Source organism: Podarcis gaigeae (assembly GCF_964106915.1).
Source record: "Podarcis gaigeae genome assembly, chromosome: 7".
Taxonomy (NCBI): Eukaryota; Metazoa; Chordata; class Lepidosauria; order Squamata; family Lacertidae; genus Podarcis; species Podarcis gaigeae.
This window is the reverse complement of record NC_139683.1, coordinates 62,185,333-62,310,096: the sequence shown is the minus strand read 5'-3', so window position 1 is coordinate 62,310,096 and position 124,764 is coordinate 62,185,333. Positions and strand designations below refer to the sequence as shown.

The 124,764-nt window shown below is 43.9% G+C and overlaps 1 protein-coding gene and 1 long non-coding RNA gene across 5 annotated transcripts; one reads left to right on the top strand and one right to left on the bottom strand.

Annotated features, from left to right (window-relative positions):
• Positions 1–13,385: 13,385 nt before the first annotated feature.
• Positions 13,386–80,814, bottom strand: NEDD9 (neural precursor cell expressed, developmentally down-regulated 9). 3 transcript variants are annotated; one of them, XM_083747194.1, is made up of 7 exons: positions 80,634–80,814; positions 48,557–49,003; positions 23,493–23,594; positions 19,601–19,702; positions 16,623–17,840; positions 14,776–14,865; positions 13,386–14,358 (listed from the first exon to the last, which is right to left on the bottom strand). In XM_083747194.1, the coding sequence occupies exons 2-7, from the start codon at positions 48,995–48,997 to the stop codon at positions 13,849–13,851; spliced, it is 2,463 nt and encodes an 820-aa protein (XP_083603320.1). In that variant the 5' UTR covers positions 48,998–49,003; positions 80,634–80,814; the 3' UTR covers positions 13,386–13,848. The 3 variants fall into 3 exon arrangements, with proteins under 3 accessions (XP_083603320.1, XP_083603319.1, XP_083603321.1); XM_083747193.1 differs by lacking the exon at positions 80,634–80,814 and adding an exon at positions 72,302–72,527; XM_083747195.1 differs by lacking the exon at positions 80,634–80,814 and adding an exon at positions 71,697–72,497.
• A 595-nt stretch (positions 80,815–81,409) lies between these two features.
• Positions 81,410–89,831, top strand: LOC310848418. 2 transcript variants are annotated; one of them, XR_014566347.1, is made up of 3 exons: positions 81,410–81,874; positions 81,960–82,212; positions 89,646–89,831. It is a non-coding gene; the product is annotated as an uncharacterized lncRNA (long non-coding RNA). The 2 variants fall into 2 exon arrangements; XR_014566348.1 differs by having other exon boundaries at positions 81,413–81,874; positions 81,960–82,180.
• Positions 89,832–124,764: the final 34,933 nt, after the last annotated feature.

Genomic DNA, 124,764 nt, shown 5'->3' with positions numbered 1-124,764 from the left:
AGAGCTGTTGGACAGTAGAACGGCCTCCCTTGGGAGGTGGTGGATTCTACTTCCTAGGAGGTTTTTAAGCAAAGGTTAGATGGCCAGCTGTCACAGATGCTTTAGTTGAGGTTCCTGCATTGCAGGGGGTTGGACTAGATGACCCTCAGGGTCCCTTCCAACACTACACTTCTATGATTCTGCTTTCCATCACTTTTAAAATTGAGTTTATGTTGACCACATGCAGCCTATAAAAACTAATAGGAAGAAGTGTCACCTCCATAAGAGCTGCCCCAAATAATAGTAGTCAAGAGGACGCCACTGAGAGGAGGGAATTGCTCCAGAACAACATGTAGGAAGCAAAAGCATTGTATTGACACCAAGATTATTGCTGCACTTCCCTTCACACCCACCATATACAGGTTGATATAAACACTCATTTCCAGAAGTGGTGTAGTCTTCCTGCAGCCAAGATGCTGTGAGGTGTGCAGCAGTGAACTGGATCAGGTTTTAAAAAAAGAAGGGGGAAGGAAGATGAAAATGTAGCTTAAGTCCCCACTGCTTCAGTTTGGATTCAAGATGGCCGACTTTACAGATTTTTTCTCTTTATACTGAAACCCTTTGGCCTACATCCCATGCTTTCCCACAGGGTCTCCCAGCCTTCGGAAGCAGCTTCCTATAGGATGCAAGGGGCTATGCCAGGAAGGGAAAAACAAGGAAGCCCCATTCTTGCTCACAGAGGTTAGCCAAGTCACTGTGTTCTTTGTCACAGTGATTAGACCAGGGCTGTCCTGGTTGGACTACAATTCTCATCACCAGCTAGGTCTGATGGGCTACTGGTTCCCCAGCCAACATCTAAAGCAGGATTTGCTGCTGATTTTGGACTACAGTTCCCATCATCCCTGACTACTGGTTCTGTTAGCTATGGATGGTGGGAGTTGTAGTCCAGAAACAGCTGGGGACCCAAGTTTGGGAAACCCTGGTCTAGAGAGCAACTGGTTCCCCAGCCCCAGATTATACAAAAAAAGGGGGGGGGAATTTAGAATGGAATGGTTTTATTCGTTTAATGAAAGCTCAAGTTGTTTCAGTCAAATATTTATTATCCACTGCCTTGGGGTTCTTAAATCAGGAGGAAAGACACAGCCCAAATAAAGTATCCAGCCCACAGGACTCCTTACTCTCTCCCCAACCATGTTATCTGAACAGAGGAGACTTTGGTAAAACTGCCTCAGGATAAGCCGTTTTAACTGTCATCACCCCAACTTAAAAATTCCATTCTCTCCACCGCTCCCCTTTAGACAGGACCTTGCATAAGCCTTACGTCAGGTTGCTTGCAATGCCTTATATTCCCTGTGCCTCATGGCTGCATCACTTCAGATCATGAGTGTGTTTATTTCTTATTCAAAAGTTCCCTGGTGCGAAAACAATGCAACATGTGAATAGCTTATAGCTCACAGAGAACTAAAAGATCCAGGAGGGTGTTTTATAACAAGTGCCCTTCTTTCATGTGATATCTGGGGTAGCACAATTGCCTGAGGCAGCTCAACCTCAACAAATGTCCTCCTCAACTAAGTAATCACTGCTTTGCGGGTCTCTGAGTTACGAACCATTGACGCACATTCTTCACGCAGATATCCACTGTGCCTGGAAGCTATTTCTACTCTTCTTCTTCTTCTCACACACTCTCTCTCTCTCCCTCCCTAGTTTTCAAATGTGGGGCCAGCCTTCCATTCTCCTGTCTCTTTCCCTCAATCTCAGCATGCAAATCTCAGGAAGAGAGTGTTCCAGACCTCCAACTGTCCCTATTTTCCAGGGGACAGACCTGGATTTACAGAAGCCATCCCGGTTTCTGATTTGATCCCAGGATGTTTCCACTTTTCCTTAGGATATCCCTATTTTCATTGGAGAAATGTTGAAAGGTACGGAGTTATGTCACCCCCAAGCCAAGGCGATAAGCAATTGTACAACCTTTAGAAGACAATTGAAAGCAGCCCTGTATAGAGAAGGTTGTTTTTTCATGTTTAATGTTTTATTATACTTTAACATATGTTGGAAGCCACTCAGATTGGCTGGGGCAACCCAGTCAGATGAGTGGGACGATGATGATGATGATGATGATGATGATGATGATGATGATAGAATAAGACATCCCTATTTTCATTGGAGAAATGTTGGAAGCTATGGTGTTCTAGAACACACCTGCTGTTCCTTGTCCCTGTATGAGAGGCTCTCAAACTTTCTACCTTCAGGGCCCAATGGAGGTGGCTGAAAAGGAGTGAGGCCCACCAGTCACACAATGGTGGTAAACAGAAGCAGGGTTGGCGTAACCAATCAGAGCAAACAGCAGTCTACAGTTTCCATTTGCTCTGATTCAGCTTTAAAGAGTGGACTTCTGTGGGGAAAGCTCCAGAGCAAAAAGAAAAAACGGGTGGTGGCTTGGACACAGAGCTTTAAAGCACAGAAAGCATGGAGGAAAGCTAAGTTTGGATAATTCCACTCTCCAGGGAAGCCTGTGCTTCAAGGCAATGTGGCCAACAACTGGAAAAAGTTGAAGAAGGGCTTTGAAGTGTACATCGTTGCTTGTAGTGCAGATATAAAGGATGAGAGATTCCAGACTGTCCTGTTTCTGTACATGAGGACAGGGAGGTTTCTGATGCCTTTTAGTTCACTGATGAAGCTGATAACCAAAATATTTCAGTCTGCTTTGGTGCATTGTTAATAGAAAGTTACACAAGCAGATGCATGAGGGACCCACCTAAAAATACTGCACTCCTTCTTATCTCATTCTATTCTATTTCCTGGTTGCTTATAATTTTTTAAAAATTGATAATTAATACCACCTTTTCCTCACCTTTTAATTTACTTCAATGTCTCCTTTGTCCCTTTCTTCTCAGAGGAGGGAAACCTTTCTCCATTCTTCCTTCTTTGTCCAGTGTTCGAAACTCACATTATTCTAGGCGCATTTTGCAACAGGGAATTTCATGAGGGCGAGCAGTTTCTGAGCTCTGGGCACAGTACTGAGCCTAAGATTTCAGATTAAAACTCCAGAGTGGAAGGAAAGGAGGACCTTTTTCTGCCTTCCCACTCCCAGCTACTCTCTGAAGACTGGAGAAGAAACCCTCTTAAGACTAGACCGTGTGAAAAATGAACATAATATTTTAACAGCAAGGTCATTCATTTTCAGCTTCGTATTCTTCTCATAAAAAGTGTGCCTAGACATTCTGCTGTTGCGCCCATAACCTAGTTTTAAGGTGCCATTTAGCTCCTAGCTTTCATATCTCAGTTTCTAACACTGTCTCTGTCTTCTGGCTTGTTGAGAGATACTGCTGTAGGGTGTACAGCACTGGCACAAATGTTTGCTCCTCTGCTGGTACCAGAGAATACAACCCATCTGACAGATAATACTTGATTCTGTTGAGCCAACTTTTTTGTGGATATAGGCAAGCTTTTTGAGCTACTTAAGTACGACTGGTGAAGTTCCCTATCAGAAACAGAAATCCACAGAACTCTATTCCTGATCACTTCACCATTCACCCACAAGTTTAAAACAAGCATTTTTTAAAATATTTTTAAAAAGTATATAAGGCGCCATTATACTGAACTGGGGGAAATGTGTTGCAAATGTTAGCCTAAGGAAATATTATTTTTAGCTTGTGCTGGACATCGAGCCATCCCACAGCTCTGAGCCATGTGAAGTGGTTTACATTGTAATAAAATCAGCATGCATCTAATGATTACTTCAGTGGAGAAACTTCTAGAAGGGAGCATTTTAAACCCTCAAAATGACAGTAGTTTTTCTTGGGATGGCTCACTAGCTCTGTCCAGTAATGTTCTCCTTACCATAGCCCACATGTAGGTAACTTGAGTTTGCCTCTCAAAAAGGCACAATGTTATTCAGGCGTAGGGATGCTAGATGAATTTTATTTTCTGTGGATTCCAATGCAAACTGACCTGATCTGTGCCTCTGGAGCAGCTTGGAATGTCATTATCCTTTGCATTTCATCCATCTTCAGCTTTTGCAACGTGGTTCTTGACTCCCCAAATGTACCACAACATTTTGAAGTGTGTATATTTTAGGGTTGCCATAAACCCCCGAAAGCACACTCAACTGTCTCTAAAGACAGATAGATGGCAGTTAGATGCAAGGACTGAAACCCGTGAGATCTATGTTCGAATCACTGCTCAGCCACAAAGCTTCCTGAACAATATTAGGGCAGTCATTCTCACTTTCTCAGCCTAGCTTACTTTACAGGTTTGTTGTAAGGATAATATGACGTGGGGGGACAACAGGTGCTACCGTAGGCAGGTGAGATGGTAAATGTTATAAATAAAAACCTCCCTAACAAGCTCCTTGAAATGGAGATACAGTATAATAATAATAATAATAATAATAATAATAATAATAATAATCTGCATCTGTTAGGTTGCAGCTGGCTTTCTGCTACAATGGCACCAACGGCCAACGCCATGCCTGAAAAAGGCTAAAAAGCTGTTCAACAGAGAGCATGTGGTTCTGAAAAGTGGAATGCCTAATGTTAAGCTCCATTACAGCAAAGGACTTTGAGAATTCTGCTCTGCAATGTAGTGCAAGCAGGCTATTTGTTTTCAGGAAGGTCGCCCTGTTTCCTTTAAAAGCCAGTACAGCACAAAGCACAAAGGTTATTTTTAATTCCTGTCTGAAGGCACATTAATTACAGCTATTGATAGCCTGCTCAAATCTGCCTGAAAGATAAAAGCATTTGTGTGCAGACTGCCCTCAGGAATTTTATCATCTTTCAAAAAAAGAAGCAATGTCTCTTCGGATGAAAAGACGTGAAAATCCACCTCTCTCTTTCATGTCCCTATCCACTCATCCTCCTGGGTTTTTCCATTTCCACATAGCTGGAGGCAGAGATTTTTAACTTTGACTCGGAAAAGAGCCCAGGATAGATTATCCAGAACCCACAAGCTGCAACAACATCATTCCTGACCCCCTTTTACAGAGCATCAAATGCAAGCTTTTCACAGTGATTGCTCTATGTTGCTTTTTTGGGGTGGGGGTGTGGACAAAAATGTTTTTAATGCTCTGCTGCTAAAACATTAAACAGAAATGGCTGACTGGGAGCCTTCTGATGACTGCATTCATTCCCCGACACAGTAAACAATCTTGAGTTGAGTCCAGTTAATAAAATGATGTCTAAAGGGACCATACCCTCCAACATTTCCTCGATGAAAATAGGGACGTCCCATTCCATAATGATAATTTTACTGTTTATATGCCACACATCTTACTGGGTTGCCCCAACCACTCTGGGCAGCTTCCAACATATATAAAAACATAATAAAACATTAAACATTTTTTTAAAAAACTTCCCTATACAGGATTGCCTTCAGATGGTTTGGGAGTTGGATAACTCCATACCTTCCAACATTTCTCCAATGAAAATAGGGACATCCTAAGGAACACGGGTGGCACCGTGGGTTAAACCACGGAGCCTAGGACTTGCCGATCAGAAGGTCGGCAGTTCGAATCCCCACGACGGGGTGAGCTCCTGTTGCTCGGTCCCTGCTCCTGCCAACCTAGCAGTTATGAAAGCACGTCAAAGTGCAAGTAGATGAATAGGTAGCACTCCGGCGGGAAGGTAAACGGCATTTCCGTGTGCTGCTCTGGTTCACCAGAAGCGGCTTAGTCATGCTGGCCACATGACCCAGAAGCTGTACGCCGGCTCCCTCGGCCAATAAAGTGAAATGAGCACTGCAACCCCAGAGTCGGTCACAACTGGACCTAATGGTCAGGGGTCCCTTTACCTTTACCTTTTAAGGAAAAGTGAGACGTTCTGGGTTCAAATCAGAAACCAGGACGGCTTCCCTAAATCAGGGACATACCTAGGAAAATATGGACACTTGGCAGTTCTGAAGGGACTGGGGGGGGGAATGCAAAGCCCATCATAGCTGCCCACATGCTCACAATTGTTATTGTTCTGCCTAGGCATTTCTAAACTTTTGCAAGGTTTGGCACACCAGTGGCATCTAGCATCTGGTGTCAGTTTCCAAAAACCCGAAGCTGATGCCTGAAGCTTTGGCACTGACCTACATCTAAGAAATAAAACACAGCCCCTCCCAGACTGTGGAGCCAGGCCTTTGACTCATTTGGTTCCCTGCGGCCTTTCTATTTCACCAAGAAAAGTCATTTCAGGGCTCCTCCCTCCCTGAGTTATTATGCTCTGGGTCCAAGCAGTTTGTGTGTTGGGGAGCTGTATGGCCCAGACAGGAATCTCAGGTGCTTCAGTGTTTAAAGGAGGCCAGTTGCCTTTGAACTTATTCCCATCTCACTTCTGCAAGTAGTGAGAAGTTATAGGAGCACAGAACTTACCCAGACTTGGACCACATTTGCAGACCCTCCAAGTATCCCTATTTTCCAGGGACTGTCCTGGATTTACAGAAGCCATGCCAGTTTCTGATTCGATCCCTATACGTCCCACTTTTCCTTAGGACGTCCCTAATTTCACCGGAGAATGTTGGAGCGGAAGGAGTTATCCGAACCCTCAAGCCATCTGTTTTTTAATGTTTAATATTTTTTTATTATTTTTTAATGTTTAAGTTTTTTAATGTTTAATATTTTATTATTATTTTATATATGTTGGAAGCCTCCAGAGTAACTAGGACAACCCAGTCATATGGGTGGGGTAAACATAGTAAAATTATTATTATAGAACAGACGTCCCTATTTTCACTGGAGAAATGTTGGAAGGTAAGCATTCACACTATGCATTTTAAGTGCTATGATACCACAGTCATCCTGGGAGCTATAGCTGAGAGTTGTTAGTACAGTTCTCAGAGTGGTTTAATCATCAAACTCTCTTCACAGGGAACTCTCAAAACTGAATTCTGTCCTTTTGTTCATTTTTCACATAGGCCTAGATTACATCATCCTTAACTGGGAAGAAAGTCAGCCCCATTCTCCGATTGTCCCCCCCCCCCCCATTCAGGGAGATCAAAAAATGATCCTCTACTAGGAAGCAATTAGCTAACTATATTGTCCCCATGGCAATGTATCAGCTGTAGTTTTCTAACAAAGGATGTGCTTGGCTTACGACACATTGCTAAAAATGACTGTGACATAGACAAATCTGCTTCAGACTGCAGGTTAAGTATAAATAAAGCTGACCGTGTAGAAGAATATTTGCAAGGAAGCTTTGCTACAGAAGAACAATGGAGGAAAGTTACTGTCTAGGGAACTTTCTCAGCAAGTAAAGATGCTGCAGTCCAGATTCTGGACCTTTAAAAGCTCAGGAAAGTTAAGGGCGGCAGAAGATAGGCAATTTGCTTCCTTGCAAAATTTGCTTCCAAGCTCCACAAGGCTTCAGTGCAGCTTTTCGTATTACGCTGGGCTGTGAGTATGAAGAGTTGGAGTCAGAGTCCTGATTAAACTAAGCAAGTTTTCATAGATTTTGCATCATTTATATGGTGCAGGGTAAGGCACAACTGCAGGTCACTTGAACCCTGAGCTTTGAAGCCTGCTCAAGTCACCTTTTCGTTGGTGTCTGTAATTTCACCTGGCATGAGCCAAACATTCATGTCTGATTCTGCAGCCTTAAGTCCTTGAAGTTCTTTTTGTCTTTAACAAAGAGAGGAAAGCTCAGACTTTCGAAAAGATTACTTCTGCACCAAGTTCCATATTCTGTGCTTGCATGAATATGCTCAATCTTGGGAGACTCTGATTAATAGGAAACTTTTAGTACTGATAGGGTTGCCATATTTCAAAAAGTGAAAATCCGGACACAAAAGTTGTTGAGCTTTTTCCTTTTTTGGTCAAAGTTGTTGAGCCTTTCTCAGTTTTGCCCAAATTTGTTGGGCAACCCTAAGCACTAACGTCTATGTTAATCTAATTTTCCCATTTATCTATCCTCAGGAAACTGGATAATCATTGAAAGGATCCCTGGAAATTTGTATAGCTAAACTTACTTCCATATCCCCCATTACTGCTTCCTCTAACTTCCCCTCTCCCTTTGGTGCCTCACACTCTATAGAAATTTGGGTTATTCTCATCTAGCAAAGGAGAGCCAAAAGCAGAAGTACAGAGTACAGTGGTACCTCAGGTTAAGAACTTAATTCGTTCCGGAGGTCCGTTCTTAACCTGAAACTGTTCTTAACCTGAGGTACCACTTTAGCTAATGGAGCCTCCTGCTGCCACTGTGCCACCACTGCACAATTTCTGTTCTCATCCTGAAGCAAAGTTCTTAACCCGAGGTACTATTTCTGGGTTAGCAGAGTCTGTAACCTGAAGCGTATGTAACCTGAAGCGTATGTAACCCGAGGTACCACTGTATTGTGCTAACTGGATGCACCTTTCAATGCAGAAGGATGTTAACCTCCACCTGGTGACCAATAGTTGTTGCACTACTGGTGGCTGCTTAGCCATGATGGGCATGCATGACATTCGGTGTCAGAGGTAACATGCCTCTGGGTATCATCTGCTGGGAATCACAGATGGAAAGAGTAAAGTGGTGCTTCTGTCCTCCTTGCAGGCTTCCCATAGGAATCTGGGGAGAACTAGATGGAACTTTGGTCTGATTTAGCAGGGTTTTTACATTTCTGAGCTCCTTGGGCCAGGGATCTGCTTTTTTAGCTTACATTATTTTAAAAGCACTGCATCTATTGATAACAGCAGCTAAAGGAAAACAAAACACTACGTAGCTATTCTTTTGGACGACTGATCCCCATCTGGAGAAAACATATTGTACAAAATGAGAGACAACAATAAAACACAAAAGAGGTTTTGTTTTAAAAGCATTCTTTGTATACATGGTGATTTTTATTCTACACGGTAACAAATGTGCAAAAGGAAATTTATTTGCCTTATATAGGCATCGCTTGAGAAATCCAGCAGTGAGCAATGTGGGACATAGAAGAGGGCTTTCCCACCACAATTTATGGAGGGTGAAAGAGGCTCTGAACATTTCTAGTGCTCTGACTGGGAGTTTTGCACATGTGCAACTGTAGATCATGGCCAGAGACTACCTATACCTCCACATCTGCACAAGAGAGACCATGGCTGCTGGTGGTGCTCTGAAGCAAGTGTAGGCTGCAAGTCCAGAGTCCAATGTAAGAAGCTTCTCTGAACAAGGAAAATTTGACATGTACAAAGGGGAATATGCATGCATATGGAAAGTTCTCCTCCGCACAGAAGACAGTGGGAAGCAATGCACTCCCACAGGACTTGGGCTTCATATGTCCTCCAAATGAGACAATAAAGCACAACCTTGAAACTGATGAAACTGGCATGCAGCTGAATGCTTAAAACCCCATTAAAATTTCAAAGGCGCTTACTTTGCAGGTAGTGTTTGCTGGATCATGCCCTTCATATATTGCAATTTACAACATTGTTATGTAAGACATACACCATGCACAAAGAACAAATCATGAACCACAAAGTCCCGAAAGAAAAAAAGTCATGAAGGAAAAAAAAACAACCCAGAAGTGCCTCCAACTTGAATTTAGCTTTTTTTCTTTTTCTTTTTAAAATGTTTCTACTGGTAACAGGAGATGAGCCCGTCTCCTTTAGCTGAGCAGTTCTAAATACTTATGCCAGATGCAATGTTAAGGCCTGGTGCTATTTATGGGGAACTCAAGCTCTCTCAGCATTAATGCGCGAGATCAAGGTCCTAGGAAAGCAATATCTACGATCGCTCAAAATACATCATGTCCCTCCATGTTCAATTGCTTCCTGCTCTCCAAGATACTTCCAAAGAGGGCATGCTGTTCTATTAACATATTTGGTATTTAAAGCCTGTATCTCAAGGTCCCCAAAGTAATTTCGCCCCCGTTAAGTTCAGGTAAAACTATGCCACATAAAATGAACAAAGATTTGGTAAAAAGCAACTTATACCAGCTTGTCTGTCACCTGAAAACAGAGCTGGGACCTGTGTTAATCCTTTGCTCCTTTTGCATTATTTGCAGGGCATTCTTTTACATGCCTACTCAGAAGAAAATTCCATTAACTTCAGCAGGATTTTCTTCCAGGTAGCTGGATATAGGATATAGGATTACATCTTTATCATCCGCAGGGGGCGTTTCAGGGGGTATTCAAGGATATGCAGTACTGGCATTTTTTTTGTTGTTAAAAAGTGTGGCATTTACTGTAACAACTTCATGGTGAGTACTGGCACCTATTTTTCTAGAAAGAAAGAACTGCTTATCATACTGTTCCTAGTCATTGGAGAAGGGCAAGTTCTGCCATCTGACTACTAGGGGGGAAAAACAGAAAAGGACTCTGTTGGGGCTTTGGAGATTTCATTAGCAATTGTACAAGTACTTTCAAGCCTGGGTTCCCTAACATAAGGGCTAGCAGCTTGCTTTTCCTGAAACAAAAGAGAGAGAGATATCCTAGGATTGTCAGGTAGCATTTTCTGCCAACCCTGTAATCTTCTGGGAAAGGAGAGAAGTTACAGAAGTGCAGAGCAGCAGCAAAAAAATGCTTTCATGGCCCCCATCAGTCATTCTTAGTTCAAGGAAGGTAGTCAAATAAATGCTCTCTGTTGGTGTTAATTGTTGAAGTATGATAAAGAAGAGCAGTCGTTTCTTGGGCATTTAAGAGAAGCATGTAAAAACACAGACTGTGATAATACCAAGCGTGCTGTCTGCAGGAAAGACTTTATTTTAAGTAGACTAGCTATCACTGGATTGTAAATAACGTTTAGCCAACGGCAACCTGCTGGCTAGGCAGGCGGTGCAAGAATATTGCAGACTTGCGGGATAGCTTAGCTGAAGTGATCATAGAGCAACAGACCCAGAAAGCCAGGCAGCTTTCAATCATGATGGGCCATGGCCTGTACACCTGTCCTTTAATCCTCACTGCTACTGACTCCACAGTTATATGGCATCTGCGATTGCAAGAGGTGAGTTTGTGTGAAACAAGATAGTTACAGCAACCATCTCCCTCTCTCTCTCCCTTTTCATTAACAAGAGATCTCAGTCAGGACATGCTACACGATTGCTTTCTCAAAAAGTCTCACATGGTTCAAAAGAATTGGTCTTATGTATGACTTTGGCAGCACAAAGAGTAACTGCAGCTCAACGGAAAACAGCCCAAAATATTACACTGGACTCTTGGTAGCACTCACTCTGGAAAATAGCTCTAATAGAGAAAATTATGCATAATTTGAGATTTTAACAAGGACTAGAACCTCCAGATACATTTTATGTGATTTGGCGTGACATACACGCAGGTGGCGCTGTGGGTTAAACCACAGAAACTAGGACTTGCCGATCAGAAGGTCGGCGGTTTGAATCCCCGTGATGGGGTGAGCTCCCGTTGCTTAGTCCCTGCTCCTGCCAACCTAGCAGTTTGAAAGCACATCAAAGTGCAAGTAGATAAATAGGTACCGCTCCAGCGGGAAGGTAAACGGCATTTCCGTGTGCTGCTCTGGTTCACCAGAAGCAGCTTAGTCATGCTGGCCACATGACCCGGAAGCTGTACGCCGGCTCCCGCGGCCAATAAAGCAAGATGAGCACCGCAACCCCAGAGTCGGTCACGACTGGACCTAATGGTCAGGGGTCCCTTTACCTTTACACAATGGAACCACCATTTTCAAGATGGGCTTTGTTATTTAAACTCATGCAACTACTCACTCTAAGTGTCCATTGTATGGTTTTTTCCCCATCTTTTAATTTTCTCTGTCATTATAATTGTTCATTATAAATTGTACATTAGAAAATGAAATAGTTTAAAAAAAACTTTACAAAAATGTCTGGTGTTCTCCTCCAGATATAAGAACCTGCCTTGTACCATATGACCAGTAGACCACCTAGCCTTGCACTACGATGTAAGCAGTGGTCCAGAGTCTCTGACAAAATTCTAGCATCTCTATCTGATAACCTATTAACAGTAGATACTGGGAACTGAATCCAGGTTCTCCTGTATGCAACATATTCTATACCACTGGGTTATGGCTGGTGTATGTTTGCATTGTATATAATGCCAGAGGCTACATATTACAGGCTGATCAGTTTCTGGCCTTGCTCAGTATTCCTTTAAGCACTTCCTGTGTGGCTCCTAGTTGTTTAACCCCATCCCACAATGTGTGTCTTTGGATGTTAATGGAAACACTAGTACCAGTTGAATGATTTGTGCATGTGGCCAAAGACATTTCTTTGCTACATCTAAGAAGAACACTTGCACTAGGGATGTGCACAAGACATTTCTATAGCTTTTTGGTGGCATTCCTGTAACATCCAAAGCTGTCATTTGATCACGCGGCTATAGCTGTTTACGCAGCACCAGAGCTGCATTTTTGTAAAAGAGTATTTTACCGGTAAATATGGAAGGTTGAGGTTCTTGATCTGAACTACATTGTGGTTCCAATCCAGAGGAATCTATGCATGTCCGGAGAGACATCTTGCAAGGGAAAGAATTGCCACGCATTTAGTTTTGTTTAGTCATCATTGCCCAGGGAACTGTATAGCACAGGTAAGCTTTGATGTGGTGAGACAGCTGCATTGCTGAACACCTTTGAACTGCTCTGCAATTTAGTGCAATGTTATACAGCTGAAAAAACCTATCTCCATGTATCAGAGGCATCCATTGGCATTCTGAACAAGTACCCCCGAGGCTACATAAGAACCACAGCAATTTAGCAACTATTAACAGTTTGCAAATGCAAGTGAATGACAGACACATAAAACTTGTCCAGTTTTGAGGAACTACAGATTTACCATTAAACAGAGGTATGATACAAGAGAGTCTTGTCTCTGAGGATATGATATTTTTACCACCCACCCATCCTGTTTTGCTAATTGGTTGTTTCTTATAAGAGAAATAATTCATACCACTCACAAGACAGCAATTAAGGCTGTTGTCCTGTTCATTTCAAAGAATGAGGCCAATGGCCCATCTAGTCCAGCATTCTTTAGTCAGGTCAACAAGATGCCTATGAGAAACCAGCAGACAGGGCTTGAGCACAACTGCACTCTCCCCTTCGTTGGTTTGCAGTACAGTGGTACCTCGCGTTAGAAAAACTTTGGGTTACAGACTCCACTAACCTGGAAGCAGTACCTTGGGTTAAGAACTTTACCTTAGGATAAGAACAAAGATTGTGCAGCGGTGGCAGCGGGAGATCACATTAGCTAAAGTGGTCCCTAAGGTTAAGAACAATTTCAGGTTAAGAACGGACCTCCGGAACGAATTAAGTTCTTAACCAGAGGCATCTTGTATTCAGAGGCACACGCCCTCTGACAGTGAAGCCACAATGTAGTCAATCATGGATAGTAACCACAGATTGCCTTATCCTCCGTGAATTAGTCTAATAATCTTATTTTAATGCCATTCCAAGTTGTGGCCATCACTGCCTCTGGTCGGAGTGAATTTCATAGCTTGGCAAAGAGAAATGAGTTTTGCTTCCAAAGAAATGTGCAGGACTTCAGTGTAAAGGGCATCGTTTATTTAGTAGCAACCTATGCCAAGACATAATTAGGCTACAATAAAATACAATATACACTATAGCCCCCAAGAGGCAAAAACAGTATCCGGTTCATGGATATCCTGAAAAACCCAGGCCACATATACACCATAAAACTGACGGATGCTTTTGTTAAGGTGCTTACTTATTGAACTTTATGGAATGTTGCAACATATACATACATGCAGAGTATCACTTTATATTTATATATGTATACTGTATTTAAAATGATAAAAGAAACAGGCTGAGATTGCCGAAACCCTTTATAATTTCTAATCCATAAAATGAATTTAAAATATTTAGTATAAAACTTCTAGAAAAAAATAAAATTAAATGATCAAGTTTCACTTTTGTACATAATATAGAAAACGTTTCCAGTTCTTTTATTTTTTTAGGCATTATTCTGCATTGGATTCTGTCCATTTTGTGTGCCTCAGTAAGATGCCATGTGTACCAAAGAGCGTTTGAATGACTGCGCATAATGGGAGAGTTCTGTCACGCGGTCCACCATGTCTTGCAAGGATGCTGTGCTGGGATAATTCAGGGCAGCCACCTTGGTGGACATGACGATGCTTTTAAGCAATTCGCAAAGCTGGTTGCTGGAGTTCATTATACTGTTGCGTATTTCCTGAGTGGTCAGCTGCCTAGTGAGGGTGTCCCCAATGAACACCAGCTTGTGAGCACTTAAGATGACGAACTTGCTATGCGCAACAAAGATCCTCGGTGGCTGCGCAGCACTAATGCAGCTGAAGAATGCATCGATGGCGTTTAAAAGGGAGATGAAGTGAGTCTCACACTGGTCCGCATAAAACAAAAGCAGCTGCTTTTCCTGAGAGGCCATTGGGCTGTTCACAGGGTGAAGGCCTTGAGGCGGCTTCCATTTCGAGATGTCGTTTTCCACGGGCTTCGTGATTTCTTGTTCCAGCCACTGGAACTGATTCAGCTGAAAAGCAAACAGCAGAGTCAATGCCACGTTATTTCAAAGTGCCATTCCCTCTAATAGCAAGCTCTTCAAGTGCCAACAGGATGGAGGACAAAATAGGATAACAGGAAAACAAGAGTAGCAGCAAGCTTGGGCGAAACCGGAGGAGTGCACAAACACATTTTAAAAAAACACGTTTTGTGCTTTGTCTATTAAGCCTGTGGGAAGAGATGCCATGCTTTTAATGTGCTTTCAGGGGCTTAGTACATTTTGCATGCTTAATAAAATAATAAAGAAATGTGTGTTCTAAAAAGAGGACAGCTTCTCCTGCCCCCTGCCAGCTGGCCACGTGGTTTAAAGAGACAGTAAATTCTCCATTCAGTGGCATTTTGTGACTTTTCCTCTTTTGCTGTTTTTGGCGCTTCCACAAACTCTTACCTGGTGATGCTCCAGCTGCATCTTGCTCTGCTTGATGATATTTTCCTTCTCTAGAAGCTCTTTCTGTTGCCTTTCAAACTCCTCCTTCCCCTGATTGGATAACATTTAAGAAACAAAACAAAGAAAGCCATGTCAGGCATGTGCATCTCTTGAGATGACAACCAGCCAGGAGCGTAGCTGTTGCACAGCAGGTATTTCATTATGTTCTCGCTCCAGTTGTTATCATTGAGGAGAAGGAAGGGATACAAGAACAGAGAGAGCTCACCATGTGAAATGATCCCAATAAGAACGACAGCACTCTTCCCCCCATGTGATTCCTACCAGCTGGCATTCAGAGGTGGAACACAGCCACTGTGACTAATAGCCATTGGTAGGAGATGGTGCAAACAGCCTACTACTGAGACATCATACCCTGGGGTGAGCTGCTGTCCAGAAAATGCGTGCCAGTGTGAGGGATTTCCACCTTCCCCTGCAGCACTTGAAGCCAGAACCAGAAGAGGCCCAAAGAGGGAGGAGCAAAGACTAGCACAGCGATGGAGTCTCAGATTGCTTGGAAAGGACCCGAGGGGAGGAAGAGACTTAAGACGGCAGTGGGAAGGTGGGGGCCTTCAGGCTCCATAACTGCCTCATAGGGGCAAGATCTACCACAGGGGTCGGCAACCTAAGGCCCATGGGCCACAAGAAGCCCACGGGGGTTGTTTAACCGGCCCATAAGCCACCCACTTGGCGAGTCCCCACGCGCTGCTCTAAACCGGCGCAGCTGGACATGGGGACTTGCTTCCACGGTGCCGGAAATCGTGGACGCGTGCGCGATCTGGCCCACGGGGGGATCTCCGCTGGAGTAAACCTTGCCAACCTATTGTCCACCCCTATTGTTCAGCCCGGACACTGAAGTCCAGCACTGAGGGCCTTCAGGCGGTTCCCTCACTGTGAGAAGTGAGGTTACAGGGAACTAGGCAGAGGGCCTTCTTGGTAGTGGTGCCTGCCCTGCGGAACGCCCTCCCACCAGATGTCAAGGAAATGAACAACTATCTGACTTTTAGAAAACACCTGAAGGCAGCCCTGTTTAGGGAGGTTTTTAATGTTTGATGTTTTGTCGTATTTTTAATAGTCTGTTGGGAGCCGCCCAAAGTGGCTGGGGAAGCCCAGCCAGATGGATGGGGTATAAATATTATTATTATTATTATTATTATTATTATTATTGATGGCTTTAAAAGGAAATTTAAATGGATTCATGGAAAATGGGCCAATAGATATCCATTACAGTGGTACCTCAGGTTACATACGCTTCAGATTACATAAGCTTCAGGTTACAGACTCCGCTAACCCAGAAATAGTGCTTCAGGTTAAGAACTTTGCTTCAGGGTGAGAACAGAAATCGTGCTCTGGCAGGAGGCCCCTTTAGCTAAAGTGGTGCTTCAGGTTAAGAACAGTTTCAGGTTAAGAACGGACCTCTGGAACGAATTAAGTACTTAACCCAAGGTACCACTGTATTGCTAATATTCATTCTAGTTCAAAGGAACATCCCTGTTTCATGGCAGTATAGCTCTGAACAGCAGTTCCTGGGAAACAAAGCACAGAAGTGGGCTGTTGCCTTTCTGCCCTGCAAGTCAGCCACTTCCCAAAACCATTTGCCCCTACTGAAAGCAGGATGCTGAGCCCAGGAACCTGCTGCCAGACCACTGTATACTGACTGGCAGCAGCCCACCAGGATCCTAGGCAGGGGTCTCTCCTAACCCTACCAGGAGATGCTGGGACCTGGGACCTTTGGCATGCAAAACAGGTGCTCTTCCATTGAGCTACGGCCCTTCCCCAAACCTGCCTTAATCCAGTGAAGCAGTACTCACCTGCAAGTGCACGTAGTCGTAGTCATCCATCCAGCTCTTCTCCGAGCCATCGCTGCTGCTGCTGCTGCACTGGCAATGCTGGTCTTTGGAAAGGAGGGGTGACAAAGAAGCACAATGGCCCTGGCTCTTGTCTCCAGGGTGCAGCGTCTGGGCCTGAGGGCTGTCATATACGTAATCTGCAACCTCCGACAGGCTCTTCAAATAAGAGCCGCTCTGGCCTTGCTTGAAGAGCACCATGGCGTTGAGGCTGATGCTGGTGGTGAGCTGCTTAGCATCGTCCGGGATCGTCCTCGCCACCATCACAAAGCGGTCCAGATCGTCGCATTTGTTCTGGACCTTGTTGACAGCCAGGACGTTCAAGGACCAGCTGCAGCTGCTGAGGTCGTGGCTAGTCTGGGTTAAAATCTGGTGCGAATCTTCCAGCCTCTGCAGCTCCCTCCTCAGCTTGTTGTAGAGGCTGAGCTCAGAGAGGAAGGACGCGTTGGCCGCAGCTCCTTTGGCAAAATGAAGGTAGTCAACCAGGGACTGCTCCACCTTCTCGACGGCCGCGTGGATCTTGTTGATGTGCTTCTCCATGTACTCGTAAGACCGCCAGTCGGAGTTGACGAAGGCCATTAAGCTGGAGACAGTGGTCTCTACCGTGCTCTGATGCCTGTAGAGTCTCTCTATGGCTGCGTCGGGATCCAGCGCTAATCTCTTGTCCTTCTCTGGGGTGGCTGAAAAGGACGATTCTTTTGACGTTGTGGAAGATGTGGACATGTTGCTCCTGGTGCTCCCTGTACTAGAAAAGGACAGCCTGTTCATCCCATCCGTCACATCCTGCAGCCTTTTAGTGTCCTGTGTCACCTGCGGAGGCACATCATACACACCCTCTTTGGTTTCACCATCCCCAAATCCCAAGAGCTGTCCGGGGAATGGGACTCCTCTGGGGGTGTCATAGACGTCCATCTGGGGAGCTATCTGCTGCCCAGCAAACGGGGTTTGGTGGCTCACTGGGACATCGTACAGGCCTTGCTGGTGTGGAGGGAGCTCGGAAGGGGCAGGTGGGCTGCAAACGCATTTCTGCCCGGTTTCCTTTGCAGCTCCTTTGGCCATGGGAGGCGGGACATCGTACACAGCTTCTGGCCTCACATCATGCTTCACGCAAGAGGCTGAGTCGGGCGAGCGCTCCCTGGGATCTGCGGCATCTCTGCACCCCAAAGGTGGGACTGAGTAGATCTGGAACACGAAAGTGGGAAAAAGCCATGAGCTGCAAAAAGGCGTCACCTCCATACCGTGAGGCCTGCAACTGCCGTATTTTTCGCTCCATAAGACACACTTTTTTCCTCCTAAAACGGGGAAATGTCTGTGCATCTTATGGAGTGAATGCAATGGGTGGCAGAGGGATCCCTTGGCTGCCACTGCAGTCGCGAGCTGAGGGATGACTCCGCCGGCAGAGCCATGGCTCCCGTCTGTCGCTCGCTGTGAAGCAAGCAGAGCAAGAGCCGCTGACACGCTCTGCACAGCTCTTACTTTTCTTGCGGAGAGCATGGCTTTACAGCGAGGCGGGAGGAGGGATCACTCCCAGCTCACTGTGAAGCAAGAAAAGCGAGAGCCGCTTACATGCTCTGCGCAGAATATTTTTTTTCTTGTTTTCCTCCCTTAAAAACTAGGTGCGTCTTATGGAGTGAAAAATACGGCAATTTGTGAAGACATCTAAGACATTGAGGCAGGTCACCATAAATGCTTGCACTGGCTTCCAGAGAAGGTGAATGCATGCTCAGCTATGGTGTTGTGATCTCTGGATCAGCATGGTCACAGCTCAGGTTGGGCCAGACACATGATGTAATTGCTCCTTTGTGGCCAGGGAAGATTGGTGCCGCCATGGAAAGTAACCCACCTTACCCAGATGGTTTATCGGTAGCTGTGCTAAGCACTATATTGTGTTTTTAGCTGATGTTTGCACTCCCCAAAGCAGCAGCACCAACAGGAAGGAAGTTTGGGAATGGGCAAGAGACCCACCATGTCTCCAAAAAAAGGAACAATGTAGCTTGGGAGGACTCTCCTTCCTTGGAGGTTTTTAGGCAGGGTTTGGATGGCCATCTGTCAAGGATGCTTTAGCTGAGATCCCTGCATTGCAGGGGGTTGGACTAGATGACCCTTGGGTCCCTCCAACTCTACAGTTCTACAATTCCATGACCCACTGTCCATGACCCTCTCCATCCCTTGTTCACACCATACAGACATGGCACCTGCTTTACTTGGGATGGGAAAAGTCTCTTCCTTGAAACCCTGGAGAGCCACTGCCAGTCAATGCATTCCTGAGGAAAGATGGACTCACAGTCTGACTCATAGAACTGTAGAGTTGGAAGGGACCACAGGGGTCATCTAGCCCTACCCCCTGTCATGCAGGAAACCTTTGCCCAGTGTGGGGCTCAAACCACGATCCTGAGGTTAAGAGTCTCATGCTCTACCGACAGAGCTATCTCAGCTTTCACAAGTCAGATTCCAGGACTCCTATGACTGTGGCGCTCTGTGGCAAAGCCTGTTATGCAGCGTCTTGCAGAAGGGAAGACAGCATAAGCAGGTTGTGTGTGAATGTGTGCCCTGATGGGAAACTTCCACAGGGACGGGCGCACCAGGCAGTCGGGGCCACAGAGAAACCAACAAAGGAAGCCAATGAAGCAACACGGATGAACTCCTCTCAGGTGAAGCAGAAAGATCCAAATCAGCCCGCTGCACGAGTGTTGATTTTTCAAAACTCTAATTACAAGAATGCCTTACGTAAAGCTAGTAATTACACTCTGAAGTTTATCTTTATCACAATTTTAAATAAATAAGCGAGCTGCAAGCTTGAGGGGAATGTTGAAAGGGCTAGAGAGTTCAAAGCGCTCCCTGCTTCTTCTGTAAAATGCAAAATGTACTTTTTTTGTTCAAACATGCCTTCGACACGGCATGAAATTACACGTTTGCTTTCAATGGAGGAGAAATAGACTTACGCCTTTTGCAGGAGGAACATCGTAGACCCCTTGAGGTTCCACGTTCCCCATCTGGGCGGTGTGTGCGGGACCTTTAAATGATGCAGGGGGGACGTCGTAAATCTTAGGAGAGAAGAGTCGCGTTAACACAAACAGAGGAAAGCACCATAGGGACCCACAGCCATTTCAAATCCATCTAACCCCACTCTGCCCCTTTGCTTGGGAATTACTTCTGTAACAAACAGGATGAGGTTTGGGGTTTTACTTGATGTTGCTTCGGGTTTAAAGAACAACAAACAACAATGGCGACATGCAGTTTTGGAAAAGAACGAACGTATTTTGGAAAGATATTTCTGAAGGACTTGGGTCATATTTATTTATTCATGACATCTGTATCCCAACTTTTCTCCAGGAGCTCATGGCGGCTTATGTGGTCTCTTCACTCTTCACAACAACCTTGTGAGGTAGGATCAAGTTAATAAGTAACAAGTGGTCCAAGGTTACCCATTGAGTGGCTGGATTAACTCCCAAGTCAGACCATTGAGTCCAACTAACATCACGATCACTATCAAATGTGGTTTTAGTAGAATTTGGAATTGTTTTGACAGATTCCAGATCAGTAGAAGAGAAATGTGTACGGGAGAAATTTCATAACATGGACATAAGATGAGCCCCCACTGATCAACCCTCACTGTCTAGGCTAGGATCCTGCTTTTAAAAGGATTTGGAAACTTGGGATTAGTTGCCCATCGGAGAGGCCCCCCAAACAAGACATGACGGCAATTGCCCTGGGCTCGCTGCATAACTACTGCTATTCAGTGGCATACAGCTCCTGAACACGAAGTTCCATTTAGGCTGATATCCTGTGTCAACTTACACTGAACCAATGGGCCTTACTTCTGAGTAGACATGTACAGGATTACACTGTTGGGTCTATCAATGGCCATTAAAACTACCCTCCATGGATTTCCCTACGCCCCTTGTAAAGCCATCAAAGGCTTACATAACGAGTCGTTAATTGTTCAGCTTCCCTTTGGATCCCCCTCCCCCCTTTTTAATTGAGGTTACCTTGGCTACTTTCCAGTCCTTCAGGAAGGAGGCCCACTTTCATGACAAGCTGCGTATTTTGTTAGAAGGCCCGCAATTTAACATTTGAGCTCCAGTGGCTTGTTAAATTTTAATTTGTACATTAGCAGGGCTGGCCTTAACTGTTAGGCGGGTCGCCTTGGGCAGCTGATTTTGGGTGGTGATGAAAGGGCCATAAATGGTTAGTGATTTAATTTATTATTATATATTTTACTGCCAGGAAGAGACTCTTGGGATATATATATTTTTCGCCCTATAGGACGCACCAACCCATAGGACGCACATAGTTTTTTTGGGGGGGAAATAAAGGGGGGAAATTTTATCCCCCCCAGCTGCAGATATCTGCCCGAAGTGCGGGGCACTCTGCTTCAGCGCACCCCACGCTTCGGGCAAGAATGCTGCGGATGTCTGCCCGAAGCGCGGGGCGCCCTGCTTCAACGCGCCCCGCGCTCCGGGCAGCAGGTTGCTATCCGCAGCCTAGGGAGCCCTGCGGGAACTCCAGCAGGCTCCCCAGGCTTGCTGATAGCTTCCTGAAGCCTGGAGGGTCGGTGCGCACCGACCCCTCTCACTCTCCACGCTTCAGCAAAAGCCTGCATTCGCCCCATAGGACGCACACAGATTTCCCCTTCATTTTTGGAGGGGAAAAAGTGCGTCCTATAGGGCGAAAAATACGGTATATCTCCTTTTATCTTGCCCCCAAATAACTTGACCCACCTTGGTACTATGCAGCTTGATTTGGGTGGCTAAGAAGATGGAGTAGCCCCATGTAGGGAACATTCCAGCAGTCCAATTGCAGGTTATTAAGAGCATAAATCACTGCACCTGGCTTATCTAAGTCCAGAAACAGCTGTAGCTGGTAAATGAGGCATAGGTACCCTGCACTGCTGAGACCACCTAGGATTCAGCTGACAACCTGGCATTGAGGAGCAGCCTCAGACTATATACCCGCACCCCGTGATATCTGCCCCCTCCTGGGAAACACCTTGTGTCCAAATTCCAACATCAGCTTCCATCCTCTGTAGCACAGCAGTGAAAATGTCTGACAATAACCTGGAAGACCAGGGTTCCAATCAACCAATCGTCTCTGAAGCTCGCTGGGAGACCTTGGGCCAGTCACTGCTTCTCCGCCTGGCCTACCTCACAGGGTCAAATGGGGAGTGGGGAGGAACCACATATGCCACCTTGATCACCTTGGAATAAAGATGGGGTATAAGTGTGATAATAATCATCAGGGCTTTTTTTCAGCCGGAACTTAGTTCTGGCAGCTCTTAGGTAGACACCATTGCCATTCTAAGAGAAAATGGGAGGAGTTCATGGTGAGTTCCGGCACCTCTTTTTCTACAAAAATAGCACTGATAATAATAATAATTAATAATATTAATAATAATAATAATAATATTCTAACATTGTGCTTGTGTACTATTATTACTGTAGTCTGCTTAATTTTTGCTTTAAGCATATGTGCATTTGTGGAAAATGTGCTGTAGCAATAAATTGACTATGACTGTAGGAAAGTGATCTACAGGAAAAGGCTCCTGACACGGGCTCGATCCTCCTGCAGCTTTGACACTTGTGATTTATCTCAGAGCGGCCGCCCTGCTCCTTCTCCACTGAAGTATGAACGCAGCTGCTGATGGTAATTGATGCCTAATCCCTAACAATTTTCATGAGGTGTGAATTAACTCTCCCGCCCTACTATCCCTCCCTGCTCTGTTCCACTGAGATCAGCACATATGTGTGCCATTTACAGTCCCCCTGGACCTTAAGATGTGGAGCAGGAAGGGCTGGGTTGGGTATTTCCCCCTCTCTCTTGGGAGCTTGGTCTTTGCAAAGATTGCTCCACCAACGTCATGGGGAAGGCCCATGTCGCTGAACTCCTAGCCAGTGAGGAACTTTACATGCATGACAGAAATGAGAAATTCCTCGCCCAGATATTTTGCACTCGCACGGGTCCCCCTAATAAATGACAGCCATGCTTTCATTCTTCGCCAGTCCCAATATAACATGGCATGAAGCAAAGGAGATCAGCAAGACTTTCTGAAATGTCTAAGCAGGACACCAGCCAGACATGCAGTATAAAGGAAGGGCTCCATCATACAACAAGTAGGCTGCTGCCTGGAGCACAAATCAATTTCAAGGGGTACTTGTTACATTGGAAATTATACACAAGTCCCTGTGCAAAATGGGAGGGGACCCTGAGGATCATCTTGTCCAACCCTCTGCAATGCAGGAATATGCGGCTGTCCTGTGTGGGGATCAAACCTGCGACCTTGGCATCATCAGCACCACGTTCTAACCTACTGAGCTATTCAGAACCCGCTGAGATGCCCCAGGGCATGCTGGGAGACACAGTCTTTGTGCCAGGATAACCTCAGAGTAAAAACAAGCTGACAAACCCTGAACCTACACAGGCAAGTATGCTCTATTTTCTTATAGTATGCAAGTCCAGCTAAGCTAGTTGTACTTGTATTCAAGGGACCAATATTTCTTATATGGAGGAAAGAAAACATCTGAATTGAGAAACAGCATTTGGAAAAAAACATACAACAGACTGCTTTTTGCTTTCAGGTATTCTGTGTGACCACTTGAATAGATTATTCCCTTAGAAAACAGATGCATATTTTCTAATTCTGAGCCACATGCAGTGCATTCATTAAACTCTGTGGCCATCTAGAGAGTGGGAAAGGCAATCTGGTCAGAGATTATTATTTAAAAAAAAAAAATCTGGAATGAGTAAACCTGATCCACACTTAGGAAATAGATAAAATGCCAAGACCTCAGATGCAGATTAATTTCAACAGCCATTGACAGCTTTATTGGTACTTACCCCTTGGAGAGGACGAATCGGTGGGATGTCATAGGTATCCTTCTGGTATTTGGTAGGGAACTCATAAACATAACCTTGTCCTGACCTGACTGGAGTTACTACCTATGGGTTCAAAGAGAAAGACAGGAAAACATAAATACTGAGGCACTTGGCCAGACACAGGTCAACCATGTTAAGAGTCTCTATACAAACATTCATTTCACTGGTTGGTGGCAGTTTTACCAGGGGGAAAAACCCAAACCATCGTTATTTTGAGAGTAAAAAAAAAGTATACCTAAGATAGCTCATAACAAGTTTAATTTTGTGTGTGTGTATCTATCTATCTATCTATCTATCTATCTATCTATCTATCTATCTATCTAATCTATCTATCATGCAGTGCTTTTTTTCTAAAAAATGTTTAGGGGTACTCTCATTTTCCTAGGTAAAGTAAAGGTAAAGGTACCCCTGCCCGTACGGGCCAGTCTTGACAGACTCTGGGGTTGTGCACCCATCTCACTTAAGAGGCCAGGGGCCAGCGCTGTCCGGAGACACTTCCGGGTCACGTGGCCAGCGTGACATCGCTGCTCTGGCGAGCCAGAGCCGCACACGGAAACGCCGTTTACCTTCCCGCTGGTAAGTGGTCCCTATTTATCTACTTGCACCCGGAGGTGCTTTCGAACTGCTAGGTTGGCAGGCGCTGGGACCGAGCAGCGGGAGCGCACCCCGCCGCAGGGATTCGAACCGCCGACCTTTCGATCGGCAAGTCCTAGGCGCTGAGGCTTTAACCCACAGCGCCACCTGCGTCCCTCATTTTCCTACTCATATGGAAATACTGCCCCTCAATGAGGCCAAACTTGGATTCACAAAATGTTTAGGGGTATGCATCCCCCCAGAAAAAAGCACTCTGTCTGTCTGTCTGTCTAGCTAGCTAGCTAGCTAGCTAGCAGCCTAATGTGTGAGATATCTCTCTCTCTCTCTCTCTCTCTCTCTCTCTCTCTCTCTGTGTGTGTGTGTGTGTGTGTGTGTGAGTGAGAGAGAGAGAGAGAGAGAGATGCTTTATTTAACTGCTACTAGTCAATCTGGGAAGGAAGCCCATCTGGGAGAATGAAAACTCTTATTCTAAACCTCCACAGCCTTGCGGGATGTCTTTGGGAGAATACAGGGCTAAGGAGTAAACCCTGGACAAATCCGAAGTGAAGTCCCTAAGATGGTTGGATGGGGCCTTGTACGCCTCCTTCTGGCACCTCCTGCAGCCGAGCTGATGCCAAACACATAGCTCAGCTTTCCTTTGGACCACGTCAGTGAGGCCGATAGCAGAGTCTTGTCGCCTGGGAAGCCCAGGACGTCCACACACACTTGCCCCGGGGAGGTCACTTTGGTGCTGCTGATGCCATGATTTGACTTCACACAGTCTTGGAGGAGCACTCCGTTGTTTCTTGTGACAGGCGGGTGCCAGCAATATGGTCGATCTGTATGCCCACATGGAGATTAGCTGTGGATCAGATGTACCCAACCAGCATATCTGCCACATAGACCACATTCACCCATGGATTTTACTCTGCAATGATAGCTTGAAGTGACACTGATGAGACTGGGGACTGCATTTAAACTCAGAGTTAGTGTTTGGAGAGAGGGTGTCCAATGACTTTATACCTATGATTATGAGATGCTTCATGTATTACATATTTCAAGGACACACACACAAAAACAATGCATGAATGAGAAACACGGGCGATGGATTTCAGAGCGTGTCATATAGGTACACTCAGCAGACAGCCATGGCTGGTTGTAGCTTCCTATGCAAGCTACAGTCCGTGGGAATCTGTGGTGCTTGGGACAGAAGCTTTCCTCAATCCAAGACAATATTTAGAATGTCCTGGGTCTATCACAGGCTAATCCATTTCAGGACTTGGGGAGTCAAGGGGAGCTCAAGAAGGAAGAGTCTTGTTGTATGGCTATATGCCAGCAAGGAACATGAACTAAACTCTACACCTGTTAAGCTTATTCTGCACCCAGCTGCTGATCTTTAAGAATTCCAGGTGTTCTTAAATAGACTGATCCATCCTGGAGGTGGTAATTTGGAGTTTTGTTTTTGCATTTCCCCTCTTTTTTGGGGGGGTAATTGCTGTTGTATATTGGAAATCTATATTTATTTTTAAAATAATAATTCCAGGTGTTCTGATCACATCACTAATTTTTCTTCACCTGCTATAAAGGAGCTCCTCATCTGAATTTACAAACCAGCTTCAGATTAAACTGGGTTAACAAATAAATGCTTTACATCTGGAAAGAACATCTGACTCTCCCTGGCAAATATGCAGTTAAGTGCAACTTTTAAAAACTAGCATTAAAGCCATCAACAAACTTTATAGAGGAAACTGATACTGCCAAAATAATAAATGTTATTTAGCTGCACATTTTTTTTATTAACGCCCAGACACAGAACCAAAAAAGATGCCTGAGAATGTGTTGTTAGGAAGCAGTGCTGCTTAATTTAAAAGAAGGCAAATGGAGATGAAATTTACTTTTAATTTCCCTGGTAAAATGCCAGCAAACCCCAGTATGTAGCTACAGTTCTGGGCAAGACATTTATTTGCAAACAGCGTTGTTTTAATGCATGGTCACATTACGTGGCAACTTTTCCAAATCTCTTCTTGTTGTCATGACTGAAATCTCATGGCTACCCTCACAAGAAATCTAATTCAATTATGCAGAATGGTTTCGCTGTATATTGATGTACTAAAGAAGGGTTTAACAAAGGAAAATTTGGGACACAAGAAGATGCCTTATACTAGGCCAGGCTATTTGTCCAGCATCATCTGCACTGACTCTGGCTCTCCAGGATCTCAGGAAAACTTATTTCATGTTATCCGATCCTTCTAGCTGGTGATGACAGGGATCAGACCTGGAACCTTGTGCATGCAAAACACATTATCCACCAATGAATTGTGTTTCATTTAAATCTGTTAAGCACCATCACCATTTTCTCCCTGGCCTTTTGCTAGGTGCAAAGGATGTCACAAGTAGTGTAGCTAACATGGCTGTAAGATTGATTTATTTAATAAATTCCTACACCGCCCTTCATACCAGATGAGAGCTACCTTCACTTGTCACTTACGCAGGCTCATCAGGTATGTCTATGGTCCAACTTCAGAAGTGAAAACAGCAAGGCATACCTCCCCAAATCGGTATATCATGCATTTGTGTACCGTGTGTGTGTGTGTGGTTCCCCCCCCCCCCTGTTTTTAATCTGTTGGGAGCTGCCCAGATTGGTTGGGGAAACCCAGCCAGATGGGTGGGGTATAAATATAGTATTATCATCATCATCATCATCACCATCATAGTCATACCTCGAGTTGAATGTGCTTCGCGTTGAGCGCATTCGAGTTGCGCTCCGTGGCAACCCGGAAGTAGCGGAGCACGTTACTTCCGGGTTTTGCCACTCACGCATGTGCAGGCACTCAAAATGACATCACGCGCATGCGCGGAAGTGGCAAAATGCGATCCACGCATGCGCCGTCGTGTCTTGCGCTCCGTTCGGAATGCGAACACGGCTCCAGAACGGAGAATTGCCGGAGAATGTATTAGAATTGCCATCGCAATTGCAAATGTTCACACACACAGCCAAGGAGTGCCAAAAGCAGTTTCAGCCTTCTTTCCTCCCTTAAGCCCCCAAACAGCTTTAAAAGCAATGTTTTCCCTAGGATTGACAAATGTGCAAAATATCTACTCCAGATCTCTCAGTGACAAGTTTATTATTAGACTGCCTACTAATTCTGAATGCTAAGCATACTTGCGGCAGAAATGCTTTGCAACAAAATGACTTTTTTCAAAGAAAATAAAAGGCGGGGGGGGGGGGAGCTCATTTTATGACTTGTCCTCCAGGGGCTCTTTAAGTTGCAGAGATTCTGTTTAACATAAATAACAAGTCCCTGAGGTGTTGCAAACCTTTCCTTTAGGAGAACAGATACGGCAAATGAGAAACAAAAGTCTCTTCCCAAGGCAGCCTTAAATTTTAATCCTTTCTTTTAATGCAAAAACTTTGGCGTCAGGCTGCTTATACGAGCTATGGAGAAAATGCTCAAATTTAGCAATGCAGAAATGTGCTGCTCTTGGAACCTGGCCAAATGATCACATACATACATATGCAAGTAATCACATACATACACAGGGCTTCATGTTAAATTCCTGAAAATCTAGTTTTGGATTTTTCCCTCTGCAACTGATGGTTTGTGTACTGCAACATGGGAGGAGGAAGGCAACAATGCAGCCCCTATTTTACATGGGTGCCCCCTTCCCCCCCCCAACTGCCTGTGTGGACCCTTGTATTTACAGATGACTTCTGCAGCAAGTCTGTAAGGCTTGCCATTCACATGGGCCTGTCCACCTGGGGATAGTTCCATTTGCCCAAAGCTAGTTGCATAAAAATCTGTGGCAACTTGCCAACTGGTTGACTGCATGCAGAGCTGTAGCCCTATGGAGAATTCTGAGCCAGCGTGGTGCAGCGGTTAGAGTGTTGGACTAGAACCTGGGAGACCAGGGTTCGAATCCTCCCTCGACCATGAAGTTCACTGGGTGACCCTGGGCCAGTCACTGTATCTCAGCCTCACCTACCCTGCAGGGGTGCTGTGAGGATAAAATGGGGAGGGGAAAACCATGTACGCCACCTTGAGTTCCGTAGAGAAAAAGGTGGGATAGAAATGCAAAAAAATAAAGAAATAAAAATTGAAACTTGTTCATATTGTCCCAACCCAACAAGGGAGCTACCTAAGTGGAAATTTGCTTCCTCATGCAATTTCCTTGCCAGATCAGATAGATGGTGCAGAGATGCTTTTGGACACAAGGAAATCCCCATTCACACTTCAGGGATGCAGTTAAATATATTGCACTTCTGGCAGTAATATACGCATTGCTACCCAGGCTCCAGGGCACTCAAGGACACAATTTTGCATCCCAGCCCAGGACTTTTTCCTTTACAGTGGGACCTCAGGTTACATACGCTTCAGGTTACATACACTTTAGGTTACAGACTCTGCTAACCACTGTACTGTATTTTTTTATTTTGAGAGGTGCAAGGAATTTTCTTGAAATCAACAGGAGTTGCGAGCACAGAGTATTGTTGTAAATCAAGAGTATGAAAGCCAAATTAAATTTGATAGTGGTTGCTTTCCATACCCACAATGCGGGATGCACAGACACTCGTACAATTTTCATCCCTCAAGGGCATGCAGTTTGTTTCTAATCCCTATGTTTGGGGAATCGGTTTGTTTTCCCACCACATTTTCTCATCTCATATTTCTGAAATTACTTCTAATGATGAAGAATCACTCTAATGACTCTTTGTCCTGCAATGTACGGATTAAGAAACAGACTGACTTTTGTCCGGGTGTCTCCAAAGCCACACTCCATATGAGGGAGAAGAATCGTACACATCTAAAGAAATCTTACAGCCCTCGCCCTGTTAAAAACATTGGCACTTGTTTATTAGAAAGAACAAGCACCTGACAGAACAAACTTGTCGTCCTCCCTATGGACACATCTTCTCCTGAGCTAAAATGGACTACTGGTTTGAGGCAACTTACTATGTCCTAGTCCAAATTGACAGAGAATCTGGGGTGGTGTGAGCCATTAACTTCAGGGTCCTAAGGCTGAGACTTAGCCTAGTCAACTTACCCTGGAAGGTGTGTACTGAGCTCTCTTTAGAGGCAAAAGGGAACCAGGATGTGCACCATTAATACCTGGGATTGGCAGTCAGGGACTCAGCTACATTAGTAAAGGAACAGCAATTTGAATGTGCTATGAACATGCAACACCAGATGGCGCCAGAGAGCAGGACATTTTAAAATGTGGTTTTCCACACAGTTTTTCTTCTTTTGTTATAATGATCTAATTTCTGACTTATTAATAGAGGGTTTTTTCCTGTGTCTGGATCTACCCCAGATCTAGATTTGGATATAGGCTTGACATTTATATGCATACAACTCTCACACATCTCCTAAAGCAAGGATGGAAAACCTGGGTTTTTCATATCCATATGTTGTTGGACTACAACTCCCATCATCATCCCTGACCAATGCTGGCAAGGGCTGATGGGTATTGGGAGTCCAATAGCATTTCGAGAGGAGCAGGTTCAGCAGCCCTGCATTAAGATAAAGCACCTTAATGGTTGTACCATCCATGCAACTATTTCATACAATAAAATCACATTCAGGCAGCTTTTTGGGGGTGTTACCTCAGCTAAAAAAGCCTGCTTGCTTTGTGGAGATTAACCATGCCAGATCCATGATTTACAGGGACTGGATCACAGTACTCCAGGAATAATACCAGTATGTATGTTTGTTTGTTTCTGTAAAAATCCTTCTAACTGATTCCAGGGCAGCGCACAATATATTCTATTGAATAAAATGCTGCAGCAAGAAGAAATCATGCAACGTAAGGCAAATGTAAATGCAGCAGCAGGGCAACTTCATCCAAGTGGTTAAAAGAGTTGTTTTAAAAAGCCTTATAGGCAGAAGTTGTGTGGGTTGGGCAAGTGTCCTCGTTCCTTCCCGTGCCAGCATTACTCCTCCCTGGGGTTTGGTGTGGGAAACAGTCACATTATTCACCCAACCCACACAATTCCTTCCTACCAGACATGGCCAGAACAGTGCGACTTCCAGCCACGTGGAAGCAGCTCTGGTGAACATATGAAATTGACATGGAGTTAAAAGCTGAAGGTTCAGAAGCACTTCAAGTTCGCTTTGGATTTGTCTGGTGGCTGGGATAAACTGAGCTGGATAGCCAATATGGGGTTTTCATATCTGTTCCGTTTTGGTCTAGTTTCAAGCAATTACTTTGCCCTCCCTACACCTTCAGAACATCTATACATTTAAATAAAACAAACCCCCAAAGCACATTTTCTTGCAGTTGAGTATAATGAGCCTCCAAAGGAAGGGGACCGTAGGCAGAGGGGGGGAAAGATGCTTTCCCCCTTCACAGCCCCTTCTTTGCCCTCACTTCCTTCGAGTTTCTGGTATGAAAGAATGTGCTTCCTGAGAAATGTCAATGAACTGCAGGCTGTCATTTCCACACATACCCCATCCTTTCTCTTACTTAGAAGAATGCCTGTGGTCATCTGGTTCTTGAAAACCCTACATCTCAAATCAGAATTTTTTACTTGTTTACGCATTAACAGAACCAGATGGTGCACCCACAGTCTCTCCCTCCTTCCCTGACACACTCGCCGATAACTGCCAAACAATGTGACCATTTCAACTACGCAGAACAAATAAGCATGGGTAAGTGGCTAAAAAAAAGTAAAGAACGTACGTTAAACCTGCACTATGAAAGAGATGCATTTAATAATAATAATAATAATAATAATAACCATTATCCAAAGAACAAAGCAGAAAGTCTGTCAGAGTCCTTAGTCCTACAATAGTGGTAACTTGGGTCTTTTCTATGCCAGCTCTGTGTTCTTTTACCAAGAAAAACGCTGAGTGTGCATGTCCCCTGTCAAGCAGCCAGCTCTGCGGTTCATTAAATCCCTTTTCCTTACACAAAAGGAGCAGGGGGAGAGAGAGAAATCCTTCCTATTCATTACCTAACAGAGAGAGGGGAGGAAACAACAACCAGGAGAGCATTTAAGAACATATGAAGAACTGCCTTCCTGGATCAGACCAACAATCCATCTAGACTAGCAGTCTTTCAGCAATAACTGACAAGCCGTTTTCATCGTTACTGTAGCTGGAAATGAAATCTGAAGAAACGTCTGGCCCCACTGTTATGTCAAGTATATTAGGTTGTCCCCCTCTACCCACAATGGACTCCCAGTGAGGAATCATGGCTGTGGATCTCATACCACCACCAGCAGCACACCAGACCAGAATCTGACATATCTGTGCACTGTCGGAAAGCGGCAGAACTGCCAAGGACCCCATAACGTTTAACACAGTGAGGAAGCATTGCTACTCGACATTACGGCAATGTTCAGTACATACCTGAACAATTAAGAGAGCAGTTTGGAAGAGAGTCCTATGGCACAGTTGCACCGGCTTACTCCTACTCTCCCAGAGCACAGATGTGCTACGCAAAGGACTTTTGGGGAGTGGGGGCAGGACAGAGATGTGACTACTGACTGTTCTCTGATCTTAGTCAAACCAACAATGCATGTTTGCTAGATAGGACATGATAGGAGCGGAAGCTCACAGAGTTTTCCTGTTAAGTTTGCTAGAGAGAACTCAATGAGAGCCACTGCCACTCACAGGGGCAGGAAAGAGCCATATATAATCTTCTCACCTGGCTGAGCGCTACTCCTTTGCTCTTTTGCTTCTCTCTTCCCTCTTCAATCTCATCACCAAGCCAGAAATGTGAGAGTATCGGCGTGTTTGGTACCTTTTCCTACCAGGGTTTGGAGAAAGGACACACTTACCTAGAGTAATCCTCACTGAACTGATTGGCGCTGAATTGTGTGTAAAGATGCAAGAAGGGTTCACTGCATGTTCTTATTCTCATTCTTGTCCTCAGTTTGACACTATTATAAGTCGCTTGGGTTGAGAGATGGCGACATGCCAGTGACCATCAGAGGCAACTAGGATCATAGACCTGTCTCTCTTCAGTGCCCCAAAACAACTTCATTTATCACGTCACATTGATTTCTGATCCTGCAGAGGTATTTTATTTATTCATGGTTACATTACAGCCCTCCGGGCAGTTCTAGGGGGCATTCATGCTGTTCCCTCTATTTTCTCGTTACAACAACAACCCAGTGAGGTAGGTTAGGCTAGAGAGGCTGTGAGCTTGATGGCTGAGTAGTGATTTGAACCCTGACCTCTCAGGTCCCTGCCCAAGACTCCAACCACTGCACCACACTGCCTTACCCTTTCCAAAAATGGTTCAACAGCTACTTGGACCCATTTACTCCAGGAGTTTTTGTTAAGTGATTCTTTTGAAATATTGACTTTCCCTACATTTCCTTATGGCCATCTAAAGATCAAAGGTGTGTGGGTGTGCAATGACTTAACAAGAGGGGTCAGATCAGAGAACAAACAAGGGTGCCCTCGACCCCTGCCACCATATCCTTCGAGTCAGATCGGCAGAGGCAGGTGCATCGGATTAAAGACTTTGCGACAAGAGCTTTGCCTCTTATATTTCCAGCCATTACCAAAGTCTGCTCCTGTTGAGTAGCAGTTTCCGAAGAGAATTAACTCACAAACAGAATCTAATTAAAACTGATTGTCCTTAACAAAAGAACCCACTGTTCTCTCCAGCTTTTCAGGAATGCTCCCACATGGAAACATGTTGCAAGTGAAGCTGCTTACGAAATCTCAGCAAGGAATCTACGGATGCTAAAAGTGCAGAAACCTAGATTCTGATTTGGTTTGGTAGCCTTTATTACCTTCCCTTTGCTTTCTTGGTAGTTGGTGCTAGATAGGCCAAGCCCTAAAGAACTATACACACTGTTCAGTGAATGTGCAATGCCAGTGCATACAAAAATCAAGCTTTTAGTTTTCCATATGCAAGCATGCCTGTTAAAACTGAAAAGTTATGAAGCATCCTTAGGTCACATCCACACCATTAAAGCACACGACTTCCCTCCAAGAGTCCTGGAAATTGTGGTTTAACCCTCACAGCACTACAACCCCAGCACCCTTAACAAACTACAGTTCCCAGGATCCTCTGGGGGAAGCCATGTGCTATAAATGGATGGTGTAGATGTGACCTTATGCTGTACTGAGTCAGACAATTGGTCTTGCACTGTCTAATCTAGTACTTGTGTCTCTAGCTTTTGTTGGACTACAACTCCCGTCATCCCTAGCTAGCAGGACCAGTGGTCAGGGATGATGGGCTTTGTAGTCCAATAACAGCTGGAGACACAGGTTTGAGAAACACTGCTCTAAATTGACCGGCAGTTGCTCTCTAATGTCTCAGGCATTTTCTAGCACTGCTTCCCAAAATCTCTTTTTGCACAGGGGAGGCTAACCTACAGCCCTCCAGATGTTCCTGAACTACAATTCCTGCTTTCCCTGACCATTGGGCATGCTGGCCAGGGCTTATGGGAACTGTAGATCAGCAACAGCGGATTAGCCATTCATGTTTCAGCAGGATATGTCACAGATTGTGCTTTCCTTGAAGAAGGTCCCGGGTTCAAAGTCCTCCATCGAGATGGGGCCTCGAAGCAGCAATTTCATTGCACAGAACACAAAGGACTGTTTCACACATTACACAGAACAAACCAAAGAGGCTTGCTGCTACCTTAACGAAGTGGCAGCCAAGCCTACCACCCAACCGAGCCTCTATGTTTTCAAACAGCTGTGTAACTTTCTCACATACGACTTTTTTTTTTAGATGTACGCCTAATTTAAAAAACAGACATGGATAGCTAAAAGTGTGATGCAGTCCTACTTTTGATTTGGAGAGCCCTCTATTATTTTATAACTAATCAGCACCATCTGGGCTTGTCTACTATATATTTCAGACAGAAAAATAGGAACACGTTTTAAATAAAGGTAATAACATTGCAGAGAAACAATGCTCTATCTTGCATTAAAAGCCAGAAATAATGTTGACAAAAGACAGCTGTAAGTCACTAGGCTAGATAAGACACAGTAATTATCTTTTTTCAATCCATGATACTCTGCCTCTCACTTTGGTGTTAAAAAGGCAATTGCCTTAACCAGTCTCAACCAGCCTGTGGTGCTATATTTCAACATCAGACACAAACAAAGGTTGATTCACTGTGTACAAACAATACCCCTGTTAGCTTTCCCCGACTCTATGCATTCTTTGAATCAACGCATTAGTAACATGCCTGAAGTTATATGCATTTTCCCTGCTCTGCATTTGCATTGTCGCTAGTATAAAAATATGAAGCCATTTTATGACCGGCACTATAAAATCAAGTCTTCTAAATGGGAATAAAGATATAAACTGGGTTGATAGTGAATCAAAGTATCCCTTCCCTGTGTTAGCTAGTTAGATACAGATATCAGTGCTGTTCTTTGAGCAGAGTAACATGAGCACAGATGGGGAACCAGAATGACCTGCAAGTCGCTTGTTTTAATGAAAGAATCCAAAGCTCAGAGAGAAAGAGAATACTGTATGTTGCTTCGGAGGTAGATGGTGCAATCCCCACCAAGAAGGAGAAGAGGAGGAGTTTGGATTTGATATCCCGCTTTATCACTACCCAAAGGAGTCTCAAAGCGGCTAACATTCTCCTTTCCCTTCCTCCCCCACAACAACTGTGAGGTGAGTGGGGCTGAGAGACGTCAGAGAAGTATGACTGGCCCAAGGTCACCCAGCAGCTGCATGTGGAGGAGCGGAGACGCGAACCCGGTTCACCAGATTACGAGTCTACTGCTCTAAACCACTACACCACACTGGCTCTCTCCCTTGAAGTGCAGCTCCAGGGGTGAAATCAAACCGCTGCGTTAGCAGCACCACAGTGACTTACCTGGGGCGCAAGCATGGGCAGTGTGTATGGCAGTCCTGAGCTGCCCAGATGACAAGACCCCTCCCTCGGCCTTGCTGATGTGGTCCAAAGGAAGGCAGAGCAATACTTGGACTTCCAGGGAGCCCTGTCCCACCCCGCTTAAAACAAAATACAGTGGTACCTTGGGTTACAGACGCTTCAGGTTACAGACTCCACTAACCCAGAAAAAGTACTTCAGGTTAAGAACTTTGCTTCAGGATGAGAACAGAAATCGCGCACCGGGGGTGCGGCGGCAACGGGAAACGCCATTAGCTAAAGTGGTACCTCAGGTTAAGAACAGTTTCAGGTTAAGAAAGGACCTCTGGAATGAATTAAGTACGTAACCAGAGGTACCACAGTAACTTAAACACTTAACTAATGTAAAAGGGTAAACTAAAAATACAAATACAAGTTATAACTCTTTAAAACACCCCCATCCCCATTAAATTAATAACTTGGCACGGAGGGCTGGTCCATGCCCTTGCCCCACCCCTGAAATGCCAACCCCCAAAAGGATGACTCCCTTTGGTATGGCCCCTCAGGATGGCCCCTCTCCCAGGGTGAGCTGGGCAGGCAGGCAGCTCTTCCCAATGCTGCCTGCCTGCCCAGAGTCCTGATCTTTGCAGGGCTCTCTGCAGTCCTCTTGAATGAGGAGAGCTGGATTAGAAACCTGCCTCTAAAGGCCTGTGCTCTCTGCAGTGACTCACTTTCAGGGAAAGAGGTGATGTGGGCGGGGGAAGCCCCTCTTACGTGGCTTGCTGAATTACCTCTTCTGATAAACACCTTCTCAGCTCATCCGACATATATTTCATTGTAAGCTGATACACTTTGAAAGCAAAATAAAAACTACTGTTTCCATAAATTATCGCCTATGAGCGTAATGAACCCCCAAGTAAGACTAGGCGAGATAGAAACTCACCACAACTTGTTTTTCACACATCATGAACCTTGTCAGAAATTGGTCAAAACTATGGGTGGATGCAGATGACCGTGCTGTGGGCAGAAGGGGGGAGAGAGAGCTCACAGTGTGTAGCACCCTTCTCTAAGCTGGTGCTATCCAGACGGACTACAACTCCCATCAGTCCCAGCCTGCATGACCAATGGCCAAGGATGATGGTCATTGCAGTCCAGAGCACACGGATGCCACAAGGATGAAGTCCAACCATGTGTCGAAGTACATTTCAGGATGACTTCCCAACCAGCTAACCAACCAACCTATTTCAAACTTGTTTTATAGTTGCAATACAGGCATTCCACCAATCAATTGTGTGCTATTTGCCCCTAGGTTAAAAAAAAAGAAAAAGAAATAGTACGGATTGCTTTTAAGTTAAGTATCTCCTTATTTTGGAAATTTTCTTGAGGGGCCAGCACAGTAAACCGCCCCGCCCCCCATTTTGATTGCTGATGTATAATCATGTTAACTCCTGAATTCCAAATGCTTTCCTTTGCCACAGAGAGTCTTTGCTGCTGTGGGAGGTAAGTTTTTTTAACAGTGTCACCATTTAATTCTCCTTTAAAATGGATCCCTACTGCCATCGAGATCAAAAACCAATTAATGCTCAGCTGAGAGCTTGGGTGTAAAAATGAAAGCATTCAGTTACTCCCACAGAGACATCTTATAAAAACTCTGGGATTTTCCTTAGAATAATCATCAGTCACACATCAGTGAATCATTTCTTACTACTGCATATTCAAGGTAGAAGGACTCTTCAATTAGTGGTTTTCTGAGAAAGCCTGAAAGCTGATGAATAACCACAGATATAAATGCAAATGGCTGAGATACATGACTGTTCTCAACCATTATGTGTGGTAAGTAACAGATGACGACTTTTCTGCTGCAATAGAACCAGGACTGCAAAAACAACGGTTCACTCCTCTTACACTTTCTGTCCAGGAGAAATCCTTTGGCCAGGTAATAAAATGGATAATTTAACACTCACACATACATTGTAGTTATCAAGTGATGACTTGGATGTGCGAATGAAACACCTCAAACACAACAAATAGAAACAAAACAAAACAAAATTCCTTCCAGTAGCACCTTAGAGACCAGCTAAGTTTGTTATTGGTATGAGCTTTCGTGTGCATGCAAACTTCTTCAGATACACTGAAACAGTGTGCATGCACACGAAAGCTCATACCAATAACAAACTTAGTTGGTCTATAAGGTGCTAATGGAAGGATTTTTATTATTATTTTGTTTCGACTACGGCAGACCAACATGGCTACCTACCCGTAACTTCAACAAATAGAAGTTCAGGTAACTGTAGGGCAGCTGAGGGGGAGGCAGCGGGCAGACACAAGCCCCACGCTGCCGTTTCTGACAGCGTGGAGCATGCAGGCGCCCAAGCCACTATCTCACGCCCCACAGTAAATGCCACCCCCTGGGTGAGTGGTGCCCAGTGCACACACCCCCTGCCCCCTAGCTACATCTCTGCATCCACTCACCTTCCAGGCCTCACATGGTCATTAAAGTCCAGAGGCTGCTTAGTGTCACTCTCCGTAGCAAAACGAAACATTTACCCCCTCCATAGTAAAGACTAAGGCTAGCACCAGAGAGCAGGAAGACCACCAGCACTGGCAGCTGGAACCTCTGGGACACTGAGAAAAAGTCCTTACCTCTTGATTTTGTCCTAAATTGAAACATCTATTTGTAATTATTTATTTTACTTTCTTGTAGCTACTGGCTGCAGTCCTAAATGTAGAAAGCCCTAGCAAGCTCATTAGGACTTACTTCCAAGTAGATGTGGATAAGATTGAGCCAAATCTAATTGCGCTGAGTTATATCCAATGTTAAGTCACACTCAGAATAGGCCCATGGAAATAGACTAACTTTGGTCTTCTAATTTAAATGGGTCTATTTTGAGTAGAACTTCGTTGATTTGGCAATCTGGAAAATTTTGAAAATATGGATATGTGGACCAGGGTATTTATTTGATGCATCTGCACCCCTGAACCATTAAAAAAGCAAGCACATAAAATAAGAGCATATCCCACAACTGAGGGTGTATTCACCTTCTGTTAAAAGAGGTAAGAGAAATTTCAAATGTGAAGACTGAACAAGAGTACCCTCCACACTAGAGACACAACCAGTTTTGCATCCTCTGTATAGTTAAAATGAAACTGCAAGTTGTTCTTCAGAGGCCTGCTTTTCTAAAATAAACTTTGGTTTGAAAAGCATGCTGCAAGAAACTGGGGCATTATGCGACCAAGGGTGAAATGAGGGCGCTTTTTTTTTTTTTATTAAAAAAAAAGTGGTGTTCAAATGGGGGGGAAATATGGTTCACAACCAAACTTCAAATAGGGCAGATGTTTTTCTCCCTTTGATGTTAACATGCCTTGTGCATATAGAACAAACAAGCCTAAGCTGCTTTCACCATAACCAAAGCCTTTGACTTTTTCAGCAGCATGTGAACCACAGCATAAAAACAATAATGAGCCAGAGGGAGAATATTTCTGGAATACATCTTGCTTGCTGTTATTGTTTTCCTTCTCAATGGAGACTGGGACTGCAGCTTAATTGGAAGGAAGGACATGTGAACACGAACAACCTGGTGAATAGACTCATTACTGTGAGAGTTATTTGCCAACTCTGGATGAAGAAGGGGTGGGGCCTTGTTTCTGCTTACCAAAGGCTGAAAGGCATGGACTATGATGGAGGTTTCATGTAAACGACAACTGTTAATTGCTTGCCTGAATTTTTTCCATGTTCTCTGTGTTTATGTGATCTGAGCATTTTATGGCACCATGGTTCAGTTTGCTTTTCAGATTGCTGGGCTACACTTTGAGTACTTGGTAGGGCAGCATTTTGCAAAAAGACATTTCAAATAATAAAATAAGAAGTGTTGGATTTAGGAGACTGCACAATCAATTTGTACTAGGTTTGACCAGGACTTAACTATGAGCCACACCTTAATGAGCCCACAAAAGTTACTAAGCTTGCAATATTATAAGTTAAACAAAAGTCCCTCCGTGTGGAATTAAAAACAACAGCACTAATGTGCTAGTAAGGGAGGGACAGAGAGCGCCACATTCCACTGGCACCCACTTGGTTTCTATGCTGGGTACAGAGAAGGGATGGAGTGCCTCATTTCCCTCCCACCAGTCCATTAACTCACTGGCATGGATTACAGTGCACGGGTCTGAATGCAATTCATTACCACTGGTGACAAGGTGAGTGCTTAAATACAAGGCTGGCTTAGTCTCAGAATCTGTTTTCGGTGTCACGTCTTGGCCCTAAAATGTGCATCATCATCATCATCATCATCAAGAAGAAGAGAATTTACCTCCTCCACTGAATTATGTCAGCTAAATCCACCCATTGACTTGGCATAGCAGGGATTCTAAGTTAGTACCCTTTTAAAAATGTGTGTGCATGCACGCACATGCCTGTAAACTTGCTATTTCATCCTGCAGAGCCTAGGAACAAAGAACTATCCTAACAGCTGTTTGTCTAGAAACAGCTGTTAGGATAATCTTTTGTTTCTAGCAGTTAGCATCAAAGGTATATGAAGCAATAGTGGAAGACTACAGGGGCAGCTCATCCAGGGGGATGGAGCCACAGCAACAGCCTCCAGGCAGCAGTGCCACTTACCAGGAAGGGCAGGCTGCAGAGTGGTTAGGGCTGTGCAGAGTGGGTGTGGTGCCACTCACCACAGCAGCATCGCTGCCAGGAGGCTATTGGCGTGGCTCTGTGCCTCCTGCCAAGCCAAGCCACGCCTGGAAGACTATGTCAGAAAGTCAGCAATGTTACTTTACACTTCATTCTAGAGCAACCATTACCAAGTACCAAACAATGCCGTATGAAACAGTGATATATATCTATGCCAAAAAGTCAACAACATTGCATTTCCTACGTCACGTTCACTAAAGATTAAAGTTGTTGTGGTTCAGGCCAAGAGTGATTTGAGAAACACAACATCTCTGGTGCTGATTTGCAGAAGTGCTTTTTCTGCCCCGGGTGATATTATTTATTCTATAATTTATAGATCATGACTGAACGTTTTTAAACATTCATGGCTTCTCCCAAAGAATCTTGGGTACTGTAGTCTGTTAAGGGTGCTGAGAGACCCCCTATTCCCCTCAAAGGACTTCAATTCAGAGAGCGGTTTAACCATCAATCCCTCTTCCCAAGGAATTGTAGTTCTGTGAGGTGAATAAGGATCTCCCAACTCCCAGCACCCTTCAAAAACTACAGTTGCTTTGAATGTCTAGAGCAGATTAGATCTATGAAAAACTGACTGTTTGAATCAGCCCCTGAGGTAATTTTTGCACTGCGAACAACCCTGACTGAAAACCTCGTTTCTAATGAGAGATTCAGTCAAAGGATCATTTCCAGCGAGGGATTCAAACAAAGGCTTATTCAAGCCATCCATTATTTTTTGTCAGTCCATTTGAGACCATTTCTTTTCAGAGTGGTGTTTCAGTTCCTGAAGAGAAGTGGATACAGCAATGGCCTTAGCATTCCCCAGTCATGACATCACTCTAATCACCTGCCTTGAGACGTCTCTTTGACCTGCCTTACCATGTCTGCCAGCAGCAACTGCTGCGTTAGCATGGGGTTTATGGTGCTCAGTGCTTATTTAATGGAAACTGCGCGGCAGCAAAACACACCGTATTTGCACAGAGGGAATTAGCTGCTTGCAAACAGCTTGATGAGCGCTCACTTTGTAGGCACCTCTTTCAAAGGCTTCTTGGAACCACAAATCCCCACATAGATATCTGCTGCTTTGGGGAGAAGGCACAAACTGATTTGGTGAAACAACTCCCATGTTCCTCTCTCTGCAGCTAAACTGGAGAGAGGGTTGTAGAAGTCACTTAGCAAATGAGAACATTTTAGAATCAAGTTCAAAACAGTGAACAAGTAACCAGGTTCCCTCCTGCCTTCGGAAAAATAGGAGATGATTTGTCAACTGGAAATGTCCTGGCAGGAACTGGGATGCAAGAGAGGAGGGAAAGAGAGGGAAGTGTGTATGAAAGAGAAGATTTTCAACAGTCCAAGGCACGTGTATTGCAGAGTTGCACTTCTTTTCCCCAATCAAAATGAAACCAGAATGACGTCATCGTGATCTTGAAGTGGACTGTATTATTTCTGACTACTGGAAGGGTCACCAGTCTGAATGCCACCCCACATATAAAATTATTCCCTTCTAGTTAAAAAAACAAAAAACCACATAGCTGAAAGAAAGGTTCTAGTCTGGTTCTGACACCCTGTAGTGCTAATTGTGTCCTTCCACCAACTTTTTAAGAATTGTGAACCCCACCCGCATCCTGAACTGGTACAATCCATTCTACCACCTCAGAATTCTACTGTTTCATTTGCACATCAGTACTCACACCTATGCATCCCTTTTTTAACCTTGCCCTCCTCCTCTCGTTGCCTCCCACTGTTTCCTTCCCCATCAAAACTTAAGAGTACCAGCTCTTCATGGCAATGGCTTGTCTTTTTTTGTTACTTTTATTAAAAAGCACCACGTGCATCGATGGCGCTGTATACAGGACCCTTAATAACAGAGTTATAAATTGTGTTTCAGTAGAATGAAGAATTTGTTAACAGCTAAATTAACATTTCTTTAAAGTTGTGCTTCTATTTCATTTGCTTTGTGGGCAATCCAGAAAAGAGATGGCCACCGATTTGGGTGGTTCTAAAAGAGGGTTAGACAAATTCATGGAGGGGGAAGTCCATTGTTGGCTACTAGTGATTATGGTTGTGTTCTACCTGAGCCAAAGGCAGCATATGCCTCTGTATACCAGTTGCAGGAATAGCAAGCAGGGAATGTAAGAGGAGCCTGCTGGATCAGCCCAATGGCCGAACTAGTCCAGTATCCTGTTCTCACAGCGGCCCAACAAGATGCCTGTAGGAAGCCTATAAGCAGGACTGAAGTGCAACAGCACTCTGCCCTCCTGCAGTTTCCAGCAACAGGCATTCAGAAGCACCTGGCCTCCAGGGAAAGTGGTGTTGTGCTAAGGTACAGCTTCTTCTTTGGCGATCACTCATAGCCGAGTAAGATTGTCTTCCATAAGCACGATTTTAACAATGAGTCCGTAAGTGACTGTGGAGGCCAGTTCTGGATCCACACATCCTTCCAGAGTGGGGACATTGGTTACCGGGCGGCAGTTGATCGCGGTGTGGATTTGCCAAGCGTGCCTTCCTCCTACCACGTTTCCTATGGACATCTGGCTGGTGAGAACAGAATGCTAGAGTAGATGTACCTGATCCAGCAGAGTCCTTATGTTCCTAAATCCTAAGAGAGGCTATATCACCACCACCCTGGAACAGTGATAGAAACTCAGATATATAAGCTAGGCAGCAAAGGACTCCTTAAACCAAGGTTACAGTCACCAAAATGGAATGTCTCGTTGCCATTTTGGGGAAAGACAACTCTAAAGTCTTATTTTTCAAACAACGTACTGACTGGGATTGATTCTCAGTTAAACGTCTGGCTAGTTCAAATGACAACCTTGAGCTAGCTTGAGAACTTGAAGAAAAGTCACTTGGTCCAGTCTATCTATTGGCCTCTTCCAACCTCTCCTTCTTAAGGTTGACTGCTCCTGTTCAGGCTGCACAGAAAAAGCATTTTGGTTCCTGAAATTCATTCCGATTGTGCAGATAAAATATAACTGATGGAATTCTACAGGATGTGGTATTAGTGTGTGAAAGCAGTCCAGATCCAATGATCCCCAGGCATGCACCTCCAGATGGTGGAGATGTCAGGCGCCCAGGCATCTTCGCTTGGTCAAAAGTGGTGCAAAGCGCACCTGGCGCCTGGCTAATTTCGAACACTGTCTTGGAGGGGCCTGTGACATTTAGGCATCTACATTTCCACATGGCAATGCTACATAGGACAAGGACTGTGCTTTCTTATGTACAAAATTATAACACACCCAGTGCTGGGGAAATGAGACAAGCGCCACACTCTTGAAGAAAACTATCTGTAGTGCGTGCAACAGATCAATAAACAAGCACTCACTTTTGCTACGAGCTGATTGTATGGAAAAATCCTGCGAGAAGGCTGGACTTGCCCATTTGCAGGGCAGCCACAAGCCTTGTAGATATTTTGGCCCTCTGCTATTAATACGGGTCTTTGAGATCATGCTAGATGGAATATTTTTAACTCCCAAGCCTTGCCAAGACACACAGAACACTTGTAAGCATGGGCTGTATTAGGGAGAGAAGGCACAGCGGTTCACTTAATCTGCTGGGGACAGGTGCCGCCAGTTGAAGGAAAGATATTCATCACATTAGATGTCAAGGAAACCTAGAGCTCAACTGTTCACTAGGCCAAGCTCCCTTAAATACTTAAAAGATTGTTTTACTGATCTCCTGAGGATGAGGATCTAAGATGAGAGGCTGCCTTGTTTAGATGAGGAGGGAAGGCACAACAGATTTTTTTAAAATCCTTTTTTAATTAGGTATTTTTTAAAGAAAAACATGAAAGCATTGAAGATTATCCTTTTAAAAAAACTGCCCAACATAATGGGTTTGAAGATGGTTTCCCTTCCTTTCTTGTTTTCAGAGCTTTTCCTAACTACTCTAGAGTTACAGCAAACTTTTCCCTTAAGTGTAATCATATTGGCCTTGTTAAAAGAAACTTCAAGGTTTGGCGTTGTTCCATGACAGCTGTAGACTCTACCTCAATGAAGCCTGGGCAGCAAAACAACAACAACAACAACCCCTTTGGTTTCCTTTGTACCTGTAATCCCCTCCTAACATATCTACGTGATGAAAACTGTACATTTAAAGCCATATCATACCGTGTTAAACAGTCATGGGTTACCCCAAAGAACCCTGGGAACTGTAGTTGGTTAAAAGTGTTGAGAGCTGCTGGGAGACCCCCTGTTCCCACAGAGCTGCAAGCCCCAGCATTCCCTGTGATTGATTGTTTAAACCACTCAGTGCTAGTTTCCCTACAGCACCTCCTATGTTGCTGCAGAGAATTATTCAACCCAGGCTTTCAATGTTTGCTAAAGACCCATATGTTCACTCAGGCATTTGAGGGCTGTTAATACAGGGCTGAGCTAGTCTACTGTGGACCGTGATGTATTTTGATGTGTTTATTTTATCAGCATTGTAACGTATTGTTGCGAACTGCCCAGGTATTACCGCTGAAGGTACATAAATACATTAAAATAAACAAACGTAACAGCAATAACCTTTTGCGATTGCTCGTGAAGCAAAGACAAAGATACACAATGCAAAAGCATGAGGTCGAAGGATGTAGCTAGTGAGCCATCCAAGTTTGTCTCAATGCCAAAAGCCCTAGAGTGAATATTTCCAGTTCTCCAGGCATGGAAAATGGTGGTATAGGCAACAGAACAACACCCAAGATAACTGCTGTAATAAAGATCCTAATTTATCTATACCATTTCTAATCAAGCAATCTGCAACTCATTAAACTGCACACATTTCAGCAGCCACACATAGCAGCACACAAAGGACTTCATAAGCCACCTAGCTTTGAACCATTTGCAGTGTGTGAGATCAGGGCTTAGACTCATCTTGCCTACGTCCTCCAGGCATTGTTAGACCACAGCTCCCACCACCAATGACCATTGGCCATCTGGACTGGTGGAAGTTGGAGTCCAGCAACATCTGGAAGGTCACAGGCTCTTCATTTCAGCCTACAAGGATCCAGTATTGCTGTCACACGGCAGCCATCCTTGCATATCAAACAGTATCCCTTCATTCAGGGGATCTTGCTCCACAAAGTCTGCAGCGGTTGTCTCTTGGTCCATCTTTTGGCCTTCTTTGAGTCTATCTCTGCTTTTGAGTCCCATCAAGGAAGCAAGCAAGCTCCAAGTTCACTGTTGGGCACCTCCTGTGAGATGGAAGAAGAGACATCTGGAGGCACTAGTCTTCTCTGTGCAGACTATCTATTTCTCTCCCTTTGACCTATCTGGGCAATCTTCTGATATGTGCCACTTTCCCTGGCTGGGCAACAGCAACCATGCTCTGCTGCTGACTGTGGCATACAGGTGCTACAGGCCGCAGCTGAGTTCAGAAAGCTGAATGGCAGAGTGGAATTGTTGGCATCTGTCTGCCTTGGGAGATGATGGAGCAGTGCACCTCTGGAGGTGAAAAACTGCTGGAAGGTTACAGCGCCTGCTGTGGCTGTAGAGACCAATATGCAAGAGACATGTTTTGTTGCAGTTGGGGCAGATGAAGGCATTTTGTTGTGGAGTCCAGAGTGAAGTGAGTCCAGAGTGAAGTGAGACATGACTATGACATTTGCTTCAGGATCCGATCAAGCACCTGACAGAGAGCTTACACATTGTGCAGGTCTGATGGAACTAATCTCAGTAGCACGTTCAGTGGTATCTCATCTGCTTGCATAATCCCACCCATCCAAAACTACTTTTCTTTCAAGGAGGATTCAAACCAGTAACAAAGCACACCCCTTTAGACTAAGCTTGTAAACAGTCACATATCTAGTCTCCAACTAACTGGGCAGGGAAGCTTTCCAAAAGCTAATGCTGTATATAAGACAGTTACAAATCTTGGTGGGCAGCTGGACTAATAGCTTTTGCAATTCTGCTTTCGAGTAATATGTGAATGAATTCATTTGGAACTCCTTCTCTGCCATTAGAAAACCTGATCTTTACCAAGGGATGGGGAGCACACCAAAACTAGTAATCAGAATACCAGGAAAATGTTCCTAAAGAGTCCCAATGGAAAACAAGAGTCCACACAAGCTCCTGCTAGTTAGAGCAACCTAAAAGTGAGGATGCTGAACAATTTTGTTTGGCTTTTTAAAAAAGTCAACTGACCTGATTCACACTTCCCAAACTAATGCATCGATCAGAAAGCAGTTAGCGTTCAGTTTTTACACTGCTCTGAATTTGCAGTCTTGGGTTTTTTTAAAAAAGCACCCAAAATGCATATATAGAAATGTGTGTTTTAATGCATAAAGCAGGTTAAAATGCATACACAAATGCATATTTTTGGAGAAAACATATATGAAAATATGTCTTTTGTGGAAAATGCATTCAAAGATAATGCAGATCCCCATGTTTTTTAAAAGAAAATTGTAGATGGATGCAAAAATAAGAGCAGTTTTATGAATGAACTCATGCAAAACTGACACAGGCTGGAAATAGACTTCTCTGCCTGTCATTACCTTAAAGTGAATGGGGCGTGAATCGAGGACAAGCTAGAAGGATTGCAGCTTTAGTTTTAAAAGGAAAGAGCCAGAATTCCTGCCAACATCAACTGCAATGAAAGATTAAACCGGGGCACCTTCCAGACATGCACTTCCTGCTCAAGTATCCCTGTCTGCTGTACATCACCAAGACACATTTATAAGGGCTCAGCAACGAGCTCTAAATATTACAGAGGATTTACTGATAGCCCTGTCTTCCAGCTGCTCCATATCAGATGAAATGCAAAGGATTTTTTTTATAGAGCAGGCCTTCCACTAACTTTCAAGAAGCAATTGCCTTGACTCATGCAATGGGCACGTAACCCTGCAGAGAGATGTCAAGTGTCACTTTTATTTGCTCCAGGTTTAATATTTGAGTCACCCTTTCAAATCAAAGATTACCTAGATTTCCTGTTTCTCCTTGTCGGGCACTGTTGTCACATCTGGTGCCATTTCTTAAAATACATCCTGTAAACTCATTAAACAAAAAGCTGCCTTTACATAATGTTGGTACTTGCATGGTTTTAATAATAGACAAAGCTGCCTAACAGAACGGAGGTCTATTGGTGACCGCATGAGAAATACTGAGTACAGTGGTACCTCAGGTTAAGTACTTAATTCGTTCCGGAGGTCCGTTCTTAACCTGAAACTGTTCTTAACCTGAAGCACCTCTTTAGCTAATGGGGCCTCCTGCTGCCGCTGCACTGCCGGGGCACGATTTCTGTTCTCATTCTGAAGCAAAGTTCTTAACCTGAGGTACTATTTCTGGGTTAGCAGAGTCTGTAACCTGAAGCCTATGTAACCTGAGGTACCACTGTATCACATTTTGTAGCCCCCGTGCACAAGAATTTAGGTTGCTTAAAGCTTTTACACTTTCACCAGAGACCACCAATTAATGAACTCTAACTTTAATTGATTAGCCAAACAAATAAGCCAAATAAAGCCTGCAAGCTTACTAGCAACCAATCAGGGATTCTTCATTTACCATTTTCTCAGAATCCATCAGTGCTGGATTCTTCTTGTGTCGCAGTATGGAAGAGAAGGAACTTCTCCTAGTATGCGGTGTCAGGGGCTATATGGGACCACTTCAATGAGGGACAAATATCCAAGCTGACCAAAAGTTGCCTCAGCTACTGGTCCTAAGCTAGACAGAAGATTGAGTCCTACAGACTCAACTCGTTCTATTATCTGTTATCTACAGGGGATAATAGAACGAGTTGAGTCTGTAGGACTCAATCTTCTGTCTTGCTTAGGACCAGTAGCTGACAATCTATACAGAATTATAAAAGATGTTTAGGTTTATATTTCCAAAAAAGGAGAAATTTTTACAAGGTATAACAAAGGGTGACATCCCCAAGAAGGTACTCTGCCTATTTCTATGCGACCACAGTGGCTAGAATAATCTATGCACAACAATGGAAGGACGAAGAAATCCCAACAAAAGAACAGTGGCAAGATCAGATAATAGAGTATGTGGGCTTAGTTACTATGACAGCAAACATAAGAAATTGAGATGAGACACTGATAAGGGAGGAGTGGGAACATTTTGGAGGGTATCTAAAGAGGTACAGTAGTCAAATAAACCTCCAAGTAGGGTTTGATTTGTCAACAGCAGTTAATAACAACTAGGAATAGTATAGAATGAAACTGGATGGAATAAAAGGATATGTAGCACAACTAGCAGGATCAAATAAGATGCCATGGAGACTGGGAAGTCTTGAGATATGAGTTGATCAAAGGCAATTGTAAGATGTATATATATAATGTTGGAAAATGTATAAATAAAAAATAGATAATCTCATTATCACTGGTGGTAGAAAAAAAGGAGATTTCACCCCTCCCATTCCAAGAATATGCTGATGTTCTCTGCTGATTCTCCAGAGAGGAGGGAGGCGGTTTCTGCTCACTACTTATTCCGCTCCAGCCTCACATCAAAGAGAGAGACTGAGTGTTAGAGAGAGAGTGTGTGTTATCTCTGTATAGATAAGGTTGCAGCTTCTCCATTTTGCTCTGTATATAGTTTGTATGATAGTTGTAGATAGAATAAAAGTAGTTATTGTACAGAGCTGTTCTCTGAGCGGTTTATGCTCTGCTATACTCTGCTGTGCAACGGCTGTCTTCGGGAGTGAATCTGGTGCTCACAACTCTGAGTTGTGAATCCACAGCACTTCGACCTGTTCCTGTGCAGAAGGTGGTCTCTGGAAGTGCTACCCCAGGTCGCCTGGCCCAGTCGGGGCTGAAGTGGATGAGTCCAGTCGGTGGCACTGGCTCAAGGGCGATGCTGACATATATATATAATGTTGGAAAATGTATTTTTAAAAAATAGATAATCTCATTATCACTGGTGGTAGAAAAAAAAAACACCAGACTAACTGAGGCTTTATCTATTTTTTGAGGGTCGAAGTCCACCACGTTCAGATACCTTCCCTATCCCAAAACTAAACAGCCAAAGGAAACAGTTTTAAAACAGATGCCTCAAGATATTTTTGACCCACCTTGTTGCTTATAGGGGAGGTATCCATTCCGCCAAAACTCCTTTGCCCAGATGGAGGCACTTGGTAGACATCTTGGCCCTGAAAACCATGGCCGGTGGGTACCTGGTAAATCCCCTGGCTGTGGTAAGAAGGCGGCACTTGGTAGACCGGATCCCGAGGAGAAGCATGAGCACTAGGTACTTGGTAGATCTTTGGCTGGTTAAAAGGTTGGTGTACAGATCCCGAATTGGCCATGTCTTGGTTAGAGGGACTCTCCTGCACAGGGCCGATGAGAAGTTTCACACGGTTGCCCGGGACAATGCCTTGCCGCCCGTGTAAGGAGCAAAGCCACCATCCTTCCAGCCCTTCCGTGTTCTGTTCTATCACGGTCAAAATGTCTCCTTTGCGGAAAGCCAGCTCCTCTGCACATTCTGGAACATTATCGTAGAGAGCTCTTGCCATAAGATTCTGAGGAAAAAACAGAGGAGAGAACTTCAGCACAACATATTCCATCTCAGACGCACTCAGGTTCTTTAAAGAAGAATGTTCGGTGCGAGTAAGGGGGGATCATCGCACAAATGTGACATTAAAAACACAATGACAGCAGCCATGGACATTGACACACCTGAAGCCAAAAGTCAAAATGGCAGCCTTCACTCCCCCATCACTTTTAATTGCCCCATATCCTTAAAAAGCAGAGAGAAAGAGGTATAGGCTTCTTTATGGCAGGGCTGAGGAACCTTTGGGCTTCCAGACCTCATTAGACTACAACTCCTATCATTCCCGATTATGATGGCTGGGGCTGATGGAAATTGGAGTCCAGCAATATCTGGAGAGACATGGATTTAGAGTGTAAGATCCCTGCTTTATGGTAAGAGTCAATTTGTCTAAATATACATACATAATCTTTTATATCCTCTGTGGGGGTGTGATGGGGCCCTGGAAGTTGGGAGTTAGGATTCCGATCCTGAAATACCAGTTCAAATGCAGGCCAAAAAAATCTCTGCTCTACATTTATAACCAAGGATCTCATCATGTGTATAGGTAAAGGGACCCCTGACCGTTAGGTCCAGTCGCAGATGACTCTGGAGTTGCAGTGCTCATCTCGCTTTATTGGCAGAGGGAGCCGGCATACAGCTTCCGGGTCATGTGGCCAGCAGGACTAAGCCGCTTCTGGAGAACCAGAGCAGTGCATGGAAACACTGTTTACCTTCCCTCCGGAGCAGTGCCTATTTATCTACTTGCACTTTGACATGCTTTCAAACTGCTAGGTGGGCAGGAGCTGGGACCGAGCAACGGGAGCTCATCCCGTCGCAGGGATTCGAACCGCCGACCTTCTGATCGGCAAGCCCTAGGCTCTGTGGTTTAACCCACAGTGCCACCCACGTCCCAGTAATGAAAGGTACTCTAAAGGCACTGCTGGTTCGAACCCAGGACCTCCTGTTTACTAGACAGGCGCTTTAACCAGCTAAGCCATGGCACCTATTCATCATGTGTATAGGAGACCAGGAATCTGAATTTGCTAAACTGCAACCTCAGTCTGGTCTTGAAAAACCTTAAGTATGCCTCTTTTGTGAAAATTTTCCTAGGTAACAATGAGGTTTGCTGCTTTTAAACTCAAGTATGAGAAGTGTTAAGTCATGTGTTGAAAGGAATAAATGGAAGGTAAATCTCTACTACTTCATGTGGCATGCTTCATGTGGCATGCATAAAACTGCTAACTTATTTAATAGCAATAAAAGGGATAAGCATGCTGGAATGAAACCCAGGGTCAAATGTTTGCTCAGTCAGTTGTGTCTCAACCTCAGTTTGCCTTCTAGAAAATGGGAACTATTAATGGGGCCTCCCGCTGCTGCCACACCGCCACCATGCGATTTCTGTTCTCATCCTGAAGCAAAGTTCTTAACCCGAGGTACTATTTCTAGGTTAGTGGAGTCTGTAACCTGAAGCGTCTATAACCCAAGGTACCACTGTATCTCGAAAGACAATGGAGTGTGCCTCCGGGGATGAAGTCAAACCACTGCATTAGCAGCACCAAAGTGACTTCCCTGAGGCACAAGCCTGGGCAGGGTGCATGGAGGTCCTGGTCTGCCTAGACAACAAGATGCCCCCCCCCCCGGCCTTGATGATGCGGTTCGAAGTAAAGCAGAGCAATACGTCTGACACCAGATTAGCTGCAGAGTTGCTGAAAAGTTGCTGAGCCTTTTCTTCTTCCAGAGATGTCCTGCAAGGCTGTGGAGGTTTAGGATCAGAGCTTTCCTTCTCCTAGATGGGCTACCTTCCCAGGTTGAAAGGCCCCCAGCGACATTATCTTGATAGCCCTGCAGCCTCACTGCTTCCTGAGCCACCATGGGATTAAGAGACACCCCTAGATCCTACAGAAAGGTTAACCCTGCCATGGGGAGGAGCTTTGGACCAGGGTCTCCCTGCATGGTCGGGCTTCTCAGGAAGTAGCTGTGCACCGCTGAAGGTTCCCATCCCACCAGAGTAATGCGAGCACTGGGCCTAACTCTGCATCCACCACTACAGAGTAGCACCCCGGCTCTGCATATGGCTCTGCAACTTCATAACATGAGCCAACCCATACCTCTTTTTAAAAATATGCCGTTTCCATTCGCAGACAAAACATGCTTTGCCTGTCTCTCGCTCTCTTTCTTTCTGTATACATGGCTGTCTGGCACATTCGGTACTGAAGCTGTCAGCCAAACTAGGCAGTCAGTGGGAAGCAGACAAGCTGTATAGGCTGTCATTCTTGGACGCCTTCACAAAGGCCCAGAACGCTTTACTTCTTGGCTCACGTGGTCCTAAGCAAAGCACGCTGGCAGCCATTAGACTGCCCAGTCCTGTACTCCAGAGGAGCTAGATAGCTGTAGATGAATTGCAAGAGTTCTCTTCTCTCAGAGGAAAATGTATATGTAGTGCAAAAAACACATAGACATAGCAATGAATGGTTACAGCCCATCCTAAACAAGCTGATGGTTGGTGGCTTCTGGAAAGTCCTTTTAACAGCAGACAGTTTATACGAAGGAGAAAGCAGTTTTACTTTTCGAAAAAAGGCAAACTTTGACAGCAGAGGATGAAGCTCCAGTCTCTCCCTGCCTCAAACACAAATCAGTACTAGTTTCTAACAGTACTAGAAGGATTTATTATTTACTCGTTCAAAAAAGAGCAGGGAGTGGATTTGCGAAGTAATTTTTTTCCAGTTTAATGTATCTTAAATTAAGGTACTACATGGTTGATTAGCATGCTGAATAAAATCAAGTCAATCTGGAATGACTGTATGAGCCTCAAATGTAGATTTATTTATTTTTTAAAAACCCAACAACCTGCATTTCTGTTGCCTTTAATTAATAAGTATTCTTATTTGAAGGTGAAATTATGCTGATTTGATGGGGCAGGGGAGAGAAAGCTTGAGAGAGCACCACAAATAACAAAATACGTTCTAAGTAGGGCTGTCAGCTAATCAAGAGATTTTAATCAGACTTTTCACTCATAACATAGCTACATTTAAAGAAATTTGCATATTATCAAAATATCAACACAGGTGTCTTCTTGAGAAGGATAAGAAGCTATGTTCAAGATTAAATGCTTTATTCACTATTGCAAGAACCAGAACCAAAGATAGTATAGAACAACTAAGTTGGTTTATCTTTACACTCATACTACTATTGATTAAAATATGTTCTCTCAACAAATGAAAACCGGCAAAACAAAAGCAAAAGCTCAACTCATATGGTCAATTGAAGCTTGCCATCCAAAAAATCCTAATTCTTTGTTATTGGGTTTATCAACAGGATACAAGGCAAAATGAATACAGAAGAATGAATCAACACAAATTAACAAAGATCATATCCAGCTTTGAGACAAACACATATGAACAAATAAAGATGCTATCATGTGAGTTAAACAGGACTGTATAAGCAGATAAAAATGTATTTAGCCAAATCTGTCTTTCCAAAAAGACTGGCGGACTAGGAAGACATGAGCCACGATTAATATGTGATAAAGGAACACCCAATTGCATAGAAGGTATCAGGTGAGAGCAGAGCCCAGGAAATCTTTTTCTCTATGAGGGCTAGATATCACAGATGAGTGACCCCTGACAATCTGCCATGCTGGCTAGAACAGATGGGAATTTCAGTCCAACATCATTTGGAAGGCAACTGCTTCCCCACCCCTGTGCTAGGGGTATCTATTTACTCCTGTGTAGCAACCAAATTCACACCCGAAGCATAGATCTGCTCTATGATAACTGTCACTTGAAAACTTACTCACCTGTTGAAATCTTTCTCTTTTTCAAAGTTTTACCCTTGGCCAGATGTATATGTAGTACACCACTTTCTCCTACCTGCGTTTTATGGGGAGGTGCTACAACTAGTTAAAGCACCAAGCCTAACTACTTTTGACTTATCCAAAACCTAACATGCCAGGTCTCTGATTTACAGCTGGGTGAACAGGAAGCAAACATTTAGTTTGAGTAGTCAAGCAGAACCATTCAGGTTTCCAGCTTTTAATTAGAACAAATGCACCGAAGACAGAAGGGGGGGGGGAATAAGACAAAATGTCAGTAATAATTTTGGGTGCCAGGAAAAAAGAACCATGAATGCCAAACAGGAATCAATAAGAGTCTTCCCTCTTTTCCTTTGACCAGGACTTGGCCAGTGAGCTAAAATGGCCTCACTTTGCTAGACTGGTTTACCAGGCATCACAAGCTGGGAGCCACTGTGCCCATGAAATGTTAAAGATGCTCAAAATTAATGCAAACATATATACTGGAACCTGAGCTTACCTTTTCCTCCTCCCTCCCCACTGCTTTTTCCTTGCCTGTCATACATTTTAGATTATAAACCTGAGGGCAGGGACTGTCTGTACTTGTACACAGCTCCAGGAGCCTTTTATCCTGCTAAAGAACGGGGTAAATAAAGAAAGTTACAACAGTTTAAGTATGCCCACAAGGTACTGGACTGCAAATGTTATTAGCTTGCTAGGAGGCGAGTCGTCTCTGCTGTACAGTTCTGTGTTGGGCATGGTGTGTGTAGGGGAGAGCCCCCTCCTCTGCAGCCAGAATGGAAATGCAGGATTGCTAGTCCTTTTAATAGGCTACAAAGTGGACCAATGGAGATGGGAAGGGGTAGGAGTGCTCCCTCCCTCCCTTGCTGCCACCTTGCTGCAGCTTCTCGCTGGCTATGAATAAAGAAAGACTTTACTGTATCTGCAGCTCGCATAGAAACTAAGACAACTAGTCAGGGATGGGGGATCCTGCAGGTGACTGCACCTGCATGGAATTCCTGGATACCTGTGGTAAGCAAGCTACTTAAATACAAGAGTGACAGTTATTGGGAAAAAACACTTTCCCTCCATTTCCTCAGAACTGTTAGCACTGATCAGTCACATGGCCAGTTATTTTGCATCATTCTGTGTGGGGTTCCCATCCTTTGAAGCCTCTGTTTCTTTTGATGTTTAGGTTGCTACAATATACAATACAGGAAGATGCCTTATACAGTGGTAGCTCGGGTTAAGAACTTAATTCATTCCGGAGGTCCGTTCTTAACCTGAAACTGTTCTTAACCTGAAGCACCACTGTAGCTAATGGGGCCTCCCGCTGCCGCCGCCGCACAATTTCTGTTCTCATCCTGAAGCAAAGTTCTTAACCCAAGGTACTATTTCTGGGTTAGCAGAGTCTGTAACCTGAAGCATCTGTAACCCGAGGTACCAGTGTACTGAGTCAGGGCACTGTTCAAGCTAGATCAGTGCTGTTGACACTGGCCAGCAGCAGGTCCTCCCAGCCTTACCTGGTGAGGCCAAGGATTGAATGGGGGACCACAAAGCAGATGCTCTAACCACTGAGCTGCAGCTCTCTTCCAGAATACTCCTCCTTGAAATGACACCATGATGTGGGTTGTTAGGCCACAAAAGTAGCTATATAAAAACAGGAGCCTGCTATTTTTTTAAATTACTCATTAAAATAAAAACCAGGGCAAGGAGATGAAAGAAACATTCAAGAAGGATATGAAGTGACAGCTTTAAAATGCCAAAGGGAAAGAGGCCAGTCAGAGGCAGGGGTGGGAACGCAGGGAGTATTCCATCCGGCCTCATAAAGTAAACAGGGCGAATGACGTCCATTGCAAGACAGTGGTAGGTGGGTGGGTGCGCAGCCATGGAGCAAACAGAGAGATGATAACTAATGCAGCACCATGAGATTGTGTACAATGGCTTCTTTAAAGGCTAACAAAACTGGCCACAAAAAAACCCAAAAAAAACCTAGCACCCTTAATCTGCCTCTCCCCCAGACAACAATTATTCATCAGAAAACAACTTAAGCATCCATTCTTTCACCAGAATCTTTTTGTCATAGCAGGAGGCGGGGGAAATGCTCCCAGGCACGTACACTTGTGTACATTGAGCTATCATATACCAGAATGATTAACTTTTCTTTCTCTGCCCCTGCCTCCCCAACTACTGCCACCTACATACACAGAGAGTTTATTATTATAGCTACCAAGGAAACTATCACCTCTGAGTAAAGGAGAAATGCCTGCTCGTTTCTATTAGGAGCCGTTTCTAAACTACCCTAAACAGGTCATCCAATTATCTCACTCATGTTTAGACAGTAACAGGAAAAAGGAGGGAGGAGCAGTAAGAGCTCAAACAAAAAAGGATGATGTAAGCCTCTCAAGCAGAAGCTTAAGCAAGTGACTAATTTCTCAAGATTATTAATAATAAAAATTTAAAGGCAGAAAGAATGGTCTGCCTCTAATACCGTTTGCCTCCCTTTCTCCATATGCATGGCTTTAAGTCCAAAGGAATTGGCAGTCTGAGGGCCGCAGTCCTTTCATGAGTAACCTGCTAGGGGCCAGTGATGACAGCAGCAGATACGATTCTTTGCTTTGTAAAATGGTGACATTCCAGCCACACAAAACCCAGTTGTTTTCTAAACACACACACTGCCCAAGTTCCTCAGAGTGCTGCACAGTGGTACCTCGGGTCACATATGCTTCAGGTTACATACGCTTCAGGTTACAGACTCCGCTAACCCAGAAACAGTACCTCAGGTTAAGAACTTTGCTTCAGGATGAGAACAGAAATCGTGCTCCGGCGGCCCGACGGCAGCAGGAGGCCCTATTAGCTAAAGTGGTGCTTCAGGTTAAGAACAGTTTCAGGTTAAGAACGGACCTCCAGAACGAATTAAGTTCTTAACCCGAGGTACCACTGTATGTAGTTTTCTCTCCTCATTTCATCCTCACAACCACCCTGTGAGGTAGGCTAGGCATATAGAGAATGAGTGGCATAGTATCCCCTAATGAACTTGAAGAATTGAGGTCTGATTCTCAACATGGCAAATAAGAACAACCTCTTGGTGAACCAGCAAGGAAGCTTTAATAAGTTAAGAGAGTTCCTCCCACCAGTGCACCACCAGCCCATTAAACCTTGTGAGCTATTAACTTGCGTGGACTTGACACAGACAGGAGGAGGCGAAAACGCCCCAAGCCATAAAGCAGGGCCAGGGTATCAACAGAGAGAAGCACATGCTATGTTGTGAAGGCTGACAATGGACATCTCTAGTCGGGAATCTGGCAGGCAGTTCTGTGTCGGTTCTTTTTTATCTTCCGCTTCCCTCACCCCCCACCCCTGGAATAAAGTGCCTATTGTATTGTACTGTCAAGGAGGAAAACTACTGAAGCATTGTGTGTCACAAATCTGTGGAAAGCAGGAGATTCTGTGAGAACCAGAGCTGTGCAGATCCCGCCACAGATAGAAACATTATGGCTTTAGAGTCTTTTGATTTTTGTTTGTTTGCTTAAAGGATGCAGACATTGTTCTGTTCTGGTGCTCTCTGACCGCTTTAAAAACTCATGCAAGCATCATGGTAGCAGCTTAAAAGCACTGGACTGGGAGATCAGGGTTCAAATCCCTGCTGAACCACAAAGCTCACTGGATGACCTTAGGCCAGTCACTGGCTCTTAACCTAACCTACCTCCCCTTCTGTCAACAGAGAGGAAGTCCACAGGATCCTGTGACCCCCTTCAGCTGCCATTTGTCACAGAAATATTAAATAGGGTGGTTATTATACAAGAGGGTTATGGGATGGGCTTCCAACCTGATCATTTTTTTATATATATTTAAAGAAAATGAAACAGCTTCTAGAAAGTGGTTTGCCACAACAGTATTGAGATTAAGCTCACTTCCACATCAGAGTTTACTGTGAATTTAGTGCTACTCAAACATGAAAGTTTTTCACATTGTTCGCACAATATCGCACACATCAAAATGTCCCTTGATTTCCCGCTCCCTCCCTTTAAGCCAGATTTCCCAGTTCCACATTTTTAATTTTATTTAAGTGGATTTTCCATGGAAATGGTAAATCCAGATTGAATTTGCGGATTGGGATGGCATTTTGATGAAGACAAAGTATTTATGGACAGTGCAAAACAAACACCTTGTTTGAGCAGTGCCCTAAATCTCAATGTTGTTGCAGGATGGCATTTTGATCATGCAAATGCTGAGCTAAAATTGACTGCAGGAGCTGCACCAAGATCAATAAATGGCTTTGCTGATGTGTCTTTACTTAGAGCTATGAGACACTTGCAAAGTACAAACCTAAGAAGCCAGTGTGTTCGTCATTACTCTTGTAACCCTCAGGCAAAACACAACCATTATCACAGAAGGCCAAACTTTCATATCAAGTACAAAGCGTACTCAAAGAGTTTCGTGAGGGGAGATCGGAGGGATCTCTTTGCAGAACACTTTGGCCAACAATAATTCCACCCGTGTGCTTTATTTGGCAGTCAGATATTCCACCCCCCACCCAAAAACTGGATGATGTGTTTTTAATGCAAATAAAGAGTGATGGTTTCCCAGCCTTGGCAGGAGCCATGAGAAGGTGCTGAGTTCTGAATGCCCGGCCACTTCATTCCTGTGCATCTCCAGGGCAGAGGCTGCCAGTCACTGAGCCCACTAGCTCTGCCAAGTTGTCTGGAAGCAGCAGAGTGTGGAAAAATGTTGGCCTGGGCAGGAGAAAAGCAAGTCTCTCAATTCACTCTTCCAGCGAGCTGCCTGCCTTTATTTCACTCTACGTTACAAAGCGGGAGGATCTGAATATGCAGTGGTGAAGTTTATCAGCCTCAAACAATAGAAGTTTTTAAAAATGCCCCCTCAACCATAATGCTTCCCCCCCTTTTTTTGAAAAAAAAGATTATTAAGGTCTTTTGCTTTAGGCGGGAAAATCATGCCAGTTGCATTTTCTCTTTTGGCACGACAACTCAGGTTCACTTCCAAGATGAACCAGGCAATGCCAGTCTAATTTTAAAGGTGTGGCAGGCATATAGCCAATAGGTTTATTAGGTTCCAGATGTTTCACTCACTCTTCAAGACTGTGATGCAGTTCAGGGATGACTGAGGCTTCATGAATGATCCTGCGAAAGCACGCCAAGCCTTTTCTCTTACTGTAATTTATACTCTCTTTGCAGCAAAAAGATGGGAATCAGTTAGGAAACAAACAGGCATTCTGGTTTCAGATATTCTGTATCTTTCCTGCAGAAGGAACTGTGACAAGACCCTGCTGCTGAAGATCCTGTAAGACTCCAGACTTAATATTCTTACAGAATCACAGAATTTTAGACTTGGAAGGTACCATGGCGGTCATCTAGCCCAACCCCCTGCAATGCAGGAATCTTTTGCCGAATGCAGGGCTCGAACGCATGACCCTGATATTAAGAGATTCATTTACATTAGATGTCATTACTTCACTTGCTTCAAAATGTGGCAATCCCCGTAACAGCACATTTATTCCATCACATAAAGAAACCATGCAAGACTGCCTTGGCCTCCTTCAAATATGGAGCTTACCACACTTGGAAATGCAATTTCATGGATGCACCGGTGGAATGTCCCTCCTTCTCTGCTCCCCCAAAGAGAGGCCACACTGGGAAGGTTGACCGTGCCACAGCAGCACAAGCGAAGCACTGCATAGAAGCAGCTTGTCACATGGAGCCCACACAAAGAAGTGCCACCACCCTGCAAGAATCGTGTGCAAACACTCAGGGCCAGATTTAACTAAGCCAGCATGTTGGTGGATGTCAACACAAGGGGTTCTAACTAGTGCAATGGAGCTTCCCCTCCTCTCCTCCCCCCGTTTGCCCCCTTGTGCCAACTCGCTCAGATTGCCTCTGGAGGGTGAGGAGAACCCTCAGAACAGCACATGGCAAGAGGAGAGGGGCTTCATTCCACCTGGCAAGCAGAAATGTTTGCCCTGATGGGAAGAGCGGAAGAGTCCATTGTTGAATTCCTCCCTTGGAATTTTATGGCTGTCCCTTCCAGCAGACCATATGAATGCTCACCAAGGATCTTCGTTCTGAACAATGTCCATTAATTAACAACACATGCTAAGTGGTGCTAGTCTGGGTGAAGGTTGGGCTCTTGGCTTGTTTGTTTGCCTACAGGATTGTTATTCATTTAAAAGGCCTGTGAACAAGCTCTACAAAACCCAAAACAGATTTCAGGGTGGAGTTGGATTTCATTTTTGTTGCTTGCGTTCTCACACTGCGCTCTCTCTCTCTCTTTCTCTCTCTCTCTCTCTCTCACACACACACACACACCAGCACATTCTACCCTGATCCTCACGCCCATCTGAATGTACACATACTCAGAAATCCCCGGTCTCTATCAGAATATGCCCAAAGGTTGTGGCACAAGAGAAACAGTGTTGTAATATCTAAAACAGTATGCTTTTACCTGGGGCTACCAAGTGCTGATAGGAGATGTCTGCTCCGTTGCTTTGCTTTTGGCACACTATCCTCTGGCTTAGGTAGGTTAGTGTGCCAAAGGGCCGATGATCCTGCTGCAGACTTGAGGAATTTATGAGATCACCAGCCGACTGATTCTATGCAGCCTTGCTGTGAAGGAGGTGTCAGCTCATAAAGGCACATGACGGACAGCGACCAGGGAACAACACACATTAGTACAACTCCAGATGAAGCAGTTATCGCAAGCAGGAGAGAGGCAACCAAGCTACCATATCACATTTCCAGAACTCCATGGGGCGCTCATTTCTTTTCCAGTGGAACATTAGCAGTGACGTGCCCTTACATATCCTTTGAAAGAGACAGACCCCACCCTCTGCCTCCCAGCTCAGACTAGCCAAGTGTTTGGAAACTCTACAAAGTCAAAGGATTTTGGTCATATATATATTTAACCCCCCCCCTCACCCTTTTCCTATAGAGCTATCTATTTTAAAATAATTCTTAAACTGGAAGGGGGCTTCCTTTTAAAGACCACACCATCATTTCTGTGCATGAAGGAAAACTACGAAACCAAAGGGATGGTAGCAGAAGGCAGAGAACCAAGCAAAGCAAGAATTATCTCACTAGGATTTAAATACTACCATGCCAAAAACCCAGAAGTGTGTGGTGGAAAAGCTAACTTCATTCCCTTGGGCAAACCAGGAAATGTGAAAGGAGACTGGCTGTTGGGTGCTAGGAGGCAAAAAGCTTGGGGGGGGGGATGTGGGCATGAGAGAAACAAAAGAGGTAAGAACCCACTGAAATCTGCTGTGGTTGAAACTGCCCACACTCTGTATATTTCCCATATAAGCAATCTAGAATAAAATTCCCATAACATATTGGGGGTGGGAGAACCAACAGCTACTCCATAACAGTACTCAATAGCTTGACTCAGGTTGGCAGGGTCAAGGTTTTTGTATTAGTTCCAACTTGGGTCCGTGATATCTCAGGGGCTGCTTGATCTCTTATATCCCTGCCTGATCAATGAAATCTTCAGGAGAGCTACTGTTAGTGGTTACCTGGGCTCAGATGCATGACTTCTATCTACCAGGAGTCATATCCATTAATTTCAATGGATCTACTCCAAGTATGACTAATGATGGATCCAACACATTGCTTTAAAACAGTGGTGTCCAAACTTTTTTCAAAGAGGCCAGATTTCATGAAGTGAAGGGCCATGAGGGCCGACCAGAGTTATTGACCTTTTGTAAGGGTTGAAGTTGTTGGGGTTTTTTAGGATTTTACCCCAGAAAATAAAATGCCACAGGGGCCAGATTAAACCAACCGGTGGACTGGATTAGGCCCTCCAAATGGACTTTGGACAGTGCAATAGAGATGGGAGGCATAATTTGGACCTGAACTTTTGACATGTAAATATGTTATCCGGCATCGTAGTACTCAATGCTATAAAAAATCTCTGATCAGAAAGCCGAACAAACCAAAGGGAAGCCCATTCTCATCCCCATTATGCCTGTGAAACATAATTACTTAAGATCGGACTACTTTAAATGTAAGGAGCTTCCACACAACTTTTAAACTAGAATGGAAAACCTCCACCTACTAGAGCTGGGTTGAAAGTAGGATCCCTTCAGTATAGTCTTGTTAAGAGGAGCAATATGTGAAAATTCCACATCAGCTGATTTCCAGAGTCATTTTAACTCTATAAAGAATTAGCTGGTGAAAAGAATGAAGGCACAAACCCAGACTCTTCTATTACAAATTACAATGCCACACAGTTTGTTTGAACCTGTAGATTAAACATCAATTCTCCATGGTTCTTAAAAAAATAATAATGAAGTGAGCTAGATGGCATTCAGTGGGAAACAAGACTTTATTCCCACGATTTTTAAGCATTCCTCAAAGGCTATTGTCTCTGTACATGTCACAGGGTTTCCCGCTGAAATTTCAACTTCCTAGTCAATGGGGCACATCTTAAGAAGGGCCTCTTAATATGCCAACTACATTCATGCAGACTGAATCCATTCTTAGTTCTCCCCTTCTTTTGGAGCATACTAATCCAGCCTGGTTGTATGAATGAATGGATGGATGAATGAATGGGTGTAAAAACACAAACTTCAAACAGCAGGAGTTGGCCTTGTCCCCTTTGAGACTAAAAAGTTGGGTCATTTTCACCAACCGTAGAGAAACTATGTTTCTCAACTGAAATGTTTCTTCTCATTTTTAATTATTTTCTTTAGGGCAAAGAATAAACACTTAAAAATGGACAAGAATTTCCACTATTATTCAGAATAAAGAAGCGGAAAGAAAATAGTCGTTTTAAAAGAACAGTATGAGCTGTCAGAGACAAACTGGCCCAAGGTAAATGACATCACATTTTGGCTTAGAAGATGCATAAATCTAGATTTTTGTAACTGGCAGAAATTGTTCTGTATGATACACATAATGTTCTCACTGCTGATTGGTAGATTACCTGTGCTGTAACATAAGTCTCTCCTAATTACCAGAACACCTCATTGATGCATTTACCAGTAAATACTTCACTTTGTAAGCCTGATCTTCTTTATGCTGTGGGGCTTACCAAAACTTAATATCTATATCCTCCCATTCCTGCTGTCTTGCTCTGATCCAACTAAGGAGATCCACATGCATCTTGCTGAAAGCAATGCAAAACACATATGTGTCCCCTGAACATGGATGTGTATATGAATGAGCATCTGCACAACTGAACCAGCAAGTGATGCAAACACATATTTTTGAACAGTGGTCTCCTTACTTGGGTCAGGGAACCTGGCTGCATGGAGTCAGCTCCACTGAAAGCCATTGAAGCCTCCCTCTTCAAGCCATGAAATATCTTGTTTGAATCCTGTAAAAGAATTGGGCTCAGAGGTGCAAATACCTAATCATCCCTCCCTTTATGAGGAAACCCAAGTGACTATGTAGGGCTCTCTCCTGCCAACATTCAGCGACAGCAGAAATTCTGCACACAAGTACAGCTCTTGGTCCTTACCAGTTTTTCAAGAACTTGGGGTATTTTCCTCCCCAAGAAGCCAAGATTTTCTTGCATATCTCAGGGGTCTCCTAGGTATGCAGAAGCTCACTCCAATTCTCTCACTGAGCGTGTTTAGCTGTACATGGGACATCTAGTGGACTAACAGAAGGAGCAATACATATTTCTGAATTCTAGCTAATCTGTGATTCAGCAGCAGATTCCCACTCCCACTTAGCTGGATTCAACAATGACTCAGAACAAAGAATTATGAGACTCTGGCTCTGCTTAGTTCTTAAAAGTTCCCACACATACAGTGCATAAAGTGTCTCCAGTTTCATGGACAGATAAACATGGTCACTGGGCAGATTAGTTAGCATCACTGTCTTAAGATGGCAACCAACACAATTCTCTGCAAAACACCACTGGCTCTGTTGCCACCAACACTGTCCTTCTGGGTAGCAAATTCTACCCAGTTCTAAGTCAGTTTATATGTCCTTTCTTAGCACAATTCTGAAAATGTAACAGCCAACACTTATTACAAGATTACACAAGGTGGTGTGGGTTTGCAAAGCCTGAATCATGCAGAAAGTCATGCTAGATAAGGGGAGGAGAACCTGTGTGGACCTCCAGACTCCAACCCCCATCAGCCCCAGCCAGATGGTCAATGGTCAGGGATGGTGAGAATTGTAGCCAAGAAACATCTCAAGGGCTATATAGATGATGCCAACTGTTACCTTCTGCCTGAAACACTCATTAATGCACATACCTTTAGAGTGTCCAGCTTGGGTGTGAGAGAACGAAGTTCAGATCTTTGCTCTGAAATGAGGCTCTCGGAAGACAAGGCAAATCCCTATCACTTTCTTACCCAATTTCCCTCATGTGATTGCTTTATTGAGAGGCTAAAGTACAGCTGCTCTCTGAGATCCTTGGGACTGAAATGAATCAAACAGATCTGTTTAAATAGCAAAACTCTCACTAGAAAAGGCAGTTTCCACTATAATGCCAGCTGACAATCCAAAAGGAAGGAAGCAACAAACATTTTCAAAACGTGCAGCCAAAATCCACAGAACTATAGTTGCTATGGAGTGGTAATTTCTGGTTCAGGCAGTACACTTCTAGACATGCCTAGGCAGAAGGAAGTCCTACTGAGTCCAGTGAGATTTACTCCTAAGTAAGTATGTACACGACTGCAGCCTTAATGTAAAATAAGAAATGAATGTCCCAAACAAAAACAATTCATTAACAGTGTAGTTGAAAGTGCAGTCAGTTCCTCATGTAACCTTCATGAAAATAATAGCTCCTTTTTTTTAAGACAAAGCTCCCTTCATTGTTCTCCAGGGCATCCAGATAAATGAGGATGTCCTGAAATTCTAATTTAAAATGTCCCACAGAATCTCTTTCGTTTGCATTTGTCCTCTTCACTCATGCTAAAATAGACTTCCCATAACATGCAGTGCATTCATCTTCCATCCACTTCATCAGGATGCAAGACTGTAACAGGAGACGGATAGCGTGCTGTATTTACAACAGACTACAAACAGTGACCAAGCGTGTCATTAATTATCTTTCCTCTCTTTGAGTCAATGCTGATGCAAAATAATATGTAGAGCCTTTAAAGTATCGGGTGACTATAGATGCCTAAAGGCTGCTAGTTACCCATGCCTTGTGAAATCAGAGGAATCTCTTTTATTAGTATTAAGATTTTACTGATCTCATTTACCACACTTTGTGCTGTGACATTCAGAGGGGAATGTCAGGAATAAACAAAACCGCAGGGTTTGGGTCAGCAAAGTACATGCCACCACCCCTTTTTTTACATAGCTTAATGCTCCAGGTCTTTCATTGCCTTGGTTACAGACAGCAAGCACTTATGGTTAGAAATACAGTAATCCTTCCCAGAGATACTGTTGTGTTTGCCTTGGCCTGCTGACATTGTATTTACGACTCTGCTGTAGCCCAAATCGAAGACCTCACAGACCAATTTGCTCAGCTTTCTCCCTTTCCTACCAAGTACCTAAAAATAGATGATCAATACCTCAAGCTTTCTGCAGCAGCAACACATGCCCAACCCCTGCCTTGCATATTGTGAACTACCCACCATTTCCCTAGGTTTGCTTCGGATGATCAGATAGCTAGCAAACCCCAGTGAACTCTAGGTAGGTAAGCCAAGTTCACTTGTACAGGGCTGTAAAACGGTATGCAGGATCATCTGTGGATCCATGCACATTTCATCTTCCATATGTTCCTGTCCATGTAAAAACTGGTGAATCAAGAAGAGATAGCTCAAGTGACATCATCATTGTTGTTGTTGTTGTTAGAAGGACTGCTGAAAATTGAGGGTCTTTAGGTTGAAAGGCTGGAGTATTGCAACTGAGCTTGTACCGCACACGCAGAAAGTATAGATCCCCAGGTTCACTCCTTGACACCTCCAGCTAAGCAGAGATGGGAGAGCTAGGAAAAGGCTTCTTAAACAGTAGGCTGGTTTCTACACGCATTCACACACCCCTCTCTGTCCTCCATTCAAGCCAGCAGGAGGTGTTATCAGAATCCAGGGATAATGGAGAAGAATACAAATTAGGGCTGGTAGAGTTTTGAAGACCAGCAGAGAGGCCTGGATGGTAGCGTTTGGCCCCCAGGCATTCTGCTCCTCACTCTTGGTCTACACTGACCAGCACTGACTCTCCAGGGCTTCACAGAGCAGGATTTCCTAGTGATGCCAGCGACTGCGAAAAAAAGTTGTCCCTTTCTCTCTTGGAAGATGCTGCAGGTCCACAGTTTGTCCTTTGGCTGCCCATCGTGGTCAAGCAGGAAGCACCTTTAGCACTATCCTGGGTTTGGATGGCATGCTAAGCCAAACCGTGGATTAGCCGTTGGTCCTACATGAACCTAAAAAGCTCCAGCAGGGAACAGTGAGTGCCACGTCCTCCTTGGGAGAACCATATTTGCAAGATCACTGTGGACCACACCCTGGCTCAGCATAACACACGGACCAGACCTTAGAGAGGCTTGGTAGGGCACAGTTTCAGAACTCCTCCTTGAAGCGAATACCCTGCGCTTCCTAAAAAATCACAGCGGTCAGGTCCTTGGTTGAAAAGCCTTCATTCTATAAAGTCCTCTTCTGCTTTGACCTTAAGGTCTGTTCACAGTACCCTGGCAATGAACAGGGGTGGGGAGAGGGCTTGTAACAGGCAGGTGTTAATTACAGCAACAGGGCTATTTAAAACACTGATGATTTGAAGTCTTTTCAAAATCCCAATTTGTTATCTACAAATCACCTTTTAAACAAATGCTAATCCCTCCCCCTTCTCTAATGGGGCATTTTAAAAAAGAGACTCATTCACCTATTTCTTAACTGAAAGATGTGCAGTGATATATTATTTCATTAAAAAAAAATACCTGCAATTACTCGCTGCTATTAGTCATTTCTTTCCAATTTTATGCCTACAGCTTGGTTGACTGAAATCTGTTTCAATACGATCATGGAATTTTAGAGTTGGAAAGAACCTTACAGGCCTTCTCCATTCAAGAATCTGCAACCACAACCAGGAAGAAGAAATCATTTCCAGTCCAACGTCCTCATTCTGTTCCAGGCAACCAGTTGAACCATGTGCTAGTGGTGGGCGGAGCCAGAGGCAAAGGCAGGTGGAGCAACACATGTAAATTTTACCTTTGAACTAGTCTTTAAGAGACCTTATCAGAGTTCAAGGATGTGTTCCAGGTAGACAAAAAAACCTTGGGGTTTGAAGCAGTGCCAGTGAGGGCAGTAGCCTGGGGAGAGGGGGATGCTCTGGAGAACATTCCAAGGGCCAGAAAGAGATGTCTCAGGGGCCACATTTGCCTCCCTGGCATGAGGCATCCCTGAGAGACAGCCATCCTCTAGTGAAGGAGAGCTCACCACCTCACAAGGCCATTTGTCCCACTTCTGAGCAACTCTTACTGTTGGTTTCTCCTAATATTTAGCTGAAATCCGCTTCCTTGCCATCGCACACCCTCTGGATTCAGTCCTGCCTGCTTCATCTTCTGCATGATAGCCCTTCAGATATTAGATGGCCATCATGTCTCTCCTTAACCTTCTATCTACAGATTGCAATCTACCCAGCTTCTCCAACCCTTCCTCACAAGATGGACCACATCCCTCCAGCCTCTCTGGATGCAAGATTATATGTGCTCTCTGATTACTTTGCCATAGGCTATGCCATGGGTGTGGCCAAGGGGGGGGGAGGGAAGGTCAGCTGTCCCCCTAAGTCAATAAAAATACATGGCTAACTGAGGTTCTTTCCCCCCCCCCCACAAAAATCCTGGCTGCACCCATGGGTTACGCGCCACTGCCAGTAGAGATGTGCCAACATCTCTAAGGCAACAGAAGAGTTCTCCTATGTAGCATCCTTCTAAAATGGCATATAGACACCCGTGGGAAATTTGTTGTTCAGGCCATTTTGTTTAAGCTGAGAAGCAGCTGTGGTCAGGGATGTGGGGGGCCACACCCATAAAATGGCCCTCTGAGGCATTTCTCCTCGGCCAGTTTGCCATTTAAAGGAATTTGTGCGCAGGCCATTGAAGCTCAGGCAATGCTGCCTTTCATTGGTTTCCTCCTCTGGCCAGACACTTTCTGGCAACTGCCCGTCCCGGTGGCTGCCTCTGTTTCTCAGAATGCAGAGCTCACAGCCGCTTCCCAAGTTACAATTTTCTGCCTTGGGCCTCTGCCCACAAGTCACTCCCATCAGAAAAAATTATAGGGCAGGGAGGACTTATTTGCCAAGGTCTATGCACATCAGACTTTGGCACACAAAGGGGCATGGGGGAAAGGCTTGGAGAAATGGACAGATATATTTCCAATGCTTCTGACAACGTGGGCCTTAACCAATGTGATGGCCTCTGAGGTGCTGCAGCAAAGATCCTTTGTTGCCGTGACAGAAGGAAGACAGCTAGCTCTCGTTATTTTAATGGGACGGAATGCTCTTGGGAATGAAGCTCAAACGTGGCAGGTGGTTCTCAACAGTGCAAACATGGAAGTTAATTCGCCAATGGTGCCCTGGGGAACCTCAGCTGCGGTACTCAACTCTTATTATGCCTCACAGCAAGCACGTCCAACATGTAGATTGTGATCTATCAGTAGATCACTGGACATCTGTGGTAGATCACTGGCTCCCCCCAAAGAAGCCAAACAACTTTGGCCACCAACAACTTCAAACTGCACCCCCCAAAATGGGGTAGATCACTGCCAGTTTTTAACTGTGAGTAGATCGCAGTCTCTTGGGAGTTGGCCACCCCTGCCTTATAGGATGAGTGGAGACTCTCAGGCCTGAAGGTGAACTACATCCTTCCAGGCCTCTCTACCTGGCCCTAGAATACTCTCCAAATTTGGTTGGACTGTGTCCTAGAACTCTGATCATGCCTCCTTGTCTGGATGGAGAATACAGAGGTGTGGGTGGGTGTACACAATGGGCTCCTTTGGGAAGAAGGGCAGGATGTAAAATCGATTGATTGATTGATTGATTGATTGATTGATTGATTGAAACTACCCTACTGCACAGAGGCAAAATTTACGCTTGCTCTTCCATCCACTTTTGCCTCTGGCAACACCCAGCATCAGCATGAGGCCCCTGGAAAGCTGTCCAGAAGAGAATGTGGCCCTTTGGCTGAAAAGGGTTCCCTACCCCCACATTACAAGTATTCAAACATCTACTAGATTACACATGAAGTGCAATGTATGGGAGTGGGGAGATTAATACTGCTGTGTATCAATGATGTTTCAAGATTTTGTTGGAAAGCATAATATATTCAGCTTATTGCCCAGCAGGTGAATCTTTGTAACATGCTCAGGCCAACTATCCATCTTATCAAGTTTCTATTTTTAAGTAGCGGCCAAATCAAAGCTTTGTTATTAGGAAAACAACAGTTGTTTATTAAAATAGTAGGCATTTATGTCACACAACAGTGGAAACTCTAGGATTACAATTCCAGGACATCAAAAAAGATGTAGGGAAATTGTTGGAACATGTGTATTCTTGCAAGCTGTAAAATGTATGCTTCAGAGAAGTGTCCAGATTTTGCCATGAATTTGAGGAAAGTGACTGGTGGCATGACTTTGATGACCAGCAATTTGATCCAGACCAATCTAATGAGCTCTATACCTGAGCAAGACTTTGAAGTCTTGCAGCCAAACCAATTCTCTATCCATTAAACCACAAGGGGTATTCATTTTGTTAGGCAAACAAAAGCAACAACAACAATAATAAATGGCAGCACATAAAATAAGCAATATATTTGATGCTGGCTGTTTGCCTTGCTTTTAAGAAAGGCAACAGAAGTAGTTTTTCAAGTTACATCAACTTTGATAAACGGTTTTAAGTTTGTAGCAGTATTAGTGAAATCTATAGAATTACTCCAGGGTGAATGATTTGTGGACTTCAGCTTAAGAATGTTAGCCTTGGGTAAACTGTTTAAATAAATACTTCAGAGTCCCTAAGAAATGTAAACAAACTAGTTTACCAGGAAGGTTTTATAGAGGCAAAAATCTTCTGATTTTATGGTTTGCCTGCTCGCTGGCACAAAAGAAGTCTGCCCTGCTCCATCTAAGAGCATTACATAGTATTCAGTCAGTCAGTCAGTCAGTCATCTGAATTAAATTACTCATTTCACATGCACTCAGTGTTTTGAAGGAGACTGCATCTATATATGAAACAGGATCGTTGCTTTTGGCAGTGCGGGAAGGATAAAAAAGGGATAACCAGAAATGTCAAGGTGATTTTATAATCCCAAAGGGATTACGGTGCAATTAAGGCAGAGTATCCCATACCCAGTTGAAGCCAACAGCAAAATGTTCCTTGATCTCAATAGCTGGGCAGGTGCATAGGCCTCACATTTCCTTTCAAAACACTGTTTATAAGTGGGTGTATTTCTGAACTGAGGCTGGTTGAGATCCTGACAGCTTTCAAAGAGTAGCACTAAGTCGGAGATCCTTCCTCCTTGCTCCCTGTATCTTCCATCCGTGCAATGGGAACTGAGGAAACGGCAGGATTGTTGGCAGCCATGAAGAATAGCCAATATATTTCTTCCAAAATTACTTGGAAGCCAATATTTGTAAGCCCCTTCCTTTTCTCCCAGAGTTGGTACTATCTACTACCTGCCCAGGTTCACACCTCAACAGAGGTTCTACTGCTGACCACCAGAACCTGCTACATACTCATTTGCCCTCTCCAAGATTCCAAGTTCACAATTCCACCTGCTCACTTGCCTGGGTGTTGATCCAGGCCTGTTCTAGGTTTCAGGGACCTCTGGCAGACCCACTCCTCCATTTGTGAACCTTGGAAAGCTTTCCTAGCAGTGCCAGGCAGCGCTTCAAGCAGAGCTAGGCCTAAACACCCTTTAAATTTATCATCCTAGGTCAGGGGCATTGTGGGAAATGAAAATGGTGGCCAGATTCAACCATGTGACACTGCTCAGAGTGGTGGGCCATTTTAAAAAAATAATAATAGTGTAGGGAGCCAAGATAGACGCTCTGCCCACCTATGCCAGGTGCTGCCACCAGCCATGGATCTGCTTACAAAGAAAGAGAATGAGCAAATCCTGGGGTTAGCACTGTGAGACATCTCTCAGGAAAAGAACTGTCAGCACAGCCCTAAATTCAAGAAAGCTTTTAGTTGCCTTTCAAGATCTTCTGTCACAGCCTATCACTGTTTAACCCGAATCTTCTATAGCACTCCTAAGCTTGGGCCCATCATTCATGAGATCTGGTTCTTAATTCCCCTGCGGCATGCGGGAAATTCTGAAGTTCATGTATACTATTACAGATAAGAATTAGTGTACCTTCAGGCATGAATTATCATTATGACTATTTGCTACTCTACTGTATTTATTTTTTGCATTCTAGAGGCTATAATCATAGGCTGGGACTAGCATGGAGCTATGCATTGTACAGCCATGTAGTAAGACCACCACTTGTGGCCAAATTAACTCACAACATTATAAATAGTTACAAACTTCGACTTGGAAGGTAAAGAACTTCCTTCACTCTTTCGGTTTCATGTTGACCTTGACAGGTTTCCTTTTTCTTGGCAGAGGAACAACCTTCCCCTCCCTCCCCCTCCCCTCTGAGTCCAACAAAACAAGATTGCAGTAGATGCTATTTGCTGATCTGATGCCCCGGGGTATTCTTGTACCAAGCACACATATTTTTAATCAGTATAGAGCTGTGACTGACTGCAAGGAGCCAATCACAAAAGCTCTGAAACAGAATTCCTTTAGAAAGAGCTCTGCAAAGTTCAATCTCTTTCCTAGTTTAACTTGAAAGAGTTTTCCTAGACCCCTGGGAGACGAAGGAATACAGGGGTCACTGCTACCAAATACTTGTCCAGATTGTTGCTCAGAGCTACCTAAAGAATTGTGTACAATGCACACATTCCCAAATAAAGTCCTACTGATTTCAGTTGTCTTTATTCCCTTGCAAGCATGCACACAGGATATCCTCACAGCCCGAATGTGGGTTTTTAAGAGGACTAGAATGAACTCTAGAAACTAAGCAAACTGGAAAGAGCGGAAAATGCAAGACAACAATGCATTCCAAGTGACTGAAATGTGCAGGATTCTGGCTACACTTTTTTGTATTAATGGGTAACATCTCTGCAGCAGGAATCACATTAAATCAACATGTGAGCCCTCTTGCTAAAAGTACAGGTCTAGAATTTTATATTTCATCAAACTCTGTTTGCCCCATTTTGTAAAGCACTCATCCTTCAAAGTGTTCAAGCTGGTGAACAACATGGGGACGGTCCCTTCTTATCCTCACAACTAGGCAGACATAACAGGGACTGGCCCACAGGTAGCCAGTGAGGTGATTGGTTGAGTAGCAAGAACTTGAACCCAGATCTCATTGGTCCACTGCACTAAGTTTTTAAAACTGGTTCTTTAACAGGAACTGAGATGTTTTATACTTTATCAAAGCAATTCCATTACGTGATGGAAGGAAATCTTTTCAGATCTTCTGCATAGATTTGCATGCAAAATGGGGAGAAATCCAAGCCCAAGTCAACAGCTAAGCCTTATGCTGACATCTAAATATTTTCTATGCAGCCAACATAATCCCGATCTCATCCTGATTTCTGGAGGAAAGAAGAACAGGCTATCTTGATTTGGTTACTCAGAGAAACTCTCTGATACACCTTTTCTGCAAATTATTTTTATCACTGACTGTAAATGACATCCTCTTCTCAGTTATCTATTATTCAATGATATCTCTGCCAGCAAAGGTTTAAATTGTTCCACAACAGTTTTCTTTTAACCCACTGTTTCACACACACACCCAAAAAAGGTACCCACACATATTTTATCCCAAAAAGGATTCGAAGAGCTTCAAAACGAGGTAATAAAATCTCAAGTGTCTCATTTACTTTGAAATATTACGGTAACTTTGAGGCTGCAGTCCTATACTCACCTGAGAGAAGGCCCTCTGAACTCAATGGGTCTTACTTCCGAGTAGACATATGTATAGGGCTGCGCTGCTGTTTCGGTCTTTCTCCCTGAAAGGGCAGCCTTACTCTGGAGTAAGCGAGCGAGGCTGCTCTACAAGTAAGGAGCTAGAGGAAGAGACAGCGTTAACTGTCTTGCAGATCAACAGCGGATGAGAAAATATCGAGCTTGTCAGAGGCATAGTTGAGGCTGGTTAGAAGTTTTCAAACCGCAACAAAACTCTCCCCTCCAAAATACAAAATAAAAACTGGCTGCTAGCAAGGACTAAACGCAGTCACTCATTCGACTCGACTTTTTGTTTTTGCTTTTAAATTCAAGAGACCTACTGAACACAACTGAGACACCGCTGGAGAAGTTTGGAAAAGTTTCCCGACAGATCCTTAACTTTGGCTCGACCCTGAATCCAGGCACCGAGGCGGCTCAGGCTCGCGCCATTCTCCGCTCTGCTAATACATCTTCCGGAGCAGGAAAAGTACATGCACAACTTTTGCCCGTCCCACGCGCGTTTCCTGCCCCACGCGCGAAAAAAAGGGGGCGAGCAAAGTTTTTCAAAGCAACCCATCTTCTTACCTTGTACTTCATTCTCGCAGGCCTGGGGCAGGGAGTGGAAGAGGCGCTCCCTTTTGGACAAGTCAGTCCCACCACCTCGAGCCCGGGCGGGTTTTATACTCCATTGACCGCCGCTTGCAATCGAAAACGAAAACAGCCGCCTGCAAGCTCCGGCCGCGGCGACGCTGCTACCGAGCTGCGTTTCGCCAGCGACTCTGAGCTCGCTGCTTTGCTCGCTCGCAGGCTAACCGCGGCGCTCATTTGCATAGTGTCCCGCTATTGGCTAGAGAGCCAGACGCGCTGCGGAGGCGGGCAACGCCCCCTACGCGCCGCCTTCTGAATGAAATCTTCAATTAACACGCGTTGCTCCCGCCTGGAGTAAAACGTGGGGAAGGCGCTGAACGTTCTTCTTGTAAACTAGTCTCGCATCCTGCGGCAGCTGTTCCCTCCCCCCTTAATCAAGTGAAACAATACACATACTTAACTGACCAATCACGTCGGTTCTGCCCCCCAAAAGTCCTGTCCCCCCCCCAAAGTCCTGGCTACACCCATGTCTCAAATATAAGAGATTGGAGCCCAAGTGAGGTCCGACACCGGATTCACTAAAAAACTTCTCACGACCCCCCATAGGCCCTGCGTGAAATCGGCATTTAGGACGAAAAGGGGTTTTTCTGTTATTTGCTGCTTCTGTTGTTCCCTATGAGATTTTGTCTCTTTATTTGCAACTTTTGTGGTGTTTCTCTGAATGTAGCTAAAGGTAAAGGGACCCTTGACCATTAGGTCCAGTCGTGACTGACTCTGGGGTTGCGGCGCTCATGTCACTTTATTGGCCGAGGGAGCCGGCGTACAGCTTCCGAGTCATGTGGCCAGCATGACTAAGCCACTTCTGGCGAACCAGAGCAGCGCACGGAAACGCCGTTTACCTTCCCACCGGAGCGGTACCTATTTATCTACTTGCACTTTGACATGCTTTCAAACTGCTAGGTTGGCAGGAACAGGGATCGAGCAACGGGAGCTCACCCCGTCACGAGTATTCGAACCGCCGACCTTCTGATGGCAAGTCCAAGGCTCTGTGGTTTAACCCACAGCACCACCCGCGTCCCTTATTCCTGTAACTACAACCAAGTAAAACATGTAAATTGAAGAATCATAGCCGTCTTGTTGGACTACAATTCCCATCATCCCTCGCTGTGGGTGATGGGAGTTGAAGTCCAGCAACATATGGATTCTTCAAGTCACACTTACTCTCTTACACACTTTCTCTGCTTCGGTGGAGTCCACCACCACAAACTGGGATAAGTAGTCTGGTCTGCCAACCAGGGTTGATGTAAAGGCAGTGCTCCCACCGAACCTCTGAAATTTAAAATACAAGATAGCTTTGACATTCTTCTGAGAAGCCCATCCAATGTTCCCTGTGTAAATCACTCTCCTGACCCTGCATCCTTTTTTTCTTTCTTCATTATGTAATAATTTTTATTAAATTTTCTGTTTTACAATTTCAAATAAACATTTTACAAACCTTAAAATAACCAATGACTTCCCTTCTCCTCTTACCATGGTTCATTTTACATATCATGTGCATCCCTGCATATTTTATTATAACCATTCAAATCCATTTTCCACTTTTACATCCATCAAAAATTATTTACTCTGCTGCATTTTATCTTAACACTGCCAGTGTTTTCAACTGTATACAGTTATTTTCCAGATATTCAATAAATGCTTTCCAATCTTCTTGCTCTCTTATTCTATATGTTAAATCTGCAAGTTGTGCATATTCTGTCAACTTAATTTGCCAATCCTCTTTAGTTGGGACCTCCCTCACTTTCCATTTTGGGGCTAGCAAAACATGGGCCGCAGTTGTTGCATACATAAATAACCTTTTCTGACACCTGGGAATTTTAGTCTGGGTTATCCCCAACAAAAGAACTCTGGGGTGGTTTTTTTTTTGGGGGGGGTGTAATATTAAACATTTTTTTTCCATTTATTATAAATCATTTCCCAATACCCTTTTACCTTTTTACATGCCCTCCTGACCCGGCCAGCCTCTTGCAGGAGTGACAGAGCTCAGCTCTGCGGTCACTAAGACAGGTCCCATGGCATGAAAGACTATCTATCCTCTTTGCCCACATAAAAATCCCAGCCTAACCAGGAAGCCTTCTTTATCTGTTTATTAAAAAAATAAAAATACCCTGCTCTTTGGATCTGAAGCTTCCAGGGTAGCTTTCAATTAGCAATACATTATTATACAATGGTCTCTGCCCTCAAGCTTACAATCTAAAAGTTATGACACAAAAGGAACTGGGATTGGGAAGAAGAGGGCCGGGGGAAGGAAACCTAGGAAACTAGTTCTTTGCCACTAAGTGTCAGCAGTAAACCAGCCAGTGGTAAATCCCTTGCTGCCTCCCACCATTCCTCTGCATCCAACCAGTCCATGACACCAAGTTATTTTAATATAATAATAATAATAATTTATTATATATACCCCGCACATCTGGTTGGGCCTCCCCAGCCACTCTGGGCGGCCCCCAACAAAATATCAAAACACAGTAACGCATCAAACATTAACAGCTTCCCTAAACAGGGCTGCCTTCAGATATCTTCTAAAAGTCTGGTAGTTGTTGTTCTCTTTGACATCTGGTGGGAGGGTGTTCCACAGGGCGGGTGCCACTACCGAGAAGGCCCTCTGCCTGGTTCCCTCTGCCCAGTTTCCTATTTCTGCTTCTACTATGGTCAGTAGAAGGGGGTGGGTTGCTCTGCCTTTGCCACACAATTCTTCCTTGAAGGCAGGGCGTGTGACCTCCATCTCACCCTTGGGTCCCTGGGTGATGCATGTTGCCCTTCATATCTGCAGACCAGGCCTGGGTTGGTGGAGTCATTCTAATAGGCAGGACATCGTCTTCTCTGGAACCTGTGGCCCTCCAGATGTTGCTGTAGATGACAGCTCCCATCATCCCTGATCATTGGCCTTGGTGGCTGAGGCTGGTGGGAACTGGGGTTCAGCACCCTTAGAATGGGGGCACTGTGTTGAATACCTCTATGTTTCTGGCTCAGGAATTATCATTTGTGTAAACAGCAGAACTGCCTCTCTCAGTGGAGGCTGATCAGAAGACTGCAAGGCCAGACGGTAAATCACACAGCGGGCAGCACCTCTACAGATGGGATGTGCTGGGCTCACAGGGGCCCAGAGCTGCCATACATCTTTTTAATGAATTCACTTCTCACTGCAGACTAGCAGGTCTCTTGCGGCATTAGTGTCCTTCAGCACATTACTGTTGCAAGGATTGTGGAGATAATGGACGTGAAGGGCTTTGAGCATTCAGAAAGTGTTGCCATCCATGAGGATAGCCAAGGGGGGCAGGGGGACAGTTCCCCCCCCCCGATCCACAAAAATTATAGAAAAGCATTGAAAATACTCATTTATGTGAGGTTCTGTCATTCACCCCCTGCAGAAGCCTGCCCCCTACAATATCCCATTTACAGGATATTTTTACCCAAGATTTCCCAAGAAAACCTCAACAACTTTGGCTGCCCCCCCCCATAACCAAAATCCTGGCTACGCCCATGCTTGTACCTGCAAGGGAAACTTTTTCTTTTTAATACTGCTCTTTGGTGCGAATCAGTGGTGTAGCGAATCAGGTTACTGGTTACAGTAACCTTGCAATAAGGTTAAAGCTTACTGGGGAAAAGATGTGCCGGAAATCACCACAAACACCTCCCTTGTTCTCTTAGTATGGCAATGGTGCCCACCTGAGATGTGCCGGAACTGAGTTTCGGGGGGGGGAGCCCTGCTTGTGACATTGTTTTGCTGGGTGATGCCTCCCTCCATGATCCCTCATTCCATTTTGTTTCTGCCAGACCAAAGGCAGAATATATATCTAAAGTGTTTCACTGAGACAGCAAAAGCAGAGGGCGCTGCAGAGATATAGGAATATTCATTAGAACCCTGTACCATTTAAATACGCGGAAAGTATCGCCCATTACATTGCGTCTACTGGTGAGAGCCTGAAATAAAGATGGAGTATTTGTTTTAAAAATCAGACAAACTTTGACTAAAGGGGGGGGCTTTATAATTTTGAGGGACAGAAATGCATCTTGCGAGTCTCCCTGTTCAGTTGCGAGATCTCTTCTCCCATTAACACCTTAATTGTTCCCCTTTTTTCCTTATAAGATGTTCCCATAACACCACCCACTCATTGTCTCCTCAGTCCAAAAATAAAAAGGCCAAAGGTTTGTTTTGTGTGGGGAAAACGTCTTATTTACATGCTGCTTAGGTGTTGGAAGGCAAACTGGTTTAAAGTGACCCCAATGCCTGGTGGTATAAAACCATGGCCAAATCGGAAAAGCCCGCTGGGTTCACGTGGGGGCAGGAGAGAGATGAGTCAAAAGTGAAACGCTGTTGCCGTTCTTTTTAACTGGGCCTCTTTATTAGGTTTAGATGATTTCTGGCCAGACATTCACTATCTTGACTGGAGGAACTCCAGCCAGACAAAATGATTTGGACTGAAAAGCCTCCAGTCTGAGTCTCAAAGCATTCCTCTGGTGAGAGAGCTCCACGTTTATTTCTTTTATTCTGACCAACTTGGACCTGCACCAGTATTTCTAAGTGCTGCAGATGGACTGGGATTGCTTCCAGTGATATAAAAATGAACAGTAAGCTGTATTGTGTTACCCGATTACTATGCACCAGGGATGGGGGGCCAGTGGCCCTTCAGTGGCTATTCAGCCAGCATGGACACAGTTTCCCCATCCCTGGTGTACAAGTATTTCAGCAGACATGGTTCGGCCTTCAGAGCAGGCTTTGCTAACCTCGTGACCGCCAAATGCTTTGCACCACAGCTGGGTGCTGCGGCTGAAAGGAATTGTAGTCCAAAACTTTGGGGTTGGCAAAGGCAGCTCCAGAGGCTCTGGAGAAGACCAGCTATTCATCTTGATCTGGGCATGCTCTGTCCTTTTCCATGCCCTCCAACATTTCTCCGATGAAAATAGGGACGGCCTAAGGAAAAGCAGGGCATTCTAGGATCAAATCAGAAACCAGGACGGCTTATGTAAATCTGGGACTGTCACTGGAAAATAGGGAAACTTGGAGGGTCTGCTTTCCTTTGGACACCATATTACAGACTTGTTTGGCCAAGCATTTTATGTGGAGATATCAGATAAATAGGTACCATATCAATGTATTCACAAACCAGAATTAAACCATTCTGCACTTTGGACACTACACTCTGATTCCTACTTCCTTCCAGAGCTTTTCTTCAAGGGAGAATTACCATTCGTGTTCAAATCTCCTTCATATACTTCTCTTGGTCTAGGATAAATCTGGAATAGACAGCCTTTCCAAGTTACAGAAAGTAGACTATGTGATGTGGTTGTGTGGATACTGTCCTTATATGGTTCAGTGACTAGTTGGCAATGGACTTAGGCTATTATGGGAGTTTCCTATGACTGCTCTCATACCCTCCAACATTTCTCAGATGAAAATAGGAACATTCTATTCTGCATCAGGAAAATACTCCCATGCTTGATCTTGCTGCACACATATGCATCGTGTGTGTGTGTGTGTGTGTGTGTGTGTGTGTGTGTGTTACTTGAGACAATTGCAACCTCTCTGCTGAACCCACCTCACAAGACTGTTGTAAATAAAAAAATTGTGAATGAAAGGATAATGTAGAACACCTTCCACAGATAAATGGAATGAAATAAAATTTTAGCTGTAAGCTGCCTCGTGTCTCTGTCAAGGAAAAAGGCAGGAAACAACAACAACAGAAACTGTGAAAATGATCAGGAACATACCTGATAATAAATACTATTGAATTCAGTGGGATTTACTTATGAGTAAAAAAAAATGCTGAGGATTGCAGTGTAAGACTGCACAGTCCTTACCAAGTCACCTGGGAGTAAGCTCCAATGAATGCAGTGGGGCTTACTTATGAGTAGACAGTGTAAGGCTCCATTTACAATAAAGGAGTAAACACTCCAGCCATTTCCTTTAAAAAAAAAGGCTGGCTGCTGAAGCATTGCAATTAAAGAATTTAAAGTGGATTGGTTACATTTTCCTTCAAAATTTTAGGAAGGGCTTTGTATGCCAGCTTCAGTTTTCTTCATTTGGTGCAGATACTTTATATTCAGTATAAACAGGAATCCGTTTTTGCACCTTCACACACACAGATAGAGCAAACACTTGTTTCAAAAATGAGGAGGGGAGGAAAAGGAAAAGCAGGATATTTCAGGATCAAATCAGAAACCAGGATGGTTTCTGTAATTCCAGGACTGTCCCAGGAAAATTGGGACACTTGGAGGGTATACTGCTCTGTCCTTGTTTAAGGAAGAGAGCAAAATTCTCACTTACAGAGACCAGCAGAGCTGGGCAAGACTGGGCAGGGGGACATATTTATTCCATCCAAGCCCCCTCCAGCACAATAGACCAGGGGGTTTGGAATGCTCTGCCATTTATGTATTTAGATTCATATCCTATATTATTTCAAGCTTTTCTAAGGCTGTCACAGCAGACCTGCAGCTATTCATTTAGCAACAAAACACATAAGTAATTTGAATAATAAGTAGAGTGTTTAAAATGTGGGACTTCACAGTATTTAAAGCTCAACATACAACAATGTCAAATACAACAATGCTGAAAATATCAAATTGCTCTCAGGGGCTGCTTTGGAATTATTTTTGTTTTCCTCTGGGCTAAAGGACTCCAGCTTAACACAGTCATTTTGATCTACAGTGTTTCCTGAGACTTTAAAAATGTCAGAAACTGGATACAGTTTGAAAGGGACATTAGAGAATGTGAAACTGCTATCCTTGCACATTAATGACAAAATAAAACAAACCTCTATAAAGGGCATATTTGTGGCTAATACAACTACTTAGGTTTTCTTAACAACCTTGTAGATGTTAATGGGTTTACAGCCCAATATTATGTTACAGGTCCCTTTTGGAAAATTTAGACTCTCTGATTTAGTAAAACTATATATAGAAAAGGATATATGGAAGGGGAAAGTACTGGAAAGTGTGTAGCTAGCAGGCCTGGTTTGTGTTGGGTTTTTTTTAAGGGGGAGAGCTTAAGCATACTGATTACAGTTTTCAGAGGTCAGGTCAATGAAGTGAAATGCCCACTAATCTCTGCTTTAACAAATAGTGAGATCTGAGATTTTTCCAGTCCTTTATTTATTTATTCAGAGTTCTTACATGCTGACTTCTATCCCAAGGTGACTTACAAAATATAATTAAAGCCACAGAGATATCTTTAAAAAACAAATATAGCAGAAACAATTAGGTAAGAAACAAATAGAACAATTACAGAAACATAAAAGCAGCAATTTAAAACCCAGCTCACCATATTCTTCATAGAATGTAGATGGCAATAAACATGATTTTAAGGTCGATCTTTAACCAAGACGGGGGCCATATTGGCTTTCTTCTGAAGTGGTAAAAGTGTGTTGACACTGCAATCCTAAAGTCATTTACTAGGGAATAAGCCTCATTAAACACCATAGGGTTTTAAGATCCAGAAAACAAACCTTTTGAACATGACAGTTCATGGTGGAATCTACACACATATAAAAAAAACGCTGCAAAAATACTTTTTAAAAAACTGTTTTGAAAAATACATTGAATTTTGAATAGCTCACTTTACCATCTAGAGTCATATTTGTATATTGCACTTTACAACACATTTAAAACACTTTATTTGCAGCTGTGTAGCTGAGTCCCAGGACGCAGGTGGCGCTGTGGGTTAAACCACAGAGCCTAGGACTTGCCGATCAGAAAGTCGGCGGTTCGAATCCCCGCAATGGGGTGAGCTCCTGTAGCTTGGTCCCTGCTCCTGCCAACGAAAGCACGTCAAAGTGCAAGTAGATAAATAGGTACCGCTCTGGCGGGAAGGTATACGGCGTTTCCGTGCACTGCTCTGGTTCGCCAGAAGGGCTTAGTCATGCTGGCCACATGACCCGGAATCTGTACGCCGGCTCCCTCGGCCAATAAAGTGAGATGAGCGCTGAAACCCCAGAGTCGGTCACGACTGGACCTAATGGTCAAGGGTCCCTTTACCTTTAGCTGAGTCCCATATCTGTTTTAATGCTATGATCATACACACTCCCCCCCATTGACTCTGTGCCAAGAGAAAGTGGCAGTGGGAGAGAGAAGCAGAGGAGAGAGTGTGACCCTCTCCACTCAGAACAATTTAATTAGATGTCCCAAATGACCATCAGCTCTAGTGGAAGAAACCCAATTTCCTATTTTGCGCTGTTGTGTGACACATAGTTCCCTGCTCTAATTCTAGATGGATAAATAAGCAAATTCCTAACATCCAACAACAATAAGAAAGATGGGTGATCATGTTACATACAGTGGTTTCCAGTCAACATTGTGGAAGGTACATTCTCTCCTGCACCTCTTTCTTCCAGATCATTGTATGAGTTGAACAGTCAGAACCAAGAAGATAGACGTCTCCTAAACTTCGGGTCCAGTGTCTCTGCTGGGCCCACTCGGGCACAAGCCATTGTTGTTGGGAGTCAAGGAGGAATCTGAGCTATGTAGGGAAGAGAGCAGGAGGAATGGAATGGGAGGATGTGGTGTGCTGGAGCTTATTGCTTCTAATGACACTTTAAAAGATTCTTTCATTTCTGAAACAAAGCCAACTTGCTGTCGACTTCTGTGCTGAATGCTTCTTCCTTGTAGATGTGCTCCAGCAGTCAAACTGAGAATGCCAAACCTCCCACTTGTGCCAGAGGAAAAGAAAGAGTGATATTTGTGCCCATAACAGAAGTGGAACAATAGTCTCAAAAACATGTGGCATTTTTTAGTGTCTCTTTAGTCGCATGTACCTTTGATGCAGCGCCCAATGTATTATTTTCCTTGCCCCTTCCCCAGGCTTCACTCTCTCCCCCTTGTCCACCCTGGGGAGAGCATCCTAATTTCCTCCATCACCATCCAAATCATTGGGAAATCTGACTTCTAAAAGGGCAGAACAATGGGGCTACTGTGATACAGTCCTTGTGGAACAATGCATGAAAAGACTCAATTCATACTCTGTTTGACTACTTTTGGGTGGAGGCGTTTTTTTGAAACACCCACGGTTAAAAAAGAAGAAGTAGAAATGGTGAACGCCCACAACCAGGAATGAATTAGAATGGGAATAGAAGACCTGCCTTGTGGGAGACAGTCAAAGTCCACATTCAAGCTTCCAATATCTGCCAGCCAGGTCCCTCTGGAAGTTTATGGGGAGAGGATAACGGTGATGGCCATCCCTGTGGTTGCCTCCAGCACCTGGTACTCAGAGGTGCTCTACCTGGGAACAAGGAAGTCTCATGGCTAATACCATTTGATAGAATTGTCCTTCAATGCTCACCGTAGCTCACCGGGAAGGACAATAGCTCAGTAGCAGAGGACAAGGCCTTGCGTGCCAAAGGTCCTAGTTTCAATTCCTGAGATCTCTAGATAGAACTGTGGGAAGGATTCCAGAAGAGAGAAGCAGTTGGTCTCAGAAACTAGTTGGAAGCAGAGGAATGTTGGGAGGAACATCAGGAACAAGGGAGGAATAAAGATCTAGATTGGAATCTGCTGTCCTTGTGGATTCTGCTGCCTGAGGTTGGTCACCTCACCTTGCTTCATAGGTGGGCTCTCGTGTGTTGGAAAGGAAATGGATGATTGTTTTGTTTCTTCCGGGAACCAGTTAGGTCTGCACTTTCTGCTGCTGCTTCCAGGAAAATGGAGGTGAAAGGGAGACAGCAGTGTCACTCCACAGAGTCAAGTTCAAAAGCTTCAGATTCAAACTTCCAGATGGACTGTACTTCAGTAGCAGAGATCCATCTCCCACTGTTGAAAAGCACAGGACACCAGTCAATTTTTCGACAGGAACTTTGTTTTGTTTTCTTCGAGAAAAAGATGGGCAATGTATGCATTATTTGCTTATAAAACGATTTAACGTAAGTTTGAACAATTTGATCTTTGTGTTGGTGCCCCGTTAGCTGGTGGGCCAAAGAAATCCTAGAAGATTCTCCTTAATGATCAAATAGGATTCAGATAGTTTCCAAAATATTTTAGTGAAAGTAAAATTTGATTAATTCTAAGCACACACATTCTCTCTCTCTCTCTCTCTCTCTCTCTCTCTCTCTCTCTCTCTCACACACACACACACACACACACACACACACACAAATATATAAAAATGTATCTCGGTGAAAAGTTATGTAAGTTTCTATTTTAAACTCATCTGGTCCTAATTTTCTAAATTTACTGCCTCAGAGCTAATGCCAAAGTGCTACATTTGATTTATGGAAACACTTGAGCACATTTTTCCATAGTGATATTGTAGAAATGCATTTGCAGCTCTTTTTGTTATTGTTAGGAAATATTACAGACTAAAACAAAAATATTTTAAAGAATACTTTATTATAAAATACCATAAGACATACGGTTAACGAGGAATCTAGTAAACAATGCAATGTATTTTAAGAGCATTCCACACAGTTTACTAACTTTTTCTGTTGCATTGAACAAGTTGATCCATCTGGTAAATGGATATTGAGAAATGTCTGCTTGGTGCCAAACCACTTTTTCAAGCACAGGCCACATTTTTGCAGGCAAATATTTAAGGGGCAGCCTTGCTATTATGTATCACTGATTGTAACACAGAGAAACACACACACACTGAAAATCCGACATCACAAAGGGGAAGAAGCACAGAAACAATTCCATTAAAAGTCGCTAAAATCAGAATCCCAAAGAGGTAGGGGTGTATGTGTGTGTGTGTGTGTGTGTGTGTGTGTGTGTGTGTTTTAAATGGATCTGGAAACAAAACATCTGCTGGAGCCAGACTCTAGCTTTCCATCCCAGAAAGGATTTAAGCATTTTGTAAAATGACAGCATGAAAAAGTGGAGGAGTTCAGACTTTGGGGGGAAAGGCACAAAAGAAACCCCAAAGAGTTTCTGAAACCCAAAATAGAATCAGAAACTGGGGGGGGGGGGTGTTCTGAAAAACATTTGTATGTGTGATGACTGTGGATTAATTGGAATATGCCTTTCTGAGAAGATTGTGGGTTGTTTCCATCTGTTTTTTGGTGTGTTTTTTAATGCCTCAGGTCAAAGTTGCAGCTTCAGTATCACTGAAACATTTCCAACCATCTAGATTCACTGGAGATGGTGCATAAAAAGGCCCCCCCTTCCTGCATTGGCAACAGCAGAAACGTAGCTTACTCTTAAAGATGTCACCATCTGTCTCTCACTCATTCACATCTCGCTTTCTAAAAGTCACAGACAAATGTTATTTTTTTTAATTCCATGCTTTCCCCAAGCTGGGGGCCCTCCAAGTATTGTTGGACTCCAACTCCCATCTGCCCCTGCTACTATGGGAGCTAATTGTCCTTGGAGCTCTGTCTGCTTTCTGCATATTTTCTTTAGAATAAAATCACTGAAAACAGGTTCACTTTGGCCACAGGGAGCCCTGGGAACTGTAGTTCTTCAAGAGGGGCTGGGGAACTCTTCTTGGAGGGTAGTCCATTAGAGCAAACAGGGCACTGCCCCACCAACCTTGGTCTGCCCTCAGCCAGCCCCACCTGCCCACTATCTTTCTTACAACCAGACAAGGGGCAACACCGTCTGCTAGTGTCCTCTTCCTTAGTCTTGATGTTGCCCTTGTAGAACTCAGCAGGCAGGAGGATGGTGACAAAACCACAATTAGTTGGCTCTGCCTGTTATTGGCTCTGGTTCCATCTACTGTTTCAGCTCCCTGCATTTCACCCTACCACTCTCATTGGACTCCACCAACCACTGGGCCAGTTCAAGACATTTTGTTGCCTGAGGCAAAGGACAAGGTGGCACTTTTTCACATTCCACACACAAATGCTGACCAGACTAGCAACTGAGTCTTATTTCAATACTGACAATGGAGTTGTGTCCTCCACTGCACCTGAGGGCAGCAGGCTAGCTTAGGGAGTGCAGAGACTGACTGGTCATATAGCACACAGAGCCTTGTCCACACCACATCCCTCAGTATCTGCTACTTGAAGTGGTCATCTCTCTGGAAGGCCCGGCTCTGGTTTGAATAGAGAATCCTCAGGTCCAAACTACATGTTACATTAATCACACTTTTAAAAGAGTGGTAACTATCACTATCACTATCACTATATCACTATCACTATCACTATCACTATCACTATTATTTTGAAGAAAAAGCAGCCACAAGGCCCTGATCTAGCACTGTTCTCCTGATCCAGATTAGGTTATTACGCCTAATGTAAGCCTTACACTGTAAGGAGATTGACAGAGAAAATACCCACTGCAAATATTCACTGTACAGTAATCCCTCATCTTAAGCACATTTGACTTGCATGATTCCAACCACATGCAGTTTAAGGTGAGCTGGCTGAAATTGCTCAAGTCAAATCCCAAGCAAGGTGGAGAAGAGAGCTGAAAAGCTCTTTTTGTGCAGAGTCCTCTTGGGGTTACTCAGTGTGAAAAGAACTTGCCGGGCAAGCACCAGCTCTGGAAGGCTCTGGGATACTCTTGTGAGATCTCATAATGGAACAATCCAAGTTCCTGTGAGATCCTGTGCAATCACCCCTAGCCTTCCAGAGCCGATGCAGTGAGCAAGCCTTGCCCAGAAGGCAAGCCAAGTGGACCCAGCATGAAAAGAGCTTTTAAGCCAGGCATGGTCAAACCTGGCCCTCCAGATGCTATGGGACTACAACTCCCATCATCCCTAGCTAACAGGCCCAGTGGTCAATGATGATGGGAATTGTAGTCCAAAACATCTGGAGGGCCGAGTTTGCCTATACCTGTTTTAAGCTTTTGGCACTCACCTGCTACCTGTGGGATGGCTCCAAGAGTCTGACTATGTATATGCATAATAACCCTTGGAGCTACCACCCCCGGTAAAATGAGGAATTACTATACCTGAAAATATCACTTGCAACCTGTATCCCAAATTTCTTCAACCAAGAATACATGCAAGCTGCTGAAGATTTAGTAAATAAGCAGAGAGAAAAGGAAAGAAGTTACAAAGTTTGAAAAAGTGCAGTTAACTCTGATATGAGTATTTGATTGCTACTTGTGCCTTTGGGTCAGAATCACAGAAATGTTATAAACCTTTATTTTTGTTAGAATCATAGAATTGTAGAGTTGCAGGAATATTTTGCCCAATGTGGGGCTCGAACCCTCAACCCTGAGATTAAGAGTCTCATGTTCTACCAACTGAGCGATCTATCCCTGTTTCTTTGAGTCTGCCCTGGAAGGCAGATAAAGGTGTGCCATATGTGAAGGTTCAAGAGTTGCAAATTTAACTTAATATGGTATGACAATAACACAGTTGTGTGCCAGCAGATAGAGACCACTCAGGAATGTCACCTATTATTTCCATGTGATTGGTCCATTTTCACAGCAACAGCAATGTCATTTAGGACATCTTTCAGATTCCAAAACTCCCTGAGGGGAAGGTGCATCTGGGGCCAGTCCTACCATGAGGCAGGGTGAAGCAGCTGTCTCAGGCAGCAGATACTGAGGCACAAGGAGCTGACGGAGCTGTGTGTGCCACGCACCTGGCCTGTGCCTCCTAAGCTAGGTGGAGGGTATCATCTCATTGTCAGTGTCAAAGCAAAATTCAACTGTATTCTGGCAGACTTTTGTACATGAGGGGGAGGGGAGGCACCATCTTTTTCTTCACTTCAGGCAGGAAAACGTCTTGGACCAGCCCTGAGTAAATCTTTGCTTTACTCTCCATTTGATAGAGAAGAGATACTTATAAGCACTTTTGTTTTGTGTTTGTGTTTAATGACTTTGGAGTTACAATGGTGTCTGACTTTTTTCTCCTTTGGTGACCATGCTTTTTTGTGTGTATGGCTGCTTCGGGATCTGACAGAAAGGTCAGGCTTGTCTTTTTCTCTCTGCTTCCCATTCATATGGTTAGTGATGATCACTCATCCTCCAAAAGATCCCTGTTGCTGCTTCATTGGCTGACCTCATTTAGCTTTCTTGTTTGACAATGATACCACTGCAGACTTTGTATTCTCATTCTCTAGTGGCAGAGTCCCTTGGGAACTGCCCCAATGGAAGGCAATCATGGAATCTAGTGGTACTATTTATCAAAGCAGCTTTGCCGAAGTGTTTCAGTAAATCAGAAGTTTTCAACTTTTTTGAGTCCATGGCTCCCTTGACCAACTACAGTGGTACCTCGGGTTAAGTACTTAATTCGTTCCGGAGGTCCGTTCTTAACCTGAAACTGTTCTTAACCTGAAGCACCACTTTAGCTAATGGGGCCTCCTGCTGCCGCCGCACCGCCAGAGCACAATTTCTGTTCTCATCCTGAAGCAAAGTTCTTAACCCGAGGTACTATTTCTGGTACCAGTAGGTGCTGACAGAACTGATATGTCACCAATTTTTAAAAACGTACCTGCTTACTCAGGCCTTATTTTTTTAATTATCTTTATTGGTTTTACAGATTTTACAAATCTCACCATCATAATACATAATACATACCTTATTCCTTTTAACCTTAACACTTCTGGTTTCTCTATATTTTCTTTATATTTACGCATTTGTCATGTTTACATTCTATGTGTACTTAATACTATGGAATAATACTATTCAAAATTTCATTATATATACATACTTCAATTGTTGTAATATATTTTTTCAGTGTTCTGAAATCCAAAATGAATGACTATGAGGTCTATTTCAGACCCGCGAGTGTCTTTATTTGTGTATACCGTAGTTCTTTTCTATGTATGTTGTAAATTTCTATTCAGGCCTTCCTTAGCCTCATTAGATGTGGTAGGTGATAACTTTTTTAAAATGGTGCTTAGTGTGTTTTAGTGGATTGTTTTAAGTTCTAAATAAACAGTGCAATCCTATCCCTGTTCACTTCAAAAGGTAGTCGCACAGAATGCAATGGAACTTGCTTCCCATTGACTGTGTATAAAATTGCAGCTTCAGTCTAACCTTCTGACCTTCCTAGCCTGCTTATAAAAATTTCCTCAATACATTCTGTAATATTTAAGCTCCAGAAATCTCTGCACCCTAAAATCTCTGTAACCTGCTCCATCCTATTCCCACTTTCTTATCTTCCATGTAGACAGTTTCCTGTCTCTCCCTTCAGCGAAAGGCAGCGACATACGGCAAAAAGTGATTCAGTGCAAATAAGCATTTCAACCCCTGAAGTATCTGCTGACCTTTTCCCAGGGCTTCTGAAATGCACATTCATTCTATGAAGCAGACACATAGTTCAAAGTTAACAATGCAGGAAACAGATCCCTTCCTCTCTCTCTCTTTTTTAATTTATGGCTTTTCTACCTTGCTACTTTATGCTATATTCAAAAAGCACACAAAGAGAAAAAGAGGGAGGAAGAGGTGGGAATATACAACAGGATAATAAACATTTTCCTCCACATTCACAATCATATTGTACTGTGAAAGGAAGTGACCGATGCTATGAAAGCATGACCTTTCTGGTGCTCAAAGACGGTCACACCATTCTGACTCTCTGCTGAGGCTTGGCTGCTTAGTTCTGATATTCTTGTTTCAAACACCATAGAAAAGAATATTGATCTAGGATTCTGCAAAAGAATATAGGAAACCTGCTAAGGATTTTAGAATGCCCCTCCTTATATTACAGAGCAGAAAAGTGAACCTATGCAGACCCTGAGATCATTCTCTGAAGCCCTTTCTCATGTGCCTCCTCATTGAGAGGTTTAGAGGGTGGCAACAAAGAATACAGACCCTCCAAGCATCCTTATTTTTCAGGGACATCCCTAATTTACAGAAGCCATCCCAGTTTCTGATTTGATCCCAGAATGCGCCGCATTTCCTTGTTGTTGTTGTTTAGTTGTGTCCGACTCTTCGTGACCCCATGGACCAGAGCACGCCAGGCACTCCTGTCTTCCACTGCCTCCCACAGTTTGCTCAAACTCATGCTGGTAGCTTCAAGAACACTATCCAACCATCTCATCCTCTGTCGTCCCCTTCTCCTTGTGCCCTCCATCTTTCCCAACATCAGGGTCTTTTCCAGGGAGACTTCTTTTCTCATGAGGTGGCCAAAGTATTGGAGCCTCAGCTTCACGATCTGTCCTTCCAGTGAGCACTCAGGGCTCATTTCCTTAAGAATGGATAGGTTTGATCTTCTTGCAGTCCATGGGACTCTCAAGAGTCTCCTCCAGCACCATAATTCAAAAGCATCAATTCTTCGGCGATCAGCCTTCTTTATGGTCCAGATCTCACTTCCATATATCACTACTAGGAAAACCATAGCTTTCACTATACGGACCTTTGTTGGCAAGGTGATGTCTCTGCTTTTTAAGATGCTGTCTTAAGATGCATTTCCTTAGAATGTCCCTATTTTCATTGGAGAAATGTTGGAGGGTATGGAGTTATCCAACCCCCGAGCAGTCTGAAGGCAAACCAGTTTTTTAAATGTTTAATGTTTTATTATGTTTTTATATACTTTGGAAGCTGCCCAGAATTCTGGGGCAACCTAATAAGATGTGTGGGGTATAAATAGTAAAATTATCATTATGGAATGGGACGTCTCTATTTTCATTGGTGAAATGTTGGAGGGCATGAGAGCAGGCCTTTTCTGCAGTGGCCCCCCGTTTGTGGAATGCTTTCCCCAGGGAGGTTCACCTGGCGCCTTTAGGTGCCAGACAAAAATGTTCCTCTTCAGCTAGGCCTTTGGCTGATTATCATCTGATTCCCTTTTAAATGTGTTGTGGGAGGGGCGATTATTGGTTTGTTGTTCTTAATAGTACTATGCATTTTGTGGGTTTTATATAGTAATTTTATGTTGTGAACCACCCTAACATCTGTGGATGAAGGGTGGTATACAAATTTAATAAATAATAGTAATAGTAATAATAAAGTTCTTTTATCTCTTTGTAATGTTGATGATGCTTGTGGCGAAGTCTGAACTACAGTCACCACCCACTCTATAGGGTTTATTTGTGGGAGAAACCACAGGGGATCAGAAGAATTCCATAGGAGGGGGTGAGCAACAATTCCCCCCCCCCCCGGAGGGTCACATGCAGTGATGGAAGGGCAGGCAGGAGTCACATGCCAGTGGGCGTGGCTAGAGCCAGCAGTGGGTGGGGCATACATGCATACATGCACACTCTATTCATTCCCCATCACAGTTTCCCATGCCATAGGAGATGCTTTCATTGCAGCCTTTCCAAGGCCATCATAGCAGTTGGAGCAAATATTTTCAGGGGATTAAAAGGCTCCCTCTTGAATATATTTGCTGTCACATAGGCCTGGAACGCTTTCCCATAATGGTGGATTCAAGTAAGGCCGAAATCACATGGTTTTAATTCAAGAGTTCAATCTCTCTCTATATTTGTCTTTCTCCCCGTCTTTCTCTCCGTTTTATTCACAGGAAAGTCCTCCACATCCATCATTGTTTTCCCCTCATCGCTTGACAATAAAACCTACAGACGTGAGAAATAAGAGAAGTTGCTTTCCCCCACCTATTTATAGTAACACCCTCCACCCATTCGAGAAGGGAAACACGGTAGTGGTGAATTATTTTATGGGTTCCCCACCCACAGACATAGGGGTTATTGCACCACACAGCTTCCTGGAATGATAGAGTTGAAAATAAATCAACAGAAAGGCAGGGAGAGCATGTGATATTGCAGTCATAAATTTAGTTCCTACAACCTTATTTTACGTAGAGTGATTGTGCTATATGACTACACCCAGAAAAAGCTGGTCCTAAAACAGATGGGCGGGATATACATAGGCGCCGACTCCATGGGGCCTGAAGGGGCCCGAGAAAATTATTAGTTATATTATGCTTTGTAAAATCACAAAATTATGTTGGTATTTTTTATTTTCCTTGTTTGACGATAGTTACCTTTTAAAATACATTCAGTAATGAGTTAAAACAAAGCCACTCCCGATCTAGAGAGGGGGTGGGGTTGCGGGCTCTCGACCCATCAACAATCTCGCGGGGCTGGCGTCAGCCCCGCGAGAAGCGGGGATTCCCCCTAGCTCATTAATATTCACCGCCCACAGCGGCAGCCAATCAGCTGCCGCAAAGGGCGGGCCCTCACAGGTTCACTTAAGGTCGGGGCAGCCCGGGGCTCGCCGCTTTCATTCCCCCAGCAGCAGCGGTTTGGAGGTCTTGGGCCCCCCCAATATTTTTTATAAGTCGGTATGGGCCCCCACCCCCCCCAATATTTTTTATAAGTCGGCGCCCCTGGGGATATAGAAATAATAATAACAATAATAATAATAATAATAATAATAATAATTACTGTTGGCAACCCTACGCATCTCTAACATAGGGAAATGGCTTCTGGGGCAGAGACCATGTGTTTCATGAACACTTGAACCGGGCACTGGAGAAGCATTGGAAAGCTGCAACACATTCACATTCGTTAATAAATACTACAGCAGGTATGGGCAACCTTGGGACTTCCAGACACTGCTGAACTACAACTTCTGTCATCCCTAACCATTGGTCATGCTGGCTGGGGCTGGTGGGAGTTGTAGTTCAGTAACACTTGATGGGCCAAAGCTTTCTCACACCTGTACTCTAGGGATGGGCCACTTCCTCCAGGACAGAGCTGAAATCACCTTTTGCAAAATGGTGGAATGTGAAATATACTGGCTCAGCATTGTGAATTCCGCTGCTACAAGTAGTTGGAAATCAGGAATTCAAACACTTTAGGTTTATTAGCATCTCTTGCATATCTAAATTTTGACAGGTGGTAATAAAAAAAAAATTCACGGAGGCTGTCGACAGCCAAATATGAAATGCTATTTCATGTCAGGAACGGAGGAGCGGGGGGAACGCACCGCCCCTGGCACCATTGGGGAGGGGGGTACCATCGCGGCAGCCCGTGGACACGCTCCACGCACCCCCCCACCCTGCACCACACCCCTGCGAGTGGCATGCCACACCTCTGGGGTGCACACCACGCCCCCGTGGGTGGTGTGCCATGCCCCCGGGATGCGCAGCAGCCACGCCCCTGCCTGCTCTCTGCCCCTGGTGCCGGAGCATGCAGCTTCACCACTGGATGCCAGCTGTAGCTGGATTATCCTTAGAATTTGGGCAAAGAGAGGAAGGGAGGGAGGGGAGAGGGAGGGAGGGAGGGAAAGAGAGAGAGATAAAGAAAGGAGTTTAATTGGCCTGGAAGCCAGAGATTTGTGGAAGTCCACACCATTGCTTTGGGGATCTGACCCAGGCTCAGTGTTTTTTGCTGCCTGCTGCAGAAGATCACTTTGTTCTGCTTATATGCTCATAAAACAGATATTTAAAAGATATGACATCTCCATTGCACTCCCAACCTAAGGAAGTGAAACACTGTAGCAATGCCCCTAGACATTTGATTTCTGGGGAAGTGGAGAAAGCTGAGAAATATGATACCGGAAACACATGGAAACCACTTTTTAGGGGCTCCTGTAGCGTCTGGAGAAAAGAGACACATAGACTGGGTGAAAGAAACACTAAAATTATTATTTGTATTGTTTTTAACGGTGTTTTATCATTGATCATACCCTGATATTTTATCAGATGGCAGCATATACTATTAAATAAGTAATAGGTAAAGGTAAAGGTAAAAGGTCTCTGGACGGTTAAGTCCGCTCAAAGGTAACTATGGGGTGTGGAGCTCATCTTGCCTTTCAGGCTGAGGAAGCCAGCGTTTGTCCGCAGATAGCTTTCCGGGTAATGTGGCCAGCATGACTAAATCGCTTCTGGTGCAACGGAACACCGTGGCGGAAGCCAGAGTGCACGGAAACGCCGTTTACCTTCCTGCCACAGTGGTATCTATTTATCTACTTGCACTGGTGTGCTTTTGAACAGCTAGGTTGGCAGAAGCTGGAACAGAGCAACGGGAGCTCACCCCGTCATGCAGATTCAAACCGACAACCTTCCAATCAGCAAGCCCAAGAGGCTCAGTGGTTTAGACCACAGCGCCACCCACTCCCTTAAATAAGTGATGGAGTGCTTTGATCTCACTGTTGCCAAGCCTTAAGTGGAATGACATGTTTGGATTGAGCAGCATTCAAATCAGTTGCTAATTGACACCATTCATTCCTAAAGACATTACCAAACTGAACTGAGAGCCATCCAGCCATGCCAGGGCAGAGATTGGTGATGCATTATCCCAGTAACACACAACCTGTCCCAAAGAAGGATTTGAAGGAAGTGAGAAACATTACTAGAGGAAGAAGTTGAGAGGGAGAAAGGCTGGCCGAAAGCAGGTGGGAGGCTGTCCATTCATATTGCATGCTTTCCTCTTTCTTTTTTAATGCTAGTAGGCAGATGGAGCAAAAGAACTTCCCTGTGCCAGGAGACAGCCCAACATTGTGGTGGTCTCTTTGGAGCTGTTTAGGCAATGTGCATGAAACAACTCAAAGTAGATGCTCCCTTGGGTCACAAAACAGCAAGCTGTCATTAGCAGCTTTTATGAGAAACCATAATTATTATCCGACACTAAGTATGAGAGCATATTTTGTCTGCGCTAGGGATTTAGATCTATTTTAACTTGGTCCCAATTAGAAAACATCAGGATAATCTGTAGCCTCAGGCTTTTCCTACCCACCCATGGATGGATGCTTAACTTAGCCACTCAAAACAAACTTGAAGGGCTGAACAGAATCTGCACATTCCCATACAGAGGCTCAGCGCACAATTGTGCCCTTTGTATCCAGCCAACATCAGGGGAAGAAGGTATACACTTGTGTAGGCTGGTGCTGCTAACTATTCCAATATTTGCAGTATGCCCAACTTCTGCACTGTTGCCCCAGTCTAGAATGTAAGGACATAAGGAAAGCCTACATGGCCCATTGGGCAGACCCTCTCACCAGACTCACTGGAGTATGGGCTACTGAGGCCAGTCTATCCCATTCCAGGGGTGGTCATGGCTGGCAAAATAGCCTAAGCTGGGCATAAACACTTCTAGCCACAGAAGCCACTTGGGACTCCAGTGGCAGGGGTAGCACAACTTCTCCCAGAGCAGGTAACCCACCTACTTTCCTCCATCTTTTTGGTGTCAGTTTGTTGACTGCTTCCATTCAGTCCAACATATTCATGGCCTCTCATGATTCAGATGGAATGGAGAGATAGAGTTGTGCGTCATCAATATACTGATGGCATTGTGCTCTACATGCCCAGATGACAGTTCCCAATAGTTTCATATAGAAGTTGAATAGCTTGGGAGACAGAACAGACCCCTTCAGGACTTCACAGCCCCAAAGCCATGGGGCTTAGGAACCATTCCCTAGGGCTACTTTGTGGTAGCCATCCTGCAGGTAGAAGTGGAGCCACTGCAATACAGTTCCTCCAACTCTCAGTTGTTCCAGAAAGACGCCATGGTAAATGGTATCAAAAGCTGCTGAGACATTCCGGAGAACCAACAGCGTGACATTCCTCCTGTTTCTCTTCCAATAAAGGTGACCAATCAGGGCGACCAAGGCTGTTCTAGGATTAAAACTGTTCCAGGGCCTGAAACAAGAAACAGGATCTAGATAATCTGCTTCCTCCAGGCACATCTGCAGTGGAGTAGCCACTACTGCCTGAAAACCAAATATCACCTAAAGCCAAATGACGATTCCATGACTCTCTTAAACATATATAGAGAAAGGCATGCCTTGCTTCTGAGTGCCAGAATGGGATGCAAGCAGGAGGTGTCCATGTTCTGATTACTGATTGATTTGAAGTTGAGATATTTTGAAGAGAGTGTGTGTGGTCCTGGTATTCTAATGGATATTTTTAATGCAAAAAAGTAGTCTTCTTTCCCCTACTTCATCCAAAAAGACCTTGCACCATTCTGATTCATTAAGCAGGCGGGGTCATCCTATTCATGCTGATGCTATACAATGCAGACATCCTATTTTTAAAAACACATGAATAAGCAGCAAAGAAGCATATTTTCTCCTTTGAACTTTATTCTGTCTGTTTCTTGCATCAGAATGCTGTCAATTCCCAAAACCTATTAGGTGGCCTGATCTCAGCTGAGAAGTATCAGAGAGTGGAAAATCCATAAAACACACATACAAGAGAATGTTTCAGAGCACCAGATCTTACATTCTTTTGAAGTACTACTGACAAGAAGAGAAAAGAGGGAGGGAGAAAAGAAAAATGAAGAGGCCTGTTGCTAACACTTATATTTTATTTCAACTTATAAACTTGTTCCAACACTTTACGAAATAAAAACAATGCTCATGATATGAAACAGAGCAAACCATCCCCATTCTTTCTGCACTGATAGCTGGGGAATTGTTAAGTGTTGGCTTATGGGGCCTGAGCCCTTGGTCTTCTGAAGCAGACCTGTTCCTTCCTCCATTTAATTCTTCTGGACTTTGCTTATTGGACAGATGGGCATGGTGAGACCTCAGCATCCGCTGGCAAAATTTCCCAGAGTCATCCATACATAGATAATAGCACACAGAGATTTTACACCAATGTGTGTGAACTGTGCCCTGTGTCCTTTAAGAACCTAGCAATGCACCTGGTCAGTAGAAATCCCATTGAAGTGAACAGGGTGAGGGTCACCAACCTTTTAAAGTTTGTGGGACCATTTGGATTTTTGAGCAGCTGCTTTGGATGCCGTACCTCTGGCCCACATGCTACATACAGTAGTATTCCTCCACCCCACAGCCAGGGCTTCCTGATGGAGCCTGTTTCTCCCTTGCTCCCTCTGCAGCTGTACAAATTGCAAGAGGAAACAAACACCCAGCAAAGGCTGCCTGGTGAGTTTGCATCACCGTTAGATCAAGCACCTGGGCCCCAGCCATTGTTTGTTCAAACAGTTCATTAAAAGGCTTCAGCGGTTCTTTTCTTCTACAGAGCATTTGTTTGGGGAGAAACAGGTTGCAAAAATGATAATTGCTATTGTGTTTTATTGCCTATTGGGTTTGTTTCCTGGCATTTAGGCCAAAGTGCAGAAGAAAGAGTTTGGGGGAGCTGCTAGCAACTACTCAGGGACCAGGCAAGCAAGGTGCGGTCCTGCTAAATGTTTGTATGATTTTATCAAGACTCACACAATTACATACAGAGCCATGTAAACAAAGAAGTGCTGAACAAAGGAGCACAAAAACAAAATTGTTTGGCTGACCCTCTCTTGTTTTCTTTAAATGCATTATTTTAAAGAACAGCTGAGATCACTACTGACTGGAGGCGGGCAAATGTTGTCCCCTTCTTCAAAAGGGGGGCGGGGAGACTCAGGTAACTACCAAGCAATGAACTTGACATCAATACCAGGGAAAGTCCTGGTATTTAACAGTCAGTCTGTGAGCATTTAGAAAAGGATGCTGTGATTACTAAGACCCAGCATGGGTTTCTCAAAAATAAGTCATGTCAGACCAATCTGGGATTTTTTTTAATGGAATTGCAAACTTGGTGGATCAGGGAAATGCTGTGGACATAGTGTATCTTGATTTTAGTAAGGCTATAAAGGGTATAAGGTAAGTGGAATAAATAATAAAATTACCACCACCACCATCAGCATTAAATAGGACATCCCTATTTTCATTGGAGAAATGCTGGAGGGTATGTGATCTGTGCAAAAGAGGTTCATATTGCAAAGAATGAAACCAAAAGCTGGTGAAACTTTGCCTAAAGTTGGATTCAGATGGAATGCTTATTATTCAAGAGATTGTACAGTAATGGAGAGCAGTCGCTCTGAAAACCCTCTAGCCCGCAGCTGCTACTGAAACTAAGCCTAAATATATACTGAACTAGGAAATCTTATTCCCACCTCTTCCCTGTGCTAAGCCAAATCCCAGGAAACCATAGTTTGGCTTACTAAGTCATGCAAACCCGATCAGTGAGTATATCTGGGAACCAAGGGAGGGAAAAAAAATCTTCCAATAGTATTGTTACAGATCTAGAGTAACAGAGTTTAGGGGTGCAAGGGCACCCATAACTGCTGGACATGGTGAATATTAGAAATTAGTAAAGCGGTAGAATTTAGCTGGTATTTGGAGTATTGAAGGGAAGATGCTGGGCCAGGGCCTTACCTGGGATAGGTAAAGGTAAAGATAAAGGACCCCTGGATGCTTAAGTCCAGTCAAAGGCGACTATGTGGTGCAGTGCTCATGCCGCTTTCAGGCTGAGGGAGCCGGCGTTTGTCCACAGACAGCTTTCCAGTTCATGTGACCAGCATGACGAAACCGCTTCTGGTGCAACAGCACACCATTTACCTTCCTGCTGCAGCGGTACTAAAAATGACAAAAGGTGCTGGAAGCAAGTCATTAGCACAGTGGTTCTCAGAGGGTGTGGCAGGAGAGGATGGCAAGTGTGCCAGGAAGATTCAAGGACAATCAATATTATATTTTGGGAATGACTCATGTTCCTATGTAGCTGCATTGTTTGATACTTTCTAGATGCCCCATGATTGTATTACAAAGTAGCTGTGTTATGTGTCATAAATCAAGCACTGCTAGGAGCTGTTTCTTTTTGTTTTCCAACGTATTTCTTATCAATTTAAAATTAGGTGTGAGCAAATTTTTACTCTGAAACGTGTGCCCCAGAGAAAGTTTCTTGAGAACCACTGCATTAACACATCAGTGAAAGCCATCATCAGGGCAAGAGATTCTCTGCCACTGAGGGGGAGGATACAAGAGGTGTGATGTCACACAGGAAAAATGGGCCCTTTTGAAAAAACAGTGGTCTGGATAAGGGGTGCCAGCAGACAGAGGGGGGAAAGTTGTTTTCTGCAAAGGCTCTTGGGAAGGCTCCATGCAGGGACTGAGGGTCAGAAGTCAGCCTGAAGTCAGCCTGGGACAGAGGTACAGAGATGTGTTGGAATCTGATGCTGCACAGCTGTGGAGACCAAGCCCCTCTTGAGATGTGAATGTAAATGCTGTAAACTCTGCACTCCCTCCATTGAAAATTTCCAGTGTAAATATGTGTTAATAAACGGTATTTCTTAAAGACCTAGCAGTCTTCGCCACACCTTGATTCCCAATGGAAACAAGACCCCGAGTAAGTATCTGGAACCTCCTGCAAGGTTGCTGCCACTCGGCAGAGATCGGGGGTGGCATGCAACCTTCGTAACTATATTTTTTATTTTAAAAAATCAAAGTTTCTTGGATCCTGGAAAGAAGACGCCAAGGGTTGTTAAACCCTCTCATATGTTTAGAGGTCATTTGCTGCATTACATCTCCTGTTTATTTTCTGTACATATTTGACAGTACTCCTCTTTGACAGTACAACACTCTGTGGTGTCGCTGAGCTAAAAACACCCACCTGCCCAACATCCTTAATCAAACACAGAACACTTTATGCTTTCATAAGCAAAATGTTGGTGCTATTTTCCTCATTTCAAACAAGAAGGTTAACTCTCAGTCTAGACAAACCTCCTGGTAGACCTTCTCTTGTGAACCTCAAAGGCCTGCAGGACGCATCATCTCTGAACATGTTTCTTATTTTCCAGACAAGCCCAGGGGATCAGCATCTTTCAATAAAATTCCTGGCTCCATTAAATTGCCTCTTGCTGCAATTTTTTTTTTGTTTTTGCTTTACATCAATAAAAGATATTTTCTTTTAAAAAACACAAAAACCAATAACATCAGAAGAGTATGTTTTCATCATGTAAACGACATAACTTAAGGCAAGCCGTGTTTAAGCTATATTTTATATCACATCTTTCAGCTTTTCAGATCAGGTTTTCAGGCTCAAAAAGTGTGCGCAGAGGCCTCTCTTTTTTTCTTTGGAAAGAGACGACAAAATCTCTTGGATAGCATCCAATACTATGCTCCCTTATCATGTAAGGTGATCCAGAAACCAGATCATTTCACTCACAAGGTAAGAGTTGGACTCTGCTGCTTTCTTCTAGCTCCACTGCTTCTCCAGCATGTGGTTCCAAATTCACTAGTTGAACCAAATATCGTACAAGGAATCTACAACTTTCTCATTTCCTAGAACTGCAGTGGAATCCTTTCATGAGTCCATGACCAAAAAACAATTTCTGATCCCTTTCAGCTCTACAATTTTGATTCTATGAATGTTATGAAGTATAACAAAGCCTTGTCTATCCATTCCTGTTCCAGCATAATGAAGAGGTTGTCAATGGCCACATCCAAGTGTTCAAGATTACAAATTGGTCAGATTAGTTAAATTATTTTTTGATTATTCAAATTATACTGAATGCAATTTATTTTGCTTTTGCTTTTATTTTATTTTTGGGCAGACTCCCATTTGGTTTTTAAAACTCTCCCTCTCATAACCATTGATTTTATCTTTATTGTGCTGTGTAATTTGTTGTTGGTTGGCTTTTGATTCAACACATAATTCTACCCGCATATCTATCTATCCATCTGTCTGTCTATCTATCTATCATCTATCTATCTATCTATCTGTCATCTATCTATCTATCTCATCTATCATCTATCTATCTATCTATCTATCTATCTATCTATCTACAGATAGGTAGCCGTGTTGGTCTGCCATAGTCAAAACAAAAAATTCCTTCCAGTAGCACCTTAAAGACCAACTATCTATCTATCTATCTATCTATCTATCTATCTATCTATCTATCTATCTATCTATCTATCTCATCTATCTATCTATCTATCTATCTATCTATCTATCTATCTATCTATCTATCTATCTATCTCTATCATCTATCTATCTATGCCACTGCATTTTATTTCTGTCTCTTTCCCTCCCTAACATCTTTGAAAGGGGCCAGTTGTACCTGACTCTCATCTGAAGGTTGGCTGAGCAAAAAAGTTTAGCTGAGACATTCCCCAGTGATGTCCTAATTGGTGAAATGATCTCATTTGGGCAAATGTTATGCAATACTGATGATATATAATTATGAGGCTTAGAAATGCTCACGTACGCCAGTCGTATTCACACAAAATCCCACAGCTAAGTCAAGGGGGTTTGCGCTGGAGCCAGGAATGCAGCTCTGTCAATGTTTTTTGGTCAGTAACTATTTCCAAGCATTGAAACAGCAGCAATGCTTAAATAAGAACAAGGAGGCCTCAGGATAATTATTGGTAGAAACCCTTCTATGGAGAAGGCCCAGGCAATTATAATAGTATTATTCTTTGGCCCACTTTCAAGCAACCTAACCAGTTAGCTATTGGGCTGGATTTTGAGAAAAGGAGATGAAAAAGGTGATCAGTCTTTAAAACAGACAATATTGTTTCTTCTGGGGTGTATGGGGTGTTAGGGGAGGGGTAGTAACTCGAGTGGGGGGACACATTGTGCTCCTTTTGGGGTAGTTTGTTCACCTTTGGTCCCCACCTTGCACCTAGCTCTTATCTGTGGCTCCTAGAAGATGTCAGCATGTGACAGCGGTCATACCCCAGGAATGAATTTGACTGGCTGGCTAAACCAGGTGAGGGTGGCCGATGGGTCTCAAATGCTCAGTGAGTTTGGGACTTCCCCTGCATGTGAAGACAGGCTCCGGCAGATTGAGCAGATGAGACCAATAGTGGGTCCAACCAGGGCTATTTTTCTAGAAAACGAGGTGCCGGAACTCACTATGAACGCCTCCCTTGTTCTCTTATAATGGCAACGGAGACCAAATAATCATGAATGTACAATACAAATCATGTGTTCCTGCAGTGGCCAAACTATGAGTAAGAAATGGCTCAGTATTGGCAGCCTTTGCCTGCTTCATTGCTATTTCACTACTTTATTCAGTACCATAAGCAGAATCCCTGATTAGGTTAACTGGCATTTCAACTTGTTTTGCATGTAATTTGGGGACAGAATATTTCCTTGATGGGATGAATTAAAATTAAACAAAATATAGTTTATCCAGCTCTCTAAAAGTGAGGTGTCCTACTTACAATTGGTCAATATGCAGTAAGCATTGCAGTCTTCTTGACGATTATCAGTCATGATAGTAAATCCAGTTTAGACTTCTTGGCAGATTTTTCTGCTCTTTCCTATGGTGACATTTAGTTTCCTATTCAGGATTTCCTTGTTCTGAATGTTCCTTTGGCCTCTGAAACAAAAGGTTCAGAGGAACACAGTTGTTAACTCAGAGAAGGAAAAGCTTCTTCTTGCCACATAGCCAATTAAGCATTCAAAACTCAGATTAAATTCTCTGAACATTCTTGCAGAGATGCAGGGAGGATCTTAAAAGAAGGGCTTCTCCCTTCAGCTAGTGTGGCTGCCAGTTCAAGGGAATGTTACCCCTACATATTGTGACAATGTGTGACTTACGCTGAGCCTAGAAACAAACCATTGTCGCACTCATTTTTTGTTTGCCATCCATCAGTACAGGAATGAGAGTGTTGAAAAGAAGACAGCACTCTGCTCCATGAGCTCAAAGACTGAAATGGCAAACAACTTTGCTAGTTCTTGAAATCTTATAATTTATAAAAATTATGGACAACCTCTGGCTTATGGCCCTACTTGACCTGGCAGGGTCCTAATATTGTCTGTGAGGCTCTGTCCGGTCTTCTGTAGGTGTAAAGCTGGAAAATGTTGCTGTTTCTTTCATTTCAAAACTAGCCCAAATCCTACCCACATGTTGAAATCTCCCTGAATCAAACAAAACACCTGTGTGAATGCACCTGAAGCCAGCCTTGGAGTTGTTGTTTTTTTTTTTTTGGGGGGGGGGGACTTAATCTAAAGCTGTGTATCAGAGGTGCTGAGTTCTGCCTGAAATTGAGGGGGCTCATCATGCAATTCGGGAGGAGGCCGTGAGGCCTGCAGTGGAGTGGCCTGGTGAAACCTGGTCCCTCAATATTGGGGAGGCTCAGCCCCGTCCCCACAAACATGGGGGCGCTGAGGTGTCCTCAGCCCCATGGAGTTCGTGCCTATGCTGTGTATTATTGTCAATTAGCCTAATTAAACTTTCTTTAAGATGGCAGGATTTGAGTAATGTTTGCAATATATGAAGAACTACGGTAAAATATTTTTTGTTTTTAAAAATAGAGAAAATAAGGAAAAAAAGATTGATAATCGTAACCGTGGAAGAGCGGAGGAGAGTCAAGAGATTCAGGGAATCCTGAATAATGATGTTGATGTACAATGTTTGAATTCAAACTGGTTATGTAAAACTCAATAAAAATATTTTTTTAAAACTTTATTTAAGAAGAAGAAAGTAAAACCACATAAACTGGTTTGCAGAGACCTGAAATCATTCAGTAGCTTTTGAAAGAGAGTCTTAAACTTTCCCAGTACCTAATATTTCTGGATACAGAATCCTCAGGCAGCTGTCTCATTTCTGCATGGGATCATGCTAGCTCTTCTTGCTGGTCAGTCCAATATGATTTCCCACGGGTGGGTTCCTTGGCTCAGATATCACAGAAGCAGAATTCTTTATGTCTTTTCATCTTCTTGTAGCCTGAGACCTTGGGATGGCTGATGAACATCTTTTGCTCTGCCTTTGTTGCTCTGTTGCTCTTGCCACAGCCAATGGCCAACTTCACTGCTGAATTTCTCTGCCAGTTGCAAGTTATCTCAGTCACCAACTTGTGTTGAATCTATAGAGGGGGCTTCCTTATTCACACCTTCAAATGATATCCTAGCTCAAACCTTGCTAACATCTTAAAGCCTGCCAAATTATGAGCCAAATAGCCATTTAATGTATCAATGGGGAAGCTGAGCAGCACATCAAGCAGTTTATAATGACCACAGAATAATCATGTTTATAAAGAATTATAGAGCTGGAAAGAAACTTCAGAGTCATCTAGTCTAACCCTGACAATGCAGGAAACTCACTACTACAGCTCCCTGATAGGATGGAGAATTGAGCCCAAATTGGGGGGGGGGGGGGATTCAAAGCTGATAATGTCAAGTTCTGTATTTAGGTAGGAAGAATCAGGCCATAAAATAAACATAATCCAGCAGATTAAAAAGTCAATGCAATTCTAATTTGCATCAACAGTAGTACAGTGCCCAGATTGCAAGAAGTAATATAGTTACATAAGTTTATTTATTATGTGTGGAACTGGAGAAAAGCTCACCAGTGGTCACTACTGCTCATTATTAGTTTGTCCAGTAATTTCCATTTTTTTCTTAATGGGAATGACTAATAGAAGAACACAGTAGATGTCTATAAAACAGCTTAGCTTTTAGAAGTTAGGTCTACCTTTCCCTTCCCCCGCCCCCAAATACTACTGTTATTCTTGGATAGTTTATAAAATTATGCATGGCATGAGAATGTGGATAGAGAAAAGTTTTCTTCCCTCTTTCACAAGACCTCGTGGACCTCCAATGAAGCTGAATGTTGGAAGATTCAGGACAGATAATAGAGAGCACTTCTTCATGCAGTGCAGAGTTAAACTAGGGAACTCATTTCCACAGGAGGCAGTGATGGCCACCAGCCTAGATGACTTTAAAAGAGGATCCAACAAATTCATGAAGGAATTTGGCTATCAATGGCTACGAGCCATTATTGCTATGCTGTGCTTTCACAGTTGGAGCCAGTAATTCTTTTGAATATCAGTTCCTGGGGAAAAACAGGAAGGGAGAGTGCTCTTGTGCTCGAATCCTGTTTGTGGGTTTCCCACAGACATCTGATTTACCACTGATGAGACATTGGCCTGATCCAGCAGGCTCTTCTTATGTCCTTATGTTGATAGCCTGCAGAAGTCGTTGCCTGCCCCCCCCCCCATCAAAGGAAGATGTTGTTGGTTGGCTTTTGATTCAACACATAATTCTACCCACATAAAATGCTCGGTGCATTAATCTAACCAATTAATGAATTAAACATTGCAGACCTAACAAGGATGAATCAAAAACACGAGACATAGAGAACATGAAAACAATTATTCTAGGATTGCTACATTTGAAGCAAATGAAATTCGGGGTTGTTGTTTTTTGTCAGCCTACATATAAACATGAATCATTTCCAAGTTTGTCCATTTCTTTGCATCTATAGTTGATGCCGTTAAATGAATTGGGACATTTGTAGATTCTTTTATAGATAGTAAAACTCATACAGACACACACAAAAGTGTCTGATTTTCTTGTTCCCAGAAAATGAGGAAAACTGTTTGCTTGGCAAAGGTTTTGCCCATCTGTTTGGATGCAAAAGACTAAATCTGCACTTCCCATGAGAGATAAATGGATTGGTATTTGGAGGAAGGAGCCAACTACCTCCTTTCTTTTCATCTGACTTCCAAAAACTGAGGGGAAAATGTAGCTGCTTAACAAAATTTCCTATCTCCATTCCAGACTTAAATATTTACACATTTAAATGCCATTTACTACGACTACACCACACACACATGCATCCACAAATTTGTAGATTACTGGGAATCACTGATTTTGAAACTTGGAAATTCTCCTGCTGAAGGTAAAAGAACATCTGTCTTGGCTGAAACCTAGATTCTATCCCCACCCCCACTCAAGAAACCATTCAAATCCACATAGTGCATCTCTCTGCAAATGCAGGGATCAGTCTTTCCAAAGGCTGTTGCAGAATCACAGCTCATGGCACTCGATCTGGATTTAAGCCTGTTTGGAATGTCTAAACTAAACTCTGGTTTAAAGTGAATGCACACTTCCCATCTCCAATGGGAAAGGTGGAGCTGGAGCCAGTGAGAGATAGGGCCAACTAATGCTGGTTTTGTCCCCATCATCCTCCCTTCTGAGTTAAACAGAGGCAATGCTGAGACTAAGGAAGATGAAGCTGACAAGCCACGCCCACCCCTGGACTGGTTGTTAGCAGGAAGATGTCAGGCATGGGTGTCAGGAGCAGACCAGCAATAACTCAAATGACATCTATGAAATTAACTCGATTCAAATGAACAAGACAGGAGGTTAGGCCTAGAAAGCACTGCAACTTGTCCCAGTAGCTCTTGCCCCTATGAGGAAGTTGTGGGGACTGAAGGTCCCCACCTTCCCACAGTTCGTTAAGTCTCTTCCTCCACTATCCTGGTCCTTCCCAAGCAATCTGAGACTCTATTGCCTTATCTGTCTCTGTTCTGCCCTCTTCATACCTTTTCGGGTCCTGGGAGACTAGGGGGAAAGGGAGCTAGTCACAGCAGAGGGGGGAGATGCCCTGGTTGGACTCATCTTTCCTCTTCGACCCCCTTCTCTCCATCCTCCACTTCTGCCTCTGATTCTGGACTGCTATCTGCCACAGAATCTTCCTGCTCACTAAATCCTGTTACCTCTTCAGCTTCTGTCACCTCCTCCTCCCAGTCTGCACCTTCTTCTCCCTTTCACCATGCATCTTCGTTCACCACCAATCCCCTGGCTCAAAGCCTTCTTCCCTTGGGGGTTCCCCAGCTGGTACCTCCCACCACTTCTTTGCATCCAGCCAGTCCATGACATCAGACAGGCAGGTGAAGGTTAGCTGAAGGAAGACTGAGGTTGGTGGGGCACTGTCCCATTTGCTCTAATGGATAAGCCTTGATTGTGTTTCCCCTGTAAATTAAAGGACACCTTCTGTTTGCAGGTGGCTGGTCAGGATCCAAGCCACTGATGTATAGTAGGCTGAGGTACAATCTCACCCAGTAAACTTCATTGGAGACTGCAGATTCAATCAGTCTAACCATTATACCACTCTGCCACAGCACCTATCTGATTTGGGAGGTCTTTTTCTGTCCTCTCTAAAATGTTCTGTCTCCACTGAAGGAACTGGATCAGGGGAGAAAACACAGTGACCAATAAAAGTCTCTGTAACAGGAGGTGGTGAGCTGAGACAAAAGCTATGTGTGCACTGTAGGCTAAGGTTAGCTGCAAGCAAGTTTGCTCAAATTCACTTGAAAGGAAGTTCAGAAAGATGAATGTGTTCGGAAACGGCAGAGTAGTGAAAACCGCTTGCTTGATTTCCTGAGCTACGTAAGCAGACTCATTCATGAACGTGTGCCCACAATACAAGGGAATGGATTAGCAATTTTTCCATTACATCTATTGTAATGACAAGGGGAGAAATAACTGGTGTGATGAATTTATACAGGGATCACTCATTCTTGAAAAATCTCAGCCTGTATTTTATCCGAAAACTGAGATCCAATGATACCCAAAACTTCAGTTTCATGGCCTGGGGATTTCATTTGTTACATCCTGACAAGCAGGAGTGGGGGATCATTTCAAACCAAGGGCCACATTCAAACCAAGTCAACCTTCTGGGGACCACATGCTGCTGGTGGGTGGGGCTAGATACAAAAATGGGTGGAGCAATGAACGGAACATTTACCTTTGTTCAATAGGCTGGTTTCTACGCACACTCACACACAACACACCCCTCTCTGTCCATCATACATGCAAGGGAGAGGCATCATCAGAGTTCAGTAATACATTCCAGTCAGGCAAAAATACTTAAATGGAGGTTTGAACCAGGCCAGTTGAGAATATGGTGGTAGAGGGAGTGTGGCTTAGGGACTGTCCCAAGGGCCAGATAGGGAAGCTTGGGGGAGAAAATGCATTTGGCTCCTGAATATTATGTTCCACACCCCTGCACTAAGGAATTCAATGGGATTTTCTTCATTTTATCTTCCTAGAAACCATGTAAGATACGTTAGAAAGAAAGCTAGCAACCTGGCAATGTTAGATGCCTCCTAACCAAATGAGACCACCTGATTTTATGTTCACAGTGATGCTATCACTACCACCACAAATCCTGACCTCCCATGATTCAAACGAGGAGCAAGGTCCTTGATGTTGGCCAGAGTGTCAGAGGTATTCAGAAGCCTAAAGCAGGGGTCAGCAAACTTTTTCAGGAGGGGACCAGTCCACTGTCCCTCAGACCATGTGGGGGGCTGGACCCACCCTCTCCCGAAAGGACCCCCTGCTGCCTCATCTTTGGTAGCATCGTCATCGTCCTTTGCCTCGGCCAGGGGTCCGCAGGGCACAGAGCCCATGCCACTTGCCTGGGCAGTGGAGGCAACCTCCCCGCTGCCACCGCTTCCTCCCACTCGGCTCTTGGCCATACGTGGCTGCCTCAGTGGGAAGGAAGGGGTGTCACCCAGAGGCGTGCGCGGCTTCAGATTGGCTGCAGGAGCTTCCTGCAGCCAATCTGAAGCCACACCAGCAGCGCCACCCGCCCAGCCTCCTTGTCCTTTTCCCTGTGAATAGTACAAACTGTATGATGGACCATCCTTGCTCTTTACATTTTCCTGACACTGCTCAGAGGTTCCCAGGACATTTTGTTTCCTGAGACAGAATGGTGAATGCCACACACATACAAACCCCAAATCAAGTTGCATAGCACCCAAGGCTGGCCAAGTTATTTTGGCACCCAAGCAGAAAAGCCCACATGCTTCTCTCCTCCTCACTGTCTGTTATTAATAAAATAACAGGACAGTCCAAACTGTGCAAATAAACAATATATAATCAAGACAGGACAGTTTCTGCTGTGTCTCATTTCCAAAGGTAAGACAAACCCTGGGTAAACGCCTGGTCCTCTGTAATCTCACACCATTAAGAGATTGGGGTGGTGTGTAAGAATAAAATCAATAACAACAATACTGTCACATATACTGGCATCTCCGCCCAGTCCAAAGCCCCTTCAGCCTGGCACAAGGGGAGTTTGGATTGCAGCCTAAGTAAATCAATCAAGTAACTAACTATTTGCTATCCATTAATAACTCTCAAAATCAGCTGCTTGCGGCAGCCACCTAAGTCTACCTAACGGCAGGGCTGGTGCTCAAATAAACTGTATCTACATTTTTCTTTCCAGGAAGTTATTCCTTAAACACTATACACTACTGTCTGTTGGCCTTGTGCCAATTTAACTTAACAACAAAACCATATTAAGCACAGAGGCCTTCAGCATTTCCCATTAAATCAGTAGGCAGATTTTTTTTTTGGCTATCATTTCTTTGTTATCTGGTTTTAACTTAGTATAATTTAAACCTAATATGGGAGGGGCGCTAAATGCAGGTGCTCATAACACAGTATGAGAGTTATTTTTAACATCCTTTTGGTAAATCTTGGCTTGCTTGCGATCTCGTTTCACCTATCTCCTGAGAGTTTATTCCTTCTCTCCAAATGAGTTATATCCAAAATGATGAATTGGATCCACTTTGGGCCAGACAGAAGGTTAGACAAAATACATTACATTCAGGATGCTTGAACGATGTATCAGTTACCTTCCCGTGGCACAGGAGCAATAATTCAGTTTCTTAAAATACTCCGTCTGGATTTAAAGGGGTCACTTGAGTTCATTTTGCTTCCATTTAGCAAGGAATTAGTCTAATACAGGCACTTGGTACAGAGAAGGGAAGCCATCAAATAAGTAGATTAAAGAAGGAATACCATAACTCGTTTGAGCATGATTTTCGCAGAACCAATTGGAGGATGCCATTGTTGAGTCACTGCCTTTCCGCCATTCTCAAAATAGAGGGTTTAAATGTACTGAAACGAGTGTTGCTCAACAAAGCAAAGCAAAAACCCTTGTACAAATCTGACTTTCTTGCCAAAAGAGCACTCAGCTTTCCCTCACTATTGCCTTTCATGGCCACGTTTTCGTTCCAAATCTCCCCTTGGATGTTTCCCCAGTTAAATAATAGCAATGGCTACTGTGTGTAGAAATGAGTGTCTCCTCCCAAACCTGCCTTATGAAAGAGATGTGAGTCTAACTGGGAGAGTAGTTAAGGCAATTTAGGAGTATTTAGGGATTTAGAAGTATGATTCTCGGTGACCTTGGTTTGGCCATCCTCACATAGAGTGCATTTGTTCCTGTTGTAGAAGTCAGGGTGAAAACAGACATGAAGAAGAAGACCTACAGTGGGTTCCTCTGGTTTCCTCCGTGGTGCAAAATTTGAATGGCAGGTTAGATACTACCAATGGATCATACGCTGGTTTAGCCATCTGTCTAGCCTTAACCTCCATATTTCAGACAGACTCCCAGCCTACCTTAAAACAACAAAAGCTTTATCAAGTACAGTGGTACCTTGGGTTACAGACGCTTTAGGTTACAGACTCTGCTAACCCAGAAATAGTACCTCGGGTTAAGAACTTTGCTTCAGGATGAGAACAGAAATAGCACATTGGCAGCAGGAGGTCCCACTAGCTAAAGTGGTACCTCAGGTTAAGAACAGTTTCAGGTTAAGAACGGACCTCGGGAACGAATTAAGTTCTTAACCTGAGGTACCACTGTACATTGATCAGCTTTCCCATTCAGGCATCAACTTGTGTTTCTCCTATGTAACTGCTGCTCTGATATAGCAAGTATACCAGCTGTGATTGTTAAGTTGTGGGTGAACATATCAGACGACACAGCAATTCTCCAAAGAGCTCTTGTTTATTCACAGGTCAGAACAGAATTGAACTGAAGGGTTCAGCCAGCCTGCTCATACAGAGCTCCAGTACAACGTAACTGTAACAACTTTCTGTAACTATCCAATCACTGAACGTCACTTTTGATCCCTTATTTGCATATGTGGACCTGAACTATCTACAGTATTCCGCTGCTGGCCCAGGGTGAGAACTTCAGTACATAACAGTGATGAGTAGGAAGCACAGACTAGGAAATAAAAAAATCTACCAACGTAGGAAATGGATCTGTGGTTGCCACATGCAGAAATAGACCACTTGTGGCCACCTCATATGGAAGCAGCCTGGGGTATATTTTAACAGAGCCTCTGGTTCGGCATAGGAAATTAGCCTTTCTAATAAATCTCTCAACATGTTTCCCTCCCCTTATATTCAAAATGGCTCTTTCATTTTCCTAGGAAGAATCTGCTGAGTGTATTCTCAGCAGATGCAATTTCCACAAAGACACACACACACACACACACACACAAATATAGGCCTATATGATTAATGACTTGATATAAATATTAGCAGCATACATCGGCATTCTAAGTAAAATCGTCCTGTATTATTCTCTCAGAACTGCAGCTTACTGGCTTTCTCTCCGTCAACAATACACTGGTTCGAATGTGGTCACTCAGCCATGAGATCTGTTTAAGAAATAGGTACTTAAATTGTTATGTAACAGTTAGAAAGCCATATAACCACAGTAAGGCTGGCTCCTTCGGACTTTGCCTCAGAATGTCCTGCCAGCTGCTTGAATATATTGAAACTACCCTCTTCAGGAGCTTAATAATAGCCCTTTTTATTTTTTTTTATTTTTTACAGTCTCTGGTTTTTGTGTGAGAGAAAGGCTGGGACATGTGTCCAAAACTATAATCTTTTCCAAAGCTACACATGCTACTCAGAAATGTATGTTAGTCTTTGCCCAGAATGTATAAGAGAAAATGGGTGGGTGGGCTTTTAGAACAGCCTGTTTAGGAGAAGTCAACAGGAAGCTTTCACCACAAAGCGCAGAGTCCGAGAGAAGACATTTTCTCACGTGATGCCAGTGCTTTGAGTTATTATTTTTTTTAGGGGGGCAGAGGAGAACTTTTAATGGTAGCCACAAACCCCATCTCAAACTCCCCACAATTTTAGCAAATCCATGCCTTCTAAAAGCAGTAGCTAATGAAAGTTTCACGAAAGGAATGGGGACAGGGCCTCTCTAGTTGTCCTGTAACTCAAGTACTGCATAGCTTAACTTCAACCACTATAACCACCTTCTGTGAATAATGCTACAAGAGCAGCACAAGGATTGCTTCAGTTCCTAAGACACTTTTGAGTGGCCCAAGGACTCTTCTTCTCAGTTTTCTTTTTAAACAGTTACTGGAGAAATAAGTTAGAAACTTGTTTCTAACTTCAATATGCATCGAAGGGGAAGTCAGGATGCGATGGTGTCTCTGACATCACGAAACTCCCTAGTCATCACAATCATCATCAGGTTTATTTGTATGTTACCATGCCATGAGAAATTGCTGAAAGTCACTAGCAATGAGAACAACAATATATATAATTAAAAATAGCAATGACATTTCGTAATAAAAATAACTGAAAGTGAATAACCCTCAACTTATGCCACAGTAATGTTTCATTTCAATTTGATCTAGAGAGTTGGACAATTCACTGGGGGATAGAAACCAATAACCACCAAAAATAAAGTGTGATTGGCAGGGGGGGTGACAACCTAGCCACATGTTCTAGTTTTTAAAAAACTAGCCACACATTCTATGTACTGCTATCAAAAAGAATAACAACTATTCACCATTAATGAGTTTTTCTTAGGTAACAGCAAACACAAAACAAATCATATTTTGAAAAATCATTGGAATTATAAATACATCTTTGAGACTTCTGAGTTTTCTTCATAATGCTCTGCTGAATGTATATTGTTAGAACAATGAATCACGGGGAATATTGTATAAACGATTTATACTCTTCCTACTGTCAATGATTCCATGCATTCCATTTATGTGAGCTGCACATTTATCATATATGTTTAGTTGCAGGGAACAAAACGTAACATTGATTTAGTTTTGTGGACTAAAGAAGACCAACCCCCCCCCCCCCCACCTTATTAACTGTTATGATTTGCATTCCCTTCCATTGTGATCATCCCACATCAAGGCAACAGTTCAGATGTTGGCAGCCATGGACAATGTGCCTGCAAATGTTATTATGTGGTTTAATCTCTGTACTCTGCTGCCCTGCATCCTAATCTCACAAAGGACAGCAGCAGTACAAGTAATTTATGTACTGTTGTGACATGAACAAGGGGAAAGGGTTGATGGTGCACCCCAAAGGTCAAATGCAGCCTTTCCTAACCTGGTGCTCATGCAGATGTTTTGGGCTACAATTTCATCACCCCTGAGCATTGGCTCTGTTGGCTGAGGCTGATGGGAGCTGGAGTTCAAAACATCTGGAGGGCATTTGGTTGTGGAAGAAGTGGATGACATTTTACCAGCCTGGAGAAAATAATTACAGAGTTTTAAACTTAACCCTGGCTTGCTTTACTTTTTCAGATTTTCTTCCACTAATCAGTCTATCTATGCATTTTCATAACAACGTAATTATTTTTTAAAAATTCCTGGGGCCCTGATCTAGCTATAACCATGAGCAACTAGTCACATGTAATAACTCTTGGCCCTGAATGTAGAGGCACATCCAAATTGTTATCAATCAACAGATGTATCCAGACAGTTAAACAAAAATCAGCATCCCTATGGAGATAGGTGAGTGTATTCACATTGCCAGTGACCATTACAGTCTGCTCATATGCACTGTTCTTGGTTGCAGGATCAGGGCAATAGTCGGTGTGTGAGAGAGGGGAGGGGGGAGAGAGATTGCTCCCAATGTCATTGCACATGCAGATCTGCAAGGAGAGGAAACGAAAGCTCTCACAAACCTCACTATTGCACCATTAACCAACAAAACAGATAAGACTCCCCTTATGCTGGGGTTAATTGTTCACCATTTAATTTCTTTCCTTCCTAGCCATGTGCTCACTTTGGCTGCTTTAAGTCACCAGTTCACAAACTCTACAGCTTTGGAGAACCTTTGCCTGCTAACCTGATTAGATGTCATAGACTGGCTGGATGGAGAGGAGTGGTGGGAGGCATCAGCTGGGGAACCCCCCAAGGGAAAAAGCCTCAGAGCCAGGGAACTGGTGGTGGGATGACAATGAGTGATCAGAGGGAGAAGAAGGAGAGGACTGAGAGAAGGAGGTGTCGCAAGCTGCAGAGGCAACAGGGTTTAATGAGCAGAAAGAGGCTGTAGCAGAGCGCAGTTCTGATACAGAGGCCGAAGTGGGGGGGGGGCAAGGGGCTAAGTGGAGGCAGGCTGCTGAAGGGAATCTCCCCTTCATGTCACAATCAGACTCCCAGAACATGCAAAGAAATGAAAAGAGCAGATAAGAGATTGGCTGCATGCAGACGCAGTCTCCAAATGCTTGGGGGGAAACCATGGAGAGGAGGGGAAGGCGGGGACCTTCAGTCGTCACAACTGCCTTCGTGGGGCAAGTCCTACTGGGAAGTGTTGCTGGGATCACTTAGCCTACACTGTTTGGGTTGCTATGAAGAGTTAACTTCACTGACATCATGTTTGTTTATTGCTGACCTACACCTGACTCCAGTTCCTGATATTAGACTTGCCAACCCTCCCCATCTGGCCTGCTAGGCCATCTTGGTCAAGCCATATGTGATGTCAGGTGTGGGGGAGCTACAGTTGAGCCAAAGGGGGCTTAAAAGCACTGCAAAGACTTTTTGCAAGTGACAATCAAAAATTATTGGTTTTCCCTTATAGCACACAGACATAAACACACACAAAAAAACATTACATTTGACACACATACAAACTTAACAACAATAAAAACACAAAAAATAAAAGAAGAATTTTTTCTTCTTATTCCCTGGTATATTTACATTGCTAAAAGACTTCCTCGACACCTTCCAATCTGAATTTCATCATAAGACATATTTAGCAGTTCCCAATTTCATATTTATAGCATCAATATCCTCTTTCATTATCCTCTTCTCCTTACTTCCAATTGTAATCCATAATAATCATTATTATTTATCTTTTTCTATCCCTTAGCCTAATCTGTTACTTCTAGGAATTTCTTAATTATCTTATATTACAATATCTCACTAAATATTCTTTAAATTTCTTCCAATCTTCTTGTGTTTCCTCCTCTTTCTGGTCGTGGATTCTTTCAGTCAGGTCAGCCAGCTCTGAAAAGTCCATCATCTTCATCTGCCATTCTTCTATTGTCAGTATTTCTTGCAATTTCCAATTTTTGGCTAATAAAAGTCTTGCTGCTGTAGTGGCATACAAAAACATTCTGACATCCTTCTTGGGGAATCCCAGTCCTGTTCTTCCAAGTAGAAAGGCTTCTGGTTTCTTAAAAAGAATGTTGAAAAATACATTTATTAATTTGTTATAAATCTTTTCCCAGAAGTCTTTCACCTTGGGACACGTCCATCACATATGATAAACAGTGCCTTTTTTCTCTTTACATTTCCAGCATAGATTATCATTAGTGTGGTAGATTTTTGCTAGTTTCACCGGGGTTAAGTACCATCTATACATCATATTCATAATATTTTCTTTTAATACAGTACATGCCGTGAACTTAACCCCTTTCTTCCATAACCTCTCCCAATCTTCCACCATTATATTGTGACCCACATCTCTTGCCTAATCAATCATAACAGATTTAACTTGTTCATCCTTTGTTCAGTGAGCAGTTCTTTACAAGCCCCAACCAACAACTGATCCTCAGGGCTTGCACAGAGACTATAAGGGTAGTAGTGGAAGCAGAGAAGGATCTAGCCTTTCAATCTACCAATGTTTACACTTCATTTTCAGAGGCCAATGGATTGTTGCATTTATTTTTTTTTAAATGTAAAAGGGAAACCACAGACGTTTTATTTCCTCCTGCTTTTAGATGTTGAGATGATGTTCTGCTACTTGCATTTCCTGTCACAGGCATGAAAGTTGCAGGTAGTTGTGTTGATTGCCAGCGGGTAGGTGGGGAAAAAAAACAGTGGCTAATTTCACTGACTGTGCTTGCACATTAAGCATCTAGTTTGGATTTGCTATGCTTCATTCATTCACTTCTTATGGGGCACCTACATAGGTCACTTGCAGAGGGCCAGTTTATTGACCATTCCCCCAATTTGTTTGCACAAAGTTTTCAGGGGGCTTAGATGGCCTTGTCTATTCAGTGGGCATTCATTCTGATTTGTTTGTAGGGACGTTTTATATGGTGCAATTGTTATCCCATACTTTCCATTGCATTTCCCCATAATTTTTCCATTATAGCAAAAAAGCACCCTTTCGAGGAAAGCAGGTTTACTGCCCCAGAGCATCAAATCAACTTTACTTGTGCCACCAGAATTTGCTACTATGGGAATTAATCCATCCTGAAAATAGCAATACCCTGAGGAGGGGGTGCCCTGTCAATCGACTGCCACCTTCCTGTGCTTTCCCTGTGTTTCCTCCATATTTTCTCAGCCTGTAGAAAATCTGGTTTTGTTTGTTTGAAAAAGCAAAGTGGTGCAATCACCACAGGTGTAGCTGTCCTTAGTGCTACACTTCCGCTTTTTTGAAGAAGTGGCATATTTTATTTATTATATTGATTTATAGTATTTATTACCCATCCTATGAAGGTGATTCTGTTAGAACTCCATCCCTCCCCCTCCCCTTTGTGTATGTGACTTAATGATTCCCAGTATCCAGCCTACAATGCCATGGTTTCACCCAAACATTTCTGTGCCATATTCCACAAAATTGCTTTGCTTCTAAACCAGGGACATTGCCAACCTTTTGGGGGCCAGTGAGCACATTTGCAAAATGGGCAGCACACAGACACCCTGCAGCCAAGCACATGCCACAACCTATTCCTACAACAGAATGTTTTGGTGGTGGTAGAGGGGGGCCTGTGGGTTCCAAGGAAGGCTTCTGTGAGTATCTATATGCCCACATGCACCATGTTGGAGACCCCTGTTCTAAACAGCAAGAGAGGAACTCTTCAAAGCAAATAGGAAGGGTCTTAACAGTTGAAGGTATGTGTATATAAACATCCCTGTTAACTCCAAAACTCCACTGAGTGTACATTTTCCACTAGCAATCCTTGGTAATCCTTTAAATGCACCCCTCCCCCATCAAATAACCAGCCACCTGGAATCTAGCAGCTTTCCATGAATTCATCCTGTGCTTGAGACCTGATTGCCTTCAAACGACCGCTTAGCCTTTAATAGCCCAGAGGGATTAACCCATGTGCAACTGCATCCATAGATAAAGTATTATATTCACTGTAAAGCTGGGAAGCCCGTAATTTCTTCTGTTGTATGCTGAAGCCATTCTTTCAAAGGCCAAATCTGCCTGGAGATCAGTTACTGACCCTACTGTCATTTGATCCTAGCATCCAGTGGCAAACACCTTAACTGTAATAAATTATTATTACTGCCCAGAAACTACCAGACAGAACGCAAGTCCTCTGATGGCTCTACTAGGGCTCTACCATCAATGGACTTAAATGTGGCTGGTGGGCAGGGGTGATGGAGAGAGATCTTCTACCATGGACAACTAAAATTTAAGGAGATGTTTCTACCCAGGGAGGCCAAATCAATAGTTACTTCTAGTCAGACTAGGCTTCTGGATGAGGCCATAGTTGCTAGCTGACCACCTAAGAGAGCTGGAAGGGGAGACGGGTTGACCCACACATTGAGTTTGAGACCACATAGAATTATGTTTTAGGAGCATCTACAGTGGTACCTCGGTTTTCGAACGTAATCCGTTCCGGAAGACCGTTTGAGTTCCAAAATGTTCAAAAACTGAAAACTCAAAACAGAAGTCTCAAAACAGAAATCTCAATATGGAAAACTCAATATGGAAGCCACGTTTCTGGTTTGACTTCAGAGGCACATTTGAAAACTGAAGCATTTACTTCTAGGTTTACAGCGTTTGAGTTCCGAAACATTCGTCAACGGAGACATTTGAAAACTGAGGTACCACTGTGTACCAATGGATTATGGTAGTGCTCTCAGAGCTTTGGGTCATCAGAATGAGCAAGAAGCTGGGGCAGGGGCAGCAGGGCACAGCAGGGATGGCTTGCCACATTTTGAAGCAGGCAAAATAATGCATGTGGTATCTAGAGAGGGAGCCTGCAGTAAAACCATCAAATGCGGATAGCTAAGTACCCCACTGATGACTATCTCTCAGATCCTACCTCTAATGTGAGGTGGAGTATCTCAGTGGCCAGGTGCATCCCTCAAGGGATTTCTATCTGGCCCTCATCCTTGACCAGCTCTGCTCTGCACCCTCCTCAAGACATTTTGCCTAACAGGAAAGTGTCCTTGAGCTGTGAGCCTCTTGCTTTCTTAGATGGAAGACGGAGAAGTGTGTGGGCGGGTGTTAAAATCTATTTGAATGCTGCTTGCCCTTGGTGAACCGTACTCAAAGGAGCTTGCAACATCAAGCAAGATTATGTAAGAGAATTGACTAACAATTACCGGACAGGGGGCCTTTGTTTAGGAAGAAATGTGATGCTTTTTATGGAATGATTTTAAGAAAGTACCTTCTGAAGCTGTCTAGTGAATAGAAAAGGCTTATTATGCCATGAATGCTGCTATATTGAAAAACCTAAAAAATAAGATAGGCAGGTAAGTAGGTAAACAGTGTGGTATCAGTGGTCAGAGTGTTGGCCTAGGACCCGGGAGACCAGAGTTGAAATCCCCAGTCAGCCATTAAGTTTACTGGACCAGTCACTCACTCCCATCCTAGCCTACCTCACAGAGTTGTTGTAGGGATTAAATGAAGAGCGGGGAGAACCACAGTCACTACTTTGAGCTCCTTGGAGAAAAGGGTAGTATATGAATGCAATAAACAAATAATTAAGAAGTACTACTACTACTATAATTTCTATTGTATTTATTATTTATTCATTTCTGTTTACCCAGGCATTTATTGGCTGAAGAATACTGTTCCTGGCAACCTCCAGATAGTTGGGTGGAAGTATGTTTCTAATGGTAACCACTTTAAAATATTTTTAATTGTCATTGTTTTTAGAAAGTTTTAATCTGTTTTAGAACGTTTCTGTTTTGTTTCTGTTTTTAAAGTGTCTATCTGTCTGCTGCCCCAGGTTCCGTGGGGAGGAATTCAACAAAAAAATTAAAATAAATATTATTACTGTAGTCTTCTTATAAGATGCTAGTACATTTTATATGTGCATAAGCTACATGCACTGGTTTTATAGATGATAAATTAATGTTGCAAGCTTTATGACACCACAAGACTCCTTTGTTGCAAGATGCTAACTATGCCTCTGTCCCCCCTTCTGGGAAATATTATTATTATTTGAATTTTTATCCCACTTTTTGCTCTAAGGAGCTCACCGTGGCATGCATGGGTCTTCCTCTCCTCATTTAATCTACACAACAATCCTGTAAGCATAGCTGTCAACTTTCAGATTTGAAAAAAAAGGGATCAGCAGTCTCACCTGTCCCGGAGACAGTCTATGGGATATCTAACAATCCGGGATAGCAGCGGGAATCAGCGGGAAATGGCACTGGAATAAGGGAATTTCCTGCAAAAAAGGGAAGGTTGACAGCTATGCCTGTAAGTTAGATTAGGCTTAAAGGCAGTGACTGGCCCAGGGTCACCAGTGAGCTTCATGGCTGAGTGTGGTTTTGAACCGTGGCCTCCCATGTCAAACGCCAACATCTAACCACTACACCACACTGGAATGCTTAATAAGTTTGCTTCATGCAAACATTTAACCTAAATGGCACTCTTCAATCACAAAAGTGATAAACTGCTAGAGAGCCCATATTTTAATTCAAAGCACTCAATATGCAGGATTAGTTGTCACAAACAATTTAGGACTCCTATGCTTGTCTTTTTTTTTTAGAAACAACAACCAACCATCCCTCTGAAGCATGTAGATTTGGGGAAGCAACTTGTATATTTAATACCACCAATTCAAATGTCATGGGTATGTGATCCTAAATCAAACCACCAAGCATAAAAAGAAATCCTAAAAATATAACCGCTACCATGTTGAGATTTGAAATACTGTAAAACAAAACCAGAACCTTGGTGAACATGAGAACGGGGGATCATTTGTCATTAGCTTACAAGAGGGTAGCTACTGAACAATTACTGTCTTCTAGGTCCAAGTATGTTTAGGAACAGTGCAGTCCACTGCCAGCAATGCCACATATACCACACTGCCACATGACTGAGGATTTGTCATTATTCAAGATTCCAGGATAATGATAGATCCTCAGTCATGTGGCAGTGTGGTATATCTGGGGTCGCTGGCAATGGGCTGCAATGCCCCTAAACATACTTTGACAATCAACAATAATAAAACTGAACAAGTTAAGTTTTCCCCTGCTTGAGTAATTCCCCACCCTCCTCAAAGTCCCATTTGTCTGCATTTGGAGTGACAGGAGGCCAAACTGTTCCAGCAGTTTTAAAAGATTCTGAAGAGGTAAAGACATAAATAAAATTGTGTAATGAAGGTCTTTGAGGCTAATAAAATAAAATGGATGCCCAACCTGTTGGTGTTAAAACACTCAGCAGATGTTGAACTTAATACAGTGGTACCTCGGGTTACAGACGCTTCAGGTTACAGATACTTCAGGTTACAGACACTTCAGGTTACAGACTCCGCTAACCCAGAAGTAGTACCTTGGGTTAAGAACTTTGCTTCAGGATGAGAACAGAAATCATGCGATGACAGCGTGGCGGCAGTGGGAAGCCCCATTAGCTAAAGTGGTACCTCAGGTTAAAAACAGTTTCAGGTTAAGAACAGACCTCCAGAACCAATTAAGTTCTTAACCCGAGGTACCACTGTACTGAATTCATGTTGGAGGAGCACATTTTACCCTGGATATAATCACAGAGAGACTCTGAATTTAGCAGGCAGGCGGGAGGGAGAGAAAATTATGATTAATACAGGAAATGCAAGTTGGATAGGAAAGATCACCAGGGATGTCTTGAACCATCTCAGTAGGTGAGACCCAAAGATGTCTCCTCTCCTGAAGTGAGGATGAAGGAGGAAATAGGAAATGAGGTCAGCAGCCCTAAGTGTATCTAGCAACTGAGGAAAGGTGAGTTAGAACATTTTAGGTCAGAAAGAGAGTCTAGGGAAACCTGAAGGTACCTGTCTCTACTCGTTCCCATGCAGACAAATCAGCCTCCAGTGCAACACTTCCAATAGATTCTCTATGGCTGAGGTATGGGAGCCTTGTTCAAGCCAAGGGCTACATTCCCACAAATCTTCTAGGGGCCCCAAACTGATTGGCCAAAACAAAAGTAGGCATGGCCAAATGGGGTTTCTTCCCAGCCCCAGGCTCTGTAACAGCCTCTGAAAGACAGCCTCCTATGCTGCGCCTAAGCTTTTAGAAAATACTATTGGATATAATAGGGATTTCCCCACCCAAACCTAATTGCATTGTGGGTGTGTTGTGGAGAAGGGTTAATGCTGCCTTCCTCCGCTGTGCCCCCAAATGGCTCCCCAGTACCAAAGTCCAGCACTCTAACCCCTCCCTAGGGATGCTGCTGGTACCCAGTGATCCCTGCAATAAAATGAATTAAAAAATAAATGAGAATGTGCTATTTAAAATTCAGGAAGCTGGTTTTAAACCATGGACAACCTACCTGCTTGGAATCACTATTTACTATCCCAACTATCTTCCAAATGTATCCGCAAATGGCACTCTGTTCCAGCAGTACAGCAACTTAACCTCCACAGTTTAACCTTTGACTAGGGCATCTAATTATTTCCAGATCAGATCCCAGTTCCCACAATGAGTGGCTTGTCGGAAATCTGCCGGGGTCTCCTTCTTAGAACTTTCACCTTCCATCATAGGGGAACTACACTAACGTTGTATGATTGCCCAACAGTATCAATGCCCCTCCATTGTCTCCCCGTGGGAAGAAAAGGGAAAAAACCAGGATAGTCAAAGGGGAAGCCGGATGGCGCCAAAGTCCTCAGCAGGATCTTGTGCTTTGACATTTGTTCACTCATTCCAAACCTTGGTCGCTAAATCAGTCCATCATGTTTCTTAGCCAAAGCAGCAGCATTCGTGCCCAAGCAGGGAGCCACATTACCAAGTTTGGAGTAAACTCAAAGCTTGAGTTTGTGGAAACACATAACAATTAAGGGGTAAAACACCCTAAAAGTGGGTGGGGTGGACCCATAGCAACCTTAGTGGCCTCTGTTAAGAACATATTCATGGAAGACAGCCTTACTCGGCTACAAGTGATCGCTAAAGCAAGCAAGCAAGTGGCCACAGACCACAGAGTGTTGCAGAGAAAAGGGAGCAGAAGCCCCAGCAGAGAGGGAGAATGGCATGGAATATCCTGGAAAAGTGTGTGGCTAGCTAGCTGGAACCCTGAACAGGAACATTTCACTTTCGTTGCAGGCTGGACTGCTTCCAGAGTGGGCAGGTAAAAAGGATGGCTGTAACAGCTTTAACAGCCATGTGCAAGAGGGGATTTCAGAAGGTACAAACCTACTGAGGTCCCCTCTTCTACACAGCTCTTGAAGCCCTGCCCTCTTTTTCACTAGCTCACCTGAGATCTAAGCTAGATGCTTGCAAGCAGATCATGAAGACCTGCACAAGCAGGTCCTGAACATGTTGCCCTTTTGTCTCTCTCCAGCATCTGATATTCAGAAGTACATTGGTTCTGTTGATGGAGGTTCTGTTTTGTTATCCTGGCTAACATGAAACAGGAGTGGAGAATATTGGTGGGAAAGGCCCAAGTTCAGGAGCACCCCCAGCACATCACACAAGGCGTGGAGTGGGGATCTTCCCATCTGGCATGCAGAAATGCTTGCACAGATGGAAGGATCATAGACTTGTAAAGTTGGAAGAGACCATGAGGGTCATCTAGTTCAATCCCCTGCAATGAAGGAATCTTTTTGCCCAACATGGAGCTCAAACTTATGGCCCTGGGGTTAAGAATCTCATGCTCTACCAATTGAGCTATCTTCTCAATATGTTTGGTGTTTCTGTTCTGTTTGTTTGATGCTGTTGCGGCAAATGTTAAAATATACATTTAAAGTCAAAAGCCTTATTTCTGTTTTTAGATTTCAGGGAATGGGGCAGGGGGGGGCAAACAAGGATTGGCTCTCTGCCCCTCCCCTTACTGGACCCCTGTCATTATCATATACTATATTTTTTCATATATTTTAACATGTGGGGCACAATTCACTAGAAATCCACCTTGCGTCTTATGTGCCACCCGCAAAACACTTCTGTTGCTGCAACTGTTTCAGGGCAGTCCTGTAATGAACATGTGTGTGCACATGCACATTTATGCATGAATGTGGTTTTTGCATATTGCTTCTTTGTTTCCAGGCTGTAGTCAACATGCAATATGCAGTATTGTGTTCTTTCCATTTTTTAAAAAAGTCAGCTAATAATGCTTTCTGCTTCAATGCTAATTCTTGATCCAAAATTACAGAATTATATTTCATCTTCAGTGATTCCTGCCCCCACCAAAAAAAGACATCTGCCAGAATATAGAATAAACTAGCACTGAGCAAATCCAACATCAAGCATCTTGAGGGGCACACACATTCATAAACAATTAAGCTAGCCATAGTGCTCAGGGAGTTCAGGAATCTATCTGGCAGCCTTAGCATTTGCCTGTATTTCAGCATTCCAAACAGACCATAGCTTTAAAAAAAATCCCTCTCTGTACTAGAAAGGATCCAAGTTCATAACATAGTAATCTACATCATCCTGTTTGGCTGGTATTGAATACCCATCTTTATTTTCTCCCTCATCCAAAAAAGAAAGAAAAGAAATTCTCACCTAGTTATCCCAGCAAAATGGGGATTTGGGCTGCATACAGTACTTCTAGGAGTACTTGTTTTTTCTATGTAGTCCACACACAATATTTCTGCATATATTTTGCCCCTCAAAAAAAACTTATTGAGAAACTGGTTTCATTACAGAAATAATCAATGCAGGTCGATTCTGCATTATCCTGCAGGGTGTCTATTTGAAAACATGGAGTTGGTCCTGGCAATGAGGGCTATATTCACACCTGCCCAGTGATGTGGGTGGGTGTATACCAAGATCCAGCACCACTTCCTTCTTCATTCACCTGTACAGGGAGGAAAAGGCATGGATAACCTAACCAAGAGGTTGGTTTTCAAATGCAGGCCAAATAACTACATCATAACCTTGTGGATGGCTGGATCTAGAACAGGGATAGGCAACCTAAGGATGCAGCCCAATCGCCTTCTCAATCCAGCAAGTATGTTTTTACATGAGTAGAATGTGTGCTTTTATTTAAAATGCATCTCTGGGTTATTTCTGGGGCATAGGAATTCATTCATTTCCCCCCCAAAAAATATATTCCGGCCCCCCACAAGGACTGAGGGACGGTGGAGCGACCCACAGCTGAAAAAGGTTGCTGACCCCTGAGCTAGAATGCTGAGGATGAGCAATTTCAGACTGAGAAAAACTACAAATGTGCTACAAATTGGGTTAGAAGGAAGGGAAGGAAGAGGTGGGAACTCAAAATGGTGCTATGAAATCAGTCTTCACCAAATATAGTTCTTGTGAACATCTAAAGCAGTGCCATGTGTTTCACTTGCAGACAACCTTCCTCAAAGGCATTTATTGACAAAAAGGTTCTCCCATCAAGGCAACATCTCTCTGAAGCCTCCTTTGAAGATCAACATAGACTCTTTGCTTTCCGTTAGGTCTCCAGTGTGAAGTACATAATGGCAAATAAATTATAGGAGCTGGGAAAAAGGGAGGGTCCAGAAGACCAAAGAAGGAGGAGAAAGTATTTTGCATCAGATCATCCCTGATCATTTCACCTTGTTTATGGATGACTTTGTCAAGTATGTTATTAAACGTGTCTGAAAACAGGAAGCAGCTGCCAACATCCTTCTTAGCTGGAGAATTTGCCACTTCCTGTAGACAACCTGGTTGTAGTGCACAGCTGGAGCAGGAGCTCTTGCTTTGCTCTGCTATTTTTTATACACAGGAATGCAGAACTGCAGAATGAAGAAAATCTATGGGGAATGGACAAAGTGCGCTGGCAGAAGATCCGAACTTCAATCCTCAGCATTTCTCAATGGAGCTGGAAATGCTCCTTGTCAAAAACCCTGGAGAGCAGTCAGTGTAGGCAATACTGAGCTAGAGGGATGAAATGAGTCTGCCTCCATACAGTTTGTACTGTATCTATGTGCTTTTTACAAACCCACGGATTCCTAGGTTAGCTAAATGAACCCCAAACCCTGTGTTTGTAAAACAGCACCAAACATTTAAATGCAGGTGGGATTAACAAGCACATTGCAACCTTGTCTCCCAAATGCTGTTTTTTAAATATAACTGGAACAAGCTATTCAGCGCTTATTTACTTGCATTATAGGGGTTTTTTTAAGTCTGCTTCTCCAGCGCTTGAGGGAGCTGGCAGATGATAATGGAATCTGCAGTTCCTCACACTCGAACCCTAATAAAAACCAATCCACTTAGAAAAGAATTGCAAGACAGCTGCAAAAAGGGAACCCACACAGCAAGCCAGCATTTGCTTCCCAAGGCATTCCTAAACGGGATACTTTTTCCATAGCTATCAAAAGATTAAGAAAGAGAAAGAGGGACATTTCCGATCTTCCTCCAGGAGTTCATTCCAGAACTTGTGTTCCACCTCAACTGCTGATTGGATGTTTTGGGTAGGGAATCTTCTGACCAGGGTCCAGTCCCACAGATCTTCGCAAAGAGCTGGGAGAAGGTGGCAACGGGCTGGTCTTTCCTTCCTTCCTTTCTTCCTCCCTTCCTTTCTTTCTTTCTTAAATGTACTACTTGAGAAAATAAAAATCTCCAATGAGCTTACACGAAAATGAGAAAACACAGCAACATTCAATAAAAGTTCACAAAACATGGATAAAAAACAGATAAAACCAAAACACAACTATATATCACAAAAAACTGAGCCATGTACAAAACAAAACAAAATAGGCATCTGGTTGACCACTGTGAGAAGATGTTGTTGCACCAGCTGTGCCACTGGCCTAATCTTAACATCTCCAGCTATTTTGCTTTGCATTGCTTGAGCAGCACTTCTGAAGTATTCTGATTTGTTTCTCAGTGAGAGCTGTTGCTTGGCAGCTGCCAGCAAAAGAAGATTCACCTCCATCATGGGCTGAGGGAGTTCCAGCTATTCAGAGCCACTCTCTGGCCCCAGAGTTCATCCCACTCAGCAGTAGTACCCAGAGGGCAATGACATGGAAGACCAAAGATGAAGACAGGAGATGCCAGTCAACTCGGATAATCCTGGCACCCTAGGGACACCTTGTTATTTCTGTTCTGGACACCAGACTTGAATATATTTATTATAACTGTCTTTCGTAAGCCACTTTGAGAGTTTCTAGGGGCTATGAAGAGGGATATACCGTATTTTTCGTCCCATAGGACGCTCCATCCCATAGGACGCACCTACTTTTTTGGGGGGGGGAAATAAAGGGGGAAAAAATTCCTTTCCCCCCCCCCCCAAAACCAGGTCGGGGAACAGTGGGATGGCGGTCCTGCGCCTCCCCGCTGTCCCCCGAGCTTGTGGGGCTGGCCCATGTCTGCCTGGCGCGAGGGGCGCTCTGCTTCAGGGCGCCCCGCGCGTCGGGCGGCAGGCTACAGTCCGCAGCATGGGGAGCCCTCTGTTTCAGGGTGCCCCACGCGCCCCCCAGGTGCGCAAGGCTTGCCAACACCAGTGCGGAGCACGGGGCGTCCTCCGAAGGGCGTCCCGTGCTCCGCGCTGCCAGCTGCCGCCCGCAAGCCTTGCGTTCTCGGGGGGAGATCCCCCGGGTGCGCAAGGCTGGCCAACACCAGCGCGGAGCACGGGGCGGCCTCCGAAGGGTGCCCCGTGCTCCGCACTGCCGCCCGCAAGCCTTCGGCTCCCGGGGGAGATCCCCGGGTGCGCAAGGCTAGCGGACACCTGCGCGGAGCACTGGGCGTCCTCCGGAGGGCGCCCCGTGCTCCGCGCTGCAGGCTGCCGCCCACAAGCCTTGCGCGCCCGGGGGAACTCCCTCCAGGCATGCAAGGCTTGCGGATAGCTTCCTGGAGCCTGGAGAGCGAGAGACGTCGGTGCGCACCGACGCCTCTCGTTCTCCAGGCTTCAGTGAAAGCCTGCATTCGCCCCATAAGACGCACACACATTTCCCCTTCATTTTTGGAGGGGAAAAAGTGCGTCTTATAGGGCAAAAAATACGGTAAGTATTCTAAACACCTAAATAAGATTTCTGTAGCATCCTATGTATTCCTACTGAAATGACAGCACATGGATCATTCTA

Excerpts from the sequence above, each read along its gene's own strand:
- NEDD9 (XM_083747193.1), bottom strand. Across the intron at positions 17,841-19,600 it reads ATGTTCCTCCTGCAAAAGGC|ATCTACTCAGTCCCACCTTT; the intron begins GTAAGTCTATTT and ends TTCGTGTTCCAG. Across the intron at positions 14,359-14,775 it reads TGCAGCTGGAGCATCACCAG|CTGAATCAGTTCCAGTGGCT; the intron begins GTAAGAGTTTGT and ends TTTGCTTTTCAG.